Source organism: Doryrhamphus excisus, linkage group LG17, assembly GCF_037039965.1.
Source record: "Doryrhamphus excisus strain RoL-2023G ecotype Guam linkage group LG17, RoL_Dexc_Guam_v1.1, whole genome shotgun sequence".
NCBI lineage: Eukaryota > Metazoa > Chordata > Actinopteri > Syngnathiformes > Syngnathidae > Doryrhamphus > Doryrhamphus excisus.
The window spans coordinates 1,133,865-1,278,043 of NC_136373.1; the positions used below are offsets into that span (position 1 = coordinate 1,133,865).

General features: G+C 39.2%; 4 protein-coding genes across 5 annotated transcripts; 1 reads left to right on the top strand and 3 right to left on the bottom strand.

Annotated features, from left to right (window-relative positions):
* Positions 1 to 33,420: 33,420 nt before the first annotated feature.
* On the bottom strand, positions 33,421 to 95,784 carry LOC131137266 (chemokine-like protein TAFA-2). The gene is made up of 5 exons (XM_058084988.2): positions 95,302 to 95,784; positions 61,736 to 61,836; positions 41,915 to 42,064; positions 40,422 to 40,546; positions 33,421 to 34,276 (listed from the first exon to the last, which is right to left on the bottom strand). The coding sequence occupies exons 2-5, from the start codon at positions 61,833 to 61,835 to the stop codon at positions 34,265 to 34,267; spliced, it is 387 nt and encodes a 128-aa protein (XP_057940971.1). The 5' UTR covers position 61,836; positions 95,302 to 95,784; the 3' UTR covers positions 33,421 to 34,264.
* A 6,283-nt stretch (positions 95,785 to 102,067) lies between these two features.
* On the top strand, positions 102,068 to 106,088 carry LOC131136663 (rho-related GTP-binding protein RhoA-D-like). The gene is made up of 5 exons (XM_058083799.2): positions 102,068 to 102,172; positions 103,254 to 103,409; positions 103,753 to 103,873; positions 104,027 to 104,157; positions 104,239 to 106,088. The coding sequence occupies exons 2-5, from the start codon at positions 103,254 to 103,256 to the stop codon at positions 104,410 to 104,412; spliced, it is 582 nt and encodes a 193-aa protein (XP_057939782.2). The 5' UTR covers positions 102,068 to 102,172; the 3' UTR covers positions 104,413 to 106,088.
* On the bottom strand, positions 105,969 to 116,907 carry LOC131136627 (putative helicase mov-10-B.1). 2 transcript variants are annotated; one of them, XM_078798214.1, is made up of 23 exons: positions 116,685 to 116,907; positions 116,460 to 116,559; positions 114,935 to 115,116; positions 114,655 to 114,748; positions 114,449 to 114,590; positions 113,259 to 113,508; positions 113,031 to 113,141; positions 112,589 to 112,757; positions 112,188 to 112,330; positions 111,943 to 112,116; positions 110,869 to 110,981; positions 110,601 to 110,797; positions 109,419 to 109,516; positions 108,793 to 108,890; positions 108,600 to 108,698; positions 108,410 to 108,512; positions 108,219 to 108,336; positions 107,905 to 108,096; positions 106,880 to 106,951; positions 106,676 to 106,801; positions 106,521 to 106,609; positions 106,335 to 106,447; positions 105,969 to 106,246 (listed from the first exon to the last, which is right to left on the bottom strand). In XM_078798214.1, the coding sequence occupies exons 1-23, from the start codon at positions 116,813 to 116,815 to the stop codon at positions 106,200 to 106,202; spliced, it is 2,961 nt and encodes a 986-aa protein (XP_078654340.1). In that variant the 5' UTR covers positions 116,816 to 116,907; the 3' UTR covers positions 105,969 to 106,199. The 2 variants fall into 2 exon arrangements, with proteins under 2 accessions (XP_078654340.1, XP_078654341.1); XM_078798215.1 differs by lacking the exons at positions 114,655 to 114,748; positions 114,935 to 115,116; positions 116,460 to 116,559; positions 116,685 to 116,907 and having other exon boundaries at positions 113,259 to 113,476; positions 114,449 to 114,592.
* Positions 116,908 to 129,995: 13,088 nt separating this feature from the next.
* Positions 129,996 to 138,986, bottom strand: LOC131136709 (protein Wnt-2b-A). Its single transcript, XM_058083887.2, has 5 exons — positions 138,468 to 138,986; positions 136,274 to 136,494; positions 134,792 to 135,069; positions 133,253 to 133,517; positions 129,996 to 131,209 (listed from the first exon to the last, which is right to left on the bottom strand). Exons 1-5 carry the CDS (start codon positions 138,635 to 138,637, stop codon positions 130,980 to 130,982), a joined length of 1,164 nt encoding a protein of 387 aa, XP_057939870.2. The 5' UTR covers positions 138,638 to 138,986; the 3' UTR covers positions 129,996 to 130,979.
* Between the last annotated feature and the right edge of the window lie 5,193 nt (positions 138,987 to 144,179).

Sequence of the window (144,179 nt, forward strand, 5' to 3'; positions counted from 1 at the left end):
CACATTTATTTAACAAGGAAGATAAACTTATGAACAACACTGACATAAAAAAAAATTGTGCCCGCACTCTTCTTCTTTTCTATCCGCTCCTGCTCCGGTACGGCTGCTCCAAATTTGGTTTGCAGTATGTGATTCACAGTATTATGGTGAATAAACTAAATGTTAAGCACTTCTTAAATTAAGCGTCCTGTGGATGCTGTAGAATTAAAAAAAAATTTTCTTCTTTTCTATCCGCTCTTGCTCCGGTACGGCTGCTCCAAATTTGGTTTACAGTATGTGATTCGCAGTATTATGGTGAATAAACTAAATGTTAAGCACTTCTTAAATTAAGCATCTTGTGGATGCTATAGAATAAAAAAAAAAAATTGGGACGAAAAATCAAAATAGCTTATTTTGATTGTTATTTACTCAATTTTAACATTTCTTTTTTCTTTGCCCGGCACTCGTTTCCCAGCTATGCATCTTGGTGTCATTGCCAACACAGATCGTTACATGACAATTATGCTACACATTTATTTAACAAGGAAGATAAACTTATGAACAACACATAAAAAAATAAAAAATAAATAATTGGAAAAATAAATGACTTGATTGCTGTTGTTCTTGTCTCTTTCTGTATTTCTACCCTCTTGTGCCCGCACTCCGCACTCTGTTTTCTTTTTTTTCTTTTCTATCCGCTCCTGCTCCGGTACGGTTGCTCCAAATTTGGCTTACAGTATGTGATTCACAGTATTATGGTGACTAAACTAAATGGTAAAACATTGTCACTTCTTAAATTAAGCGTCCTGTGGGTGCTGTAGAAGCTTTAATAAAAATAATAATTTTTTGGGGGGAAAACCAAAATACCTTATTTTGAGAGTTATTTGCTCAAATTTAACATTTATTTTTTTTTGTCCTGCACTAGTTTCCTATGCATCTTGGTGTCTCTGGTTGGTGCATCTTCCTCCATTTGGAGAATCTACTGCATACGGTACATTTTGATATACTGCATAAACCATGTCTCCATATTGTCGCTTGTGCTGTAAAATACCACTACTCTACTTTACTCGAGTTGCATTCATTGAATCTCTTATGCAAAGAGATGTTGTTGGCATGCATGATGCAGGAGCCCTGTGCTGTGATAGATATTAAACATGTAAACTTCAATACTGTAAATGAGCATCTTTCTTATCATACAACAAAGAGTAAAAGCCAGACTTTAAAGATTAATTACACTTTTCTTTACTGAAAAAAAAAGTCTTTTTATGGAGTCTCCTAGCATCAATTTCAAGCTCATTATACACAAAAAAACATCAAGAAGACGTGTGTAAAATAAATATGAATTTACATATTAGAGAGTCGCATGCTTTATCAGGGTCAACTTTGGTATCTTGCAAAGCTTGTGCTGACTCCAATTGCTGATTTCGTATTTATTCCGCTCCAAATGTATTCAGCCTGAGTTCCTTTTCAGGAATAATCAATATGGTTACATGGTGTATTGAGTTTAGGTTTGTGTTGGATGTGCTACAACTAATTTATTTCATTAATGACGTTAATTTTTTTTTGTTAGAGCGAGCACGTTTCGGGTCAGACGTCATACACACGATGGAGCACATTGTCCAAAGCACAGCGGTCACACACTGTTTTATAACTTCATTCTAGCCCAGGGGTGGGCAAACTACGGCCCGGGGGTCACATCCGGCCCGCCAAGTGTTTGAATACGGCCCGCCCAATCTTTCCAAAGTATTTCATTTAAACTCAACATACAACCTGGCATCATGTCCGACTTGCCCAACCGTTCACACTTAATTCAAGGTCATAATGTTAAATCCTTAAGCTCAGCATTCATTCACGGTGTTCCTCAAGGTTCAATCCTCGATCCCCTGCTTTTTATCAGTTAGCTTCTTCCCCATGGTAATTTTTTTTATTATTTTGGAATTCATTTTCATTGCATTTCATTCATAAGACACACCCAGATCGAAATCTCAACCCCCCCCATCCCCCCACTGCCCTTACTGACTGTCTTCAAGCCATCACTAACTGAATGTCCATCAATATGCTCAAAGTAAACGGTAATAAAAGTGAAGTTCTTCTTGTAGGTTCTCCATCATCACTCTCCGTGGCCCATCCTCTTACTTTTCCAATTGATGGATTCCCAGTTCCTACTGTTCCTCAAGTTAAGAACCTTGGACACTTTCTCCTTCAAATCCCACATCAATAAAATCTCACGTACTTTCTTTCTTTCACTTTCTTCCATCTTTGCAACATCTCCCGACTCTGACCGTCTCCCTCTCTCTCTCTCACTCAACACTGAAATCTTTATTAATGCGTTGGTCACTTCTCTCCACGATCACTGCAATTCCCGTCTGACTGGTCTTACACAGAAACTCATCCATCAACGTCAGCTGGTTCAAAACTGCAAATTATTAGCAACGCTAGATATTCTGACCACATTACACCTGTTCTCTTTAACGTTCATTGGTTTTCCGTCCAACAACACATTCAATATCAACTCCTCCCTTATAACCTTCAAAGCACTCCATAACCATAATTTGGTTTCGGGGAGTTGTTGATGAATTGGATTGGAGCTTTATATACCTCACCGACAGCCACCATCACGACAAGTCACGCTTCACGACGGGACAAGAATGTCTATCAGTCATGAAATCCTTCTCATCCATATGTAATTATAGCATCAACTTATCCAAATCTACCACTCACAGTTTCACTTTTCCATGAGACACATCAAATATTTTCGAATCCACAAATCCTCCGAGAACTCCAAGTCAGTACTCTTCAATCTGAGTTATACACTATTCAGCAAAACAATACAAAATGAACTCAGTCGCTGGACAAATCTACAAAATCTCAATGATAAAAATGTTGGTTCTTCAGAAAATTGATCCCGTCACTTCCAAATTTACCCTGGCACAGCAATATCTCAATTCTATTGGACAAATAAAACACCACGTATAAAACCATCAACATTACAGAAACCCAAGACCCAATCTGGATTGGATGCACCCAACTTTGAACTACATCACCTGTCAGCTGTCAGCTGTCAGCTACCATACTTAAAACAATGGCTCACACCCTCACGGCATCATTCACGCTGGTTACAAACCAAACAGGCACTATGCAGTAAAATAAACCTGTCAGGATTTATATATATTATAAACCTCCCATTCATCAGCCAAACAATCGAAAAGGACACTTGCTTTTAGAACATCTCCATAGCCTCAGCTGCTGGAAAACACTTGGCATCAAACATTCCACGGTTGCACTTTCCACTCGCTGACAAATTTGAAACAACCCAGGCGTCACAATAAATAAGAAACCATTCCACTTTATATGACGGAAACACAAAGGCACACGTCGCCACCATATTTTACAAAACTCCAACATCATCCCTTTTCAAGAATTGGTAATGGTAATGGTTTTATTTCATTTGAACATGCATCAGATTACAATCGAGTGCATCCCATAATCAGTTCCCAGTTCCACATGTCCAAAAGGAGTAGGAAGAAGCAAAGCTTATTAAATCCTACCCCTCCATCTGGTACTTTTGCAATCACTAACTGTTACATTTGTTCACTTCCTGCTTTCATAATATAGTTTAAGGACAAATTTTATTTTATTTTATTTTATTTTATTTTATTTTATTTTATTTTATTTTATTTTATTTTATTTTATTTTATTTTATTTTATTTTATTTTATTTTATTTTATTTTTATTTTAAAGTACAAGGTGATATGACCATCCAATGACATAATGTGTACCATAGTAAGTGTCAATATAGTGATATATATAGTATACTCAATCCATTCCATAGTTTGATTCCACATACTGAAATGCTATGCTAACGCTAACGTAGTCCTAGCATAGAAGTGTTTCAAATGTACTTCTTCCCTGAGATCATATTTCTCCTCTCTTGTAGAGAAGTATTGGATGACATATTTATCTAATTGGTTATTTTTAGCCTTATGCATTATTTTAGCTGTTTGAAGATGAACTATATCAGCAAGTTGAAGTATTTGTGATTTTAGAAATAAGGAGTTAGTATGTTCTCTGTAGGCGGCATTATGAATTATCCTTACTGACCTTTTTTGCAGTACATTTAGCGAGTGAAGATTGCTTTTATAGTTATTAGCCCATATTTCCACACAATAAGTAAGATATGGTAGAACCAGAGAGCAATAAAGAGTGTGGAGTGATTTCTGATTGAGAACAAATTTTGCTTTTTAAACCAGAAGTTCCATATTTGTATTAACTCCAGTATTTGCAGCTGAAATTTTACACCAAAGCACCGAAAAGCATATTTTTTGTGGCCTCTGATGCGTTCATTATTTAAACCCTGTCACCTCCCTTTCTGCCACTTGTGTCGGTGGGAGGGAAAGAGGCGTGGGTGCGCCGAGCTGCGCTGGACTGCGCCGCTCACAAAAATTAGAGCCCAATATTAGAAATTTCGATAGAAAAAACAATATTTCTGCCTCACTTATTGCCTTCATCAGGTGTGTGGAAAAGGACGGAAATAAAATGGATGGGGGGTTTTAGAATAGAGGAAACCAAAACAGAGTTGGAGGGTGGTTGTGGTTGCTGCAGTAAAAAGGTGACACTTGGTGACCGGGGGCTATTTGTGGTACATTTTCACACCTCTGTTCATCTCTAATGCCACCATAATGCGCTCTGGCTCCATTGTCACTGGCTTTCCCTAACAAGCTTGTTACCACTGTGCTACTGCTCTTGCCATGTTGTTATTGCACATTCAATACTAAGCTGTTCAGATAATACACATGTACGTACATACAGTTGCTAGTATTATGCTGGAATTGTACTGCATGTGTGTTCAGGCTAGAACAGGGGTGGGCAAACTTTTTGACTCGCTGGCCGCATTGATATGACAAAATTTACGGGGGGGCAGACTATATATTTTACACCTAACAGTCCACCTGGTATTATTGTATCTGTAAAACTGTAAAAGGGCTGCGGAGGCTGAACGATCCAGGAGAACAGGATGGGAAAAAAATGTACGGAAAGCTGCGCGAAGGTCGAGGAGGACGAGAATGTAGAGAAGGCCAGAGCCAAGTCATCAGTAGCTGTTTCAGTACTGTAATAGGGTAGAAACCCAGACTGAAGAGATTGTTAGTCAGTAGATGGTCCTGGAGTTGAGCAGATACAATACGCTCTAGTAGTTTGGAAAGGTTGAGGTTGAGGGTTCGACGGTTTGGAGGAATTAAGCAGATTTGTAGTTTATGGTGTGATCTAAGTACATTTGGAGATGTACAACCTGCTTTTTTTGTGAAGGCGTTCCCAATGGCAGCCGATGGTTTTGCGTTTATACAAAGTTCAGGTCTGAACTGAAGGTGCGGATCTGCGTTTTTTGGAGTTTTTAGTAAGGCCAGGGAGTCAAGTCCAGAGCGCAACGTGGAATTGAAAAGGTCAACCGACTCGTTAGCAGCAAGAGTAGGACAGTTGGTTAATGATGTGGAAATAAAACAGCTAAATTGGGTAATATTGATGTTCTTAATGTTGCGGAAGGATATTATTGTACGCTCACAGGAGTGAGGAACAGGAAGATTAATAGCAAAAGGCAAGAATTTATGATCAGAAAGAGGAAGCTCAACAGATTAAAAATTAAAAGGAAGAATACCTGAGCAGCAGACCGAGTCTAAAATGTGACCTTTGTTGTGTGTGAGGAAATTAATGAATTGGCTAAAGTCAAAACTGTCTAAGGTGGAATTAAAAGCTTTAGATCGGGTATCACTGGGGTTATCCGCATGAATGTTAAAATAAAATAATATTAGAAGTAATGGCACACAAATCTGTTAAAAGTGAAGAAAGTTGAGCTATGAAAGTTGTAGGTGATTTCGGAGGATGATATACTGTTGCGATAGCTTTAGCTGGACGACAAGGACTTCAAATGAGGACTTCGTGCTCTGTGATTGGCCGGTCACACACAGCGAGGCGGCTATTTACAAGTTAAAAACGACTCGTATTGCGTTGGTCACGTTGAATCCACATTATTAGGTTTTCTGGAGCTCACCTTGATTTTAGTTTGTGTCTAAAGTTAATTGGTCATCTAAGACTAGCAGTGTGTAAATACCCGGGTAGAGCTATTAGCATCCCCGCTATCTCAACGCTATAATGCTACACAGACAAGTTATTTTGCTCCATGACTTACACAAAATATAAACAGTTGGGACACTTGTACTTCCTGCTTGCTCAGTCTACATGACCAAGTAGCAAGTCAGCAAGTTTGTTGGCTAGTCCAGCTGCATAGTGGCCCATGTTGACAAAACCGTTGCGAGATGAAAATATATTTATTTTGCTGACAGGGAATCAGGAACTCCAACCTGGTGGAGCCTGATGGTGGCGTCTTTGGGAATTGTAAACAATTCGAGGTATTGCTAGCAACGTAAACAGTAGAGCAGCGCTTTTGGGAGGGCAGGGAGTTTATACTACACAGAGTAGCCCCTCCCACTCCGCAGTGACATCACAAAGGAACGGTTTTACCACGCCTTTTCAAACTGAGTGTTTTGAGTCATCCCAAACTTTTTTTCAGGGCTCGCTTCCAAATGCGCGAACCTTATTATCTGGAACTCTAGCATCGTTTAACACGATAATACAACATTCTAAATATATTTATAGGTCAGAATAGTAGAAAAAGCATCATAGGTCCCCTTTAAAGTAAAAGTCGATGTATGGTTTATTTAAAAAACATGAAATAAAGTTTGTACATTGAAGTAGATGATTAATCCGTTCTAAAGGGTCCGTCAAAAACCGGTTCTCCAACTACAGTGAAAAATCAGTTAGCCCCAGTTAGCATTTAACGGCAAAAACCTTAACACTCTGCATGAGTCCAACTGTATTGTTAATGCTTTTACGTCACTATAAAAAGAAAAATGTAGGAACAAAAAAATTTAATAAAGTAAAAATTGAGATTTAACCACTTACTGAACTTTCGGCTCTATGGACACTTCTGACGAGATTAAGCAAAGCCAAGCTGCTCCCACTCATTCCTTCATGACGTCCCCCCCCCCCCCCGCTACTATTGTACCTGCTCCATCCAATAGTACTGCATGTGTGCTCTTTCATATGTAGGCGGGATTATCTCCAAACTGCAATTCTGTTTGTGTGTATGTGTATGCATGAGATTGCTCGCCAGTGTCGGAAATGTGAGCATTTATCTCTCTGCTTGATCACGTTCGTGCCGAGGAATTGAGCAGAGGCATAAGATAGGTAGTACACCAAATTATACCAAAAGTCTTTGCATAAATTCTTTCTCAAATGCGGCTTCTTTCTTAATTGGATGATGATCTCCTACACAGTATTATGAGCAAATGACTTGCTTTTAATAAGCTATATGGATGACTTGGTAATGTGCATTTATAATGCAAAGATGTGTTGATATTAAAATTTTGATGAATTTCTCTATTATGACAAAGACTTGACTTGGCATGGCTGACATGTATGTTTACTACTTGCTCTAAATCAGGGGTCTCAAACTCAATTTACTTGGGGGCCACTGGAGCTCGGGTCTGGGTGAAACTGGGCCGCATCAGGTTTAAAAAAAAAAAAAAAAAACGCATTTATTAAAAACAAAAAAATTTAAAAAACTTTGCTTTTGTTCCGATTTTCTACAAGAAAAGCTCTGATAAAACATTCCACTGTTCTCAAATATCTTAATTTTTATTTTTCTACACAAAATAAAATGAAAAATAAATAAACAAATCAAGAATAAAGAAAATCAATCAATCAGTAATAAATAAATATAATAATAATAATAAAAACTTAAGAAAGCACATATAGTTGGTGGGTAGACAAATGATTTTTTTCAGATTAAAATGAACAAAGCATTATTAGAGCCCTGTAGACATGACAAAACACGACTATAGTCACATTTATACTCTTTTTATTTACAACATATTGCGCAACTGCAGGGTCTTGAGACACATGCTAACTCGCAAACTAGAGAGCTAGCGACCTAAACAGTAGCCTTCAAGTTATTTCCTTTCAACTTAAATAGCCCAGTACTTACCACTTCCACACGGATAGGGAGGATAACTATTAACAGTTATTTAACCTTTAACATGAACATGAATCAATCGTAATAATTTTTTCTGGGTACATGATACCATACAGCATCCATATCAAACTTGCGCGGGCCGCGCTAACATTAAACTTTCATATCAAGGCGGGGGTCTCAAACTAGTGGGCCGCGTGTTTGAGACCCCTGTTCTATGGAAAGTATATCATCCGTAACGTTTATAACGGGTATCCCTAACATTGAACTCGTCTGCTGATCCTCCCCTGTGTCATCAGTGACGGGTCATCCAGGTGAGAAACCTTCTAAGCTGCTCAGCATAAAAATCCAGCACCTTTGTGTCGGCGAAACACATTATATCGCACAATTAATGGAGCTTAAAACTGTACTTCCTAAAATCTTCCGAGACTATTTAAATCGGATTTGATACTTTTGATAGCTTTTCTTAGCGCCAAGAAGGTTGGAGGTTTGGTCGAAGGTGAGATCGTGGACAACATCACCATGACATCACTTCGAGCGCTTCCGGTTGACCCAGTTGTAATTGCCATTCTAACATGGCATCAGGGACTGCCATCTATTGTTTTGTTTTTTTTGGGGGGTGGGGGGCCTTCTCATTAAAGAACATGCAAAAAGGGAAATTAAATTTAACTTATATTTAAACACTCTGAATGCCCTGTTTTAGAGAGTTTTTCCTAATACTGACTCACTGTGATGTCACAACAAGCCAGAGTTCCTTATATGGGCATTTCCCCTTTGTACAAGCTGAGTGGGACCAATCACAGCAGAGAGGGCGTACCTGGAGGACGGCATCCTAACATGGCGTCAGGTACTGCCATCTATTTTTTTTTGGGGGGGGGGTCCTTCTCTGTAAAGAACATACAAAAAGGGGAAATTAAATTTAACCTAAATTTAAACACTCTGAACGCCCTGTTTTAGAGAGTTTTTTCTAATACTGACTCACTGTGATGTCACAACGAGCCAGAGTTCCTTATATGGGCATTTCCTCTTTGTACAAGCTGAGTGGGACCAATCACAGCAGAGTGGGCGTACCCGGAGGATGGCATCCGAACATGGTGTCGGGCACTACCATCTATTGTTTTTTTTAGGGGTGGCGGGGGGGGGGCTTCTCAGTAAAGAACATGCAAAAAGGGGAAATTAAATTTAACTTAAATTTAAACACTCTGAACGCCCTGATTTAAAGCGCTTTTTCTAATACTGACTCACTGTGATGTCACAACGAGCCAGAGTTCCTTATATGGGCATTTCCTCTTTGTACAAGCTGAGTGGGACCAATCACAGCAGAGTGGGCGTACCCGGAGGAGGGCTGTGGTTGGAATAAATTAAATGAGACTGGAATAGGAAATACAGGAAATACAGCTGGAATAGGTGCAGATTCTGGAAGATGTAGAAAGCTTTTTAGTGTTTAGCTGCTCTACAGGAGCCCACAAGTCATCATAAAGTGCTGAAATAAAAGCGTAGACCACAATTAAAACCACATTACGTGCGGTTTCCTGAACAGTTGTGAAAAGTGCTAATTAAAGGCAGCAGATTGTGTTAGCGCGCTACTGAGTTAGCTTCTACTTTCCAGGCCTAAATCTCATCCCGTTTGTGCTGACCTCCAGCTTGTGAAAAAAAGCGTGAAATTAAACAATTCCCCCGCGACGCGGATCCCTCGAGGCCCGTGCATCTGACTTTCGAAACTTCCGGTCGAGTGAGCCGTGTGCTTTCAAGCCAGCCTGTTGCAATGGCGACGTGTCTTCAAGCCGGCCGACGAGGGAGCGGGAATAAAGCGGAATGGGCCTTTCCGGCTTCCCTGACAGGCAGAGCAGCCGAGTGGAAAAAGAGCAGTATTTTCCACAGGCTTCCGCAATTTCACAACAGCACTGGGTGATTATGTGAGGGCCTGCACGGGTTTCATGGATCCACCCAGAAAAACATACTTTGTTTACTCTGAAAATTGTATTATTTTAATTCCAAACAATCCATTAATTGGCTCACATATTCCAGTCAAGCTGTGGACTGATTGGGTGAGTTGGAGCACCTGTGACAGTGGGGGGTCGGAGGTTAGTCCCAGCTGCCAATTTAATCACCTTCTCCTCCAGACTGGGGAACATGGAGGCAGGTCATCCTCCCGCCTTTAGTTTGGTAGTTTTGTTAGCGTAACGATTACTTGTACTGACAGTACAAGTATTTTTTATTCATTCATTCATTTTCTACCGCTTTTCCTCACAAGGGTCGCGGGGGGTGCTGGAGCCTATCCCAGCTGTCTTCAGGTGAGAGGCGGGGTCGCCAGCCAAACACAGGGGACATATATTAGGAGAAGGAAGAAGCAAAGCTTATTAAATCCTACCCCTCCATCTGGTACATTTACAATCACAAACTGTTACATTTGTTCACTTCCTGCTTTCATAATATAGTTTAAGGACAAATTAAATTAAAAATTAAATTAAAAATTAAATTAAAAATTAAACTAAAAATTAAATTAAAAATAAAATTAAAAATAAAATTAAAAATAAAATTAAAAATAAAATTAAAAATTAAATTAAAAATTACATTAAAATTAAATTAAACATTAAATTAAAAATTAAATTAAAAAATTATTATTCTTTAAATTAAATTAAATTAAATTAAATTAAATTAAATTAAATTAAATTAAATTAAATTTTTTGTCACGTACCAAAGTATGAGGTGATATGAGCATCCAATGCCATAATGGGTACCATAGTAAGTGTCAATATAGTGATATATATAGCACATCATGACTGGTTCAAGACTCTTCATCCTTGTATTTAGCAAACATCAATTGCTTGTATTGTTTCTTGAATTGGAGTACTGGATGACATTTTTAGGTAATTTTTTAGAATCTGAATCTGCCACAGACTCAGAAGACCAGGACATTCCAGTTGTTTTGGTACATCATAATAAATGAATGTCTACATTATGACATGAAACCATTTATTCATGAGGCTGAAATGGAACAAAATCATGCACTTGTGTGTGTTGGACCCCCCACACCCCCACCCAAATATGTTGACTGCATATACATTGTTGTTCTCCCCATGTCACACCGTTTTTATGCTCCTCCATCACACCAGGCTGCAGGCTTCTTGCACACATAAGAGGGTGATGATGATGATGATGAAGTATGTGAAAGATTATCAGCCCATCCAACTTTAATGAAAATGACTTATTTACCCCCAGATATGCAAGCAAGAATAGATACGGCTCTCCCGTAATGAAAATCCTGAGAAGTTCAAGCATCATGCAGGATGATGGAGCAGGACATAAAGCACTGATATGAGATCAGCGTGTCAGCCTGACTGCTGGAGGATGACAACGTATGCATCATCAGCTCACCGTGCCATAGTAACATATAGCGACACTCGCATAATAATCACTCTGGTACATATTGTGGTTCCAGTGTCCGAATTTGACCACCCACTGAATGGAGAGTGTTGGGTGACCTTTTTTAAAAACGAGGCCGAATGAAGACTTGGCAGACAAAACTGTGTGTGGTTGTTTTTGCGAGCGAGGCCTATTCCCATCAGTAAGCTGCCTGGTGCTGACAGCACTCCATAGCTGAGCCATCTGGGACCTGCGCCGGCATTTTTGACACCATTCATTAAATCTTACTTGGCAGGCCTGTTGACATGCAGACTTAAATAAGCGACACACCCGTTTTACATCCGGAGTTTGGGATTTTGGAAGTCGTTTTTCAAAAGCCGATAGTGCATGTACATAAATTGTATTTTTTATTGCTCTCTGGTTCTACCATATTTTACTTATTGTGTGGAAATATGCGGTTATAACTATAAAAGCAATCTTCACTCACTAAATGTACTGCAAAAAAAGGCCAGTAAGGATAATTCATAATGCCGCCTACAGAGAACATACTAACTCCTTATTTCTAAAATGACAAATACTTCAACTTGCTGATATAGTTCATCTTCAAACAGCTAAAATAATAATACATAAGGCTAAAAATAACCAATTAGCTAAAAATGTGATCCAATACTTCTCTAAAAGCCATAGCATCTTTGTTTGTCTCATCATTATCATGTGCAATCAGAGTTTTCAAGCGCTCTAATCAATACTCTCAGCATTGTGCAAACACACATTTCTGGAGCTACCGGAGCATAAAAGAACGGAGTAATGACTTCCTTACAGCCAAAGAGTCTGTTTTTTTAGGAGGGAGGAGGAGGGGGGGTAATGCTTTGACACAAAACACCTTCAAACATGTTCTCACACATGTGCCATACAGTACATGGGTGGCTTCCCATTCAGACGCAGACACTTCTGTCAGAGGATTTATGGTTTAATGAAGCTTGAAGAAATTAGTCAGCGAGATACACAAGCAGCACTCGATTCCATTCTGTTGTTCTTCCTTCACGCAGTATCGTTATATTTTTGCCTTTATTCTTGTATAATTCCATTTTTCAACCATTTCAGTTTTCTTGTCCTCCTAATTTTTTTCATTTTCTTCATAATACTATAACCTTTTGTCCAAAATAATCCCCCCCCCAAAAAAACAAACTATATTTTTTGATATTACAAAATTTCCACAAAAAAACATTTTTACCATGGTACATTATTTTTTTAATTAACCAATTAGCCAATTAACCTAGCATGTTTTTACAAGTCTATTCTCGTGAAATTTTCACTATTTTTACTTCATATTTTTGCCTTTATTCTTGTATAATTCCATTTTTCAACTATTTCAGTTTTCTTCTTGTAAATTGTTTTCCTACTTTTTTTTATTTACTTCATAATACTATAAGTTTTTGTCCAAAACAATTTCCCCCCAAAAAAGAAAAATTACATTTTTTCTTATTTCAAAATTTCCACAAAAAAACATATTTTTTAAACTATAGTATATTATTTTTTTAATTAACCAATTAGTCAATTAAACTAGCATGTTTTTACAAGTCTATTCTCGTGAAATTTTCACTTTGCCTTTATTCTTGTATAATTCAATTTTTCAACTATTTCAATTTTCTTCTTGTAAATTTTCTTCCTCATTTTTTTCATTTTTTTCATAATACTATAACCTTTTGTCCAAAATAATCCCCCCCCAAAAAGCTAACTATAATTTTTGTTATTACAAAATTTCCACAAAAAAAACACATTTTTTAAACTATAGTACATTATTTTTTTAATTAACCAATTAGGCAATTAACCTAGCATGTTTTTACAAGTCTATTCTCGTGAAATTTTCACTTTTTTTTACTTAATATTTTTGCCTTTATTCTTGTATAATTCCATTTTTCAACTATTTCAGTTTTCTTCTTGTAAATTGTCTTCCTAATTTTTTTCATTTTCTTCATAATACTACAACCTTTTGTCCAAAATAATTCCCCCCCCCCAAAAAACTAACTTTAGTTTTTGTTATTACAAAATTTCCGCAAATAAACATTTTTTTATACTATAATACATTATTTTTTTAATTAACCAATTAACCTAGCAGTCTATTCTCGTGAAATTTTCACTTTTTTACTTAATATTTTGCCTTTATTCTTGTATAATTCAATTTTTCAACTATTTCAGTTTTCTTCTTGTAAATTTTCTTCCTATTTTTTTTTTCATTTTCTTCATAATACTATAACCTTTTGTCCAAAATAATTTTCCCACCAAAATCAAACTTTATTTTTTGTTATTACAAAATTTCCACAAAAAAACAACATATTTTTTAAACTATGGTACATTATTTTTTTAATTAACCAATTAGCCAATTAACCTAGCATGTTTTTACAAGTCTATTCTCGAGAAATTTTCACTTTTTTTTACTTAATATTTTTGCCTTTACTCTTGTATAATTAAATTTTTCAACTATTTCAGTTTTCTTCTTGTAAATTGTCTTCCTAATTTTTTTCCTTTTCTTCATAATACTATAACCTTTTGTCCAAAATAACCCCCCCCCAAAAAAAACTAACTTTATTTTTTTGTTTACAAAATTTCCGCAAAAAACATATTTTTTATACTATAGTACATTATTTTTTTAATTAACCAATTAACCTAGCATGTTTTTACAAGTCTGTTCTCGTGAAATTTTCACTTTTTTTACTTAATATTTTGCCTTTATTCTTGTATAATTCAATTTTTCAACTATTTCAGTTTTCTTCTTGTAAATTTTCTTCCAAATTTTTTTCATTTTCTTCATAATACTATAACCTTTTGTCCAAAATAACCCCCCCCCCCCCCAAAAACAAACTTTTTTTGTTATTACAAAATTTCCACAAAAAAAAACCCAATTTTTTAAACTATGGTACATTATTTTTTTAATTAACCAATTAGCCAATTAACCTAGCATGTTTTTGGTTATCTTGGTATCAAATCTACACTGTGGCAAAGTGATTGACGCCTTGTTTATACAATACAGCAGTCTCAATACTTTGCGTTGATGTCCATTCAAAGTTCCCTGCAAACTGCATGCATTGGCGTTCCCCACGATGGTGCAAAACTGAATGGATTTGTTTGTATAAATCTCTTTAATGAGGAGCGGACCTTTTCAAATCACAGCAGAATCGTGGCCAATAACTGGATGCTGGAAGGCTAAAGCTATAAAAAGAGCGCTATCTAACGCCAACAGATGCCTCTTGGAAAGCAGCCTCAAGTCTCAGTTCTGCATACATTCATAAAGACAATCACAATATGAGAGTAATTGTTAATAGTATATAGTGTATTAGTAATTATTAATAGTATATTTACCATTTACATTTGCAGCATAGACTTTTTTCCTGACTGCCTGCGTCTCTTTTGCTCATGGCCTTGACGTCCTTTTGAAATTGAGTACTTTTTAAATTTTACCAGATATATTACATGTATTGGCACAAAGTATTTGTATCGAATTGGTATCATTGATACCTTAAATTTGACTCAGTATCATATTGGAAAGGCGTGTCCAACACTTCATTTTCCAGACATCAGTTCCTCCCTCAAATTAATAATAAACGCTGTAAAAAAAAAAAAATAAAAAAATAAAAAATAAAAAATAAAAAATAAAAAATAAAAAATAAAATAAATTTTGTAAAATAAACATGAATAAATACTGTTTGTGACAAATAAGACAAAACCTGCCATATTTATTGTAAATATTTTGTCTCAACAAAGGTCAATAAATAATCATGACCAGTAGTCTCCTATTATCAACAAGCATAATAATAAATTCACAAAAAGAAAGCAGCAAATTAATAACACAAATAAATCCAGGCTGCGGACACATCTGCAGAAAAATGATAAGAACATAAACCAATCTCTTATTTGTCTGCCAGTATTATGCTACTAATATTTATTGGGCAATATTATTGAACATCTTTAGTTATTTTCGTGTTCTTTATACATTCTTTATACATTATAACAACTTGGAAGTCAAACGGTGGCTCAGAAAGAAGAGTTACCTGCTGACTATTCAACACAAACTACGGACAAATTCAAACTTCTTTTCTTATCCAAGTCCAGTCGCCAACCATATGCTAATATATGCTAATCCATTCCGCATTTACATGCTACTTTTGCCCAATGAGCTCAGCTTGAACCGAAGGCTGAAGGTAAGTAACCCCTTTTTTCTCGTCACTCAGCCACTTTAGCTAAGGATAAAACTCTTACCCAGAGAAGTGCACGCTTGCAATGAGACATGCGATGCTTAAAATGGCTGACCCGGCGCACACGCTTGATTTGTCCTCCACGCCCCTCAAAATGTAGGAAAGGGAGCAAATCCTCAGTTTATACATGAAAGCTGCAAAGATCCTGTTTCATATCTGTGTTTATTTCATAAGACAATCCGAGGTCTTTTTCGAAATTCGGCAATTTGGTCATAATTACACTTTGCTTGGCCTACAAGCAAAAAGCTTTCGAAATAAAAGTGGTGAAATTGTTCTTGGTTTGAGAAGTGCAGATTTGCTCGTTTCTAAGATCCAAAATAGGAAATGTATGCAAAATAATGCAAAAACGACATATAATGTATCAACAAGCTATATATTATATTGTCAAGAAATAATATAATATATTTATTTTAATATGTTTAGAGTTTTGATATAAAATATATTTTTTTGTGGACAAAATGCACGCATGGAAAGAAACTTCAAAATTTACTTGTTTCAAAGTTTCTCGGAAACCTCAAGGCAGATAATTATAAGCAGCTGGTGTAAAACTTCTCAAAGTCCTACCAAGCCCTTTTGTTAATTATGTAAATTATTGTAAATTTGTAAATTTACGACTAAGGGAATGTTTGTAGGCAGTGAGGCATGCAGTGCATTGCAAGGTTTATGTTCGGGAGTGTTTAAAAAATGGCGAGTAATTGGAATGTCCATTATGATGTCATTTTTTTTGACACAGTCTATTGTCGCCAAATAAATATTTGCATCAAAATTGTAAATTATGCTTTTTGCATAGCTACGGACAAAAGATATCAGGGAAATCTTGGAATGTTGTCCGTGGGTTTTCCTTCCACTTTCTAAGATCATTCATGCTAGGTTCATGCTTTTGCCCGAAGTTAGCTGGGATAGGCTCCAGCATACTCCAGCATACCCAATCAAAAACAGATGTGATTTTGATGTAAAACAATATTAAATATTTTGAATGTAGCTAACCTACCACGGTTATCGAGTTTGATTTGTTTACCCTTGGAATGAGCGGAACGGTGAATGTAAAAAGCCCAGTTAACCTCAGTCAAGCGCCTGGAGGGATACTGGAGCGCTGTGTACTACATGTCAGAAACCTAACGATGGCTCGCAGTCACGGCGGCTCAAATCTCTCTCTGAAGTGTGACTGTGCTTGGACTGGACTCGCTCCGTCTGAACGTCGTCCTGTGTGTGTTCCTAAGACCAGGGGTTAACTACATGGGGTAGAACGTCACAGGCTTTGCTTTGTGAACACGGTCGGCTGCGCTCGGCAGTTGCCATAGAGACCACAAATCTCAACAATTGGCTCAACAAATCTCACTGATTGACTGAATAGGTGTTTTTTTTTTTTTAAACATATAGACAAACAACCATTCACACTCACATTCATACCTATGGACAATTTGGAGTCGCTAATTAACCTAGCATGTTTTTGGAATGTGGGAGGAAACTGGAATACCCGGAAAAAACCCACGCATGCACGGGGAGAACATGCAAATGTCGCACAGAGATGGCCGAACTCAGGTCTGCGCGCTAACCACTCGACCACCATGCAACAGGCCGCTTTGGAAATCCAAGCAAATACAGCTGGAATAGGTGCAGATTATGGAAGATCTAGAAAGCTTTCCGCGCAGGTTATGATGTGTAGCTGCTCTATAGGAGTCCACAACCAGTTGCCAGCCAATCACAGGGCACATATAGACAAACAACCATTCACACTCGCATTCATACCTATGAACAATTTGGAGTCGCTAATTAACCTAGCATGTTTTTGGAATGTCGGAGGAAACCGGAGTACCCGGAGAAAACCCACGCATGTACGGGGGGAGAACATGCAAACGCCGCACAGAGATGGCCGAACTCAGGTCTCCGAGCTGTGAGGTCTGCGCGTTAACCACTCGACCACTATGCAACAAGCCGCTTTGGAAATCCAAGCAAATACAGCTGGAATAGGTGCAGATTATGGAAGATCTAGAAAGCTTTCTGCGCAGGTTATGATGTGTGGCTGCTCTATAGGAGTCCACAACCAGTTGCCAGCCCATAGACCTCACAGCGAGGAGACCAGGGTTCAATTCCACCCTCGGCCATATCTGTGTGGAATTTGCATGTTCTCCCTGTGCATACGTGGGTTTTCTCCGGGTACTCCGGTTTCCTCCCACATTCCGAAAACATGCTAGGTTAATTAGCAACTCCAAATTGTCCATAGGTATGAATGTGAGTGTGAATGGTTGTCTGTCTATATGTGCCCTGTGATTGGCTGGCAACTGGTTGTGGACTCCTATAGAGCAGCTACACATCATAACCTGCACAGAAAGCTTTCTAGATCTTCCATAATCTGCACCTATTCCAGCTGTATTTGCTTGGATTTCCAAAGCGGCCTGTTGCATGGTGGTCGAGTGGTTAACGCGCAGACCTAACAGCTCGGAGACCTGAGTTCGGCCATCTCTGTGCGGGATTTGCATTTTGCAATTTGGAGTGGGCTAATTAACCTAGCATGTTTTCGGAATGTGGGAGGAAACCGGAGTACCTGGAGAAAACCCACGCATGCACGGGCAGAACATGCAAACTCCACACAGATATGGCCGAGGGTGGAATTGAACCCTGGTCTCCTCGCTGTGAGGTCTTTGCGCTAACCACTCGACCACCGTGCAGCCTTTCTCCAAATCATTTTTCCAGTAAACCATCATCATAAACTCCTTCCGAGGCTGAAACTGCTCTAAAATAACAGCAGTAACACAGAGGTGGACGGCAGAAGATGTCAGAACAGAAGATGGAATAGCTGAAACCTTGTTAGCGAAAAATACCACAAACTGATCACAAAGTCTTGATGAAGGCAACCGTTAAAAAAAACACATAAAAAAACATAAGGCCTGCGACTATTAAGACAAAAAAAAGTCGAACTAATCGACTTTTGATAAATTTCTATGGAAAAACCAAATTATATCTACACACACATGGTCCTATTTGCCTTCTACGCAAACATAGCCTCCCTGCTTGCAGTTGCAGAGATCATCTATTTCCAGCTAAATGGATTTGATATCAATTGTGTGTTTTTTTGTAAATCAGACGTCCATTTCCAAGCAAGCGGGGAGTATTACCCTTATCTCCTTGACTGTATTTTGTTTGTAAAAGCACAACGATACAAGTTACATCTTCTCAGATTCCGTACCTACCTTCCTTGGGAATTGGCTTTTCCTGTCACAGCAGCTATTTCTCCGATAGAATAAATCAATTACAGCCAAAAGATAGTCTAAGGAAACATGTCAGCTTTACTCCCGTCTTTAAAAAGATTTGGTTTCTCAGATATTTTTTTTTTTATTATTGCATTTAGACAAACATATTGCTGCTGGGACTTTGGAATGTTCTTGTGGCCAAGGTCATGGAATCAAGGTCAGTTTAAATGCTAGCTCTATTTTGGTGGAATATTGGTAAAATACAGTGCAACTCCATGTCCGTCACACTTTTGGGATATCAACCTGTGGAGTTAGGACGCAATAATGCTGCGCAAATGTTGCTGACGGTATGCGGAAAGAAGAGGCAATTAGCAAGACGACTAACGAAATGTTTGTAGGCAGTGAGGCATACAGTACATTGCAAGGTTTATGTTCGGTGAATAGTGAAAATTGAAATGCCCATTAAAATGTCATTTTTTTTGACACAGTCAAATATTCGCATCAGATGCTACACAACTTTGGTGCATTGAAGGACTAAAAAGCAAAATCTGAAATCTCCAACTTTCTGTAAGACCATGAATGCATCCTGGCTGAGTTTTTCTTTTTCCCACACTCTTCCTTCCTATAAATGATGCCTACTTACCAATTAAAAATGACTAAGGAATAGTTTGCAGGCAGGGAGGCACACAGTACATTGCAAGGTTTATGTTCGGGACCAACAGTGAGTGATGAAAATTTAAATGCCCATTAAAATGTCATTTTTTTCGACACAGTCAAATAAATATTTGCATCAGATGCTACACAACTTTGCCGCATTGAAGGACTAAAAAGCAAAATCTGAAATCTCCAACTTTCTGTGAGACCATGAATGCATCCTGGCTGAGTTTTTCTTTTTCACCACACTCTTCCTTCCTATAAATTATACCTATTTACCAATTAAAAATGACTAAGGAATAGTTTGCAGGCAGGGAGGCACACAGTACATTGCAAGGTTTATGTTCGGGACCAACAGTGAGCGATGAAAATTTAAATGCCCATTAAAATGTCATTTTTTTTGACACAGTCAAATAAATATTTGCATCAGATCAGGAGGGAGGCACACAGTACATTGCAAGGTTTATGTTTGGGAGTGGTGAAAAATGGAGAGGAATTGGAATGCCCATTAAAATGTCATTTTTTGACACAGTCTGTTGTAGCCAAATAAATGTTTGCATCAGATGCAACACAACTTTGGTGCATTGAAGGACCAACAAGCAAAATCTGAAATCTCCAACTTTCTGTGAGACCATGAATGCATCCTGGCTGAGTTTTTCTTTTTCCCTACACTCTTCCTTCCTACAAATGATGCCTATTTATCAATTAAAAATGCATGTCAACAAAAAATGTTGCCAAGGTACTCCCAAATAATAGACAATAAACCTTGCACACCTACACAAACACACACAGCTAACATGTGTACATACACTGTTGACAAGTTTGGATTTAGTAAGCAATAATACTGTGCAAAATGTTGCTGACGGTATGTGGAAAGAAGAGGCAATTAGCAAGACGACTAAGCATACAGTACATTGCAAGGTTTATGTTCGGGACCACCTGTGAGTGGTGAAAATGGCAAGTAATTGGAATGCCCATTAAAATGTTTGTTTTATCCAAATAAATATTCACATCAGATGCTACACAACTTTGGTGCATTGAAGGACCAATAAGCAAAATCGGAAATCTCAATGCTTGACAAAAAAAATATCAGTAAAGCATAATGATATGTGAATACTTTCAGTGGAACATGTATGCTGTACATTTTAGTATACTGTATTATCATGTACTTATTCATCATTACCAACCTAAGGTGAATGAGTTCAATGTTCAGTGTTGACAAGGGTTCTAAAACCTATGGTTCTGTGGCTCTTTTTGATGACTGCAAAACTAAATTTGATTACCCGTACCTCCCTGGACGTCTACTTTTTCATTTTTCACTGAATGTGTCACGCAGCCTTGAAATATTCATGCTCAGAACTGAAACATGAATGCATCTGCTGAAAGGCATACAAGTTAAAGTTAGAGAAATTAGTCTTTTCCGTAGATTCTCCGTTATGATGAAAGTGTCAATCAAGCCGTCGTTGCAGGAAATGTGCACAATGTCATGCGTGTTTACATTTAATGCTGACACGCAGGCCATCTTAAGACAAGATGAGAGCTGAATTCCGAACACGGTAATTGACGAAGTTGCTTTCTAATTGGCTACATGGTGTATTTTCCTCACTCTCAGTCTCCATCTAGAGCATTTTGTATTGATCTGATTTCCTTCACTTTACAGACAGCCGGCTTTATAAACTCAACTATACTGTATAGTCTATATCACTCTCTTAAATATGATTGAAAATAAGGATGCCAGCCATAAAGGCAAAATACTCCGCTTATTCAAGTCATTCCTGTATGACTGAATCTGCTTTTTTTTTAACCAAATAATTCTGATCCCTGATCATTAAAACTGAAAACTGAGGATCCATTCATGTTTATGTCACCCTGTGGATTGGTTGGTTTAGCACCACCACTTTTGTTGAAAATGAAAAAAAAAGTGTTATTGATCCACTGGTATGGCTCTTTGAGGATGGACCATAGAATATAAAATTACAACTTGATTCACTGAACCCGGCATATTACATACATTATTGAATGGGTGTCTATTAGCAAGAAATGACATTGGTAGTATTTGCAAAAATATGGGTAAACTTTGTGACATAATGGGAAAAATTATGTTTTTTTTCACATCTTTGTGAAAAAATCAATTTTTAACTTCTAACTGGTGCAAAAACAACAAACTCTAATCATGACTGTGTTTATCTAGAACATGATCTAATACAGTATTTTTAATACCCAACGTGTTAAATACCCATATACGCATTTTTTAAAGGAAAATAGCCGACTTTCTGTGAGACCGTGAATGCATCCTTGCTGGGGTTTTTTTCTTTTTTCCCCCCACTCTTCCTTCCTATAAATTATGCCTTTTATACCAATTAAAAATGTATGTCAACTAAAAATTTTGCCAGGGTATAAGTTATTTTGGATATAATGGATATACATGCATTTTCTATGCCGCTTATCCTCACTAGGGTCATCTCAGACTGGACTGGTCGTATAATGGATAGAATATAACTTATTTTTTAAGTTATATTTCATCCATCGTGTTATAATATTTATGCCAGGAAATATCTGTAAATATGTACCTGGGACTGCATTCAATTGCAATTCAACTTACACATTATTTGCTGCATGATCCTTACCCCAACACTGGAGACCAGTCCAAAATATTTCAAGTTACATATTACATATTATATTACAAATTTGGAGTTAATGCTGCGCAAATGTTGCTGACGGTATGTGGAAAGAAGAGGCACTTAGCAAGACAACTAAGCATACGGTACATTGCAAGGTTTATGTTCGGGACCACCAGTGAGTGGTGAAAAACGGCAAGTAATTGAAATTAAAACTTCATTTTTTTGACACAGTGTGTTGTAGCCAAATAAATGTTTGCATCAGATGCTAACATGCGTACATAAAATGTTGACAAGTTTGGAGATAGGAAGCAATAATGCTGCGCAAATTTTGCTGACGCTATGTGGAAAGAAGAGGCAATTTGCACGACATCTAAGGAATAATTTGTAGGCAGGGAGGCATTCAGTACATTGCAAGGTTTATGTTCGGGACCACCAGTGAGTGGTGAAAAAACGGCGAGTAATTGAAATGCCCATTAAAATTTAATTTTTTTGACACAGTGTGTTGTAGCCAAATAAATGTTTGCATCAGATGCTAACATGCGTACATAAAATGTTGACAAGTTTGGAGTTAGGAAGCAATAATGCTGCGCAAATTTTGCTGACGGTATGTGGAAAGAAGAGGCAATTAGCAAAACGACTAAGCATACAGTACATTGCAAGGTTTATGTTCGGGACCACCAGTGAGCAGTGAAAAAACGGCGAGTAATTGAAATGCCCATTAAAATTTCATTTTTTTGACACAGTGTGTTGCAGCCAAATAAATGTTTGCATCAGATGCTAACATGTGTACATAAAATGTTGACAAGTTTGGAGTTAGGAAGCAAAAATGCTGTGCAAATGTTGCTGACTGTATGTGGAAAGAAGAGGCAATTAGCAAGACGACGAAGCATACGGTACATTGCAAGGTTTATGTTCGGGACCCCCAGTGAGTGGTGAAAAAACGGCGAGTAATTGAAATGCCCATTAAAATTTCATTTTTTGACACAGTGTGTTGTAGCCAAATAAATGTTTGTAGCACGACGACAAAGTAATAGTTTGTAGGCAGGGAGGCGTACAGTACATTGCAAGGTTTATGTTCGGGATCACCAGTGAGTGGTGGAAAACGGCGAGTAATTAAAATGCCCATTAAAATTTGACTGTTGTAGCCAAATAAATGTTTGCATCAGATGCTAACATGTGTACATACAAGTTTGGAACAAGATGCTATGATTGATGTTCATGCGGTTTCTTAAATACACATTCACGGTGTGGAGCGTCTCGCAGGTAGATAATGCAGAATAGCACTGTTTTCGGCGAGTCGGGCTATTAATCATGGATGAACCTCGGTGTCACTGACAAATCAGCCTAATCTCACCAGGGAGGGTGAAAATACCCCCACACCCAAAAATACACACAGTGACACGTACGCATGCATGTGGACACTCATTCAGACGTGCATTTTATCAGTCTGATGGCATTGCAAAAGAGCATGCTCAGACTGGCAAACAGAGCATTAATGCAGAGCAGGGAGCTCTCCTCTGGTCTCGGTCTTTACTGATCTTATGTCCTTCTCATCCTTCTTTCTCACCTTCACTCTATTTATTGCTTGCTTGTTTCCATTTTGTGGAAAAATGACAAAACAACATGTGAAACCGGACCCTTACAGCAGGGAGTCGGATTTACTTTCAGTGTGTCATATGTAAGAGCAGTGCTGTTCATGTAATAAGTGGACATATTTGTATATGATTTGTATGTAGAAATGCATGTTGTGATTTTAGCTCATTGAACGCATGCATATCTCTGAAATTCCCGTATCCCATATCTCATTCTGTCCCATAAACGCCCACCTCTGTTACTTTCCCTTTTCCCACGACCTTCTGACTGGCCGCTTTGTGCCCTGTCAGATATGCGCTTCTTGGATGTCCTACACAAAGGACTCTGGAGAAATGAGATACAAATCCCGCAGGACCTGAGGTACTGCTGTTCAAAAACTTCGTAGAACGTAGTTCCGCTTAGTTGCTGGGGATTATTAAGTAATGAGTTTGATTTTTAAAAAACAATATGCATTCAAATTAATACATTTGCTAAATGCCGTCTATTCCTGAAGTTGGGGTGAAGTCACTGTCAACCCTGCTGATGGGGGTCATTTTGATTCAAATATTTTATATATTATATATGCGGCGCCCTCACATCCAGCCTCTGAGCTCCACAGCACCAAAAGTGCCTCTGACAAAGTGTGTCCGACAATGAGTGCTCCTCACCCACTTTTCAATTAGCTCTCCAAAGACTTTATTCATTTATTACCAACTCCCAGACCCACTATTTTAGAAAGAGGTAGTTAGGAAGCACTTTGGACATCTGACCAATCACGGTGGAGTGGGTGTGCCCGGAGGCGGTCAATGGCGTGGGTGGAATAAATTAAAATCGTTTTTGCAGGAAGCAAAAATCCAAGTAACAACAGCTGGAATAGGTGCAGATTCTGGAAGATCTAGTTATGATAGGAGTCCACAACTCAATACAAAAGGAAAAAAATGTGAATAATAATAATAATAATAACTAGGAAAGACCATAAGTATGTAGAAAAGTGCAAAATAAATTAAAAAATATAGTTTTTATCCACAAGACTGGCATAAATCTTCAGCTTTTTTGCCTTTTTTTGTTGAGCGATGTTGCTTTCTGTTCCGGTTATTATCAAAACAGCGGATCTGCTCCGTTCTTTTATGTCTAATAGTAACATATATTTAATTTCCTCTTGCTTCGAGGGTTAATTGCTCTTCTTTGCCGCAATAAAGGATTTAAGCGGCAATGAATTGTATGATTAATGCCGAGGACGGCTTCTTTTAAGGTTGCATTAATTGGCTTTTAATCCCCATTCCAACACACAACATTTTCTTTACATCACTGTACAGCCGACAGTGTATCCATGCGTCCTTTAATTTGCCGGTCCAATATGGTACTCTAACGTAGCGATAAGAGAGAGTAATCTTCTCTGGTGTGGCGAAACCTTAATCAATATTAACATATTCTTCAGCTCTCCCCCCATTGAATAATTGATATCCCCACACAGTCTTGCTGAGAATGAAATAAGATGTAGGAGTATTAAAATAACTTCCCAGAGATAAAAGAAAATTGATTAAAAAAAGATGGCTTAAAATTAAAGAGAGGGAAAGTGAGCCTCGGGGATCGGACTTTGCATACAAAGGAAGAGGTTGGGGGTGTGAGGGGAAAAAAAAAAAGGAACTTTAATGAAAATCAGGAGTTCATTTTCCCGTCCGAAGTCATTGCGCACTCGACCCTTGGAGTTTTTTTTACCCGACCAATCAAAGTACCTAATCTGAGGGATCTATTGTACAATCTCCAATCTATGACCTCCTTGTAAAACACGGAGTTATTCATCAGTGAACGCTCATCTCCATTTTACACATGATTACTCTTCATTACGGCGTGCGGTTAGTTCACCCCAAAAGTCCGGTGTGCCCAACAACTACAGTAAAGTCTCGTTATATCGATATTCTCGGGAGTCGGAAAAAATATCGATATAACCGGACTATCCATATATCCGATCCTGCGCCGAACTGCATTAAAAGTGGGCAGCATGTAATTTTCTCCTTGAGTTCATGGATTGCATATCTAGCATGCTTTTGTACTACAATAAATTTTGTACTACAGTAAATAAAAATAAACTTACGCTGTAGTGATTACCGGTTACCGGGACATAATTCACCCCGGAACTATCGATAGGGAAGGTGTTGCCACCCGGAGGGGTAGGCGCGAGGGACGGGTGTTTTCCGCTGTGTGTGCTGCACTCTGGTGGTGGAAGTGTGAAAAATAAAGTTGACCGGAAGCAGCCGTTCGCCGTGTTCTTTTTTGGTATTGAAATCCTTAAGCAAAGATTGATTTAAGCTGCTTTTGTATCGATATAAGCAGACCAAATTGGCTGGCGGGAGATGAAAAGGACATCCTAGTAACCGGATTATCATAATAACCGTGTATCGTACTAACGGAGCTAATTATATCATAAAAGACTAGAAATTTGCCGGGAAATGAAAATAGTATCGTAATAAGTAGTAATTCGTTTTAACCGATATCGATATAACAAGACTAAAATTCAGAAATATTACACATTGCTGTAATAGTGCCTCTTGCCAATCGATATTATACTTGTTGAAATATTATTTACACCAATATCTGTATCCGTTCATCCATCTAAATTATCTGTACCAGTACTTGGAGTGGGTGGATACTCGAAAGATATTTGCACTCCTTCTGCAACAACATGTTATTGTTACTGCCCACATTTTATCAAATATAATACTCAACTTGCTTCACATTGCATTACCCATAAAAAAAAATAATAAAAATAAAAAAAATAAAGGGTACATCATTGTCTACATGTTTGATTTGTGGGCTCCTATAGAGCAGCTCCACACAATAACCTTCACAGAAAACTTTTTAGACCTTCCAGATTCTGCACCTCTTTCTCCAGTATTTTTACAGACATCCTGCTTCTGACCTAAACAATATGTTTAATTTACTACGCCAAAACCGATATGATTGGTCTCACTCCCAAGGACTTCCGGATGTGTAGACCAGCAATTACTGAAAAGCATAAATAAATAAAAAACACTTTGTATTCAATATTGTTCTACAATTGCACTAAAGGAATACATAATTGGAAACAATTAGCAGTTTTACGTGGAAATTTTCTTTTAAAAGTCAGTCTTTCATTCTCGCTGTTCACTTTTCCATCTGAACTATGGAATAATTTTTTGTAGACGATAACTATAATATGTACCAAAATGTTGGTACTGCTTGCTATTGGAGTAATTTTAACATTGCTCTGTTAGTGTACGTCTATTTTTTTGTCAAACCATACTTTGTCTAAATTATAGGTAATGTGCATTTTATGTTTTGAATACATTTTCCGTCAGTATTCGCCACTCCACCGTCCTCTCTTGGGTTTAGATTTTTCTTCTTTAGTTCTTCCTCTGTAACCTTGGGCTTCTGTCAGCTGACACAAATAGTTGAGCATTGGGTATCCGTCAGTCACTCGGCATCGATATTTTTTTTTGTTTTGTTTTGTTTTTACCAGTGTATATATAAATCCACTTGTTAAAAATTATACATTATTATCAGGCCTTCGTCACATTAACTTTCCCTAAGACCTTTTTTTTCAAGGCCATGGATTCTGCAAAGTGGTCCTGACCATTGGCCGAGGTCTCAACCTGCTTCTCCTGAGGCAAGACTACTATCTCTGTATCCATATGCTGGCTTGCTAAAAGCTGGGCAGAGCCTCTAGGCTCAGTTAAGCACTCGGTCCCTGGTTTGGAGGTTCCACTCAGTGTCCAACCAGACGGTCTTGCAGAGGTTGAACTGCGCTTTTTTTAAAATTTTGACTATTATTCACAATTTTTCAGTTGCTGCCATGAATTGGACCGGTGAGCATCGAGCTTTCATCGTGGAAACGTTTATCAAAACAAACGAATCTGGAGCTGCAACAAAACGAGCGTTCCGTTTGCACTTCGATCTTGGTAGACTAGACTTCAGAGCTACTGGATCTGCATTGAAACGGAAATCCACCGACCGACGTCGCACCGGTCAAAACAGAATCAAACAGAATGGCATTATATGTACTGTTACTTTACTTTATTTGCGTTTTATTTAACCTCTAAATGTGTCAGATCATTTTGTTGAACTGTGAATTGAGCCATGTGATGTATTTTATTGTAACTTGATGCATGTTCAAATAAAATGAAACCATTACCATTATCATTACCATCCTCACACATTGCCCCGCCCATCTTATTTTTGACCCACCTTTCGTGCTCTTTCATGTTGACATACATCGGAGCTGATGTCCTACATCTGTATTTAGAAAACCATTGCAGCAATAGCCCTCCTCCATGTGACGCTCATCAGAAAAGGCCCTACAAGAGGTTTTTTGAAAGCCCAGGAAACACAACAAAAAACTGTATCCATCCTTTGGCCCCATACTACCATCTCAGACGTCACTCACTGCACTCCCTGTGCACACTCTAAAACATTCATACGGCCATGCCTGTCTGCTGATGGTTTTGCCTTTAAATTATTTAATGTGGAAATGCAGGAACAATCTAATTGAAATGAAGGGAGTTCCACTGGAGATGAAACTTTCCCCCTTTCATAAGATAAACGCTTTTCCATTGCCACGCTCGGTTTCTGTGCCTTTGTCTGCATCCATTTTTTATTCATTTCCTCTGTAGCGGCGCACAAGTACAGGAAAGATAATTAATTCTATATGGGTTACTGTAATGCATTTTGTGAAGTATGTGTCTGGTTTTGTTGCGGTTTGTATCTCCAGTGCTGTCTGAAGCAGGACCAGATTCACCAACATCAGCCCGTGGAACGCCAGTGTGCTTCAAAAGCTATTGAATAAGAAGTATTGATTTCATTGTCAACACGTCTGCAGACAAAGGCTTCATTATGCGATGGCATGGTAACTCCATTGGCGCTGTTGCTGGCTGATTTGGTGACATAATCCTCAAATTGTGACATTGTTTTTTTTTGGTCTCTGTGGACTTTTTGGCACTTTTGCATAAGGGAAAAATTTTAAATCATGGACTAAAAAAAACAAGAATTGCTTGGAGGTGTTATGGTACTAAGTTACTATAGTTCCACTCTGTAATTGTACCAGGAAATTGCTAAAGCTACTTATCGTTGAGAAAAGTCTTGAAGTAACTTCTTTACTTAAGAAAATTTGGACTGCCCAGTCTTTACGTCCGGATCAGATTCGGTATCCAACACATATGGCTGTATGTTAAATACAAAATCTACATGCTGGTTCAGACAATCACAATAAACAGTGGTTGCTGGTTGCATTGAAATGTGCTTAACACTCTGAAAAACCTGCCTGTGAGTTTTTTAGCGACGGGTGTGCACTGTGTGCCTGTCATCCAGTTTACGACTCTGCAAGGTGCGTTACATCTGCACCAAGGATAGATCAGGTCGGAGGCGGTGATCTTTCATACTAGACTTTTTTGCAGAAGGGAAAAAGTTTAAATCATGGACTGGAAAAAGCCAAAAACCAGGATGGAATTTTTTGGAGGTGCTACGGTACTAAGACACCATAGTTCCACTCTGTAATTGTGTTACAGGACTCTATTTTTGTAGACCAGGAAGATGCTAAAGCTACTTACCATTGAGAAGTTTTGAAGTAACTTCTTTACTTGAGAAACTTTGGACTGCCCAGTCTTTACATCCGGATCGGATTCGGTATCCAGCATGTGTTAAATACAAAATCTACATGCTGGTTCAAACAGTTACAATAAACAGTGGTTGCTGGTTGCATTGAAATGTGCCTAACACAGTTTTTGGCGAGGGATGTGCACTGTGTGACTTGTGCTGCATTTAGTACTTTAATATAGGATTATGTTTGCAAATAAACAGATATTCATTTACAAGCTTTTCTACCTCAAAGAAAAAGGCTAAAACAAACAAATGACCTAAACAAATAATGCGTCTTCTCAAGAATTCACCATCTGTCTGCTGAATGAAAGTTTTCGAGAGGTCTTCCCCTTTTACAAGTCTACCTGTAATATTGTTCAGAATGAAAACAAAGGGAAGTTTTTGTTACTGTGTTTAAATAATGGTGTCCCTGATTTGCATATGACAATGGCAGTGTATGATTCTTTTCATTTTAGTTTTCTTTCTTCTGTAAAAAACCTCACCTATGTTGTAGAAGATGTAGTTTCGGGGCTGTCAATTAGTTTTAGATTTACCCCCCTCTAATTATGCAAATAGACTAGACACTTTGTCTTGTGCTCTGTAATTAATCATGAAGAATTCTAAGTGGTCATTGAGGCTCACTGAAGTGTTTGTAATTTCCTATGCTCATTTTTCGACCCTTTGTATTGAGTTGTGGACTCTATAGAGCAGCTACACACAATAACCCACACAGAATTTTTTTTCGATTTTGCTGAATCCGCACTTATGTGTGGTGTACTTACTTGGATTTGCGCTTCCTGTCAAAAACAATCAGTTTTAATTTATTCCACCCACAGCCCGCCTCCGGACATGCCCACACTATGAACCATATAAGGAAGTGCTCACCTCTGTGACATCACAAAGGGACAGTTTAACCACGCCTTTGGAAACCAAGTGTTTTGAATCCCGAAATTTTTTTTTAGGGCTCACTTCCAAATGCGCAACTTTCATTGTCTGAAACTCTGACATTGTTTAGCACGACAATACAAGTACAAGTACAAGTACAAGTACTGCGAAACAGGCCATTAAACTAATAAAAAAGTCTGTAAACAAAGGCACATATTCTCCGTGTCGTCACGTCACGTCCTTTATGTTCGAGCTGAAACGCTTTCTTCTGCCTCTCTGCCTTTTTCCGCTCTCCAAATGTAACACTGACTTCTTTCATTCTCGCCGATGTGCATCTGTAATATTACAGAGACTTCTGAAGTCGAGAGAAGAAAACATTCACACGCTCTCAATCGCTGGATAAACAGAGCGCGGTGCAGCATTGCAGCTCAGTGGCTTTAATGAGAAGATTTTTTGGTGGTGTGACCTACATGGAAGCTGCTTGACTGTCACTGAGCCGCAAATTGACAATAGCATTCGCCGACAACAAGTCTCGTTAATTACAGTGGTGCTATTTACTGTATGACGCTCTGAAGTCAACTCCCTGGTGTCTGCTGAGTGTGTGTGTTTTTAAAGTAGCTCTTATTTCAGGGAATTAAATACACTGTTGGGAATCGGGGGTGATGGGGGGGTGTACGTCAACAAAATATAATTCTAGTGTAAAATGAAAGGGTTAGGAGAATCGGCTTCTTCTCCCCATCATGTCCACGTTCGGAAATGCTCTCACTCCAACTTAGCATCATCCATCTTCTCATCCTCACGGGGGTGCATGCTAAAATGTTAAAGTGAATATTCATCACGGCGCCGACACCGCCCCCCCCTCGTTTTTGTTTGTCGCTATTAACTCATTGTCTTGAACAGTCGCGTGTGATTTTTGCTGCCTCAGTAAGTTGTTCAGCGAGGAGTCCCAAATGAATTTGCGTCCACACTGGAGCACGCACACCATAGATTGACGCTCTCAAAGTAGGAAGCAGGAAGTAATGACACTGGGAAGAGCCTATCAGGTTATACTATGCTTAAGTCCCGCCCTTGCAGGGGTGTTACTTTTTCCTCAGTGCATCAGCGTGTCAGACTGTGTTAATTAAGATTTAATGGGGAACTGCACTTTTGGGCGAATATTGCCCATCATTCACAATCCTTATATGAAACAGGAAAAGGTATTTTTTTCCCTTTTCTGTACATTATAAGACAAAATAATGAGTTAATTTCAGCTAGCTTACATTACTGTCATTTCTTAATAAAATCTCATAGTCTATATTTTATGTGCTTATCAACGTATGAGTGGTGAATGTAAGTATCATATACACCATGAATGCTAATAAATATATGAGTGTATTAGCATTCTGACATAAAGATAACATAAGACAACATAACATAAAGCATTATGTTGTGCGCCCTTGGTTTTCCGTAGCGCTTTTCCAGCCTCTGAGGCGTTATTTTGCATGTCTTTCAAATTGATGTTTGTATCATGCATACGTAATGCCGCTTCTTTTGCTATTTTATCAGCAAATGCATTTCCTGTCACTCAGTCATGATATCAAAGTCATTTCCAGCCTTTGTCCTTGTTCATGATGTCAACTGGTCCTTTTGTGGCAGGGCTGAAATGCAGTGGAATTTTTTTTTTGGGGCGGGGGATTAAGTGATTTTTCATTTAAATTCCCAAATTATTCATCTTATCACTCTTTGCAACATTCTGTAATATATGCAAATAGCATGATAAAAACTCCAAACCTTTGGCCATGACTGTTCAGGGAGATCTGGCAACTCAACGAGCTCCCAAGGGGCTGTGAGCCAAGCTTCACTCTGTTGAGGCTGTTCAACATACGACTGTGATAGCTTCAAGCTCATGTGAGAACCAGTGTGAGATATGTTCTTAGAAACAGAACGATGTAAGAGGCTTCTAGAAGGGACAACTGAAGAGATTGGTCCAAGATAACACCTTGATGCTGTCACTTATATTTTATTTTGTGGCTCATCTGATGTCGTATTTAAAATGTCCTCCTGTTTTCTCTGTTCGGGGTGGTCCGCTGCGCTGGAGTGTGCATATCAGGAAGTATGCGGTAGTAAAGTGACAGGTTGAGACCGCCATGTGCGAAACCCCTTGGGCCCATGCTGCTTATCAGTTCCCCACCGCAGTCACTCTTGTTCCGTCTTTCTTCCGCGTACGAGGAAGCACATACACGCTCCGTCACGCTGATCAGTTGACTTCATTTGTAACCTCCTCAGATGTGCTCGGTTCTCCCGAGTCTTACGACATAAGCTACGTTATTTTCAGGTCATCACTTCCCAGTAGCATCCACTCTCTCCTCTATTATTCCCATTGACTCTCCTCGCCATGCTCTCTTGTCTTTGAGATGTACAATCAGTCAAAAGAAGGGTTATGCTGCAATGCCTTCACATCGCAAAACCGGACGGTGCATTGAATTGTAATGAATATGAAAATGATTACGAGAAGGATGGCATAGCTGGGCTAGAGAAGCATTGGTCTTAGGAGAGAACAACGGTCTGAAGAATTAAAAAGAATGTCATTGTAAGTTGTGCCGACAGAACATCTGGATCAAATGTGGATCGTTTCAATGAATAGATGACATTTTTTTGCGCTTCGCCTGCGCTTCGCCTGCGCTTCGCCTGCGCTTCGCCTGCGCTTCGCCTGCGCTTCATTTGCGCTTCGGCCGCGCTTCGGCCGCGCTTCGCCTGCGCTTCGCCTGCGCTTCGCCTGCGCTTCGCCTGCGCTTCGCCTGCGCTTTGCCTGCGCTTTGCCTGCGCTTTGCCTGCGCTTCAGCCGTGCTTCGCCTGCGCTTCGCCTGCGCTTCGCCTGCGCTTCGCCTGCGCTTCGCCTGCGCTTCGCCTGCGCTTCGCCTGCGCTTCGCCTGCGCTTCACCTGCGCTTCGCCCGCGCTTCGCCCGCGCTTCGCCCGCGCTTCGCCTGCGCCCCGAATAGACCAGGTGGGAGTTGACGCGCTTTCTCCCCACCCTTGGCGGGCTGTTTTGTCACAAAATTGTCACTGTGTCAAGCTGAAAATGTGGACTCCTCCTCTGGTGCGCCGCCGCGCCCATCTCGGCGCAGTCCAGTCTACCAAATGACCAAATTGTCTGATCACAGTTGTGCACTGGACCAAATTACCACCGCCACCCTGCACCACTTTGCGCTGCGCTACAAAATTAGAGTCCTTAGCGTTAACAAAACCAAAAACTATACATGGACAAATGTTTTTTCGGAAACCCAATTTTTTTTATTGGCTAGGATTCCATGGGAAGTTTGTTGAATTTTATTGGAATGAACCGTGAGTCATTTTCAGAGATATTCTATTCCCTTTTTAACGGCTTTATTCATTTCATATAATACTGACACAGCGGTTAACAGGTTTAAAAACACAGATATTAAAACCATTTGAGCATCAATTTCTTTGAAGCCCCATTAATTCCATGGACCATTTTTACATGAATACCATAACATCTACTTCATACTAGATACTTGAAACCGTACCTGAACAGATTTATTCCTCGGTCCAAAACCAAAATATGAAGAAGATCCCAATTTAAAAGAAAAACACTAATTCTAGGTATGTGACCTGCAAAATGTTACAGGTTTTATTATTAGGAAACATTTTGACAGATTTATGTTTTGCAGTTTTTAATGTTATAGTGTCAAAAGGAGTATGATAATTTTTTAAAATATTTTCTTTCCAAAATCCCGAGCCAAATAATTCCCTGTATGCATATGGACGCTACTAGGTCATAGAAGAGATTTAATAATACAGTTTGCTGAAGGAAAAAAAAAAAGTATTTTGCCCCGTCGTTTTAGTTCTACTTCACTTGTGGGAGTTTTATCATCTCAGAGAAGGCAGAGAAGGATGTTGTCAAGTGCAGGCCTTTGCAGCGACACAGTTTGGGTCAGTTGTGTTTCAGGTGATGGGGGACATAAGGCTCGTCTTTCCAGTCAACTCTACTTGATGTCCTCAGAGAAATGAAACCACTGAATCGTCACTGAAGTCCATTTGGATAACAATGTTCTTGCAAGTCCATAGTCCTGGATCACCACGAGAGTCGTCCTTTTTCGAGGCAGACAAAACTATCGGGTTACCTGAAAAAAACCAAAAAGACAAAATAAGTCGGTCAAAAGATAGTCGCAAATATTCGGAATAATCTTAGCAAGTTGCATGAAACACGAAAAAAGGTTAGACTAGCGAGAGAAGAATTAGTGCTGGTCCATATCGCTTCAAGGTCATTAATAATTCAGAGCTTTGCAGGAGTCATCTGTTTGAAAATAATGGAAAGTGATTCTTGTTGTGGAAGCAACAAGCGTACTCTCATCTGGCACAAGACTAAACAAGACGCAGCTGGCGTAATGGCGGTCGGCTTCGCTCGCCTTCTCAGCACCTGGCACGCCGCCACGCCATTTAGAGTGTCTGCGGATGCCACCACTCTAATCACACTCTAATCACAAGGTTTCTTTACCACTTTTGCCTTTTACCTACACTTTTAAGCCATTTCAACCCATTAGGAAACATTTCCTGTGTCCCAAATTGGCGTAAGGGGTGGGTGTAATAGACCAGGTTTTCATGATGATGGCTAAGATTCCCAATGGTTTCCTCTTCTTAACTCAAACACATGGTGGTCCTCCTGTTCTTCCTCTGGTGGGAATCACTCTTTGGTCCAGGAGAACAGAATAAAGTGTTTCCCCCCAGCTGATATGTTATAGTATATCTGGACCGGCTCCATTGCCCCAGGCCTCCCTTGCTGCTGGGGCCCCGTCCCCATTAACTTTGTTGCAACGCCAGTTCAGTGCCACTTATTCCCTTAAGGCAGTAATTTATCTAATGTACAGTATAAATATGCCTTTAGGTTACACTTTCTGGGCCCGATTACATGAAACAATCAACTGTTCAAGGTGCACGAGTAGGGTCGGGCATCGTTTGAATATGAACGATTCCGATTCTGATTCCTGGTTTCGATTGATTCTCAATTCCAATGCTTTTAAAATGCGGGGTCATAAAAGTTAGCGTGGTTGAAATGAGGGTGCTAACCAAGGACACGGGCATTACAGTTTGTTGAAGATCTAGTAGCAATGTGTGCAGAGGCTGACATCCCATTAGATAAGTTAGCCAGATTGTTACCAATAAATATATGCGCTTTACAATTTGACAGTGTATTTCATTAAATGAATTAAGGTTTGTAAATGTAATATCGTTTTATATCGTCATATCGTGATACATCCCAAAAATATTGTACTATATTCTAAGGTCCATATCGCCCAACGCTGTTTTGAATAATTAATTCTTTGAATTTTTTTTTTTAATGATATAAACTTTTTTATCAACTTTATTATGATTTTCTCTCAGGGCTATTTTCAACCAGTATAGAAATAGCAAAGCATTCAGCTTGAATATAAATGTTAAGTTTCTTTCATAAAATACATTGTGAGCACGATCGTGCATCAGTCACGGACTGTTTTTTTTTTTGGTCTGCTTGTTTCAGGTTGTGGCTGGTGATATAAAATCTTACTTTTGAGGAAAAATAGAATCAAATGAGAAGGACTAAACTCAATCAGGGAAAGTTTTGCTTACACTTAGCTTAGACTCCCTGACAGAGAAAATCTGTTTGGCATGTAAGAGCATTTAGATCAATAATACTATATGCTCTAATGGATGGATGGATAGGACAAGCTATTTATGTTAGCATCTGCTTTAGACTGCAATGAAGGGTGCCCATTTTGAATATGATTTAGTGATGCATTCCGGACACTATTCCATCCAACACGTATAAATACAGTAAGCGTATGCTTTCCAATTGCCCTTAAACACATCCATACACGATGCTGTCTCGTGCCTTAGCAAGTTGACAGCCGAGCAATGTCTGCCCGCTCATCCATATGATATTATTTGGCATTGATCAAGCTGTCTTGTGTCTCTTCTCTCTCGTCTCATTTTGCCCTCCTCCTTTCTGCTCCCAGCCAGAAATGGAGAGAAGGTCCACGAGTGCCAAAACCACATTTCTATTCTTATCTGCTCCGAGTTGCAAAACGTAATCTCCCAGTCAGTTCACCAGGTGCGATGTTGCTGTTTTCAAGTGTTTTCTTTAATCCTTTATCTTCCTCTCACGTCTACCTTCGGTGTTCCTCTCTAGTAGCAGAGTTTAGTTCAGAGTCTAATATGTTCTCATCCTCCGTTTCGCTCTCCGTCTCTGCTCATCGTCAATTTCAATTTATGTGCAGGTCTTAATGGGACTATAAGAGAACCTTCAGTGTTATTGATCTGGATAGCCGTGCATTTTGACCTCAACCTTCCACACCAGAAGGGGGGGGGGGGGGACTCCATCAGGCAAACAAATCATTTAACACACAAAGTACGGACACACAACACACAACACACACTAATCATTGATCAAATACCTGAACACCAGCAAATATCTACGCTCTTTCAAACGACAGTCATCCCTTGTTTATCGCAGTTCATTGCTTCCACGATAAGTGAATTTCCACAAAGTAGGATTCAATATTAAAAAATGGCATACAAAAACCCAACACCGATGCAATTTTTAAGTTTTTTTAAAGTTTATTTTTAGGTTAGGGTTAGGGTTAGGGTTACCCAAAACAAAAAATCGATTCGATTCCAGACACCGCTACCGGAATTCAAAGAAATCAAGCTGGAATAGGTGCAGATTCTGGAAGGTCGAGAAAGCTTTCTGTGCTTGTTATCACAAATCACTAAAATGGGATGAAAAATGAGTATAATAAGTCAAGTACAGATCAATGAATTGATTGATTAGTTTGCCACAAGTATTTCAAATCGACATCCCGCATGACAGAAAATGATTCCGAACCAATGAACTATGCTAACTCGTTGCCGCTATCAGCCAATAATAGCAGTAAATCAACCACATTCTATACTACATGGGGAAAAGTATTACAACCTTGACTATACTACAAAAGGCACCAAAAGAAAACATTGGAGCTCGGGTCTGGGCAAGACTGGACCGCATCAGGTTTTCCCAAAAAAAAAAAAAAAAATGCATTTATTAAAAACAGAAAAATTAATAAGCTTTTGTTCCGATTTTCTACAAGAAAAGCTCTGATAAAACATTCCACTGTTCTCAAATATCTTAATTTTTATTTTTCTGCTCAAAATAAGATGAAAAATAAATAAACAAATCAAGAATAAAGAAAATCAACCGATCAGTAATAAATAAATAAATATAATAATAATAATAAAACGGCAAATAATAAAAACATAAGATTTTTTTCAGATTAAAATGAACAAAGCATTATTAGAGCCCTGTAGACATGACAAAACACGACTATAGTCACATTTATACTCTTTTTATTTACAACATATTGCGCAACTGCAGGGTCTTGAGACACATGCTAACTCGCAAACTAGAGAGCTAGCGACCTAAACGGTAGCCTTCAAGTTATTTCCTTTACACTTAAATAGCCAAAAACTTACCACTTCCACACGGATAGGGAGGATAACTATTAACAGTTATTTAACCTTTAACATGAACATGAATCAAACGTAATAATTTTTTCTGGGTACATGATACCATACAGCATCCATATCAAACTTGCGCGGGCCGCACTAAACATTAAACTTTCATTAAACCGTGTGTTTGAGACCCCTGATTTATACATGAATAGCAACAATTCAACACAAGGTATGCTGGGAGTCTGATGTGCAAAATTCCCCAATGCAGCAAACCTAACATGAAGCTTCATAAGGTCATACCTTGATTTGAAATTGCGATGGTACTTAAAGATTTTATTTTGGGCGTGAAAGAAATGAATTCACTTTGCATAAGATATGAAATTAGAACAACTTATAAGTCAACAGCTTGTGTTTGATGCCGGAGGTTCCACTGTGCCGCCATTACTTGGCCTTGAATGCATACGGTATTGTTTTCAATGAAGAGGAAACGTGGTTGTTTTTTCGAAAAGTTGAATATAAAGAGCAGTGGTTGAAGATAGAGGTGGTGGCAACTCGCTTTACTAGGTGAGAGGTGAGTGGAGACCAAAACATAGGGAAAGAATTCCTAATGAGCCTGGTGTACTGGAGACTGCCTCGGAATGTTTTCAAAAGCGTGCGATACCTGAATGCAACGGTTCGTGCATTGACTTGTTTTCATCCGTCCTTTTTTTTTTTTTTTTTTGGTCCAAAAACCAGCACTTGTCCTCCCCTCCTTCCACGCCTTTCAATCAATTATTAAGGCTGAAAACAAAGGTCTGCACCCAGCTATGAATAATGGAAGGTGAGAAGGCAAGGAGAAGGATGGAGGTTAGAAAAAAGAGGCGTGCGGTGATGAGAGGTGAGTTTCACTCAAACGCCTCTGCGTGACAGACAGCTCGGAGCTCGTTTGGGTCGAGTCGCTGAAGAGCAGCCGGTGGGCTCGATATATTATGTACATCCACAGGCGCTGTTCTCACACACGAAAAGACCACACAAGGAGGTGGAACACACGTGTGCAAGCTCACATACAGTAAAAAGGGTAGAAGGTTGCACAGGAAAGACGTGTTTTTATGCCGGGCAGATAGGGATGGCAAGGTAAGAATGAAATGTGTTGGCCTCGTGCCGGATGGCCTTTTTCTCCTCAGACAATATTTGATGTTGGAGGGCGTGACGGGAAAGAAAATAGGTGAGAAATATAAAAAAATATGGGGCAACAAAAGGTCTTGTAACGGTGGAAGTGGGCATGCTAGTGCCAATAGAGCTCGTCTGAGCAAAGTCTTAACCGGTACCCAGAGGATAATTCATATTTTTATGATTTCTCCCATCGCTCCACAGATAAGATTTCCTAAAATTCACCTACAATCTCAATGTATACTTTTGTCCCTTCAAAGTGAAGGTACATTTAGAGGCAAATATATGGTAATGGTAATAGTAATGGTTTGATTTCATTTGAACATGCATCAGATTACAATTGAGTGCATCCCATAATCAGTTCCCAGTTCCACATGTCCAAAAGGAGTAGGAAGAAGCACAGCTTATTAAATCCTACCCCTCCATCTGGTACTTTTACAATCAGTAACTGTTACATTTGTTCACTTCCTGCTTTCCTAATATAATTTATTTTTTTATAATTTAAAATTTTTATTATTATTATTATTATTTTTAATTTTGATATCGATCAGATTACAATTGAGTGCATCCCATAATCAGTTCCCAGTTCCACATGTCCGAAAGGAGTAGGAAGAAGCACAGCTTATTAAATCCTACGCCTCCATCTGGTACTTTGACAATCAGTAACTGTTACATTTGTTCACCTCCTGCTTTTCTAATATAATTCAAGTTTTTTTATTTTATTTTTTAAATTTTTATTATTTTTTTTAATTTTAATTTTTATTTTGGTATAGATCAGATTACAATTGAGTGCATCCCATAATCAGTTCCCAGTTCCACATGTCCAAAAGGAGTAGGGAGAAGCACAGCTTATTAAATCCTACCCCTCCATCTGGTACTTTTACAATCAGTAACTGTTACATTTGTTCACTTCCTGCTTTCCTAATATAATTTAATCTTTTTATAATTTAAAATTTTTATTATTATTATTATTATTTTTAATTTTGATATGGATCAGATTACAATTGAGTGCATCCCATAATCAGTTCCCAGTTCCACATGTCCGAAAGGAGTAGGAAGAAGCACAGCTTATTAAATCCTACGCCTCCATCTGGTACTTTTACAATCAGTAACTGATTTGTTCACCTCCTGCTTTCCTAATATAATTTAAGTTTTTTAAGTATTTTTTTAAATTTTTTAAATTTTTATTCTTTTTTTTATTTTGGTATAGATCAGATTCCAATTGAGTGCATCCCATAATCAGTTCCCAGTTCCACATGTCCAAAAGGAGTAGGAAGAAGCAAAGCTTATTAAATCCTACCCCTCCATCTGGTACTTTTACAGTTACTTTTTCAGTAACTGTTACATTTGTTCACTTCCTGCTTTCCATAATACACTTTAAGGTTTTTTTTGTTTTAATTTTTAATTTTTGATTTTTTAAATTTTTTGTCCCGTACCGAAGTACGAGGTGATATGACCATACAATTGCATTATGTGTACCATAGTAACTGTCCATATAGTGATATCTATAGCACATCATGACTGGTTCAAGACCATTGACCACATCTGACCATTTGTGCATTGTACATATACATAAGACATACATAAAAAACAGGACAGCAAATGGTTAAAAATGTACAAAAAAATAAACACAATAGAGTGTGTTTGTTCGTTCACCTTTGTGGTCTTGACTTTGTTGCCCGTGCTGCAGCTCCATCCTGTGAGGTCTGGAAGAACTTTACATTCCTCCCCGTCCATACAAGGCTGCATCTGACACCACCACTTCTGGCCAACGATGGAGGCTGGTGAAAGAAAATACTTACTGTAAATGCAAATATATATACAGAAAAATACTATTAATCTACTATGAAATTAACTCTAACTCGACTTAATAAACTTGTGACCTGTATGTTGGAGTTTAACCCGGTGAACACCTGAAGGTGGAGGGAACGGATCTTGACTGTTGCAGTTCAGAATCCCCACCCTTTTTGGAGTCGCTTGAGGGAATACTGGAGAGTGATCCCTCGGGGATTCCCGTGTTTCTCCTAAGGGAGGCATCTGCGTTCATACCCTCACCTACGGTGGTCTTCAGCATTGGGGTAGTGACCGAAAGGAAAGGATTGCGGGTACATTCATTTTCTACCGCTTATCCTAGCGACCAATATGAGTTTTCTTTGCACGGTGGATTGTCTTAGAGTCGAACCCCTAGTCCTCTGAATTGACTCCCGTTCAATGCCGACGATGGAAGAACAACAAGGAACAGCGATAAGTCGTCAATGAGAACTGGGGTTGTAGCAAGGTTATCCACCGTGTGACGCAGGGGCCATTTGCGGCCCATCGCACTTTTATTATCGGTCCATGGTACGTTAAACAAACATAATAAAAATAATGACATTTAATGAATTGTTTGAATCAATTTCGCTGATTCTAGCAGAAATTTTAACTGGGATTTTAATAATCATCCAGTATATTGATTTTGCTGACTCAGGAAAAGAAGGCTGATTTTTAATGCATCTTTTAGGATTACAATTATTAGTACTGCTATGAAATATAAACTAAAACCCCAACATTTAATAATAATCGGTAATACTACTAATAAAATTTGACAAATTAGACATTTGGAGGTATTACGCAGCAAAATCTGAATGAACAAGGTCAGCCCATCAACACGGACGGACTGATGGACTTGCTTCCAACGTATTGTTCCTCCAGCTCGTAAATGATGATGAACACCCTCTTGCATAATATAAATAAACTACTCAAGTACTCAAAGTACTCAAAGGGTTGGACTGCAGGCCGGCAGTGGATGGGGAAATTGGGCCCGGTATCTAAACATCTCTCTGAAGGACCCAGATTTGTATATTATGGTGAAGTCATTACTTGAGGAAAATAAACAACAGATCTCGTTGGGATTGTGGGTGTTTCAGCAGACGGACCATTTAAATCAAATTGTTCAAGTTGCCAGGTAAGCACGCTTATGCCCTGATAAGGAGCTAAAATCAATCGAAAAAAGGTTCTTCCAGGGAGAACAAGTGTGCCCCAGGTGAGTTGGAGCGAAACCGTGAAGGTCAACCAATCTTTAGGACATTCAAGCTTTTGTTGGGACACGAATGTGTTCTTTCATCAGCGTCCTTTGTTAATGGAGGGAATAGACGCTCAGTGGAACGTACCATCAACACAAGAGGGCATGGCCCGAGTGGTGCCGGCAACCTGTCCGGGGAAGCAGGAACATTTGACAGTCTGAGATCTTTCCTCGATCTTGTTCTTGTTGCAGCAGCGATGGGCGGCAATCACCTCACACGTGCCTGCCTTGACGTGCACTGTGGAACACAAACACACACACGTAATGGTGAACAGTTATATCATAAAATGAGGTGAGAAGGTGGTAAAGATGATCCATTACTTCCTTAAACAATATTACATCAAATAACCGTACTGCTATATGAATGTAGTTGGAATGACATCCACACATTAAAAATCCACAGAGGAACAATTTCACTGACCGCAATGACCTTTTTCTCTGCACACACCAGAGCCAAACATTAAATGGCACCCGTAGGACCACGTCTGTTTACTATGTGACCTTTATCAAATTAAATGACAACAAAATTAGCAATTAATTATGAATGGAATTAAATAATTTTTTTACTGTCCCCAGAACTGCCCTGTGTCTTCTAAAGTTAAAATACAAATGAGTCGTCTTCTCTGATGGGAAGGAAATATTTGGGAACGACTAAGGTTTAAAAGTTCATTGTGTATAATGGCCGACCACGGCAGTGGGTCCGACCACGCCAGAGTGTCCGACCAAGGCAGCGGATCCGACTACGTGGTCGAACCAAGGCAGTGGATCCGAACACGGCAGTGGGTCCGACCGCCGCAGTGAGTCCGACCAAGGCACCGAGTCCAACCAAGGCACCGGGTCCGACCGCGGCAGTGGGTCCGACCACGGCAGTGGGTCCAACCACGCCAGAGTGTCCGACCAAGACAGCGGATCCAACTACGTGGTCGAACCAAGGCAGTGGATCCGAACACGGCAGTGGGTCCGACCGCCGCAGTGGGTCCGACCAAGGCACTGGGTCCAACCAAGGCACCGGGTCTGACCGCGGCAGTGGGTCCGACCAAGGCACTGGGTCCGACCAAGGCAGTGGGTCCGACCAAGGCAGTGGGTCCGACCAAGGCAGCGGGTCCGACCACGGCAGCGGGTCCGACCAAGGCAGTGGGTCCGACCAAGGCAGGTCGACCACAGCAGTGGGTCCGACCAAGGAAGTGGGTCCGACCAAGGCAGTGGGTCCAACCACGGCAGTGGGTCCAACCAAGGCAGTGGGTCCAACCACGGCAGTGGGTCTGACCAAGGCAGTGGGTCCAACCACGGCAGTGGGTCTGACCAAGGCAGTGGGTCCAACCACGGCAGTGGGTCCAACCACGGCAGTGGGTCCGACCAAGGCAGTGGGTCTGACCCAAGGCAGTGTGTCCGACCACGGCAGTGGGTCCCACCCCGGCAGTGGGTTCGACCACGTCAGTGGGTTCGACCACGGCAGTGTGTCCGATCACTGCAGTTGGTCCGACCCAAAAACCTAAAAACGCTCGGTTTCAGAGGGAGTGGTTAAACTGCCCCTTTGTGATGTCACAGAGGGAACTTCCTTATATGGTTCATAGTTAGGAAGCACTTTGGGCATGTGACCAATCGCAGCGGAGTGGAATTAAAACTGCTCGTTTTAGCAGGAAGCACAAATGAAAGGAAATACAGCTGGAATAGGTGCAGATTCTGGAAAATCTAAAAAGTTTTACTTTGCGTTTGCTGCATTAAGGTTATTAAGACTTTTCCTGTACCTCTCTCTGTTCTTTTGGGGTCCAACACATACCACACCTGCGTCCAAACGTAAATTGATCATTATCAATTTCATCAAATATGAACTTCATCTCATCTCCACGTTTCATCTTGTAGTCCTATTTCATAAACGACCCGTCCTTTTCACTCCGTTTATCAGTCTCCAGCCTCATTTTGCCCCTGCTGTGTCCTGTACTTACCCAGCAGGGGGGCGGAATGTTATCCATCATCCCAGACCATCAATTCGATATCTTTTACACGTTTGATAATGTGTTTTCATTCAGTTCTTGTTGATGTTTCTCCCTCTCTTTCAGAGGAAGGCAAGCTGTTATCCATTAAGTTTTCACAACATTTCCAGTATGTTTCACATTTACCATTCACATGCTACTGACTGACGGATTGGTTTGCGTGGGCGCTTTAGAATAAGAAGCACACTCAGAAAGAGCTGTCCTGGTCTCAGTAGGAAACCACTTTTGAAAATCATTCCCACCATCGGGAGCCTCTCACATTCTGGATAGTACACAGGAACAAAAATATGTTTATAGAAATGGATAACATTTTGAGATGCTACATGCAAATAAAGTATATGCAAATTATGCATTATGCAAATTTGTGATTTTTCGTTTTGTCGTCGTGGTGGTGAATGGCAAACAATAGTGGTTCTAGTAAAGAGCCACATGAGCAGTTGCCCATATAATAATAATAATTCCGAATAGGTGGATTCTGATATTCTCAACAAAAAGAATCACCAGGCACATGATCCTCAATTTCCCTCAACTGTCCATCAGGCAACCGGCATTGAACAATCATGAGGGTAGACAGGATCTGTCTGATAAAGTGAAAAAAAAAGTTATCCTCCCATGTAGTGTGGAAGTGGTACATTTTTGGCTTCTTATGTGTAGAACAAATACATTTGAACTGGTTAACTCTGTAGCTAAAGGACATTTCGTTGCAAACCACGGACAATATTCCTGTATCATGGAAATTTTGTTTATCGCAGTCAAGTCTTGAACAGATTATAAACCCGGCACGACAGTATCTCCATTTTAATGAATTCCTAAGGGATGATTGCGTCGTGATTTTTCACTCCGCTGCCCTCAAACAAGAGACTTTGGTCTGCTTTGAAGGTTTTAATCTAAGTCGAAGATAACGTTGAGAGACTGCGGGATGAAGTTGCGAGTTATCACAATAGACAGGAAGTGATCTCGGATAGGCGGCGTCATTATCTATTCATGCACTTTCACTTTTTCAGTGCTTTTGTTCCGATTTTCTACAATAAAAGCTCTGATAAAACATTCCACTGTTCTCAAATATCTGAATTTTTATTTTTCTGCACAAAATAAGATGAAAAATAAATAAACAAATCAAGAATAAAGAAAATCAATCAATCAGTAATAAATAAATATAATAATAATAATAAAAACTTAAGAAAGCACATATAGTTGGTGGGTAGACAAATGATTTTTTTCAGATTAAAATGAACAAAGCATTATTAGAGCCCTGTAGACATGACAAAACACGACTATAGTCACATTTATACTCTTTTTATTTACAACATATTACGCGACTGCGGGGTCTTGAGACACATGCTAACTCGCAAACTAGAGAGCTAGCGACCTAAACGGTAGCCTTCAAGTTATTTCCTTTCAACTTAAATAGCCAAAAACTTACCACTTCCACATGGATAGGGAGGATAACTATTAACAGTTATTTAAGCTTTAACATGAACATGAATCAAACGTAATATTTTTTTCTGGGTACATGATACCATACAGCATCCATATCAAACATTAAACTTTCATATCAAGGCGGGGGCCTCAAACTGGTGTCCTGCGGGCCACATTTGGCCCGCGGGCCGCGTGTTTGAGACCCCTGTTCTTGAGTGTCATTTTGAAAAAATAAAAACAGAAATGTAACAATTGTCTTGGTTACAGTATTTTGCCAGGGAACGGCGAGGCAGCATAACGAGCATGTTGATGAGCATTTCAGTCCATCTAAATTCCCTCCCTGTCAAAAGACAAACACTTGTAAACGTCAAGCACTGCGTATTTCACTTTAAAAGGTGTCCGTGTGTGTGAGTGTGTATAAATATAAATATATATATATATATATATACACTGTCTCAGTGACAATGCGTATGCCCGTGTCTCTGTGAATGAGTTATTGTTGTTGTTTATGTCATCCTGTCAGGGAGGTGTCATTACACAGATCAAGATAAATGGCTTGCTATCAGGCTTGCTACGACTCGCTATTTACTCTGCGTGGAAGCTCGGACGGACCCGTATGCTGCACTGCACACATTGTCACTGGCAACTAGAAACATCTATAAGGCGACTAATGGCAGTGATTAATTATGCTTTTTTTTGGTTGTTTTTTTTAGGGAGATCTATGTTATGGTTAGAAACACATAACATAGAAACACAAACAAAAATATGACAGTTTCAGGATCTACTGGAACAGAAATCGACCTTATTGTAAGCTTTTCCCACCAATTTTCTTCAATGTAAAGACAACTGTGTAATTGGCTAATTTAGATTGGGGGGGGGGCATCAACACACAGAGCTTGCCAAAAATTATTGAGCTATTAATTTTGATTAGGAGGTGTGTTACATTTGTTCACTTCCTGCTTTCCCAATATAGTTTAAGGACATAATTAAATTAAATTAAATTAAATTAAATTAAATTAAATTAAATTAAATTAAATTAAATTAAATTAAATTAAATTAAATTAAATTAAATTAAATTAAATTAAAATTTAATTTAATTTTCAAAAAAAAACAAAAAAAAACGCATTTATTAAAAACAGAAAAATGAATAAACTTTGCTTTGGTTACGATTTTCTACAAGAAAAGCTCTGATAAAACATTCCACTGTTCTCAAATATCTTCATTTTTATTTTTCTCCACAAAATAAGATGAAAATTAAATTAAATTAAATTAAATTAAATTAAATTAAATTAAATTAAATTTAATTTAATTTAATTTAATTTAATTTAATTTAATTTAATTTAATTTAATTTAATTTAATTTAATTTAATTTAATTTAATTTAATTTAATTTAATTTAATTTAATTTAATTTAATTTAATTTAATTTAATTTAATTTAATTTAATTAGATGCTCCCCAGCCTCGCCCAGACCCTAGCTCCAGTGGCCCCCAGGTAAATTGAGTTTGAGACCCCTGATATAGCTGATCAATCCAAGTCAATATGAGGCTTAAAAAAAAAACTCCGGTTTGTGTCCCGCCCATTACGAGTACAGATATGGATACTTTAGATGGTTGAACAGATAGTGTACTCGCTCATCCCTAATTAATGTAATTAAAAGCCGAAGCCGTTTAAGTCACCCTCATTGACTCCTGATGAGCTCTGTGATTGGCGCATTAGGTCCATCATTTCAAAAAGTCCCACTTCCCCGGCATCAGCACTTTCTCTCCAGCAGCATTCATCAGGACAGATCATTATGTCCTTCCACTCGTTTCCTCCTGTGCCTCTCCCCGTCTCTCGCACCATCCCTCAAATGAAAGAGTAGCCCTGGTGAGTCTGAGGCAGAGCCAGAGGTAGAAAGTCGAGAAGGGAAGAGGGAGGACAGATGACGGCGACGGCGGTTGATTAGCCTCCCTTGCAACTCTGTGGGAAGGCAACTGAAGAACCACCACAGTGGCGCTGCAAGGCATCGAACCGCCACAGCCTGCCTGCGGGGCCTCCACGCTTAGACTAAGAATAGCCATTCAAATCGTTCACTTGCTAGTCTCTGCATTTTTCTTTCCACGGAATGACCGCTTACTTTTTAACAGGGCAATTATATATTCACGCTTATGGACGAATTACAGCAGGGGTCTCAAACTCACGGCCCGCGGGCCACTTTCAGCCCGCTAGGTCATATTTTACGGCCCGCAACTACACATGGAAGAGCAACCTACAACACAGTGAGCAAGTATAAGCCACCACTGTACATTAATGCAGCCCACAAGAGTCCAGAGGGAGGCTGAAATCATTGCAGCGCCCCACTGCGAAGCAATACATTATGAGTAAACTTTAAAAGAGCTGTTTTTTTAAACAGCATCATTTTTAATTAATACATTTTTAATTAATACTCATTTTTAATTAATACATTTTTGAAAAATTGTGTAAAATTGTACCAAATGCTAACATTTTCATTTAACTAAACACACTGGAAATCCCAAATAACTCTTAGAGAGTTACAGAAGCAAAAATAATAATAAGTTACAGCTGTGTAACAAATGTGTACAAATGTACACATCCTCACGGAGGAAGCCTATTTCTGGAACCTATCTTTCATAAAAAATGAAAAGAAAAATTATATGAGAAATACGTATGAGAAATTTCAATTAATCTGAACCAAAATAAGCAACACCGAGCAAGGGACTGAGTGATTTGTACATCAATACAGAGTCCAGAGGGAGGCTGAAATCATTGCAGCGCCCCACTGCAAAGCAAAAAAGAGCTGTTCTTTAAAACAACATCATTTTTAATTAATATATTTTTGAAAAATCGTGTAAAAGTGTAACAAACACAGTTGACATGCTAATATTTTCATTTAATTAAACACACTGGAAATTCCAATGAACTCTAAGAGAGTTACAGAATAATAATAATAAAAAATAATAACAAGTTACAGCTATGCGCTGCACACAAATGTACACAAGCCTATTTCTGGGACCTATCTTTCATATGAAAAATTACATGAGAAATACGTACGAGAAATTTCAATTAATCTGAACCCAAATAAGCGACGCCGAGCGAGGGACTGAGTGATTTGTACATTAATGCAGCCCACAAGAGTATTTACAGTGGTGTTCTGCAAGGATTAGTTGAGTGTGAGAGGATTAGTGAAGCTGCATTACGGCTGTTTTATTTAACTCACAACAGCAAAAGACTAAAAATAAAAGCCTCTTAACCACATTTAGGCAACATGAGAGGCTGTGCTTGACAGCTAGACAAATGTGATGTGTGTTGATGTTTTTTTTTTTTTTTAATAAATGAGCTGAAAAAGGATGCTCATAAATACACGCAGAGACGGATGTTCTCACACGCTAAACTTTCCGTATTTCATCTCTAATCTATTAATCTGCTGAAAGTTGTCCTGTAAAGCATATGCTCGGCATGGAAACACTGTGTCATTTGAGTTAAGGCGAGAGTAAGAGTGCCGCATATGCGGATAGGAGTCGCTTCAACAGACTGCGAAGCTCAATTCGAGCGGCGAGGATTAAATCGGAAAGACTAGAAGAGCGAGAGATGGTGAGAAAATGAGCGAGATCTGCAGAGGCAGCACATCGCCTCCTCTTTGCTGTCCATCTCCGTCCCGGCATCGGCATTGATCACAGTACATCAGTAAAGTAAAGAGCACGCCATCCATCAGCGCACGACTCCCAGAGCTGCTGTTAAGAATACTGGAGCTCCTCGCCATTGTGCACGCAAACGCTGGAAAGCACAGCGCTGTGCTGCACTTTGTTTGCCGTATTAACATTATATAGAGTGAAGACTGTTGATCAAATTATTGCAGTAGCACGTATGTACGCAAATTATGACAACATCAAACAATATTTGAATCTATTCAAGGAACCCTTGAGAGTCATCGCAATCTCGGAAACTTGGCTGACCGCCGACGAGGGCATGGACTTTGAGCTGGAAGGCTATGACATCAACAGTGGCCCTGTTGTTCCGGACATAAGAAATCATGAAAAAGGTCAGAGATGAAATGGTCATATTAAAACGATGGTTTGATGAAAATAATAGATTGTCCTTGAACCTAAATATCCTCAGAACCTCAAAAATGCAATACATATTACATGTGGAGTACCACAGGGGTCAATACCGGAACCAAAACTGTTCAACTTGTACATCAATGACATCTGCAAAGTCATGAAATATTTAAAATTGGTATTATTTGTGGATGATACTACTGGCTTTTGTTCCAGAGGAAGCACAATGGAATGAAATTGTCACGGTACGGCTTGAGAGCTTTAAAGTTCGACCCCAGGATGCAGAGAGCAGGACCAATTGCAGGTAAATTATATTTATTTTGTGTAATAATAGCAGCAACAGGAAAAAGCAACTCAACTGGCTGACGGACAAACTAACAATGATCCAACAAAACGAGAAGCACACACCTGAACTAAATAGAGGGGACAAATTAGGGACAGGTGTGGGTGGCTATGGCAACAAAGGCAGAGGAGGCAAAACAGGAAGTCCAATACAAAATAGGAGTGTCCAAAAAGTAAACCATAGCCCAAACAGAGAACATAGACAAACTGTCACCTGGAAACCCACATAGGGCGTGACAGAAATGGTCATATTAAAACGATGGTTTGATGATAATAATAGATTGTCCTTGAACACAAATAAAACTAAAATCATGTTTGGTAACAGTAAAAAAAAGATATGTACAAGCAAACTGAAATAGACGGTGTAGCTAAGTAAAACTAAAATCAGGTTTCAAAAATCAGGTTTCAAAAATCAGGTTTCAAAAATGCAATAAATATTACATGTGGAGTGCCACAGGGGTCAATACCGGAACCAAAACTGTTCAACTTGTACATCAATGACATCTGCAAAGTCATGAAATATTTAAAGTTGGTATTATTTGTGGATGATACTACTAGCTTTTGTTCCAGAGGAAGCACAATGGAATGAAATGGTCATATCAAAACGATGGTTTGATGGTAATAATAGATTGAGCTTGAAGCTAAGTAAAACTAAAATCAAGTTTCAAAAATCAGGTTTCAAAAATCATTTTTCAAAAATGCAATAAATATTACATGTGGAGTGCCACAGGGGTCAATACTGGAACCAAAACTGTTCAACTTGTACATCAATCTGCAAAGTCATTAAATATTTAAAGTTGGTATTATTTGTGGATGATATTACTGGCCTTTGTTCCGGAGGAAGCACAATGGAATGAAATGGTCATATTAAAACGATGGTTTGATGGTAATAATAGATTGTGCTTGAAGCTAAGTAAAACTAAAATCGGGTTTCAAAAATCAGGTTTCAAAAATCAGGTTTCAAAAATCAGGTTTCAAAAATCAGGTTTCAAAAATCAGGTTCCAAAAATGCAATAAATATTACATGTGGAGTGCCACAGGGGTCAATACTGGAACCAAAACTGTTCAACTTGTACATCAATGACATCTGCAAAGTGATGAAATATTTAAAGTTGGTATTATTTGTGGATGATACTACTGGCTTTTAGATGAAATGGTCATATTAAAACGATGGTTTGATGGTAATCATAGATCGTCCTTGAAGCTAAGCTAAGCTAAGCTTTGGTAACAGTAGAAAAGATACGCACAAGCAAACAAATAAACGGTGTAGACATTGAAAGGGTGGAAAAAATACATTTCTGGGGATCATAATAGATGAAAAAAATAGCTGGAAACCTCATATTACAAATATAAAACATAAGGTGGTGAGAAAAATTTCAATTTGAATAAAGCAAAATTTGTTTTCAACCAAAAATCACTCCACACTCCTGTTTATTATTATTATTATTATCATCCATCCAATGCATGTTTGCAGCATGTAATGCCTATTAAATCTGCATGAACACAACGGGAAGACATCTGTGTGGTCACACATGTTTTGAGCTCCCACATTTTGAGCCTTTCATATAGGATAAGTAGGCTTCCCATTCATTATTCACAGCTTCAAGCACTTCTGGGAAAACTATAAAAGAAAGCGGTTTGCAATCGAGGGAACCATGAACATAATTAAAGAGGCCATAGGTGATTATGGAAAGAGCTTATCGTGAGGTTATTACATTGTTATACATTTAATAGAGTTCATTTCATCTGAACATATACCTGGTAAAAAAAAAAAAAAAAAAAGATTTGGATATCCTAATGATTCAACAGGGAATTTGTGCTTATTTTCCAAGCATCTGTCTCACGAGACAGCATCGAAAAATAGGCCAAATCGAGAATTCATTCGGAAGGAAACAGGGCCAAAAAGGACTCAGAGGCTGTGATATGCTTCCATATTCAAGGTGTTTGTAGCATTAATTGTATATGCTTGGTTTTGATATGGCGCTTAAAGTAAATGTGGATATTTTAAAAGTATCGACTAGCTAAAAAGCACCCCGGATTATGACAAACGCTAGTAACGTTGGAAGACATCTGGACCATGAATGTATTTTTTCCACCCTTCAATGTCCCATATTTGATACTCCCATATATATATTTGATTTTTGTTTTCTGTCTGTTGAAATATTCGGATATTATGTTGGCTTTTAGTCATGTGACGAAGCTTTAGTTAGTCTTTGACGCCTTCAGATACTGACTGTGATACATTCAAATACCATCTCCAAAATGAGAAACCTCAGTTGCTTTAGTATTTCAAAGAAGGTGGCAACATCCTGTTTGTAGCATTGCGACAGCACACGCTTCGGAGTACAAGTAGCAGGACCAGCCAAACCATGAAATAAATTGTGACTTATAGACTAGAAAATAGAGTAATGTTCATCTCCAAAGAATCAACAACAGAATGTTATGGTCATATCACCTCGTACTTTGGTACGAGGTACAGTATTTAAAAAAAAAAATCTCAAACTGTATTATGGAAAGCAGGAAGTGAACAAATGAAACAGTTATTGACTGTAAAAGTACCTGATGGAGGGGTAGGATTTAATAAGCTTTGCTTCTTCCTACTCCTTTTGGACATGTGGAACTAGGAACTGATTATGGGATGCACTCAGTTGTAATCTGATCTATACCAAAATAAAAAATTTAAAAAAATAATAAAAAATTAATTTTTATTTTTAAAACATTAAAAACAACTTAAATTATATTAGGAAAGCAGGAAGTGAACAAATGTAACAGTTAGTGATTGTAAAAGTACCAGATGGAGGGGTAGGATTTAATAAGCTTTGCTTCTTCCTACTCCTTTTGGACATGTGGAACTGGGAACTGATTATGGATGCACTCAATTGGAATCTGATGCATGTTCAAATGAAATAAAACCATTACCATTACCATTACCATTACCATTACCATTACCATTACCATTACCATTACCATTACCAATGTGTTGGCCTCAAAATGCTTCTTAAATGTAATATTTATGTGCAATAGTTTCAAGTTACAGCGAAAGAGAAGCCAAACTGCAAACTCAAATACCTTCACCGAAGTTGTTGTACAAAGACGTAAGAAAAACAACATTGCTGCAAGGCAAACACCTCAGGAAGACAAAATAGGAACAGACTCATAAACAAATAAGCAGCAAGGTTGAGTTCAGATGTGCAAGAAAAGAGAGATGACACGGAGGAGGGGAAGTGGTAAAAAAAAAAAAAAAAATGTAGTTTCTACATTAAAAAACGTTCACTCTTGGTCTCCCCTACCCCTGCTGAAACCCACGCTGTGCAACCTGATTGAAATGTCCTGGTTTAATAGCTGTGAAATAAAGTAAAAGTTGGAGAGAGGAGGATGGAAGTACTGGGAATTAGAGGGCAGCGCTGAGAAATTGAGCGGGACTGAGATCACGGAATTAGAAAAGGGGTAAAAAAAGAAAAAAAAGTTGAGACAGATTGTATTTGTATGAGTAAACGTACAGTGAATCGGCACAAATCCGCAATTCATGACCCAACATTTTGTTGTGTTTGCTTCAGCATTTGTTTTTCAGCTGTTTGCTAACAATCTGCGTCTGTAGATAGAATTTTCTAATAGCTAGTAAATATGACTGATTGATATCGTTAAGCAGGACAATAATCAGAAAACATTTAGTAGCCAAAATCGATTGTATAGCATCCGAGGTGTTAGAAATCTAAAGCCAAAGACAAAAACTGACCAACTTGTACTTTCTTGGAAGAACATGCAGTACCACAACAGTCGCCTTTACCGTCGCTTTCCAGGCATGACTAATCAACCAGTGCCAAATCAATCTGTGGCAGTCGTGACAGTCGGCTGGTCTGAGCAGCTGTAGTACTTTTAAGCTTTATCCGACGTACTTAAGATTTAACGTACTTAAGATTTGTCAGATCAAAACCTGATTACCGCGTAAGACTTCAAATGTGATATTAGCGCTCACTTTACTACTTCTGAATCTGTAAACTAAGCATCATGGGAACTAGAGTTTTAGCCGTAAATTAAGAAAACGCGGAAAAAAAATTCCTGGTTCACATAACGATTGTGAATGATGGACAAAAAGTGATAATAATAAAGAGGAGTGTGGAGTGATTTTTGATTGAGAACAAATTTTGCTTTGTTCAATATTGAAATGTTTCTCGACACCTTATGTTTTATATTTGTAAAATGCGGTTTTCAGCTTTATTATGAATTATTATGATCCCCAGAAATGTATTTTCCTTCACCTTTTCAATGTTTACACCGTCTATTTGTTTGCTTGCGCGTATTTTTTCTACTGTTACCAAACGTGATTTTAGTTTTACTTAGGTTCAAGGACAATCTATTATTGCCATCAAACCATCGTTTTAACCATAATTTAATAAAAAGGCCAGTAGTATCATCCACAAATAATACCAACTTTAAATATTTCATGACTTTGCAGATGTCATTGATGTACAAGTTGAATAGTTTTGGTTCCGGTATTGACCCCTGTGGCACTCCACATGTAATTTTTATTGCATTTTTGAAACCTGATTTTTGAAACCTGATTTTTGAAACCTGATTTTAGTTTTACTTAGCTTCAAGCACAATCTATTATTACCATCAAACCATCGTTTTGATATGACCATTTCATCTGTGCTTCCTGCGGAACAAAAGCCAGTAGTATCATCCACAAATAATACCAACTTTAAATATTTCATCACTTTGCAGATGTCATTGATGTACAAGTTGAACAGTTTTGGTTCCGGTATTGACCCCTGTGGCACTCCACATGTAATATTTATTGCATTTTTGAGTGAGTGAGGGTGCAATGTTCAGACAAAAGATGACTGTGTATGTAATTTTCATGATTATTACCTGTTTCATAGCTTGTCTTGGAGATATTCCATGATTGTCCCGATGACATAGTGAGGCAGCGTGACTTCATTCTAAGTGGAATGTTTGTTTGTAGCCATAGTCGGATGGTTCTGTCTTGTTCTATAACTTTATAAAACTCTGCTACGGCAAGCAGTGTTGTGATTTCTTGTCCCACGCTTAATGAATATTCAATTTAAATACCAGTGTGATTGAGCAAAAAGCAATCTTGCTCTCAAAGGCGACCAAATGAGCCGAGTCTGATGGCCCGGCTGACAACAAGCATCTCTTCATCCCGCACTACGCCTTCCTCATTTGCCCTTTGCCTTTACCTTATTTCCAGCGGTGTGGGAGAGAACGCTTTTGGCTGTTTTGCTTTCGTTCATGTCAAACATATTCCTTGCGTGTTAAATAGCGCTTTTAGCTGTTTGGCTTTTGTTCACGTCAAGCTTCTCATGCTCGAACTCCCCAGCGCTTCACCGGCTGACTTTCTAGCTCCAAGCAGAACCGGTCCTACCTGCTTGATCCGCCTTGTTCAGTCGCCCACTTTTGTGTCCTGCTCGGCTTCATTTGCGTTTGGAAGACCAGTCATGAATGAAACTGATCTTCTTTCATTTACTTCAGCACTGAAAATGGAACATTCCGAGTAAGGATTTCTTTTTTAGGGCCGGAAGAGCCGTTGTCATTTAAATACCCGCAAAAATATAAGTACAAAACTTTATATTTTTGCACCCATTTTTCATGAGCTGAACTCAAAGATGTAAAAATTTGTTTCAAATCTGTTACTGAGCATTAATTTATTATTTAAAAAAAACAAAAAACTGTATTATGGAAAGCAGGAAGTGAACAAATGTAACAGTTACCGATTGTAAAAGTACCAGATGGAGGGGTAGGATTTAATAAGGATTTAATTTGCTTCTTCCTACTCCTTTTGGACATGTGGAACTGGGAACTGATTATGGGATGCACTCGATTGTAATCTGATCCATACCAAAGTAAAAAAAAAAAAAAAATTTAAAAACTTAAATTATATTAGGAAAGCAGGAAGTGAACAAATGTAACAGTTACTGGTAATTAAATTAAATTAAATTAAATTAAATTAAATTAAATTAAATTAAATTAAATTAAATTAAATTAAATTAAATTAAATTAAATTAAATTAAATTAAATTAAATTAAATTAAATTAAATTAAATTTGTCCTTAAACTATATTTTGAAAGCAGGAAGTGAACAAATGTAACAGTTACTGATTGTAAAAGTACCAGATGGAGGGGTAGGATTTAATAAGCTTTGCTTCTTCCTACTCCTTTTGGACATGTGGAACTGGGAACTGATTATGGGATGCAGGAAAGCAGGAAGTGAACAAATGTAACAGTTACTGATAATTTAATTTAATTTAATTTAATTTAATTTAATTTAATTTAATTTAATTTAATTTAATTTAATTTAATTTAATTTAATTTAATTTAATTTAATTTAATTTAATTTCAATTTGTCCTTAAACTATATTATGAAAGCAGGAAGTGAACAAATGTAACAGTTACTGATTGTAAAAGCACCAGATGGAGGGGTAGGATTTAATAAGCTTTGCTTCTTCCTACTCCTTTTGGACATGTGGAACTGGGAACTGATTATGGGATGCACTCAATTGTAATCTGAAATAAAACCATTACCATTACCATTAATAATTCCACCTCACAGGCGTGACATATCGATATGTTGACCAGACAATGATTATGATTATTACACAGGTGTCCCACCTTAGGTTGGCCCGCGACCCTCATGAGGGTAAGCGGCATAGAAAGTGGATGCTGCAGAAGAAGCACGGAGCTCGGGGAAGCTTCTAAAGAGTGCAGACAGCTTGTCTCCAAGCATCACATTAGAGAGCCTCTGACTAGTGAATGCATGTCGGTCCGTGTCCATGTGTGACGCCTTCCATGTGCACTTACGAAAAAAAAAAAAAAGAACCTTTCTGCATGCCTGACTACGTGAGCTCATGTGAGAGTTGCATCTTCTATCAACTCTTGTGCATGTTGTGTGCAGAAAGTCGAGAAAGTAAAGTTCTTTTAAAGGCCCTTAATCAGCGGCGATATATCGAGATTCCCCCCGATAGATTGCGAATCAATGAGGCGACATTGTGTTGTGAAGTCATCAGCATAATCGCTAATCTGCATTTCCTTAAAGTCCAACAGCCAAACTGTTTCTACGAGACTGGAACTTCAAAATAAGAACATATTTGACTCCGTTGGAGGCTACCGAGGATAGAGGGCGAGCTGGAGCCTATCCCAGCCTGGACTGGTGGCCAGCCAATCACAGGGCACATATAGACAAACAACCATTCACACTCACATTCATACCTATGGACAATTTGGAGTCGCTAATTAACCTAGCATGTTTTTTGGAATGTGGGAGGAAACCGGAGTACCCGGAGAAAACCCACGCATGCACGGGGAGAACATGCAAACTCCGCACAAAGAAGCCCAAGGGTGGAATCGAACTCCGGTCTCTTAGCTGTGTGGCCTGTGCGCTAGCCACTCGTCCGCCGTGAGCTGTATTTTTATTGAAAAATCACACTGACATATTTCTGTTTGCACATTTTTCTTTAACAACATACATAAAAAATGCACACTAATTATGTCATCCATTCTTAAAGGGGAACTGCACTTTTTTTTTTATTGTGCCCATCATTCATAATCCTTATGTGAAACATGAATACATATTCCTTCCCCTTTTCTGTGCATTCTAGCGAGACCGCACAAGTTAATTTGAGCTAGCTAATATCATGGGAAATATCTGTTTATCCATTTACATAACTGACTTGTATATTGACCGAGGTACAACAATATTGTTATTATCTGGCGGACTAACTCGCTAACCGCTAGTCTTAGTGTCATTCACTGAAGGAAGAATAGATACCTAAGTCTAAATTTTGCTACAAAGACCCAACAAGATGGTCATTTGCCGTTAGCATTTTTTAACCTGGAAACTGGAGCACACTTTCCGTGCTGGAAGACACAGCCATCCCAAGGAGAGCGGAAGTCGTAAGTGTTTTTGCCGCTGTTGTATCTGTATGTGTATCAGTGCGCCGAGAAAAGAAGGATCCTGCCATGACTTACTTGTAAGAGCATCAACGTCGAAGCAATCTTAAGAGATGATACCCGGTAATCATCTGATAGCGTGTTTGCTTTCCCCCCATGTGACAAGTTGTAAATGGATGTTGTGCATCCCAGAGGACGACTTGGTCTGTCATTAATTAAACGGAGCGCAGGGAGACCGCACACCTTCGCATAGTCAGCCATTGTTAGGCTATAATATGGACGTCACCATGATTGTCACAGTATTGGTCTTATGCAGGTGAACTGTGCAAGACAAACACAGAATGTTTACATCTAAAGAGAACATCTAATCCTCAAGTAGATAATCATGCCTGGCAGTTATACAACGTATGTGTAAATATATGTCCACTGAACTGTATTATTAATGCATTTTCTGTATGATTCCAATTGTTAACCTGATCTTAAGGACACATCAGTGATTTTGTACCTTTGCAGTACAAATATAGGGAAGAAACCTAAGCTGAGGCCACCTTGAGCGTCCCATTCCATCTTAGTACACACTGAGTGGGATCATGGCGCCTGCCAGTTTCTGCTTGCATGTCGCCGGTGGGGGCATGCATGACCTGGAAAAGGTGCTTGTCATTTTCTTGCATAGAGAAAAAGGAAGCCACAAATTTTATTTTATTGCATAACCAAACACCACTGGTGGTTTTTTACATTTTTGTACTTTTTTTAAAAACTTTTTCACACGTTTTTACTTTACATTTTTTTACATTTCTTTTACATTTCTTTTACATTTCTTTTACATTTCTTTTACATTTCTTTTACATTTCTTTTACATTTTTACATGTTTTTACATGTTTTTACATGTTTTTACATGTTTTTACATGTTTTTACATTTTTACATTTTTACATTTTTACATTTTTACATTTTTACATTTTTTATATATTTTAATTTTTTTATATATGTTTTTTGAATAATTTTGAAGTTAATATTTTTGTCAATCTCTTACATTCACTCAAAGCATCATCTTGATTGTTTTATACAAAACGGATGATTAGAGCTAGATTTACATAAATTTGTAATTTTTAATTTGTACATTTGTACATTTTATTTTTTTAAATCATTCTGAAGATGAAATATTTTTGTCAAACTTACATTCACTCAAAGCATCATCTTGATTGTTTTATACAAAACGGATGGTTAGAGCTAGATTTACATGAATTTTAAATTTTAAATTTTAAATTTTAAATTTTAAATTTTAAATTTTAAATTTTAAATTTTAAATTTTAAATTTTAAATTTTAAATTTTAAATTTTAAATTTTAAATTTTAAATTTTAAATTTTAAATTTTAAATCATTCTGAAGATGAAATATTTTTGTCAAACTCTTACATTCACTCCAAGCATCATCTTGATTGTTTTGTACAAAACAGGTCGCATATAAAGGCAAAGTCATAAATTGTCGAAATATTTCTGTGTATTACGCACATATATTTAGCAGCAGTGCGACATGAAGGATTAAAAACAATTAAAAAAAAACAGCAACAGCCAGTTCAGATGAAGGGCAGCCTGTCCAAGGCTTATTACAACAGGGAAGCCAAAGGCAGGGCTTGACATTTCCCAGCCATCATGGTCTATGATGTAAGGTCAAAGCCAACATAGTAAAACCCACTTTCTTAACTTTTTGATTTCTTCCTAAGGTGATGGTGTCATTGTCTATTACTCAAAGTGCTCACATTTGTTTTGTGCCTGCTTTTGTTATTTGTTTTTTTTTTTCGCACAAGTGGCTTGGATGAGCAATCTTAAAATGCCCTTTTGTGCCAGTGATAGTGTCAGGAGGAGGAATACAATCCTGCAGTTTGACATATTACACGGACTGACACACAATCTAAGCCAGTGTGACAGCATTGCAACGAAGACATGGAAAAACAATGTTTTTCTTCGGGAAAAAAATGCGTTAGAATTAACAACACATCATAACAAAGCCAATGCAAATGTACAGATTGCCCTTAACCACCTTTTTTGTGATAAATTAAATACCAGTACGTCAAAAAAAAACTACTACGTCTAATTAATTGGCTTCAGATAACTGGCTATTAAATTGCACCACCTTCGAGCATATATTGTATAAATCTTAAATCATAAAGGGAGGTCATTTTCAACTTGACACAAGTGATCATTTTCATCTCGAGGGATAAAAATATCATAAAATGGAGAGGCATAATAGGCTTCTGAGCTCAATTATGCTCGTGATTCAGCCACTTGGCTCACACGGGAGCGATATCATGCAACAGAGGAGTTCTAAACTGTAAGGATCATTGCTCATTGCTGAGTTGAAACCAACAGCCAGCTCTTCCCTGATGGGACTGCTGCGATGACAACAGCCTCTTTGTTTGACGACCTGTTTTGTTGGGGTTACTCTTACCCCTCTTGCAGTTTATTGGAAAATTTTTTAAAAATCTTACCCGGAAAGAAGCTTCGGATGTGTCAACAACATATCAGCAGACGTCAGAAGCGATCCCTGAGATCCCTCTAGTCTAGTCTACCATGTCCTGGCTCTTATTGAAGCTGTTGTTTTTGCTAAACAACAACTGTCTACAAAGGTTCACAAACCTGTATCGCATGTTTACGACCAAGTGCGGAATTGGAAGAAAACCTTGCTCATCTGTTCGATACCACAAAAACATTGGCTCCTGTGTCAACAATCCATCAAAAAGGGCCGAACATACATCAGAACCGTCAACAAACCAAACAGTTATCTCCGAATTCAGTCATAATAAAGAAGGAAGTCTGACCCAGTTCCAGAAGTTGACTCTCCAACAAAGAGTCCAACGTGCCACTCAACAAAATCTGCTGCCAAACTGATGTCTAAACACTTTGTCAACAAGAAAACCATCGAAGGTGCTTCAAAGTCTGGCTGAAGATGACGGACTGAGCGTCCCAACGCCATCCCAGTCTGGAGTCTGGCGTCAAACAACGACAGAAGTTTACACATGAGTTTTAGGAACAATATGATGATTTGCAGAAGCGATAGATACCAAGAGTATGTATTCAGAGACAGATTACCAAGACCTGATGTCAGCAATATCCTAAGTTAAATGCCCTAAATCTGTGAAATGCTTCTCTACTCACTGGAGAATTGAACCATCAGAGCTTAATGTGCCTCAGAGATCCGTTCTACTTGCAAAACAGACAAATATCTTAACAGCAAATGTATTAATACTAATACACAAATCGGAAAGACTGTTGGAAAACACTACAAATGATATATATTGGTGCTTTTACAATCAGTAACTGTTACATTTGTTCACTTCCTGCTTTCCATAATACAGTTTAAGGGTTTTTTTGTTTTGTTTGTGTTTTTTGAATTTTTACATTTTTTGTCCCGTACTGAAGTACGAGGTAATATTCCATAATTTCTATATTGGTACTTTTACAATCAGTAACTGTTACATTTGTTCACTTCCTGCTTTCCATAATACAGTTTAAGGGTTTTTTTGTTTATTTTATTCATTTACTTTTTTAATAACGTACCTCATACCGAAGTACAAGGTGATATTGTATGCAACCAAAGCCCAAGCTAATAAATTAGAGATTTGTCATAACCTTAGTACGTATACGTAACGTCCGCCATGCCGCCGGGTCCGCAAAACAACATTGCGACTATGAATTCAGGCTTTGGTGTAAATAGGGCGTTCAAAGCGAAGTTGGCGAACACAAAGTCAACGCCACCATATGCGACTGCTTGGGCGAAGGTATCTGCTTTAACTGTTGTCGGAGCTTTGGCCAAAGCCGGCATCATTGCTGAACAGCCACCTGCCAATGATGGCGAAATTGCCCAGCTGTTCAATTCCGTTACAGAAAATAAAGACTTTAATGGATTTAATTGTGGAAGAAGATTAATTGAAAAATATGGTGAGTGTGTTGTCAATCCATCTTTTTGCTATGCTCATTAGGGCGGCGGGTATGCTGGAGCCTATCCCAGCTGTTTTTTGTGCGAGAGGCATGGTACACCCAGCCAACGAACAAACATTCACTTATATTCATACCTATGGAATATATGGAGACGCCAATTAATGTGGGAACTTTTACCTTTGTGTACCAGTGTACCATCAATGTGGGTATTTTGTGTTCCGATTCCGACATAGTTTCAACCGAAAGCCATCCTACCTGTGTGGCTTCTGTGTGCATGAGTGAGCGAGGCCAGACAAAGCGACAGCAGTAGACTCCACAGACCAAATCCACAAATACAGGGGCCCCGCTCCCGCATCCTGCCAGAAAGGAGAACAAAAAAAAACATGCATACTTCATTAGAGAACACACACACACACAAACATACAACTCATTTAAAGTCACATTCAAGAACGTGAACGCCCCCCCCCCCCCTCCAACGTTACTGCCTGTGTAAAGCACACATGCATTAAACACGAGGAACTCTAGAAAGCGTTTAAACATGTCGACTCAAATGGCATCACAAGCATTTCACCGTCTTGGAAATGAGAAATAAACATTTAAACACATAAAAATTGTTTTGCTGCCTAATCTTTCAAACGCTTTGGAAAAAAGTGAGAAAAGGACACAAAATGATACACCGGATGAGGGGCAGGAGATTTGGGGTTCACTGTTTAATTCCCTATGTTTGCAGCCAAGTGGAACACAACGTCCAAAGACAGATGAGCCAGGTTGTGTTATTCGTAACGTCATCGCATCTGTGTGTGGTTGCAAATTTGGATGGCCGTAAATAGCTAAATTAATGTGATACGTGTATTAACTAGGGCTGTTAAATTATAATTTTTTAAAGATTAATCACATACTTGTAATCAATTAACCACAATCAATCAAATCCGAAAAAGAATTAATCATGATTAATTATGATTAATTACATATTTACGGGTTTTTTACATGATTAATCACAAATTTATGGGATTAATCATGAACAATCGTGATTACATACTTTTAAAGGGTGGGATTAGTCGTGATTTTAAAAGTAATGATGGGGAAGTAATTAATCATGATTAATCACATTGCGGTAATCATGCTCAATTGTGATTAATCACGTATCTGTAAAGGGTGGGATTAATAATGATTTAAAAAGTAATGATGGGAAAGTAATTAATCATGATTAATCACATTTTGGGGAATCATGATCAATCGTGATTGATCACATATTTTAAAAGGGTGTGATTAATCATGATCAAAAAAGTAATGGTGGAAAAGTAATTAATCATGATTAATCCCATTAACACCTACGTCTGAAATATGTACGTTGTCTTTTCAGAGAAACCTATGAATCCTCTGGGTTGTCCTCTCCTGCAACCCAGAGCGCGGTGAAGTTTTGTGGACTGGCGCTAATAGAAGCCGTACGCTTCAGTTTAGCGGCACATGAATCTCATTAAACTGCTTAAAGTGAGTGATGAGAGTATCCAATTCATGTTTTTCTTTATCTTCCTGTTTATTTACACACACACATGCATTATTAAGCCATTGTTCGGAGTGTCCCTGAATGCATCTTGCTTTCTTGTAATTAAAATGAGTAAAAAGAAAGAAGGAACTATGGACATGTAAGCTGTGTAACTTTTTTTTTATTATTTAGAGTCTTTGGTCTCAATTACTTTTTTTGCCATTTTGCCATTCACTGTCATTCCGGAATGTAATTTTGCAAGTAAAATTAAAAGTGTAAACAAACCAAACAGGCTGGGATGGAGTGAAAATCTGTAGAGATCTACAGATGTAACGCAGACCGCATGAAAGAAAAGCGCTTGTGCATATTTGGGTATAGATCTGCGTGAACATATGTAAATGCCGTTGTGAGGAGTGTATTTGTGAATGTGCGCTAAGCCTCGGCTTGACGTCTGAGCAGTGGTGAGTCATCTGGCTATGCGAGCAGGCATTTCTCGAGCTGAGGGAAGCTGCAAAGCCAGACAGGCTGAGCCAAGGCTTTTTGGGGCTACAGGGAATCACAGACAAACACAGAATCATATGCATGTACGTTTTGGTTGCCACATTTTTATTTTTTTTTTCACCACTTTACCCATCTCCCCCCATCCCTTTCCTCTTGTCCTCAAGAATACCTTCTTCCTCTTCACTTCACTTGGAGAAACAGAGAATTGGCTTATTGGCCATCAGTGAATAAATAGGCATTTAATCTTGTGATGAGTAGATGTTGTAACCTCGTTGTACAAGTTCGCTTTAAGCTGAGCGCTTGTGGAATCGCACATTGGTTTTGTTTTCTCAGCAAAGCAAATCCTTGCAGCGCAACAAAAATGTAAATTTAAAAAAAAAAAACTTAAACTGTATTATGGAAAGCAGGAAGTGAACAAATGTAACAATTACTGATTGTAAAAGTACCAGATGGTTTAATTTCATTTGAACATGCATCAGATTACAATTAGAGTGCATCCCATTACCTTTGTTCACTTCCTGCTTTCCTAATATAATTGTTCTTTTTAATTATTATTATTATTATTTTTTGGTATAGATCAGATTCCAATTGAGTGCATCCCATAATCAGTTCCCAGTTCCACATGTCCAAAAGGAGTAGGAAGAAGCAAAGCTTATTAAATCCTACCCCTCCATCTGGTACTTTTACAATCACTAACTGTTACATTTGTTCACTTCCTGCTTTCTATAACACAGTTTAAGGTTTTTTTTTTTTTTTTTAATAATGTACCTCGTACCAAAGTACGAGGTGATGTGACCATACAATGACATATTGGGTACCATAGATATATACAAGATATATACAAGATACCCAAAATATACACATAATATTGCACAGGAGCATATACAGGAGCAGGCATATTGCAGATATATTAATTTTAGTGCAATGATGCATGGATAGTTTATATATAAGGCGGATGCTGATATGATGGTATCCGAGTACAGGGCCTCCAATCAGAGAGTAGAGTCATCAGACCCTTGAAGAAGGGGACATCGCTCACGTACGTATCCCTGATGGATGCCACATATGCTGGTCCTACGCCCCTGATGGAATTTGCCAGCCAAAATAGTAATAAAAAAAACAAGAATTCATATTAACGTAGCTTTTATTAATGAAATTCAGAGGGGCAAACGGGAAAGCAAGAGTGAGAGATAGTTGGAGAAACAGAGGTGGTCCCACATGAGTTGTGCAGTCTGTTCAACTCCTTTAATTAATCCCATTGGAATGCGCTCCCCACTCCACATGCCTCATCAGCCTTCCCTTGATATTTCCACTCTGTATTTTTGAGTGTGTGCGCACATATATACGTATGTGTGTGTGTGTTTGTATGCATCCTAGCAAAAGCCGAGCACATCTCGCGGGCATATGAGACATTTTTTTTTTTAGTTCCCAAAGGTCCATGAGAAAATCTATCAGAAATAAATTTATATTCAAGGTGTATCTGTTCTCTGAGATATTTACCATGGGAGAATGAGATCCCACATGACACAAAAATTAAGGATTTTGGTGGTGAGTTGGCTCCGATGGTCGGACCTGGCAGGCCCCAACGTATTGTGAAGGTCTGTTGGGAATGGCTGGCAGAGTCCCCTGTCAGAAGGAGCTTCAACTCCCACCTTTGGGAGAGCTTAGACCTTGTTCCGAGGGAAGGGGCGGACATTGAGTCCGAATGGGCCTTGTTATATGGATCCATTGTTGAGGCGGTTGATCGGAGCTGGTTGGTCGGTGAAGAAGGAGTCCTTGGCTCCTTCTTGGCTCATTGGACCTCGGTGGCAGCTGACAGGCCAAGCGGTCCTCGGCTTTGGCAGTCGCTGAGGCAAAAACTTGGGCATTGGTAGGAGTTTGGAGAAGCCATGGAGAACAACTTCCAGATGGCTTCAAACAGAGTTTGGACCACCATCCGCCGTCCCAGTTGGGGGAAAAGTGCACAGTCAATACCCGTGTATGATGGCGATGGTGTGCTGCTGACAGAATCTTTAAGCCGAGCCAGGGCGTTGAGGGGGTTCTGGTTTCATGGCAGCATTGGGTCTCTGTTTTTTGCAGATAATGTGGTCCTGCTGGCTTCATCGAGCCGTGACCTTCAAATCTCACTGGATTGGTTCGCAGCCGAGTGTGAAGCGGATGGAATGATACTCAGCACCTGCAAGTCTGAGTCCATGGTTCTCACCCGGAAAAGTCTGGAGTGCCATCTCTGTATCGGGGATGAGATCCTGCCCAAGTGCAGGAGTTTAAGTACCTCTGGGTTTTGTTCACGAGAAAGGGTATTTAAGGTAGCACCATGGTAGCCTCAAAACAACTGTCACATGACCTGACAGCAAAGATTGTTCAACATCATGGTCTAGGGGAAGGATACAAAAGCTAGGTCAGAGATTTCAGCTGTCAGGTTCCACTCTGTGGAACATAGGGAGGAAATACAAGACCAACGGCACAGCTCTAGTTAAGGCAGCGAAGGCCAAGAACCATGTGATCATGTAGTAATGGGTACATGCTACTGTATTTTGCCGTATTCCGGCCCTTTTAAGCATTACCGGAACTTTCTTCCTGGTCGCATTGATTTCATATTGCAACATAGAAAAAAAATGTCTACACCTAGTATAAACTTTTCCGATCTCAAAATTAAAAACAGCGCCAATGTACCTTTTTGGTAGTGGTCTGAGGTGGGGGTGTGTACTTTCTTTTTTTAGACAAGTATCCATTATCTTACTTATTGTGTGGAAATATGGGGTAATAATAATAATAATAACGAAAAAAAAAACTAAACTGTATTATGGAAAGCAGGAAGTGAACAAATGTAACAGTTACTGATTGTAAAAGTACCAAATGGAGGGGTAGGATTGAATAAGCTTTGCTTCTTCCTACTCCTTTTGGACATGTGGAACTGGGAACTGATTATGGGATGCACTCAATTGGAATCTGATGCATGTTCAAATGAAATAAAACCATTACCATTACCATTACCATTACAATTTGGGCCGTGTGATTGGTCAGTCACACACAACAACTGACCTTCCCTAGATTTTGAGGAGCGGTGCCTCACTCTTTCACGGTGGACTGAAAAAGCAGAGAAAAATAATATATGGAATGTCATAGCAAATCTGTGTATTACTTTGATTTATTGGAAGAACCTCTGTAGTCACCAGAGTCTATTTAAACTAAACGGAACCTCAAGAGATTTCAGCTGGGCGACCGCCCACGGGGGCACGTGTGAGTTTATGTGCATGGTTGTGTAGTTCATGTGTGTTTTGGTTAATGAAATCCAAAGTTTGGCCTTTGAAAGACACTCCATGTGGCCCGTAGAGGATGCCAGCAACTCCAAATTAAGCCTCCAATTTAACATGGATTGAGGAAATTTAGCTGCATGTTTGTGTGTATCACTCGTTAAACAGCGCAGTGACTCCAACGGAATGCACATCCCAGACCTGACATTCCCGTCTTGGGGATCAGTATTTTTTGCCTCTTCCTGCCATACGTCCATGTCCTCCACACCTCCCTACAGCTCGATTCAACCCAAGGGTGTCACACTCTATCCATCTCCCCCGCATTCTCACCCACTCTCTTTCCTTTTGTATTGCTCCGTCTCCGTCTGTCTCCGGCTGAGCCAACCTGGAGAACTTGTTTCACCGCGAGGTACAATCCCAATGTCACTACAAATCCATCGTCTGCAAGGCGCCACAGTCACCCCTAAAACATCCTGAGGTCAAACAGATGTGCGCACACACATACATAGAGTGTGGCTGCTGACAGTGCGGATCCAGGTAGTAAATTCAGTTATTGTTGTCTGAACCGTTGTATCAACCTGTCAGGTTCAAACTCCTGCAACACTTAAAAACAGAAAACACACAAAACACTTAAATGCAGAAATACAGAAGAGACAGACAATAATATTCAAAGTTACTCGCAGTTATTCTCTTTTCAGGGGTCCCTACTACATGGTCGTGCAACTCTAAGAGGGGGAGAAGGCCGTTGCATGAGCTGTATTTGTTTGTCTATGTATGTGTGTATATGTGAGAGTAATTACTTTTATTGTTTTATGAGTTCTTATCTTGACACATTCTTGCAGGATCTGCAGGTTCACATCCAGGACCTGGGGGTCGCTAGGGGTCTCCGATAAGGGTCACGAGAACCTTACTTCTTCAGCACATTCAAACACTTTCTATTGTCTAAGCAAATGGATATAAGGGTGATAACTAACATTATATTCATTCTATCCACATTTTATTCTAACACAAACACAGGTCCAACACAGTTAAAACAATGCAATAAAAAAAATTACCAGAATTCCGTATAGAGCAGGGGTCTCAAGCACGCGGCCCGCGGGCCAAATGTGGCCCGCAGGACACTAGTTTGAGGCCCCCGCCTTGATATGAAAGTTTAATGTTAGTGCAGCCCGCGCAAGTTTGATATGGATGCTGTATGGTATCATGTACCCGGAAAAAATTATTACGTTTGATTCATGTTCATGTTGAAGGTTAAATAACTGTTAATAGTTATCCTCCCTATCCGTGTGGAAGTGGTAAGTTTTTGGCTATTTAAGTTTAAAGGAAATAACTTGAAGGCTACCGTTTAGGTCGCTAGCTCTCTAGTTTGCGAGTTAGCGTGTGTCTCAAGACCCTGCAGTTGCGCAATATGTTGTAAATAAAAAGAGTATAAATGTGACTATAGTCGTGTTTTGTCATGTCTACAGGGCTCTAATAACGCTTTGTTTATTTTAATCTGAACAAAATAATTTGTCTACCCACCAACTATATGTGCTTTCTTAAGTTTTTATTATTATTATTATATTTATTTATTACTGATTGATTGATTTTCTTTATTCTTGATTTGTTTATTTTTTTTTTTTTGTTCATTTATTTTTTATTTATTCTTATTCTGTGCAGAAAAATAAAAATTAAGATATTTGAGAACAGTGGAATGTTTTATCAGAGCTTTTATTGTAGAAAATCGGAACCAAAGCATTAAAAAAGTTTGTATATTTTTCTGTTTTTAATAAATGCGTTTGGTTTTTTTTTGGAAAACCTGATGCGGCCCAGCCCTGCCCAGACCCTAGCTCCAGTGGCCCCCAGGTAAATTGAGTTTGAGACCCCTGGTTTAGAGCAAGCCTCCGTCATGGTCGATGGTGTTTGGCTTTAAATACACTGTTATATGAGTCCAAATGGACATTTTCCCTGGAATAACAACAATAACAATAAAGTTATTGGGAACACTGATGAGATGAACACCAAATGAGAATAAAAATAATTGGTAAAAGATAAGATGGAAGAACAGAGAAGATGAATATAGACAGTAGAACACGGCCCAGGTGAAAAGGAACTAGCCCATCTTCTCTTCTTCTTTTACTTAATTCCCTAATTTCATTCTGGCAGAAATATTTTAGGAGCGACATAAAGGGAATCAGACTCATGGCAGCCCTTTCTCTAGTCTTGTTCGCTAACTTTTCCAAACTCCCTTGGTTAAGACCTATTTCCCTGCCCTAAATGCATAATTTGGTAAATGAAGCATCTGCTTGGGTGGTCTCAGTAGGCTTCTGTGTGTGTGGTTGAGGTTTGAATCTCACAAATCTTATGTGAAAAATACTGAATATGTACATCTTTATTAAGTCATCATATAGACGCCTTTTTAAAAAGTAACGTTGACTGCCAAATACCTTTTTTCTGAAGACCTACAGATCAAAGTCTTATGTATGTTTTGTGTAAATTTTAGACTTGTAGGTTATGTATTTCTATCCCTTGTTGTATTATTGTATTCATGATGTCATTGTTTGTTGAGAGTTTCATTTCATTTTCTACCGCTTTTCCTCATGAGGGGCGCAGGGGGTGCTGGAGCCTATCCCAGCTGTCTTCAGGCTAAAGAGGTGGGGTACACCTCCCTGGACTGGTGGCCAGCCAATCACAGGGCACATATAGACAAACAACCATTCACACTCATATTCATACCTATGGACAATTTGGAGTGGCTAATTAACCTAGCATGTTTTTGGAATGTGGGAGGAAATCGGAATACCCGGAGAAAACCATGCAAACTCCACACAGAGATAGCCGAGGGTGGAATCGAACCCTGGTCTCCTAGCTGTGAGGTCTGCTCGCTAACCACTCGACTGCTGTGCAACCAAGTAGGATTCATTAATTTATTCATTTTCTACCGTTTTTCCTCACGAGGGTCACGGGGGTGCTGGAGCCTATCCCAGCTGTCTTTGGGCGAGAGGCGGGGTACACCCTGGACTGGTGGCCAGCCAATCATAGGGCACATATAGACAAACAACCATTCACACTCACATTCATACCTATGGACAATTTGGAGTGGCTAATTAACCTAGCATGTTTTTGGAATGTGGGAAGAAATTGGAATACCCGGAGAAAACCATGCAAACTCCACACAGAGATAGCCGAGGGTGGGATTGAACTCGGGTCTTCCAGCTGTGAGGTCTGCGCGCTAACCACTCAACTACTGTGCAACCAAGTAGGATTCATTAATTTATTAATTTTCTACCGTTTTTCCTCACGAGGGTCACGGGGGTGCTGGAGCCTATCCCAGCTGTCTTTGGGCGAGAGGTACACCCTGGACTGGTGGCCAGCCAATCCCAGGGCACATATAGACAAACAACCATTCACACTCATATTCATACCTATGGACAATTTGGAGTGGCTAATTAACCTAGCATGTTTTTGGAATGTGGGAGGAAATCGGAATACCCGGAGAAAACCATGCAAACTCCACACAGAGATAGCCGAGGGTGGAATCGAACCCTGGTGTCCTAGCTGTGAGTTCTGAGTGCTAAATTGGGATTCATTAGGAACAGGTGTAAAGAGTTCATCTAACTAAGGTAGTCACCTGCAGGAATGTTTGGGGAGGAGTCGCCATCATCAGACCATACCATTTACTGGGGATGAGGGAGGGGGTTTCTAAGGTTCGATGGGTATTTAATCTCGATTTTGGGTAGGGAATCAGGTATTTGTGTTCATGTTTTATGGAGAGTTGTTGTAGAAGTGGGTTCACATAAGATGATATTGTTGAAATCCAGTTTTAAGAGTGACATGATTAGATGTGTTTTGGAGACCAACCTATGGGCAAAAGTGGGACATGCTGGGCAGATTGAGACCCCTATAAAAGGAGCAGCAGTGTGGTGGTGTTGCTGCAGTGCAGTTTTTTCATTGATGTTGAATGAATACATTATTTGTTCTTGCTGTTTTTGGGAAGTCAAATAATTTTTATTTTCAATTAAAAAAAAATTTTTTATGTTTTTCATAAGTTTATCTTCCTTGTTGGATAAATGTGTCAAACTGCAAGCTGCCTCCTGAATTTTTTCAGCCTTCGGAGATCACATTATGACAATATTATTAACCTTGTCAGGTCAAAATACAGTCTAGGTTTCTGCTCATGTTTATGTTCTTGTTAGTTCTATTTTTTTTCCGCGCTAACCACTCGACCACCGTGCAACCCGGTGACGCATATAAGAGTTAAAAATACAGACAGTTTCAGTGTGTGGATCTGGAATGAGGAATGACGTCTGCTTTTGTAGCACTCTGAATTAGTTAGAAACGTAAATTTCCCCCGCAAAAAAAATATATATATATATACAGTATATTGTGCAGACCTGCAGTGTGCGGAATTCCATGGTCATCCATCCATTCATTTATTCGTCTTCACCTTCACTTGTGACTTGTGCTTTTTTTTTTTTTTTCTTCATGCTTGAGCATTGAGTCACCAGCTGCTTCTTCGTCAGCGTGGAAGTAGGTCTCATACTGATCCACAGTTCCCACATATACACTTTATATAACACATCTCCTGGGGTCTGCTCTTAAAGCAGCACTGCATCAATTGAAGGTCTTTGGCCGGGTTCTTTGGCTTGTTTCAAAAGGTCTCGTTGTGATGTCACAGAAGGTTTAATTCATGGCAGGGACACCTACTGAGTGGCTGACGTGACAGCTTTAACATTTAGAGGGAATACTGTAAAAAAATTAAAAAAAAGATTAGCATGTTGGTCTTACAGTCAGGAGATCGGTAAGACCTTGGTTCGAATCTCCAGTTGAGCATCTCTGCATAGCAACTTTTTCCATTCTCTTCTCTTTGCAACACTTTTATCAGCCAACAGCCAGAGGAAAGCGGCTGATAAATGGCTACATTATCGCTAGCTGTAATTACAGTGTCAAATGAATTGTACTGTATCTGCACAGGATGGCTACGCTTGTGTGTGTGTGTGTGTTCCTTTCTAATGTCTTATGTTGCTTCCCGCAGTTGCAGATGCAATTTCATCCCACATAACAACAGAGGGATCCAGTGACACACATATGCATGCAAATCAGCGTAAAGGCGAGCAAAAATAGTGTTACACACCTCATTTGTCACACTTAAATTTAAAAAAAAAAAAAACACATTACAGTGTTACTACTTGGATATTTACATTTTGTGTGTCATAAGAAAGTACTACCGTGGGTGTCATTATGGTAAATCATGGCAAGGCGGACAGGTAAATAAAAGGTAAATAAAAAATATAGTCAAATAAAATACTAATGATAAGTTTTTGATCTATTATGCTCATTTCTGCCCTTTGTATCGAGTTGTGGACTCCTATAGAGCAGTTACACACAATAACCAGCACACAAAGCTTTCTAGTTCTTCCAGAATCTGCACCTATTCAGCTGTATTTCTTTGAATTTCATGCTTCCCGCGTCTGTTTACAACGGTCTGTTTTTAATTTATTCCACCCACAGCCCACCTCCAGGCGCACCCACTCCGCAGTGGTTGGTCAAGGGCTTCCGGTGCTGTGCCGCTAGTTGCAATCCCGACTTTATAGGAGTTGATAATAAACGGCAATTTATCTTTTTTAAATGTACCATTACCAATTTTGAAAGACAAACCAAATTGAAATATTTCATAATTTCAATCGGCATAATGATATTTTAAGAATAAAGGGTTGGTATGTTCTGATTTGAAATCCAAAAGGCTGTAAAAAAAAATTAGGAGCAAGGTTTAAAAATAGTAGGATTTATTTAATCATAAGTCATCCTGTAAATTTCCCCTGCCAATATTGACATCTGGTCTGTCACTGTGACTGTTTGGTTTCGTATATCCTCTTTCGTATATGGCCAGATGTTTCCCACACTCTGTGTAATTTGAGTTTTATAATGCTTGGCCTCCTGCACACGGGAGCCCGCAAGACACTGGCTGACATTGGGGATGCATTTACAAAGCTTCAGTGATCTGAAAATATGATGATGATCATGAAGTATTTCTTTGGGATGTAAATCTCTTTGTGTTAAATGAGCTATACAGGTTATACTGATCTTTTTTGCTTATAAAGATATTAATATACAGATGCCAGTTATATGAAAGTGGCATTCTTACAGTATCTTCAAAAGAATATCATATTGAAAGGCACTGGTAGATGAAAAACTATGAAAAATCTGCCTGTCAGCCAATTTACCATTATGCAGGCTGCGCTTCGCCTGCGCCAAGAATGGACCAGGTCGGAAATGTCAAGCTTCCAGCGCACCTTTTTAGGATGTTGTTTTGTTACTGCGCCAAGCTGAAAATGTGGACACCTCCCATGGTGCGCCGCCACTCCCATCTCGGCACAGTCCAGTCTACCAAATTAGCTGCTCACCTTTTTAGGATGTTGTTTTGTTACTGCGCCAAGCTGAAAATGTGGACACCTCCCCATGGTGCGCCGCCACTCCCATCTCGGCGCAGTCCAGACTACCAAATTAGCTGCGCACCTTTTTGGGATGTTGTTTTGTTACTGCGCCAAGCTGAAAATGTGGACACCTCTCCATGGTGCGCCGCCACTCCCCTCTCGGCGCAGTCCAGACTACCAAATTAGCTGCGCACCTTTTTAGGATGTTGTTTTGTTACTGCGCCAAGCTGAAAATGTGGACACCTCTCCATGGTGCGCCGCCACTCCCCTCTCGGTGCAGTCCAGACTACCAAATTAGCTGCGCACCTTTTTGGGATGTTGTTTTGTTACTGCGCCAAGCTGAAAATGTGGACACCTCCCCATGGTGCGCCGCCACTCCCATCTCGGTGCAATCCAGACTACCAAATTAGCTGCGCACCTTTTTAGGATGTTGTTTTGTTACTGCGCCAAGCTGAAAATGTGGACACCTCCCCATGGTGCGCCGCCACTCCCATCTCGGCGCAGTCCAGTCTACCAAATTAGCTGCGCACCTTTTTAGGATGTTGTTTTGTTACTGCGCCAAGCTGAAAATGTGGACACCTCCCCATGGTGCGCCGCCACTCCCATCTCGGCGCAGTCCAGTCTACCAAATTAGCTGCGCACCTTTTTAGGATGTTGTTTTGTTACTGCGCCAAGCTGAAAATGTGGACACCTCCCATGGTGCGCCGCCACTCCCATCTCGGTGCAGTCCAGACTACCAAATTAGCTGCGCACCTTTTTAGGATGTTGTTTTGTTACTGCGCCAAGCTGAAAATGTGGACACCTCTCCATGGTGCGCCGCCACTCCCCTCTCGGCGCAGTCCAGACTACCAAATTAGCTGTGCACCTTTTTAGGATGTTGTTTTGTTACTGCGCCAAGCTGAAAATGTGGACACCTCCCCATGGTGCGCCGCCACTCCCATCTCGGTGCAGTCCAGACTACCAAATTAGCTGCGCACCTTTTTAGGATGTTGTTTTGTTACTGCGCCAAGCTGAAAATGTGGACACCTCTCCATGGTGCGCCGCCACTCCCCTCTCGGTGCAGTCCAGACTACCAAATTAGCTGCGCACCTTTTTGGGATGTTGTTTTGTTACTGCGCCAAGCTGAAAATGTGGACACCTCCCCAAGGTGCGCCGCCACTCCCCTCTCGGTGCAATCCAGACTACCAAATTAGCTTCGCACCTTTTTAGGATGTTGTTTTGTTACTGCGCCAAGCTGAAAATGTGGACACCTCCCCAAGGTGCGCCGCCACTCCCCTCTCGGCGCAGTCCAGACTACAAAATTAGCTGCGCACCTTTTTAGGATGTTGTTTTGTTACTGCGCCAAGCTGAAAATGTGGACACCTCCCATGGTGCGCCGCCACTCCCATCTCGGTGCAATCCAGACTACCAAATTAGCTGCGCACCTTTTTAGGATGTTGTTTTGTTACTGCGCCAAGCTGAAAATGTGGACACCTCCCCATGGTGCGCCGCCACTCCCATCTCAACGTAGTCCAGTCTACCAAATTGGCTGCGCACAGTGGTGCGCTGGACCGAATCAACACTGCATGGGCGGCATCCCGCTCCGCCACCCTGCGCCTCCTTGCGCTGCGCTACAAAATTAGAGCCCAAAAGTGAATATAAGCAGTGAGTCTGCATTGTTCAGTAGGGATGGGGCACGGGTTCTGTCATGAAAGTGTCAAGCCATGATGCAGTATTGCGACTGCGTAAGGTGCATGTACTCAGCATTTCTGAGGCATAGAAGTACTTTAAGTAACAGCTCGTACAATAAGTGGATCACAACGCAGTAGAAGAGAAAAAGAATTATGCAACGATTGAAGAATCCTGTGCAAAATGTGACGTTGCCTCAGTCTGACAAACGTCTCAGCCCCCTGCTGTTATACGCTAACACACATACGCACACTAATAATTCATTGGCACAGTAAAAACATCACTTAGCTGTTTGACACATGTCACTTAAATATGTTGTGTGGTTGTAATGCAAACATTGAAACACAAACAAAAACACAAGCTTGATTGTACAAGCCAGAAAAAAAAATGAAACTGAAATTAAACAGAAGCACATGAGATTCGAGGCAAGCTGATACGACAACCTGCATCTGCAAATTCTCAATTCTCTTACACCTTTTACATGTTAAGTTGCTGTTGATGAATTTAGTGTTTAGTGAATCAGACTTTTATATTGAGTGGCACGATATTAAAGGGGACCTATTATGCTGTATTTTGAGCTGCTGTTATCTGCTGTGTGTGACTGGCCAATCACAGGGCGTAAAAAGTGAATACATAATGAGCCTTTTCCTGTATCTGATTTTTCCATGTCAGTGTAAAAAACGTATGTTTATAATTCCAATCTTTTCAAATACGACTCAGACCTCATTTGTTTGTGGATATAATTCCGATATATATATACTACGTCATTGAGAGGCGTGTATTGCCGTGCTCACCAGGACTTTAGAAGGTACTCAACGGGAGCAAGTTTCTAAAGTACCACAGCCAAAAATGTTACCAAACATTAAGTGAATTCGCACATAGAATTGAATCAGCCCATTCCGAAATATCGATATATATCACCCAGGCCTAGTTCTTAGTTTTAGAAAAAAGCATTTGACGCAAAATTGACCTCCCATTTACTGAAAGGGCCTTCTAAAATTATAATTCAGATTAAATAAACCTCCATCTGTAACCAATTAAAAGGATATTTGTTTTTTAGCGCTTTATGTTTACTTTGTGCAGCAGTGCCTTGGAGCGGAAATTAAGCTTAAAGAATCGCTGTCAGTAAATGATAGTGTTGCTTTTGCCCTCTTGCTGCTTTTATTGTCTCGCAGCTGCAGTCAGCTGTGCGGCGCCATCTCAGATAAACACAGCAAAGAAGAAAAAAACTATTAAGTGGACATGAAGGTAAAGGAATTACACAGATTAAATACTGAGAAAGTGGGCACTTGTGTATTACATAGACTATTGTCTTCTCTAGGGACTAAAGCAGGGGTCTCAAACACGCGGCCCGCGGGCCAAATGTGGCCCGCAGGACACTAGTTTGAGGCCCCCGCCTTGATATGAAAGTTTAATGTTTGATATGGATGCTGTATGGTATCATGTACCCAGAAAAAATTATTACGTTTGATTCATGTTCATGTTAAAGGTTAAATAACTGTTAATAGTTATCCTCCCTATCCGTGTGGAAGTGGTAAGTTTTTGGCTATTTAAGTTGAAAGGAAATAACTTGAAGGCTACCGTTTAGGTGGCTAGCTCTCTAGTTTGCGAGTTAGCATGTGTCTCAAGACCCTGCAGTTGCGCAATATGTTGTAAATAAAAAGAGTATAAATGTGACTATAGTCGTGTTTTGTCATGTCTACAGGGCTCTAATAATGCTTTGTTCATTTTAATCTGAAAAAAATCATTTGTCTACCCACCAACTATATGTGCTTTCTTAAGTTTTTATTATTATTATTATTATATTTATTTATTACTGATTGATTTATTTTCTTTATTCTTGATTTGTTTATTTATTTTTCATCTTATTTTGTGCAGAAAAAAAAAGATATTTGAGAACAGTGGAATGTTTTATCAGAGCTTTTATTGTAGAAAATCGGAACCAAAGCACTGAAAAAGTTTGTATATTTTTATGTTTTTAATAAATGCGTTTTTTTGTTTTTTTTTTGGAAAACCTGATGCGGCCCAAACCCTGCCCAGACCCTAGCTCCAGTGGCCCCCAGGTAAATTGAGTTTGAGACCCCTGGACTAAAGCATGCATGCATGTTCAACCATACATACTACCTCATTATGTCTTGATTACGATGTGCTGTCTTCAAGGTGTGGCATCACTTTACATGTACACACAAACACACACACGGTCCGTTTCGCTCCTGATGGCACATTGCCAAAATAAACAACATCGATCATGTCAACACGGACCCCCCTCTGCACGGGGGACTCTGACAGACAACCGGTGGTCTCACACATGCTCCAATGCAAAGAGGTTTACATACAAGACAAACACATCTGGCTGAAACACACACACAACATGGAGAAGCGGATCAGCGGGATAATGATATCAAAAGAAAAATTAATAAAAATTGAACAAGATGTCAGCCTTCTACATCGTCAGGCAAAAATTTTATGTATTTTTGAAAAGTACATATAATGCCATTTGGCTTTGTTTCTTTATAATGCCATTTTTTCATTTCTTTTTCAGTTGCTGCCATGAATCGGACCGGTGGGCATCGCACTTGCATTGAAACTAAAATCAACCAGCCGACCTCGCACCGCCAGAACTGATTTAATTTTAATAATAAAACACATATAGGCAAACAACCATTCACACTCACATTCATACCTATGGACAATTTGGAGTCGCTAATTAACCTAGCATGTTTTTGGAATGTGGGAGGAAACCGGAGTACCCGGAGAAAACATGCAAACTCCATACAGAGATGGCCGAGGGTGGGATTGAACTCGGGTCTTCTAGCTGTGAGGTCTGCGCGCTAACCACTCGACCGCTGTGCAACCAAGTAGGATTAATTAATTTATTCATTTTCTACCACTTTTCCTCACGAGGGTCGCGGTGGGTGCTGGAGCCTATTCCAGCTGTCTTCGGGCGAGAGGCGGGGTACACCCTGGACTGGTGGCCAGCCAATCACAGGGCACATATAGACAAACAACCATTCACACTCACATTCATACCTATGGACAATTTGGAGTCGCTAATTAACCTAGCATGTTTTTGGAATGTGGGAGGAAACCGGAGTACTCGGAGAAAACATGGAAACTCCACACAGAGATGGCCTCAAGGGTGGAATTGAGCCCTGGTCTCCTAGCTGTGAGTTCTGCGCGCTAACCACTCGACCACCGTGCCGCCCACTTTTGTTACTTTACTTTATTTGCCTTTTATTTAACCTACAAATGTATCAGATCATTTTGTCCTGACATCTCAGCTGTGGTTCAGGTACAGTAAGTGGTGTTGACATCTAACTTGTACGGAGGGTTCCGATCATGTCTGACCTTTTACACAGCTGGATGGTTCCAGGTAAAGGTCAACAGCTCGCCAGTGGCAGGTTCCCTGTGAAACTGAGCAGATGACAGTATAGAAAGGAGACCCCCCCCAATGCAATCCTCCAAAAATAATATTCTATTATTGTTTGTCATTCTTCTATTAAACACGGAATGAGGCTGAATCCCACTTGTACTATAGTTGTTCTTTAGTTTACTTCACAACACTTCTTTTAAAGGGTGCTTTTTCCACTTTTATGACCTATAATGTTGTATTCTTGTGTTAAACGAAGTTTTGCGCATTTGGAAGTGAGCCCTGAAAGAAATTTGGGATGCCTGAAAACGCTTGATTTGAAAAGGCGTGGTAAAACTGTTCCTTTGTGATGTCACAAAGTTTGGACTTCCTTATATGGTTCATAGTTAGAAAGCACTTTGGGGCGTGTGACCAATCACAGTGGAGTGGGCATGCCCGGAGGCGGGCCGTGGGTGGAATAAATTAATACAGACTGACAAATACATCTGGAATAGGTGCAGATTCTGTGCCGTTTTCTGTGCCGGTTATTGTGTGTAGCTGCTCTATAGGAGACCACAACTCAATACAAAGGGTTGAAAAAAGATAAATTTTCTTTTAAATAAAAGGTACACATTTTACAAATTGTAACATTTATTGCAAAACAAACAACTCTAATAAATAACAACTTACTAGCAGCAACATGTATTAAAATAGAATGTATGAAATATGCATATTCTTCTTCTTCTTCTTCTTCTTCTTCTTCTTCTTCTTCTTCTTCTTCTTCTTCTTACACGGTGACGTGCAGTCAGGGGAGGCGTGTGGTAAAAATTGCTGAATTTGCAAATAACCTGAACTTGAACCTGCACACAGAGTCGGATCATGGCGATTACCCGTTTGTGTTTGTCAATTTCTTTTTGTCAGCAAGTCACCAATAATTACATGTAATTGTGACGTTATTCCTAATATAATTTAAGGTTTTTTTTATTTTTTTTAAACATTTTTTAATTAAAAAATATATGTATTTTTTTATTATTATTATTATTTTATTTTGGTAAAAATCAGATTCCAATTGAGTGCATCCCATAATCAGTTCCTAGTTCCACATGTCCAAAAGGAGTAGGAAGAAGCAAAGCTTATTAAAATCCTACCCCTCCATCTGGTACTTATACAATCAGTAACTGTCACATTTGTTCACTTCCTGCTTTCCATAATACACTTTAAGGTTTTTTTTGTTTTTGTTGTTTTTATAATTTTTTTTATAATTTTTTTGTAATTATTTTTTATTTTTTATTTATTTATTTATTTATTTATTTATTTATTTATTTATTTTTGGTATGGATCAGATTACAATTGAGTGCATTAAATAATCAGTTCCCAGTTCCACATGTCCAAAAGGAGTAGGAAGAAGCAAAGCTTATTAAATCCTACCCCTCAATCTGGTACTTTTACAAGATAAGATAAAATAAGATATGCCTTTATTCGTCCCTCAGTGTGGAAATTTGCATTGCACAGCATCAGTAACTGTTACATTTGTTCACTTCCTGCTTTCCATAATACAGTCTAAGTTTTTTTTTGTTTGTTTTTTTTATATAATGTACCTCGTACCGACATCCACATATGGAACTAATATGTGGTCATACCAAACTGAAATGTACCGTTTGCCATGAATGTGTATAAAGACTCACTATTGAGCCCCAGCATTTGTTCATGTTTACGCACATTACACTGATGCTAGCGCACATCGCCTGCGGGACAGCCTCGACTCCATCTGTGCCTCTCACTGAGCCAGGAGTGGACCGCGTTCAATCTTCTTGAAGAAATACCGATTCAAAATGGCAGCCTGCATGCTCGGTCCACGATGCCACGATTTCCAGCTGAGTGCCTTGTTGAACCCTTCGCCGCACGACGGCGGGGTTTCCAGATCGAGTGCCGCGGGGCCTGGTGCAACGGCAGCAGGGCCAGGTGGCGGGAATCTGTCGGAGATTAAAGTGCTTGGTGACTGGCTAAACAGTTCACCCTTGGCCTGACGGTCATGGCACCCCTGGCAGAAAGACCCGTGCTGCAGGTGGCATGGGCGCATAGAAGACGGGTCAGTGAATGTCCGCGAGTAATGCGGATGTGCGGTTTTTTTTTGGACGTGTTCTGATTCAGATCTGTACTGATTCCATGTTTTCAGATGTTAAATGCTAAAATGTCAACAATCTCTGCCGTTTGTTATTGGGTATATTCATGAGACTACGGATCCTACACTTAATCATAACAATGCAAATGTTTTTAATCACTATAAAAGGTAAGAAAAGCAATATTTCCAATTAAAACAGAAGGTTTCTCAAAAGGTTTGAGACCCACTGTAGACCAAACATTACAGTCCACGGACTGCAGAGATGAACAAAACCAAATTTCCTCAAGGCAAACTCCTAGAATCCTCCCCCTTAGGCGAAACTGCAAAATTCAAACATATGCTTAATAAAGTACACGGCGGTCTACTGGATGTTCCTGGAAAATATAACAACACTGAGATGGTTCATAGTACCATTGATTCAGAGACGGTATTATAAGAAACGTAAATACTTCCCTTCTAAATGCTTTGCTAGGCATATTTTTAGCTCACACATTCTTACACTCAAACAGATATGGTCTTTATTCCCCAATATTTAATTATAAATAAAATATAATAATAATAATAAAATGGCAAATAATAAAAACTTAAGAAAGCACATATAGTTGGTGGGTAGACAAATGATTTTTTTCAGATTAAAATGAACAAAGCATTATTAGAGCCCTGTAGACATGACAAAACACGACTATAGTCACATTTATACTCTTTTTATTTACAACATATTGCGCAACTGCAGGGTCTTGAGACACATGCTAACTCGCAAACTAGAGAGCCAGCCACCTAAACGGTAGCCTCCAAGTTATTTCCTTTCAACTTAAATAGCCCAAAACTTACCACTTCCACACGGATAGGGAGGATAACTATTAACAGTTATTTAACCTTTAACATGAACATGAATCAAACGTAATAATTTTTTCTGGGTACATGATACCATACAGCATCCATATCAAACTTGCGCGGGCCGCACTAACATTAAACTTTCATATCAAGGTGGGGGCCTCAAACTAGCATCCTGCGGGCCACATTTGGCCCACGGGCCGCATGTTTGAGACCCCTGGTGTATGGCATTGAACTCCAGTTCATTGAATCTACCTGATGCATATTGAGACCGAGCGTGTTTGTCTTTCAACCCCGACAACACAAAACGTTATGCTTGCATTTCAAGTGACTTCCACAGATGTCAGGTTTTCAAATCCGGATACAAACAGTTCACACACACACACACACACACACACACACACATTACAAGCAAAGAAAATGTTTTATTTGTGCTGCTCATCTCATCCCACCACTCAAGACCAGGGGGCAGGAGTCGCGGAAATAAAGAACCCAGCTTGGAAGCAGATGAGTGTCAGATAAGCCAAGCCAAGAGGCAGCGACTCATGATGGAGACACTTTAAGGGGGGGAGGAACAGTTAGTAGGTGGAGGCCAGACAAGTTTTTTTTGTTGTTTTCAGAACGAGGCGGCTCTTGGCGATAGGTCAAAATCAATCTTTCACAGTGTGTTCAAACCCAGACCGACATTTTCTCAATAGGAAACAGATCAACAAGATCAGTCCCAGACTTGGTACAAATAGGGACAATGTGTCTTATTTGTAGACTGTCTTTAACGAGCAACATTTATACATTGGGTTAATTGGTGGATACAATAAAAACTATCCAAGATCTACGGACCAGCCAACCATACACACTATTCTCTCTGGTTATTTATTCATGTATAAGTTATTTTTTTCCACCAGGTTCACTTTCAGACTGCTTTAGTAATTGGCACTATATTCTCTGCATCGATTTCCCCTCCGACTGCACATTTGTCTGCAATATTGATGGAATACAAAGCTCTGAAAATGTAACAGATATTACGGTATACTTTATGTCGATTTATCATGATCATGCTGTGAGGTGTAGTTCTCAATCAGAAATCACTCCACGCTCTTTATTACTCTCTGGTTCTACCATATCTTACTTAATGTGTGGAAATATGGGCTAATAACTATAAAAGCAATCTTCACTCGCTAAATGTACTGCAAAAAAAAGGCCAGTAAGGATAATTCATAATGCCGCCTACAGAGAATATACTAACTACTTATTTCTAAAATCACAAATACTTCAACTTGCTGATATGTAGTTAATCTTCAAACAGGTAAAATAATGCATAAGGCTAAAAATTATACCAATTAGCTAAAAATGTCATCCAATACTTCTCTACAAGAGAGGAGAAATATGATCTCAGGGAAGAAGTCACCTCCTACTCCTACCTCCTACTTCGGTACGTGACAAAAAATAAAAATTTAATTTAATTTAATTTGTTCTTAAACTATATTATGAAAGCAGGAAGTGAACAAATGTAACAGTTACTGATTGTGAACAACATGAACAAATGCAGGGGCTCAATCGTGAGTCTTTATACACAAACAAACAGTACATTTCGTTTGGTATGACCTCATATTAGTTCCATATGTGGATATCGGTACGAGGTACATTATTTAAAAAAAAAAAAAAAAAAACGTAAACTGTATTATGGAAAGCAGGAAGTGAACAAATGTAACAGTTAGTGATTGTGAAAGTACCAGATGGAGGGGTAGGATTTAATAAGCTTTGCTTCTTCCTACTCCTTTTGGACATGTGGAACTGGGAACTGATTATGGGATGCACTCAATTGGAATCTGATCCATACCAAAATAAAAAAATAAAAAAATAATTACTTTTTTTTTTTTAAACAAAAACGGAAAAAAACTTAAACTGTATTATGGAAAGCAGGACGTGAACAAATGTAACAGTTACTGATTGTAAAAGTACCAGATGGAGGGGTAGGATTTAATAAGCTTTGTTTCTTCCTACTCCTTTTGGACGTGTGGAACTGGGAACTGATTATGGGATGCACTCAATTGTAATCTGATGCACGTTCAAATGAAATAAAACCGTAATGTTTATTTCATATTAAAGAGATTATTGAAAATATTTGTGAATATGAGGTCAAAATATTAACATTACCATGCGATGATGTCAAGTTTACATTGTGCTTATTTCCTATCTTAATCCAGCTTGACTCATTAATCCTCCCCACATCCCCTCAAGTGGAATAAAAGGAGAGCTGAAACGTATCAAACGGAACAGTGAGTATTTTTTTATGCACAATCTGCATATCCATGACTGTATTAATGGGGCCCCTGAAGGTGTTTGACCCCTTGCTTTGAAAACTGCTGTGTGGTACATCTCCTCCAGTGAGGAGCTGTCTGTATGTGCTGACCAGTGCAGCAAACCCCGCACATCCTCCTTTTGAGGAAACTCTCTGAGGAAATAAAGACCTTTACTGCGGCCACTGTAAACCACTTGGCATGCATGACAGCAGTAGATCAGAACAAAAGCATTCCTCGCTAGGGATGCATCAATCCGAGTTCAGCGGACACGCATGGCGACGACCGCGTAGGGAAGGAGACGTAGGGCAAAAGGACTCAGAGTCTTGAAGGGGTTTTCAGCACGGACATGGTGATCTTAAGAATCTCCTTGACGTACCCCTAAAGGTGGTTCAAGAAGTGGCGATGGATGCATCAAACGACTTGTTTTGTTTGTAGGTAAAGAGGAGGTCATAAACTGAGACAAAAAACGATATTTTGATTAATGTTTTTGTGTCATTACCAGATTGTTGAGAACATGATTTTTAAATAATATAATATAATATTACAAATTTAGATAAAACTGTCTTGTTTTCATTACTTTCCACTACTGTGCAGTGTTGTCGTATTGCAATCAACCCTAACAGAATATTAAGAAAATGTCTCAATTATGTTTACTTGGTCTATTTTAAAACACAAAAAAATCTATAAAATGTCAGGTGAAAAAACATCAGGTATTATTATTTGCCCAATTTAAAATAAATAAATAAATAAAGAATAACGCCAAGCGATTAGTGAGGTCTGATGCTGAGGTTCTCATTGGGAGTGACCAGGATAGATAGGATCAGGAACAAGGTACATTACATGTTACAGGCCTTGGTGGGACAACATTGACAAGCAAGTCATATTTTGTAAAGTGGCACCAGATATGAATTTTAATTTAATTTAATTTAATTTAATTTAATTTAATTTAATTTAATTTAATTTAATTTAATTTAATTTAATTTAATTTAATTTAATTTAATTTAATTTAAAAATAAATACATTTAGCGAGTGAAGATTGCTTTTTATAGTTATTATCCCATATTTCCACACAATAAGTAAGATATGGTAGAACCAGAGAGCAATAAAGAGTGTGGAGTGATTTCTGATTGAGAACAAATTTTTGCTTTGTTACTGAATACTGAAATATTTCTGTCCACCTTATGTTGTATATTTGTAATATGATGTTTCCAGCTCATATTTTCATCTATTGTGATCCCCAGAAATGTATTTTCGTTCACTCTTTCAACGTCTACACCGTCTATTTGTATTTGCTGGTGTGTGTCCTTTATGCTGATTTTAGTTTGGTCCAAAGAATTAATGAGGACCTTCAAATTTTAAATTAAAAACTTATATAAATGAATAGAGAAAGGCATATGCATAGAGAATTTAACCTTTTTTTTGTCCCCACCTCCACCGCAGGTACGCCCTCCAAGAGAACACAAGGTCAGACTCGACCTCATCACACTGCGAAAGGCTGCTACGAATGCTAATAAAGTTTGAGTCAATCAAATTGGAAGTGGTCTTTTGGCAATTCTTGGCTTTAAAATTAAAAATCTTGTTGTGCATTCAGAGCCTCACTCCGACTCTCCCACACAGTCCAGGCCTTCTTCTGGCTTGGGACTGAGACGCTCTTGTTGTCCACTGAAGATAGAACATTTGGACACACAGCGTCTTTAAAAACATCTATTATCATTTAGAACAGGGGTCTCAAACCCAATTTACTTGGGGGCCACTGGAGCTCGGGTCTGGGTGAGACTGGGCCGCATCAGGTTTTACAAAAAAATTAAAAAAAAAACGCATTTATTAAAAACAAAAAAAATTTAAAAACGTCGTTTTGGTTCCAATTTTCTACAATAAAAGCTCTGATAAAACATTCCACTGTTCTCAAATATCTTACTTTTTATTTTTCTACACAAAATAAGATGAAAAATAAATAAACAAATCAAGAATAAAGAAAATCAATCAATCAGTAATAAATAAATATAATAATAATAATAAAAACTTAAGAAAGCACATATAGTTGGTGGGTAGACAAATGATTTTTTTCAGATTAAAATGAACAAAGCATTATTAGAGCCCTGTAGACATGACAAAACACGACTATAGTCACATTTATACTCTTTTTATTTACAACATATTGCGCAACTGCAGGGTCTTGAGACACATGCTAACTCGCAAACTAGAGAGCTAGCCACCTAAACGGTAGCCTCCGAGTTATTTCCTTTCAACTTAAATAGCCAAAGAATTACCACTTCCACACGGATAGGGAGGATAACTATTAACAGTTATTTAACCTTTAACATGAACATGAATCAAACGTAATAATTTTTTCTGGGTACATGATACCATACAGCATCCATATCAAACTTCCGCGGGCCGCACTAACATTAAACTTTCATATCAAGGCGGGGGCCTCAAACTAGTGTCCTGCGGGCCAAATTTGGCCCGCGGGCCGCGTGTTTGAGACCCCTGACCTAAACGGCAGCCTTCAAGTTATCTCCTTTCAACTTAAATAGCCAAAAACTTACCACTTCCACACGGATAGGGAGAATAACTATTAACAGTTATTTAACCTTTAACATGAACATGAATCAAACGTAATCATTTTTTCAGGGTACATGATACCATACAGCATCCATATCAAACTTGCACGGGCCGCACTAACATTAAACTTTCATATCAAGGCGGGGGCCTCAAACTAGTGTCCTGCGGGCCAAATTTGGCCCGCGGGCCGCGTGTTTGAGACCCCTGACCTAAACGGTAGCCTTCAAGTTATTTCCTTTCAACTTAAATAGCCAAAAAATTACCACTTCCACACGGATAGGGAGAATAACTATTAACAGTTATTTAACCTTTAACATGAACATGAATCAAACGTAATAATTTTTTCTGGGTACATGATACCATACAGCATCCATATCAAACTTGCGCGGGCCGCACTAACATTAAACTTTCATATCAAGGCGGGGGCCTCAAACTAGTGTCCTGCGGGCCAAATTTGGCCCGCGGGCCGCGTGTTTGAGACCCCTGACCTAAACGGCAGCCTTCAAGTTATCTCCTTTCAACTTAAATAGCCAAAAACTTACCACTTCCACACGGATAGGGAGGATAACTATTAACAGTTATTTAAGCTTTAACATGAACATGAATCAAACGTAATAATTTTTTCTGGGTACATGATACCATACAGCATCCATATCAAACTTGCGCGGGTCACAATAACATTAAACTTTCATATCAAGGCGGGGGCCTCAAACTAGTGTCCTGTGGGCCACATTTGGCCCGCAGGACCACATGTTTCAGACCCCTGATTTAGAAGGATGTGCATTTTTTACAGTATACTGTATGTAGTGTTGGTGTATATTGGTGTATATAAGTATAAGTATTGGTGTATATAAATATTACTATTGGTCACTGTATCACCCGATATGAACATATGAACATATATGTGCTCTTTGCGCTGTGGCATATTATTAATCATATTGGGGGGGGGGATTAGTAACAAAAACCGTCTTAAAGATGTGATCCCTCGGAGGGGGTGCTGGAGACTGCTTGTGTTACTGTCAGCTCGGCTTCGGAAGCACACTGGGAGTGGTTTGGCTTGCATCTGTAACGTTGTAACATGACACAACGAGGAGCACCCAATGAATACCACTGAATACTTTTGGCGACGTACTGCAGTCTAGCTGAGAAAATCTCGTTTAGAAACTGCATTTTAATTAAGTTATTTGAACAAAAAGGAAGACTGCGTGATGGCACTCAAAGTCACTTTTACTGCCGTAGAAATTAATTATGAATTACATAATGTCCTTCTGAGTCAAAACATCAAATATCATACTATAAAGCTCTTACCTTAATGCATTAAAGGCGACTTATTATACTCATTTTTCAGCCTTTTGTATTACATTTTGGACTCCTATAGAGCAGCGACACACAATAACCAGCAAAGAAAGCATTCTAGTTCTTCCAGAATCTGCACCTATTCAGGTGTATTTCTTTGGATTATGTAGTCCCTGCGAAGAAAAAAACGGTCTGTTTTAATGTACCCCACCCACGGCCCACCTCCAGGCACGCCCACTCTGCTGTGGTTGGTCACGGTTGGTCACAGTTGATAAACGGTGTGTTGGATTCTGAATCCGATCCGGAAGTGGAAGTTTCTCAAGAAAAAAAATACGTTTCTGAATGGTAAATAGCTTTAGCATTTTAGCGTTAGGTTTTCTACAGCATCGGTAACGTGTTATGTTTTGCCGGACTACCAGTATGTAAAAAATGGTAGGAAAAGGCTATTAGCAACCCCACTTCCTCTATGCTATTATGCTACACAGACAAGCACTTTTGATACATAATTAACACAAAATAAAGAAAGTTAATACACCGATAAACGGTTACGTAGGGCTTCAGCAAGTTTGTCGGCTAGTCCAGCTGCATAGTGGCCCATGTTCACTAAACAGTCCAGTATAAAATTCTGTTGACAGATTAAAATACATTTATTTTGCTGGTCGGGAATCAGGAACTCCAAACACTTGTATTTTGTATTTTGAAATTTCCCTGACAAACAATCCAACAACCAACAGAACTATGCTGGTTGCCGTGGTGTGTTAGGTGTTTTTTACGCAAAACGTGAAATGAATAATTGCATAATTATAAGTACAGTAAAGTCTTGTTATATCGATATTCTCCGGAGTCGGAAAAAATACCGATATAACCGGACTATCCATATATCCGATCCTGCGCCAAACTGCATTAAAAGTGGGCGGATCTTTGATATGGCATGTAATTTTCTCCTTGAGTTCATGGATTGCGTATCTAGCATGCTTTTGTACTACAATACATTTTGTACTACAGTAAATAAAAATAAACTTACGCTGTAGTGATTACCGGTTACCGGGACATAATTCACCCCGGAACTATCGATAGGGAAGGTGTTGCCACCCGGAGGGGTAGGCGCGAGGGACGGGTGTTTTCCGCTGTGTGTGCTGCACTCTGGTGGTGGAAGTGTGAAAAATAAAGTTGACTGGAAGCAGCCGTTCGCCGTGTTCTTTTTTGGTATTGAAATCCTTAAGCAAAGATTGATTTAAGCTGCTTTTGTATCGATATAAGCAGACCAAATTGGCTGGCGGGAGATGAAAAGGGCATCGTAGTAACCGGATTATCATAATAACCGTGTATCGTACTAACGGAGCTAATTATATCATAAAAGACTAGAAATTTGCCGGGAAATGAAAATAGTATCGTAATAAGTAGTAATTCGTTTTAACTGATATCGATATAACAAGACTTTACTGTAGTAACCGCATGTGCTTTGGGGCTTGCCTAACATCCAAATGAGGCACATATGAAAACTACTAGTGGTTCCACTTAAAAGGACACAATCAAAGACAAGAAGATAAAAGTGCATACACAAACATCGGCGAGTGAGCAGTAACGCGCTAACCCTTGAGCCAAACAACCAAAGCAGAGTCAAAAATATCAAATGAAAGAATAGGCCGGGTGTGTGTTTGTGTGTTTGTGTGTGTTTGTGTGAGAGAGAGAACGAGACACACCTCATTAAACCGAGATTCCCATTCTGTCATGTCGCAACCTTTGGGACAACATTTGCTCTTCACCTTTCCTTACTTTCACTACTGACCACACAAACAAGCCCCCGTGGGGAGCAGAAGGGAACACCCGCCCACCAAAAAGAACCAATGGCCACGGTGATTACTGTGTAGTTGTTTCTAATGAAGAAGATCAGCTTCACGAAGCTGTCGGCCATAATGAGCCCGCCATGACATCGCCGAAGCAACACTGTCTTTTTTTTTTTATAACCGCAGAAACTATGGTGGGGTAAAAAGAAAATCATCACAATAAATTGTTTTTTTCGATAAAGACTTTTACGCTAAGAATGTTCACGTAACTCCTTTTCTCGGCGGATTGATACACATATGCTAGCTCTGACAACAACAACAACAACACTTAAAATGTCCGCTCTCATTGGCATGGCTGTATCTTCCAGCACAGTCCTTAGGTAAGAAATGCTCAAGGCAAACCGGCATCATTTTGAGTCTTTGCAACAAAACTTAAACAAAACTTAAACTGTATTACCGAAAGCAGGAAGTGAACAAATGTAACGGTTACTGATTGTAAAAGTACCAGATAGAGGGGTAGGATTTAATAAGCTTTGACAGTTACTATGGTACCCATGATGTCATTGTATGGTCATATCACCTCGTACTTCAGTATGTGACTAAAATAAAATAAAATAAAATAAAATAAAATAAAATAAAATAAAATAAAATAAAATAAAATAAAATAAAATAAAATAAAATAAAATAAAATAAATAAATAAATAAAATAACAAAAAAACATGTGGAACTGTGAACTGATTATTTGATGCATTCAATTGTAATCTGATCCATACCAAAATAAAAAAAATAAAATAATAATAATAATTTAAAAAATAAAAAAATATTAAATTATATTAGGAAAGCAGGAGGTGAGCAAATGTAACAGTTACTGATTGTAAAAGTACCAGATGGAGGGGTAGGATTTAATAAGCTTTACTTCTTCCTACTCCTTTTGGACATGTGGAACTGGGAACTGATTATGGGATGCACTCAATTGTAATCTGATCCATACCAAAAATAAAATTAAAAAAATAAAATTTAAAAAATAATAAAAATTAAAAAAATAATAATAATAATAAAAACTTAAATTAGGAAAGCAGGAAGTGAACAAATGTAACAGTTACTGATTGTAAAAGTACCAGATGGAGGGGTAGGATTTAATAAGCTTTGCTTCTTCCTACTCCTTTTGGACATGTGGAACTGGGAACTGATTATGGGATGCACTCAATTGTAATCTGATGCATGTACAAATGAAATAAAACCATTACCATTACCATTACCATTACCATTACCATTAAGTAGAACTATGCCTGTGGTCTTTTCTTTCCTGACTATGTTCCTCAGAGTGGAACCTGACAGCTGAAATCTCTGAGCTAGCTTTTTGTATCCTTCCCTTAGATCATGATGTTGAACAATCTTTGCTTTCAGGTTATTTGACAGTTGTTTTGAGGCGACCATAGTGCTTTTGGTTGGCTTCACTTATGTATGCAGGCCGAGGGTCGGGTGCAAATGCATGAAATAGGAAGAAAAAAAATGTGATATTAATTATCAACCACTTTATTCATTTGTTAATAATTAACAGTAACACTTGTCCCTTTTAACTCCCACTCCCTTTGGCCGAGAGGGCGACATGCAGGGATATTGTCTTGCTCCTGACTGCTCATTGTGGTGCTCAGCCATCCTTGTTGTGTAGTCAAGGGAGGGAAGGGAGGGAAGGTGTGGGTCACACAGAGGCTGGGTAAACAGTGGTTGTGCAAAATGTTTTTTTTTTCTTCCATGGGCTCTGTATACCCGGGTAATGGAGGCAGTAATGGAGTTTACTCAGTCTCAGGTAATCTCCAAGCTGTGAACCCAGCAGCTGCTGCTGTTCTTCTCCGCCACAGTGCTCAATTCCACAGTAGGTGCTCGTCACCCATGCTGTCCCACGTGTGTGCCTGTTTTCTGGAAGATGTCATAAAAAAAATGGGACGCACATCCAAAATGAGGTGTGTGTGTGTGTGTGTGGTAGGAGCCTGCTAAGAAAAATAGATGTGTTTGGATGTTCTAGGCCACCTTTGGGAGGGGGGGATGGTGGCTAGGAATGAACTTATGTGGACCGATTTCCCAGATACAGTTTCTTTATGTGGGTTACACACATTTAGAGTGGTTACTCATCCCCCCCGGGCCTCCACGCACAACACACAGCGATGGGAAATAGCCAGCCAAAAAATAGCCACCAAAAAAAACTAAAACATAAACATTTTTTTTCTGTGCATTCTAATGCGAGAAAATGACTTAATATGAGCTAGCTAACAACAGATGCGATGGGAAATAGCCAGCCAAAAAATAGCCAAAAAAAAAACAAAACATAACAAACATTTTTTTTCTGTGCATTCTAATGCAAGAAAATGACTTAATATGAGCTAGCTAACAACAGATGTCATGGGAAATATATAGCCCTTGCAAAAAATGTCAACATTTACATAACTGACTTGTTATTATTGTAGCAGCTAACACGAAAAACAGTTTTTATCTCGCAGACTAACATGAAAAAATTTGAAAAAAATCAAAATATATATTTTACTGATAAACTGAGCTGTAGTGGTTTTAAGTATGCTTTGCAAATGACTTCATGATTCAACTTTCTCCTTGCTGCATAAAGTTCATGACATGAAAAAAAAGAAAAAAAAAATTTTTTCTGTGCATTCTAATGCGAGAAAATGACTTAATATGAGCTAGCTAACAACAGATGTCATGGGAAATATATAGCCCTCGCAAAAAATGTCAACATTTACACAACTGACTTGTTATTATTGTAGCAGCTAACACGAAAAACAGTTTTTATCTCGCAAACTAACATGAAAAAATTTGAAAAAAATCAAAATATATATTTTACTGATAAACTGAGCTGTAGTGGTTTTAAGTATGCTTTGCAAACGACTTCATGATTCAACTTTCTCCTTGCTGCATAAAGTTCATGACATGAAAAAAAAAACATAACAAAAAAATTTTTTTCTGTGCATTCTAATGCGAGAAAATGACTTAATATGAGCTAGCTAACAACAGATGTCATGGGAAATATATAGCCCTTGCAAAAAATGTCAACATTTACATGGCTGACTTATTATTGTAGCAGCTAACATGAAAAACCGTTTTTATCTCGCAGAGTAACATGACAAAATTTGAAAAAAATTCCCTGTCGGCTCTCAAATTGTAGGGGAAAAATACACGAAAATACACGTCTGTAATATATTTTATTGATAAACTGAGCTGTAGTGGCTTTTAGTATGCTTTGCAAAACGCATAAAGTTCATGACATAACAAAGTTTTCTGTGCATTCTAATGCGAGAAAATGACTTAATATGAGCTAGCTAACAACAGATGTCATGGGAAATATATAGCCCTCACAAAAAAAAGGAAATAGCCAGCACCTTTTATAGAACGCGTGCTTGTTATTTATATGTATTTATCTGCTGGTGTTCTTTTTTCTTATCCACTCTGTCAAGGTCTCCTTGTCACTCACTCATTCTTGTCGTTCATTTATTTATTCCCCCCTTTCCTGTACCGTAATACACGGCGACGGGAGGTGGCAAATGAAAAATAGATCGCCTTTTATACAACACGTATTTCTTCTGTTTTTTGGTATTTGTTTCATTTTCTCTGTCTCTCGCTCGCTCGCTGGATAGGAGCTTTGACATTATCCCCATGAAGGCCAGGGGGCTTATTGTGGGAAGAGTAGGAAAGAAGGAGTTAGTGAGAGACGTACAAAAGAGTTAGTGGAACAAAAGGTCATGCTGAAACTTACAGTACATACTTTATAGGAATGCCTGGTGTATTTTTCTCATGCAAATGTTTTATTTTTAGACAAATGGGAACGGCCGTATGACTTAAGTTCCATTCACTATTAATGGAATTAGATTAAAATTATAATAAATGAAAAAAAATAAAAATTATAATAATTATAGTTAGCATAAACTGATTTTGAAAACAAAATAATATAATAACAAAAAAAGAAAAAAAATTAAATTAAATGTTATTTTTGCTCTGGATTAGCCTGCTGCTGTTTTTAAGGAACAGATGACGTGGCCTCTGGTGCGCATTTAAAGGCAATGAGAGGCGTTCGTTTGATCGGTTAAGATGACACTCGGCTGTGTTAAACCCTCTCGCGCCTTCTCTCCTACCTCTTTGACACTTGCGTTGGTGGAAGGGAGGGACGGAGGCGTGGGTGCGCGGCGCTGCGCCGGACTGCGCTGCTCACAAAAATTGCAGGGCCGGAAAATTTGAAAAACTCATTTTTATTTATTGTGCAGTTAATTGATTTATTGATGATCATGACAGGCCAAGCGGTACGTCATGTGTGCCATAGACTGACAGATTCTGCGAGTAACTGCTACAACATGTCTTTCTTTTCCTTTACTAACGTAGCTAAGCTATGACCACAATGATCTTTTTCCACTTATCGGGTGGAATAAATTAAACAGATTGTTTGGCAGGAAGCACATAAAGCTGGAATTGGTGCAGATTCTGCAAAATCTAAAAACTTTTCTGTGTGGGTTATTGTGTGGAGCTGCTCTATAGGAACCACAACATCACTACAAAGGGTTGGAAAATTAGCATAATACTGTAGGTCCCTTTCAATTGCTCTGTGTTAACACTTTTGATGCAAATAATCAGTAATACTCTCTTAGTACTTTTTTTACCTCCCTCTAATACTCAATGCATTGCTCCCTGCTGTCAATCATTTCTCACTGCCGGTTCTCGTTCCTCATTGAATTGCATCTACCTCCCTCACGTTCCTCTGTGAGGCTTGTAAGAGCAAAGTGGGAGCAAGAGCACAAGGACATCAGCTGTAATTACCTTATTTGTTGCAATCATAAGCTACTTAGTATTTACCAGGCGAGTCTTTTCCATTCATAATCATATCTTCGACCTTTGTTACCTCATTCAAATTACGACTACACATGCTCTACTTCCGATGATGTTATATTATATTTTAACAATGACTGCGACGCATGAGAGGCAAGGAGGATTATTATAATTAATATTATGCTGACCTGCCAACATGTAGGAATTTGTTGTACTTAGAGCTCTCCATTTCGGTGCACAGCACTACCACTGTAGTTCAATGCCATACACCAGGGGTCTCAAACACGCGGCCCGCGGGCCAAATGTGGCCCGCAGGACGCTAGTTTGAGGCCCCCGCCTTGATATGAAAGTTTAATGTTTGATATGGATGCTGTATGGTATCATGTACCCAGAAAAAATTATTAAGTTTGATTCATGTTCATGTTAAAGGTTACATAACTGTTAATAGTTATCCTCCCTATCCGTGTGGAAGTGGTAAGTTTTTGGCTATTTAAGTTGAAAGGAAATAACTTGAAGGCTACCGTTTAGGTCGCTAGCTTATTTATTTATTACTGATTGATTGATTTTCTTTATTCTTGATTTGTTTATTTATTTTTCATCTTATTTTGTGTAGAAAAATAAAAAGTGAGATATTTGAGAACAGTGGAATGTTTTATCAGAGCTTTTATTGTGGAAAATTAGAACCAAAGCGACGTTTTTTTAAATTTTTTTGTTTTTAATAAATGCGTTTTTTTGGGGGGGAAAACCTGATGCAGCCCAGTCTCACCCAGACTAAATTGAGTTTGAGACCCCTGCTTTAAGGGCTGCATGATGATTGAGTGGTAAGCACGCAGGCCTCACAGCTAGGAAACCCATGTTCAATTCCACCCTCGGTTATCTCTGTTTGGAGTTTGCATGTTTTCCCCGTACTCTGGTTTCCTCCAACATTCCAAAAAAAACATGCTAGGTTAATTAGCAACTCCAAATTGTCCATAGGTATGAATGTGAGTGTGAATGGTTGTTTGTCTATATGTGCCCTAATGTGATTGGCTGGCCACCAGCCTCTCGCCTGATGACAGCTGGGATAGGCTCCAGCACGGATAAGCGGTATAAATAAATGAATGAATGAACGGCTTGGTGCCGATGTTGCCCACTAGACTGGGCCTAGACTGGGTTTTAACTGGCAGACTATTGGAAAAAAAATAAAAATAAAATAAAAATAAAATGACACAGCCAAGGAAAATATCAACTTCATCTTAAAACCAACCAAAAAAAATAAGGAATCTGACATTTAAAATCTTCACTATGGTGGGTTCATGTATTGGTGCAATAGATGAAACAATTGCAATTATTACTATCATATTAAAATGTCTTTTAATAATTGTAAATGTTCACAACTGGTCATTTTTCATGTGCAGCTCTGCCACATGATGATGCCCATACCTGTTGGTGCGGTGAGGTCTGCTTCTCTTCAGCTGATCTCCCTCCTCATCGCCAGTCCGCTATCCGAGACAAGAGCAAGGCTCGCATCCCGGACCCCCTCATCCGCTATTTACACGGCTGCTGGGCTTCTACTTGGACGGCAAAGTTCCACCCCAAACATCCACTTCCACAGTCGAGCTGCGGGGACTCCTTGTCAACAGGGATTCCCGTCACGGAGGTCTGCGCCGTCTTCCCCGGAAAAGGGTCCGCGCAAAGTTCCGCTCCTCTTTTCCACTTTGGATGGATTCAAGGAAACTTAGTTGTAGGGACAAGGAAACATGACGAAGAAATCCAAGTTAAGGTTTTTGTCGCGGCGAGAATCCTTTATCCTCCCGGATGACGAGGACGCGTCGGGACAGATGTGCGCTGCTGTTGGAGTCAGACGGACTGTTGGTGCGCAACCGGACTGCCCTCCTGCAGGATCAACAGCGGGACTAACTGGCAGCTCCGAAAGGGGAGCAGCGCCCTCTAGCGGTTCTATGCTGAAATAACTGTCCAGAATACACTAAAGCAGGGGTCTCAAACTCAATTTACTTGGGGGACCACTGGAGCTCGGGTCTGGGTGAAAATAAAAATATTAAAAATAAAAATCTAATAAAAATATTAATAAATATTAATTATATTAAATATTAATAAATATATATATAATATAATAATCTTCAATGCTTCTGCTATACCCTCCACTTTTTCAGTGCTTTGGTTCTTTGGAAAAGCGCTGATAAAACTAAATAAATAAATTATGATAAATTTATTTTTATTTATTATTAAATTACTAAATAAATGTTTAATGTTATTTTTTTATGTTTCAACACAAAATAAGATGGAAAAATTAATAAGCAAATAAAAAAACAAATGAAGCAAATTAACAAATTAAACTTTCATATCAAGGCGGGGGCCTCGAACTCACGGTAATAGTATAGTTTCCAAAGTACAAAAACACACATAAAGCCTAATTTTGGGGGGGTGAGGCAAACACAGGCAATTGTCTCTTTTCCAGGGGTCCTCAAATGTCTCTTAAAAAGTGTTTTTTTTTATATAAAGTACATATTACTTTTTTAGTCTTAATTCACAAGCTTAAAACTACATCCAAATGCTTATTCTACTGTGATCTTTTCGACCACTCCCCCTCTTTTCTCATGCAATGGACTATTCCATGTTACTGTTACTGTTATATATATATATATAATAATATCGATATTCAACCTAAATATATAAGGATATGTCTCCCAGCCCTGTTTCACTCATCACTGTCGGTGTTTTGTTTATTTTGTCTAATTTGGCTGGTGAAATAAAGTTCAGTATTTATGATTCAAGTACTGAAAGCTGTGTTTTTTGACAAAAATACAGTGAACAAGGCTGACAAATTATTTGCCGATTTGCATGTTTGCACGACTCATGGACTTCACACAGATCATTAAGAACACGATTAAATAATAAGTCATACACAGTACACATATAGCGGATATCACATATCCCAGACTGTAATTGAAGTTGAAAAGCAGAGTTGACAGCAACGGGGTGCAACCTGCCAGCTCATCTTTTTCCTCTTGTCTGTTTCTCCTTTTCCCTTTTTCACTCCGAGATGTAAATGTTCAAACGGCCTTATCCCTTCAAAGCCGCAATAAGCTTGAAAGGCCAGTCTCCTCCTGCATTGCTAATTGATGGTCTTGCATCTCAGCGTGAATGTCCAATGAGTCCTGCTTGAGGCTCTCATTAGCAGCGACGACGCCACAGTGAGCTGCAGTAAATTTACATTTCAGATATTCAAGACACAACCTACGCTGATCTTCTCGTTCAAATTATGACTTTGAATTACAATTATCATTGCAATTTTCTAAAAATAGCAAAATTCCTCAATTTTTTTATTGTGATGAACTAATTTTGCATTTACATATTGGCATTTTGGACCATTACATAACCAGCCCTCAACATGCTCCAAATTGAATCAAAGTAGTGTCATTTTTTTGTGCTGGTTTGTGCTGGTTTGTCCGGTTAATAACTGTTTTTGTTATTGAGTTATTAATGATTTAAGTTTTGGCCTATTACATAACCACCCCCCCAACATGCTCCAAATTGAATCAAAGTAGTGTAATTTTTTTTTGTGCTACGTTTGTGCTGTTTTGTGGAGTTAAAATTAATATTTTTTCTGCTTTGTTTTTGAATTATTGCAGAGTTATTACAGTTTATTACATAGGTCAAACAAAGGTCACTCAGCCCCCCCAACATGCTCCGAATTGAATCAAAGTAGTGTCATTTTTTTGTGCTAGGTTTGTGCTGGGTTTGTGCTGGTTTGTGCGGTTAAGATGACCATTTGTGTCGTTTTTGTTATTGAGTTATTAATGATTTAAGTTTTGGCCTATTACATAACCAGCCCTCAACATGCTCCAAATTGAAATGAAGTAGTGTAATTTTTTTGTGCTACGTTTGTGCTGTTTTGTGGAGTTAAAATTAACATTTTTTCTGCTTTGTTTTTGAGTTATTGCAGAGTTATTACAGTTTATTATACAGTTTATTATAACAAAGGTCACTCAGCCCCCCCAACATGCTCCGAATTGAATCAAAGTAGTGCCATTTTTTTGTGCTAGGTTTGTGCTAGGTTTGTGCTAGGTTTGTGCTGGTTTGTGTGGTTAAGATGACCATTTGTGCGTTTTTTGTTATTGCGTTATTAATGATTTAAGTTTTGGCCCTTTACATAACCAGCCCCCCACATGCTCCAAATTGAATCGAAGTAGTGTCATTTTTTTGTGCTCCGTTTGTGCTGTTTTGTGGAGTTAAAATTTAAAAAAAAATTCTGATTTGTTTTTGAGTTATTGCAGAGTTATTACAGTTTATTACATAGGTCAAACAAAGGTCACTCAGCCCCCCCAACATGCTCCGAATTGAATCAAAGTAGTGCCATTTTTTTGTGCTAGGTTTGTGCTAGGTTTGTGCTGGGTTTGTGCTGGTTTGTGCGGTTAAGATGACCATTTGTGCTGTTTTTATTATTGATTTATTAATGATTTAAGTTTTGGCCTATTACATAACCAGCCCTCAACATGCTCCAAATTGAACCGAAGTAGTGTCATTTTTTTGTGCTACGTTTGTGCTGTTTTGAAAAAAAAATTGCATTTTTTTCTGCTTTGTTTTTCAGTTATTGCAGAGTTATTACAGTTTTTTACATAAGTCAAACAAAGGTCACCCAGCCCCCCCAACATGCTCCGAATTGAACCAAAGTAGTGTCATTTTTTTGTGTTAGGTTTGTGCTGGTTTGTGCGGTTAAGATGACCATTTGTGCGTTATTAATGATTTAAGTTTTGACCTATTATATAACCAGCCCACCAACATGCTCTGAATTGAACCAAAGTAGTGTATTTTTTTTGTGCTAGGTTTGTGCTGTTTTGTGCAATTAAAATTAACATTTGTGCTGCTCTTGTTTTTGAGTTATTACAGAGTTATTACCATTTATTCCATAGATCAACCAAAGGTCACTCAGCCCCCTAACATTCTCTGAATTGAACCAAAGTCGTGTCATTTTTTTGTGCTACATTTGTGCTGTTTTGTGCAGTTAAAATTAACATTTGTGCTGCTTTTGTTTTTGGTTTTTAGCCTATTACATAATCATCCCCCTCAAACACTCTCAGAATACAAAATATTCAAATTTTTGCCCTTCTTTGTGCTGTTTTGTGCATCTAATATGTATGTTTGTGCTGTCATGCTTGGAGTTATTGTGTAGTTCTAGTGTGGTTATGATGGATTGTAAATTCAATGATAGTTTTTCGAGGTGTTCCATTTCGCCAAATATACCAACGCACAAACAAATGGAAGCGCAAAAACAGGAAATGCTCATATGACTACTTATTGACGATGTCACCTGCTGTCTCACTTGGGAAGCAAAGTGATGATGCTTTGACTTATCAGATGTCCACGTGTGAAAGGAGTCGGTTATCCTATACGTGCGCCATGATACGCACACCAGCTGGGAAGCGAGGGCAAGCGAGGGAGAGGCTGTACTGAAACCGGTTTCCATGGCTCTTTAAAACATTCAATAGTGAAGGTGAAGACGGCGGTATCGGTTTGTCATGCAGTATTTCTCAATGGCGCAATGCTCTCAATGCTATTTTTATTTTTATTTTTATTTTTATTTTTATTTTTATTTTTATTTTTATTTTTATTTTTATTTTTATTTTTCTTTTTATTTTTCTTTTTCTTTTTCTTTTTCTTTTTCTTTTTCTTTTTCTTTTTCTTTTTCTTTTTTTTTCTTTTTCTTTTTCTTTTTATTTTTATTTTTAATATTATTTTTAATATTATTTTTAATATTATTATATATATTATTATTATTATTTATATTATTTATTTATTATATTATTATATATTTTTACTCTTCATTTAATGCCTGGTATTGTGTTCTTTTAACACTTGATCCTTGCCTGATGTTGTACTGTAAACCTTCCCATCATTTTAGCATCAGTGCAGTGGGGTCATGTTTATAACTTGTAGAACACAAACGCTATGATACAGGAGTCTGTCACAATACAGGATTTCTTTTTAGGAAACACAACACCCGTTGAAATCTGGGATTAGGGTTTTTTTTTTTCCACAGTACTGATTCATGGACAGGCATATCTGTTGCTCCTTCTGTATTTTTAATCTTCTCCCACTCGTTTTCTCTCTCTTCCTCCTCCTTTACAGCGTGTCACTCTGTTTCTCTCTCCTTTTCTAAATCTCATAAAGAGCTTTAGTTCTTATCGGGATGGGATCAGACAGAAAAGGTTCTATTTGGGGGGTTGAAGAGAAACATTTCTGCAAAGGTTTTTTTTGTCAACATTTGAAACTATACTTCAGTTAGGAGAGCCCAAATGGTTACATTTGTTCACTTCCTGCTTTCTATAATACAGTTTAAGGTTTTTTTTGTTTTGTTTTTTTTCCTAATATACATATATATATATATATATATATATATATATATATATACATATATATATTTCCTAATGTAATTTTTTTTATTTTTAATTTTTTTTATTTTTATTATTTTTTTTTAATTTTATTTTTATTTTGGTACGGATCAGATTACAATTGAGTGCATCCCATAATCAGTTCCCAGTTCCACATGTCCAAAAGGAGTAGGAAGAAGCTAAGCTTATTAAATCCTACCCCTCCATCTGGTATTTTTACAATCAGTAACTGTTACATTTGTTCACCTCCTGCTTTCCAAATCTAATTAAATTTTTTTTTTTTTTTTTTCATTTTTTTAAAATTTTGGTATGGATCAGATTACAATTGAGTGCATCCCATAATCAGTTACCAGTTCCACATGTCCAAAAGGAGTAGGAAGAAGCAAAGCTTATTAAATCCTACCCCTCCATCTGGTACTTTTACAATCAGTAACTGTTACATTTGTTCACTTCCTGCTTTCCATAATACAGTTTAAGTTTTTTTTGTCACGTACCAAAGTATGAGGTGATATGAGCATCCAATGACATAATGGGTACCATAGTGTCAATATAGTTTGAGGTCCTTACTCAATCCATTCCATTAAACTGCTTTAGGGAGACATAAGCATAAGTATAAGATAAGTATCTCAGTGGTCGTCACCGTGAAGCCCTGACATGAAGTACTTACGGACAGCGACGGGTCTAAGTGAAGTTAAACTACTCCCACGGCATTTCTCCGATGTCCGCGTGTAACCCAAAGAGACATCAGTGTGCAAGGCGAGGCCACTGAATCCAATTCAGTTCATTTGCCAGTGGGGGTCCACACTGCATCCATTCATCCCTCCTTCCCCACCTGCTTCTCCCTTTCCACACTTCTCCAATCTCCCCAATTTCCCACATGACATCCACACATGAATAATGAGTTTGGGAGTTTGGCAGTTTGGGAGTATTTTATGGGAAGCAACAGGGTGGAATTTATACCCAATCTTTCTCAGCTCCCAGAAGTGTATTTTACTCAGCTGATTACCGAGTAAAAAAAGACACCACAGGGAGTCCAGATGAAAGACGCTTTGGAAAGAAAAAAAAAAACGCTTGTGTCTACATTCTCATTAGTAGGAGGTAGGAAATGATGGTGACTATAAATGTCAACTTATGGAGAAATGAGTCTTTTTATTTGGTGAAGGTCTAGTTTACAAATCCCCAAAGTATACTCTACAGAAGTAAAGGAGCATGAACTAGTTCATATGGTTTCTGATTTAAAAAAAAAACTTTCAAAGAGAAATAGAATTAAATCAACTATAAGGACAAAGCATATCATAATAACAGTCACCTTGTATTTGGGCGCCCTCTTGTGGCAAGACTTGGAAATGACTACACTGTAATATGACAGGAATAACAGTGCTGTAAAGTAATAGTGTGAACGCTTCCAGCATCAAATTGTTCAGCTCATTTGGGAATAAGTTTTTTATCTAAATATTCTAAATATATCTTTATATTTAATATTTCAAAATGTTCCTAAAGTGATGTCATCCAATAACCGTCAAGGGGAGGGAACGCTGGTATTCGCAACCAATGGGATTCAACGTTGCATTCAGTGAAATCGGACTATTTCCACTTTCCAGTCCCATCACGGCAACATGGAGACAATTTTACGATTTGAAAAACAATATTTTTAGAATTACATTTTAATATTTAAAATGAGGAATGTTGGTCATGTTAACATTCATTGACATTAACGACAATTATTGCCTTGCGAACCAACATACGGAATAATAGCAAAGTTTACAAGTTGTGTTTGAACGCAGCAACCGGGGAGGGTATGCGTCTGATTCCTTCTGGGCTGTTTCATGCACACTGCCGCTGATACGCCTAGCCAAGCAAACACGGAACTCCTCCGAATTTGAAAGTCTTTTTCGGCGAAGGTAAGCGAAAAAAACTCATAAAAAGCCTAAAAACTTATACAGACAAAAAGTGACTTTGAGGTCAAAATTAAACCGCCGCTGCTCTTTAGCTAGCTAGCAGCAGCAGCTCGGTGACTTGTTGAAACCTGTTACTTTTCCCAGAAGTTTCCCTCGGTTGGCTTTTAAACGTTTCTTCGAAGTAATATTAACGCGTCACATTTTATTCCATAAGGTGTTTTTTTCTCTTAAACAGGTTAGCCGTTAAAAGTTTAGCAGTACCTTGAACCCAACCCTGACACTACTAGCACGAGGAGCCTCATTTGATGACGTCACCGACGATGAAGTTTGGACAATAAAGCTACGATTGAACCAAAACATTGCGGTGGCTTGAAAATCCGACATTTCCGGTATAATGTGTCGCTATATGTCGAATTATCTGACGGCTTACGAATTTAAGTGACATGACTATTGGGCCAGTTTGAAATGTTGCTAAATTGTGGAGGAATCTGAGCCACCACACCCTTACTGTGCTGCTTGGTTCCAGTGATGCAGACACTTGTGTCTTTTTTCTGTGCCCACAGCAAAAATAATGTATTTCAATCAAGCTAAACCTGTATGCTACAAGTATCCACTCATGCATTCTCTCTGGTTCTACCATATCTTACGTATTGTGTGGAAATATGGGATAATAACTACAAAAGCAATCTTCACTCGCTAAATGTACTGCAAAAAAGGTCAGTAAGGATAATTCATAATGCCGCCTACAGAGAACATACTAACTCCTTATTTCTAAAATCATAAATACTTCAACTTGCTGATATAGTTCATCTTCAAACAGCTAAAATAATGCATAAGGCTAAAAATAACCAATTAGCTAAAAATGTCATCCAATACTTCTCTACAAGAGAGGAGAAATATGATTGTAAAAGTACCAGATGGAGGGGTAGGATTTAATAAGCTTTGCTTCTTCCTACTCCTTTTGGACATGTGGAACTGGGAACTGATTATGGGATGCACTCAATTGTAATCTGATCTATACCAAAATAAAATAATAATAATAATAAAAAATCTGCTATATCTTCACAATGTAACGTCTTTGCAGATGGCAGCCATCAGGAAGAAGTTGGTGATAGTCGGCGACGGCGCGTGCGGTAAGACCTGTCTGCTCATCGTCTTCAGCAAGGACCAGTTCCCAGAGGTCTACGTCCCCACCGTCTTTGAGAACTACATTGCCGACATCGAAGTGGATGGCAAACAGGTACATGGTGCTGGGTACTACTGTGAAGCGCCAGTACTCTCGGCCGCACCAGTACTTTGGGACTTTTCATTGTAATTCCACAGCTGAACGCCAGTCAATAACAGGAAATGGATGTTCGCCACCTTCCTGTAGCGGCTGGGAAACCCCCCCCCACCCCGTGTAATGAATAATGTCCTCTTTCCTGTTTCCCGCTTCAGTCCCTCTGGGAGTGTGGCGGGATCCGACATCTGCAATAAGATTCTAAGTTGGGGGTGATGATCCTTACCTGAATCGACTCATCCGGTGTTTTTGGACCACCTACTTTGGAGAGCACTGATGACCTCCTTTTGCCCTCCTCTGCCAGGTGGAACTGGCACTGTGGGACACGGCAGGTCAGGAAGACTACGACAGATTGAGGCCTCTCTCCTACCCGGACACCGATGTTATCCTCATGTGCTTCTCCATTGACAGCCCTGACAGCCTCGGTAAGGCCGCCATACAAGGAATGCTATAAGATGTAGCATTCATTTATACACATTTAAAATCCTTCCGCGACCGCTCTGTTTGTGTACGCTGGCTAAAGAGGAGACACCAATGTTTTCTTTTAAAGCTGGAATGTTGATTCTCCCTTCTCAAAGAGAACATTCCGGAGAAATGGACACCTGAAGTGAAACATTTTTGTCCCAACGTCCCCATCATCCTCGTGGGTAACAAGAAGGACCTCAGGAATGACGAAAACACACGGCGAGAGCTGGCCAAGATGAAACAGGCGCGTCCCAACCGTCACGTCGGCCACCGCGACCGCAACGTGGTTCTAACCTAGCTCCATCTGTCACGGTCCAACCTGCAGGAACCGGTCAAGTCGGACGAAGGCAGGGACATGGCCAACCGCATCGGCGCCTTCAGCTACCTGGAGTGCTCGGCCAAGACCAAGGACGGTGTGCGCGAGGTCTTCGAGATGGCCACCAGAGCGGCGCTGCAGGTTCGCAAGCGCAAGAAGAGGCACATGTGCCAGCTCCTGTAAGAGTACGGCCACGACGCCAAACGGCCGGGCAGCGCCCCGCGATACCAACACAGATGGAAAAACCAAAATCAGTGGCTTCCATGGACGATGCAGCTACGCCACTGATGGATTTGAAAGACTTGGCGCACTTTTATGTGAATGCGCTTCACCTTCGTCCTTCCACTCTTTATTATTTATATGTGCATTTACTTATCAAATACATCACATGTGCCTCTAAAATGACTGGCGAGGTGATAAGATTGCTTTTTCATTTGATCTCTCATCGTTAACATCTGATTTTTAGGGATGTTATTAACGAGTATCCGTTATGGATCATGTATTTTAGTATGGATACGGATAATTTAGATGGGTGAGCACATACAGATAATGGTGTACTCGCTCATCCCGACTGCGTTTCTTTACCTTCTTTTTATCAACATGCCGTTTGTGCTACTCGGTCTTACAAGCATTTGTTGACTAGAGGTGTTTTCTCCATTTGTTTACCGCGGAGAGATTTCCCCTACTTGTTCAAATCCGCACGGCACTGAAAGCTACGCCATTCAAAGCAGTTATTGTAGCACGTGGCGATAGCGGCACTGGAGTGCCAGATACAACGCCTAGGATATCTCACCCTCACCACACACAAACCTCAATCTTCCTCTCAAGTGTCACGAACGTGCAGTACGCATGCATCATGGTGTCGCTGTATACGATAAAGACCTGATCAAAATCTTAAAACGGGACCTATTTTTATTTTTCTGACATATAAATGTAGTTAGAATGTTGTATCCTGGTGTTAAAAAATGCTAAAGTTTCACATAATCAGGTTTGAGCATTCGGAAGTGAGCCCTAAAAGACCTTTTGGGATGTCTCAAAAGGCGTGGTAAAACTGCCCTTGGTGATGTCACAGAGGGGCCGACCTCCTTATATGTTTCATAGTTCGGTAACAATAAATGAAAACAGACCGTTTTGGCAGGAAGCACAAATCTAAAAGGAAATACAGCTGGAATAGGTGCAGTTATTGTGTGTAGCTGCTCTATAGGAGTCCACAGCTTCAATACAAAAGGGTCGAAAAATGAGCATAACAGGTCCCCCAGGTTTAAGACCAGTTTAAAAACTGCCACAAAACAATTATATTCTCTGATGAGAAAATGTACACACACTCACCCCTTTTTGCTTTTTCATATTGTAGCTCTGCCTAAAAAAAAAAAAAATTAGGATACAAATATATTACTGTATTATGGAAAGCAGGAAGTGAACAAATGTAACAGTTACTGATTGTAAAAGTGCCAGATGGAGGGGTAGGATTTAATAAGCTTTGCTTCTTCCTACTCCTGATGCTGATGCACTCAATTGTAATCTGATGCATGTTCAAATGAAATAAAGCCATTACCAAATATGTATAAATTAAATTCTAGCAATTTTTCCCAACTGGTCTTAAGATTTTGATCAGGTCTGTACTGTTTCCTAAAGAGACACAGATACTGCTATAATACTTGTACAATATAATACTATACAATAATGACCAACATGGCATCCTCCTGTAGAAAATAAGACACTGGAAAAATTCCATTGACATTGTTGATTTATGTATTTAATATCAGTATAAAGCGTACTATAATGCATTGAGGAAACACCATCGTGATTCCACACACACCTCAGAAGGCTTCAATAATAAAAGTTTTTTTTTTTTGTTATGTGGAGTCTGGAGTAATTATTGTGTTGTGAAGGTTATGATGCATTTTCTGGTTAATTTATTAAAAATCGGTGTGTTGTGATTTTCTGGAGTTCACAGATGTCAAATTTCATCACTGCTCGACTTGGGAAATCTCAATCTGACGACAGTCGCCAGCGTCTGAATGGAGAGAGGACAAACTATTAGGATCTTTTAAAAAAAAAAAAAAAAAAACTTTCCAAAGTGAGGAGTTGAGGGGTCGTGTTACCTTTGAGGTCAAGCTTCTGGAAGAGAGCTGAGAGCCTTGCAGTGACCTCACCTTGTTCCTCTAATAGATAGGCATTCTTGCAGCCCCCTGCGTCTCTACAGTACTCTATGAAGCTGTAGCGTAAGTCGACAATATTTGATTGGATTTTCCGATTAAAAATGTGCGATCTTATGATGTGACACGTACCGCTTCCATACCGGATCAGCATTGAGCACAAACGGGTTTCCGACCAAAATCAGAAGGGCTTGGGCTCGCGTCACGGCCACATTGAACCTCTGTTCAAAAATATGAAGTGTTGAAATGAAGATTATTCATATCGTGCGTTGTGGCGCCCGATGTACCTTCGCATTGGCGATAAAGCCGATGTTGAACTTTTTGTCATATTCGGTGTATTTGCGACTGCTCCGGACCGCCGACACCAAAATCACTCTCTTCTCCTGACCTTGGAACTCCTCCACGGAACCAACCTGACACAAACACGATAATGAACATTTCAGTGTGACAAACGGGTCAAGTAGTTGCTTCATTATTTTACGGAACCTTACCTTCAGGGATGCCGTGTTCTTTAATTTGAAATCTTTCTCAATTTTATCCAGGCCCTGACGGATTTTCTGCACCTGTGAAACAAAATGTATAATATAAAACATTCCTCCATTGTCCCTGTTCTTGTTCCTTTCATTTTCTATCCCCTCATGCTCCATTTCGGCGGTTTGAAATTTGCATAACAACAAAACATCAAATCTATCCATCTATCTATTTTCTTCCGCTTATCCGGGTCACGGGGGCAGCAGTCTCAGTCCAGACTTACCGGTCTCCGCCCCCCCCCCGAACCGTGTCTATGCTGTAGAACAGGGGTGGGCAAACTTTTTGACTCGCGGGCCGCATTGATATAACAAAATTTCCGGGGGGGGGGGGGGCAGACTATATATTTTACACGTAACAGTCCACCTGGTATTATTGTAAAATTGTCATGCAAGCTGCTATTATTATTTATTATTTTATATTTAAATATTTTAAAAATAATAAAATATTATAATAATTAAAATAATAATTATTATATTATTATTATGTAAAATATGCAAATATAACAATATTAGTACACATATTTAATATAATAATTAGCATTAATATAATAAATATAATAATCATAATAGTTATAATAATAATATAATAATTATTATTTTAATTTTTATTATTATTATGTGCTTGTGTCTCTTTTTTCAGGAGCACTTTGTAAACAACAGACCATGTCAAACAATGAAATTGATGTTGAGTTTAAATTAAATACTTTTGAAAGATTGGGTGGGCCGTATTCAAACACTTGGCAGGCCGGATGTGGCCCCCGGGCCGCAGTTTGCCCACCCCTGCTGTAGAATCAGCAGTGATTCAAGAATGGAACATCTTTTCACCAGTAGAGGGCGCCATTTAACTTGCCCATTCATTTCCAACGGGATCTTTTTCACAGAAAACATGAAATGACATTAAATTTGGTGCACGCTTGTCCCAAGTAGTTGAACATTCTGATTCTAACAGTACAGGATTTGTGATACTCAACAAGAGGAATTCTTACTTGTTTCCTGTAGGGGGCGATGATGCCGATCTCTTTGGGAGTGATGAGGGCCATGCCCTTTTTGCCGCTGGTCTGCAGTAGTTCTTTCACGTAGTACATCAACACATCCACCTCCGCTCTGTTGAAGTACGACGGGCTGTTGGCCTCTCGTTCATCGAGGCCTGTCACCCCGTGGAAAATCACCGGGAAGTCCTAGTCCAGGAAGTGAAAGGACGTGTGGTTATTTCATTCTAGGTCTGGAAAAATCTGATAAAAGTGTTTCTCGACATGTTTGGGCGGAGGGACCCACCATCTCCCTTCATCCATATCCATACCATTTGTTTCAGGTGTTCCCATTTGCAGAAGTAGCTGCGTTTAATTTCATCGGCGCAGACCTGGAGCTCTCCATCGTAGAAGAGCTCGTTGGGAATTTTCAAAATGGCCGGGTGGGACCTGACAAGGACACAGATACTGATGAGTGAAGTCCAGAAAAGCAAAAACTAGCCGGATTCCATAGTAGTAACACCTGTAATTACGCAGCAATTTGGTGACAAAGTTGTTGTCGAACACATCATCCTGCTTCTGATACAGAGGAACATCTTTCATCAGTCTTTCCAAGAGGGAAATGTCTGCAAAATCCGGCAGGGAATATTATAGTTCCATACCATCATGCACACACAATGACCATTAGGATGCATGCTACTGAGGTCACTTACCCATTCCAAATCTTTTAGCAAGGGGCGATGAGACAATCGGTCCAAGCTGCTTGTGGTCTCCAGCTAGGACCACCTGCCCGGTCTTTGGATCCAGCAACCCTTGAACGCAATCAGGCAAATCAATCAGCACACGTCAAACTAAACAAACGAAGCGGGGTTCAGTGCACTTGAGAAATCTGCTTCACGACTTTACCAGCCAGTGGGATCAAACATTCGGGCTCCATGGCGTGTCCGGCCTCATCCACAAAAAAGTGAGTGAAATGACCGATGGGGAGGTTTCCTGTGACTAGCCTGCAGAATACCAGAATACCACTCGGGATTAGCTTCAACCAAACAACAGAATGGGATCCAATTTTCAGTTGATCCTAACAATAGCCACGTTTACATTGATCCAAATATTCCAATTCCATTTGAGTTATTTGCTAAATCGGAAAGAATCTAATCTTTGTATTCACCTCATTACGAAAGAAAAGTGCCAATACGAATGAATATATAATCGGATTCACACATTTTTGTTACAAACTAAATTTCAAGACCGAACAAAGGAAAAAATGGCAATACGGAGTTATTCCAACAAGTAAAAAAAAAAAAACTCAAAAAAGTCGGTATCACATGATGTTGATGTTTACGCTTTACTATTCTGGTTGATTGTAGCGCCGCATGTAGACACGCGATTGGAATATTCCTTTCCATGTATATACCATTGCTTTCGGAAAGGTCATTCAAAAAGATTCCATTCGGGAAAAGAAAAACGTGGCTACTGTAGTGCACATACGACAAATTAAGGTCATATACATCAACGAGTGAGTCTTATACTACCTTCCGGCGGTGATCAGAGTGGTGACAATGACTCTATACTTCATCAGGTCCTCTTTGGGAGGAAAAATGTAAATCTCCCCGTTCAGGTTACAACATGCCTGTGAGGTCAACACAATGAATGTGCACACAAAAGGTCATACGTGTAAAGCACAGCAAAACACAGCAAAACACAGTGAGACAATTTCCCAATTAGTGTGACGCTGCATGCAGAAATCCACTAGGGGTCACTAGAGTAAGTCATTTATGTTAATACTACATTGTGATGTCCACTAGAGGTCACTAGAGTAAGTCATTTATGTTAACACTACATTGTGATGTCCACTAGAGGTCACTAGAGTAAGTCATTTATGTTAACACTACATTGTGATGTCCACTAGAGGTCACTAGAGTAAGTCATTTATGTTAACACTACATTGTAATGTCCACTAGAGGTCACTAGAGTAAGTCATTTATGTTAACACTACATTGTGATGTCCACTAGAGGTCACTAGAGTAAGTCATTTATGTTAACACTACATTGTGATGTCCACTAGAGGTCACTAGGGTAAATCATTTATGTTAACACTACATTGTGATGTCCACTAGAGGTCACTAGAGTAAGTCATTTATGTTAACACTACATTGTGATGTCCACTAGAGGTCACTAAGGTAAGTCATTTATGTTAACACTACATTGTGATGTCCACTAGAGGTCACTAGGGTAAGTCATTTATGTTAACACTACATTGTGATGTCCACTAGAGGTCACTAAGGTAAGTCATTTATGTTAACACTACATTGTGATGTCCACTAGAGGTCACTAGGGTAAATCATTTATGTTAACACTACATTGTGATGTCCACTAGAAGTCACTAGGGTAAATCATTTATGTTAACACTACATTGTGATGTCCACTAGAGGTCACTAGGGTAAATCATTTATGTTAACACTACATTGTGATATCCACTAGAGGTCACTAGGATAAATCATTTATGTTAACACTACATTCTGATGTCCACTAGAGGTCACTAGGATAAATCATTTATGTTAACACTACATTCTGATGTCCACTAGAGGTCACTAGGATAAATCATTTATGTTAACACTACATTCTGATGTCCACTAGAGGTCACTGATGTTAACAGAACAAGCTACTGAAACAGTACAATGTTATGAATATAGCTTTTGGTTCTCTCCACCGACCTGGAGTTCCTTGGGGACGCATTGTGGATCACGGCTGCAAGCGTACATGCGGTACAAATAACGCTTATCCACATGTTCTGAAATCCTCAGGCAGAGGAGATCAGTCGCACTGTTGGAGGGAGCGCAGGCTAAAATGCGGCAATGCGTCTGGGTCTTCACGATCTGCTTGACGGCCTCCACCAAAGTGACAGTTTTACCTAAAAGGACAAAAGAAACACCTGAGAGAGGACATTATCTGAAATCAGGAGAAAAATACCCCGTTCTTTACCAGTGCCGGGTGGTCCAAACACCAGGTACGGAGCAGGTTTGCAGGTGCCAGCTACGATATGACACACCGCTTTATACTGCTCGGGGTTATCCTCCAACTTTCTGTCGTATAATCTACACCAACAAAGAAAAGATGGGGGTCTCAGACATGTACATTAGTGGATAAGAATAAATATTGTCTTAGAATAATCAACTGCAGGATTTGATGATTCGATTCAACAAGGTTTGATTCGAATCTCGTAAAAACTGTCATGTTTGGATACCCCGGATCATTTTCAAGATGATGCAACTCAAAAATGTATTTCCCTTTTCTGTGCTTTATAACACGAGAAAAATAGTTAATTTCAGCTAGCTTACGATGCTGTCATTGGGGTACACTATTGGGGTTTCGACTATGAAGTAAAAAAACTAACAATGTTGTATTGTTAGATATAAATGCTGTCACCATGCATTAACCGTATTTTATAATGATTTAAAACGCTACCGAAATATCTGAGCTAGCTTTTGTATCCTTCCCCTAGACCATGATGTTGAACAATCTTTGCTTTCAGGTCATGTGACAGTTTTGAGGCCTAATTGGCCACCTTAAATACCCTTTCTCATGCAGGTCAAAGGTCAACGAGCTTACCAAACTAATTTAAGAATCATTTTTTTCTGGAGATATTCGTGCAACTCAAAAATGTATTTCCCATTTCGGTGCTTTATAGCACGAGAAAACTAGTTAATTTCAGCTAGCTTACAATGCTGTCATTGGGGTACACCTATTTCGACTATGAAGTAAAAAAAAATAATGTTGTATTGTTTGATATACATGCTCTGACCATGCATTATGTGTATTTTGATTATTTAAAACGCTACCGAAACTATTTTCCTCAGCTGAACTCTCTGAGCTAGCTTTTGTATCCTTCCCCTAGACCATGATGTTGAACAATCTTTGCTTTCAGGTCATGTGACCTACCATACCATGGTGCTACTCTTCAGAGAAGATTCAACTTGCAACTGGCCACCTTAAATACCCTTTCTCGTGCAGGTCAAAGGTTCGAGTTTTGAGAATCAAAATTTTCTGCAGACTCACTTGAGTGCGGGGAGTTCAGGAACCTTTAAGTTGCGCTTCCTCTGCGGGAATAACACTTCTCCGAGTCCAGATTTGATTGCAAGGTCCACCGCTCTGTGCTGCACACGTAGCATGAGACGGTTGATTACGAACTCCACGCTGAACTTCATGCCGACGATAAAATGATCCAACAACCTGCAAGGCCATTCGCAGACGTAAGTAAGAGCTAAGTGTTTCTGGACAGGTAGTTGAAGTAACTGTCGTACTTTGAGTGAAATCCCAGTTTGACCCAGTCCCTTTCTACTTTGTGGACGTAACCACAGTACTTTACAGTAGTTTCTTCTTGGGGGTAAACTATCAGTCTATCCCCTCGCAGCACAGAAGGGCGGTTCTCAGACAGACCAGGGATCTGGAAAGCGAAAAAAAATAAGCCAGAAGTAGCTCATAAATGGTTGATTTGAACATATTTCTCTGATTGACAACGACAGAAATGGTATCGTTGGTTTTAATCATGACGGACACTCAGAAGTTGAAGCTTGGGTGGTCAAAACACGAGACAAAGGCGACGCCAATCTGAAATACTTAGTTTTTGTAGTTAAAATTCTGTTATATTTTATAGTTTAAAATCACACAACAATACAAATATCAATAATAAAGTCACAAAAACCTTCAGAATCAACAGCTTCCCGTCTCGCTCCATGGTGGCGTACTTCATGTCACTGTTGGGTATGAAGTATTGCCTGATGTCCACCTCCATCTGATGCTCCTCCAAATACAACATCAGATGGAACTTGGCGGCGTAGTTCTCAAAAGTCAAACTGCTTTCCAGCAAATCTCTTCAACAAGCAAAGGAAAATATTAATGTGGACACTTTTTACAGCGGCCTCCAGGAGTATTGGAAGAATGAGGTCATTTATTACAAATACGAGCAACATTTCAGTTCCTTTCGAGACGCTGTGGCAGTGCAGTAATTCTACAAAGACGAGTGGGACAAATTGCAAGTTTTTGATTGCAGTTGTTGCTGGGTGGCCCAACCACCTGGGTGGCCATTTTTTTTCCACCCTTAATAATAAAAAGCATCATTCATTCATTCATAAATATCAAAATACCTTTTAGCAGAGTGAGTGCCATTCTTCAGAGACTGGATTAGGTCGGGCATGTCTTCTGGCATTGGATAGTGGCCAAGTGGAGTTTCATATTTTAGTTTATTCTCCGACATCCTGGAAATCAAAGCAAAGCAAATATACAGCAAATATTGTAATACATTGCAAAAACCTGAATGTATTAAATTGAATGAATTTCCACTTGCAGCCCTAATGTGATGTTAACTTGATTACCCTTCAGGTGGTTGGCCGTGCAGGATCTTGCATTCCAACACAGCCGAACGGCTAGGGAGGGAGCGTTTGAAAGGTGCCACCGGCTTCAGCTCCATTCCCAGAGTGCTCACATAGTGAACCTGAATATAACGCACAATGTGGAATGACGATTGGGACGATTCCCAGTCTTGTTGGAATTCGAATGCCAACGTCGCTGGGTAGTTGCCGGCACACTTCATCTGGAAGAGAACCTGGATTTCATAGGTGTCACCTGCAACATCACGCATACATTGGAAATATTAAGAAATATTGATATATAATATTGTTCAATAACTAAAACATAACATAACTTGTAGTAGCCAAATGTTATAATACATCAAAATAAGATTAGGTGGTCCTTATTCCAGGTTTTGGCGTTCCGTGGCAAATATGGTTTGGTATAGTACTTATTATTTGATTTTGCTGATATTAGATATACTGTAGATGTATGTATTTTTGCTAATGTGCATATTAACCCACTCAATCTCAGCCATTTTTTAAAACACATCCGTCTTTTATGATTTGGACTGATTTTTGATCTGTATGATTAAAATGCTCCGGGTTAGAGAAGTCGCACTAGAAAATTCCTACATTGTTGTGTCCATGTTTGGTACCTCGTACTTCGGTTTAAAAAAATTAATAAAACAAAAATTAATAAATAATAAATAATAAGGTATATTATTTCCAAAAATCCCAAAAAACAAAAAAAAAATTAAACTGTATTATGGAAAGCAGGAAGTGAACAAATGTAACTGGCTCCTTTAAAATTGGATAATGGAACAAAAAACTCAAGTGGTAAACCCGAAAATATTTCACCGGCCCCGAGCGAGGGTATCCAAATGTCTGTCTGTCAAGATCTTCCTCCCAAATGAAGGTTCTTAACCATAACCATCACACAGTATCCGTGTTTTAAGAACAGCAAACCTTGGCATGACGCCGTTTACTGGACTAACAATGCTGGCCTTCTTTGGGCCTTTATACAGGCCTCCAAAACCAATCCCCAAACTATGCAGTCAGCAATAAATCCACATGGTAAAAATGTCAAATTACAACCCTCCCACAAAGTAGAAATATGCATACATTTCTACCTCAAAGGTTCTATTAACTGCCAGTATGCAGATTACAATTATTGGTAAAACATAACCCAAAGACCACCTGGATTTGTTTTTTACCTGGTTTGAGTGCAAGTGGGTTTTTTCTGGTCACTTTGTGCTCATCACAGAGTGAGAAGCAAGCGAGTTTGTGCAACACGGTGTAGTAGATAAAATCCACAGTTTCGGTTCCAGTGTTTTCTACAGTTAGTTTCACCACACACTGTTGAAAGAAAAAGGCGTCATAAATAAATATTTGGTGCTTTGGCTGAGTCCATGAAAGATACCTCAGATTTTTGTAATTCGATACAAATTGATCCGTCATTGAACTGATGGTTTGATGTGATGACAATGCCGTTTTTATCCGCAATGTAGTGAAGCCTGTGGGTGTAAAACAAAAACAAAAACAAAACCCAAGGTTAATCTCTCAATGCGCTCAACACTGGCATGTCACTTGTTATCTTCATACAGTCCATATTAAGTTTGATATCACGTTCATATATCTGCTGGTGTCTTGTACAAGACAGTACAAGTCAAACCTGCTCGTACGTAGGATTGGGGGATTACCTGTTTGTATTGAGTTGTTCCACAAGGAGCTGGGCAAATCTCTTGTTTTGTTCATCTGCAGACAAGGCAGGCTGACCTGAAGATGGAGCTGAAGCTGGAGATGGACGGGCTGCTCCATTCGAGGCCTCCTGCGGTCTCCGCCTGTTGGGTGTGTACCACTGGTCTACAAGAAGCGCTCTCGCCTGTGCACGGCATCAACAGTGGATGGATATTTTATTTTGCTATGTAGCTCAACTTCATTGCAAACCAATCTATCCACTGGCAGAAATTCTGGAATACTGTATCAGGATATTTTTGGCTGTATCACGATATCACAATATCAAATCTTAATTCAGAGTCTTGTATAAAATGCTACAAACCTTAAGCCATATAACAAAATACACTTGTATTAGGGTTGGGCGATATTTTGTATAATTACTCATAATTAAGATTATGTATCACATATTTTGGGGATGTATCATAATAATTACAATATTAAAATCCAGTGGTGTCTTGTATAAAAAGTTATTATAATAATTCTAATTATAATTTCAAACTGTGCAATACAGCAAGTGTATTTATTGTGAACCAAAACAGGCGTTTTGTCTATTTGACAATGGTCTATGGTCTGAGATGGTCTATGGTCTAGTTGTCGTCTTCCCACCTTTGGCCATCACCGTTGCTTTTATTATTATGGTCTCTAGAAAAACCAAACCACTTCCATATTACAGAGGTACCTTAAACCTTATTTTGCCTTAAATTGCCTCAAATAGAATGGAATATCAAATATAATAAAACCCTCCACAAATTAAAGACTTTTAAGTGGGCGTTAAAAAATACGGTAACTTGAAATATTACACATACATTTTCACATTTTGATAAACTAAACATGAGCGCTGATAAATAGATAAGTAGGGTAGGGTCACTAGCCAAGTTTACATGACAAGTTTTTCGTCTTTCCAAATCTTGGAATCTTTCCGAATGACTTTTCCGAAAACAATATTCCTAAACATATTCCGAAAACATTATAATCACACAGAAGTCAACATTATATGAAACCGGCTTCCCCGAGTTTTGCTTTCATTTGTCGGAATAACTCCGTATTGCGAGTAAACAGAATGCAAGCGGAATATTTGGGTCCACACCCCTCCAAGTCAAACTTCCGCATTATCTCTGGCCTGGCAACTAAACCAGTCTTCCAAAATGTCCATACTTGTATCATAAAGATGTACCTAACCCAGAGTTCTAATATATTACACTTCAACGTTGTCAGTGAACGCCCCATTGGTTGTAAATGACTCTGAAGTTGGCTTAAAGGGACATTTAAGGTGGAATTGATTCCTATGGCTAATTCATGTGGAGACATTTTCGGTAAGACATTGCCTTTAATCGGAAACATTTTATTCCTATGGCTAATTAATGTGAAAACATTTTCGGTAAGACATTGCCTTTAATAGGAAACATTGTGTGGAAGCATTTCAATCGTAAATATGTATATTTTTTAAAAGGCAATTTTAGCGACAAAGTGCGAAAAGAATGAACATACCCTGGACCTGACGAAAATATATTCGCGACCCACTTGAATTTTCTTCGACATTTTCAAGGCAAACAGGACACTGCTGAAGTTTGGAACTTTGGTCTCGTTCCTGAATTTCACAAAAACGAGACATTGTGAATTAGATTAAAAGACGTAAAGAGACATACGAAGGGGTTATATTCTAAAGCAGACTAAAACGCGTACAGATACATGAGAAGCTATCATAACACTTACACTGCTTTGAACTCGTTGTTATAAATGTCCTTCAGTTCGGCTCGAGCTCGAATGGCTGCTCGATCGGTTTCCCTAAGAAACCCAAAGAACCGGAGCCCAACTTCCTGGCTTGCCTTCTTCTTTTCTGACATATTAATGTCTGCCCTCGGTAGGAATATTAAATCGACTGTCTTGTCTCAGATGCGGATGTACTGATGGTCAAGCTCAAGTCCCCCGTCGGCGTCACATACTTCTTCAAGCACAGCCCACGAGGGCGGTGCTGTGCAGCCAAGCTGCGATTGGTAGATATGCAGTGCAGTCTCGATGTATAAAACAAACGCACCAGTCATATGCATCACCTCTTAGCGGAGGAAACGAAACTTAACCATGAAATCATAACAAATGAAATACAGTAAGAACAACAATGGTAATAAAAACTACACAAGAAGTAGCTTTTAATTTGACATTTACTGACTCATAGAGTGACAAAGTATTATTCTGTTGTCCGTATACCCACAAACTGGAAAGTGAAAGTAAGATGAATTATACGGGAAACAGAAGTAAACGCGTAGGAGGGAAAAAGGGCGGGGTTGTCAGTATTTCTAAAAGGTAAAAATCTGTTACCGATTAACCAATCGTTTTTCCACAGAGAAGTACACACCAACAAAGACAAACACTAAACACAAGTGAAGATAGTAAAAACAAATAAAAAAAAACTAGCAGGCAAGTACTCAGAGGCCTAAAAGCCAAAAAGCAGGGACACAAAAATGACAATACAGACAAAACAACAACAACAATTGCAATGACAACCACAGAGACAAACATCAGTCAATGTCAATGATGGCTATAAAGGGTCACGATGGAGAGGTCAAAGTATCAAACAGCCAGAGCGATATCACTGAAACGAAAAAGGAGTGAACGCATAATAAGCATTTTTGGATAATAACGAAACGTACTTTGACTCATAATCATATGCAGCAAACATGCATTATGCCCTATACCTACCTCTTTGCCCCTTGCGCCGGTGAGAGGGACGGAGGCGTGGGTGCGCCAAAAATGCACCAAACATTTTGGGCACCACCTTTGGTAATTCCCGAAGGCACTCCATCCTACCTCTACCCCACCCTACCTATCCTACCTGTTTGCCCCTTGTGCCGGTGAGAGGGACAGAGGCGTGGGTGCGCCAAAAATGCACCGGACATTTTGGGCACCACCTTTGGTAATTCCCGAAGGCACTCCATCCTACCTCTACCCTACCCATCCTACCTCTTTGCCCTTTGCGCTGGTGGGAGCGATGGAGGCGTGGGTGCGCCAAAAATACACAGGATAGTTTGGGTACCTCCTTTGGTAATTCCTGAAGGCACTCCATCCTACCTCTACCCCACCCTACCCATCCTACCTCTTTGCCCCTTGCGCCGGTCGGAGGGACGGAGGCGTTGGTGCGCCAAAAATGCACCGGACATTTTAGGCACCTCCTTTGGTAATTCCTGAAGGCACTCCATCCTACCTCTACCCCACCCTACCCATCCTACCTCTTTGCCCCTTGCGCCGGTGGGAGGGACGGAGGCGTGGGTGCGCCAAAAATGCACCGGACATTTTGGGCACCACCTTTGGTAATTCTTGAAGGCACTCCATCCTACCTCTACCCCATCCTACCTCTTTGCCCCTTGCGCCGGTGGGAGGGACGGAGGCGTGGGTGCGCCAAAAATGCACCGGACATTTTGGGCACCACCTTTGGTAATCCCTGACAGGCTCTCCATCCTATCCTGACTCACTGCATCTCGAGGCTTCTGGAAGGTAAAGCGGTGATGGATGACCTTAAAAATCTTCCCAATGCCACGTGCCTTCGCTTTGGGATTATTTACAACCTGAACTTGGAGTACCCTCAGCAACTGAAAAACACTTTGGACTTTCTTCTAGGAGTTAAACATGAACACACAAGGCTTTATTTTCCTTATGTGCCACTTTGACTTTTTCATGAAGTGAAATTTTTTAATTAAATTGCCATAATTAATGAAAATGGTCATTTACGATATTGTAATTTGTAGCATTGGGTGATATGGGTACAAACGTTTTGATTATTTTTACTTTTTTGATGAAGATAATTGGATGAGCTCCGATATCTGTTTAGTCTTACGGGATTCAGACCAACGCAATTATTCAACTAGATTCGAGTTAGTTCTGTTCACTTGAAATAGTTATATTTGTACATTAAATGGTATTAAGTGGTATTAAATTGTTTAAAGACACATTTAATTCAAGATTTATTTATTGTTTTGATTAATTATTGACAGATTTATTTATTTCATTTTGTTACATTTGGTCATCACATCGGCAAAAACAATATTTACAATATTATTGTCGACTAATACTTAATTGTAAAATGTAATTTTGTATGTTTTCTACGTTCTATACTGCTATAAACCAGGCATATGAGATTTAATCTTTCAAAAATGAATGTCTAGTGTGGTTTTAAACGAACCAAATTGTTGTTTACGAACATTTTCCTCGTTATGTGAACACACAGCCTTGTAAGGTTAACTTTTTTTTTTCCAATGAGCACTGCTTTCTGAACATAACTCAGAACCTTTAAATTATGTGAAATTATATGTTATAGTCAACTGAACAAATGATGTTCAATTTGATGATCGGTGATATAAAGTTATTTTGAGCAACTAAGCCCGCAGTTAACAGTCAAGGGCAGGGCAAAATGAGTGGGTGGACAGTTTCACAAATGAAACACCCGAAGAAGGGGGAGGAAACACTTCATCAAACTTCGACTAAAGACCTTCAGATATGCATGGCATAATCCAGCGCTGTCAAAACAAAACAGCAATAGGGAGGATTATGATTATGGTTGGGCAGGGTTGGGAAGTTTGTACTGAAAATTAAAAAGTGAAGAAAAAAAGTGCTAATAAAAAATGTGTCATAACCCCTTGCAATATAACCACATGTTGATTTTCTTTATTTATATCATTTGCCAGCAAAACAGTAACATGTTTAATCATCCCATAATGTAGCTGTCCTCCCCCGCTGAATACTTGGTATTACCCAACTGTATGTTTGGCATGGGTGGAATCTACAATCTCTTGGATCCAATAAAACTATAGAGCCAATAAATCCTCTTTTATTAATCACCCAATTCTGGTACAATTTAGCCAGTCTCCTTTCTGAGGATTTTTCCTTGAAGACGAACATTACTGATAAACACAGAGAAGACACAGCAGACAACAAAGGAGACACAGGAAGAATGAAATTGGGGAGGACATCCTTCGGCAGTAGAGTGAAACAGACTGAGATGAGATGGCCTTGAGCCTCACGTCAACTAAACATTCCCATGAAGTCAAGGCAACCAAATGTAAGTTTGTCTGTAGAGTCTAAGGTTGTACCTGGACTGAAGTGGCAAGGTCAGATCAAAGATCACATATAGACAAAATAATCATGTTAGTTAGAATCATGCAATTAACCCAAAATGCATGTTTTGAGTATGTAAATATTGCGGCCCATGCGAGGAGAACATGTGAACGCCACACAGAGATGTTCCACCCTTGAGCCTTGGGTTTCCTGACTGTGAGGCAGATGTCTTAAACACTATTACACCCTGTACCATTAAATAATAAATAATGGTTTTATTTCATTTGAACATGCATCAGATTACAATTGAGTGCATCCCATAATCGGTTCCCAGTTCCACATGTCCAAAAGGAGTAGGAAGAAGCAAAGCTTATTAGATCCTACCCCTCCATCTGGTACTTCTACAATCACTAACTGTTACATTTGTTCACTTCCTGCTTTCCATAATACACTTTAAGGTTTTTTTTTAAATTTTGTAATTTTTTGTCCCGTACCGAAGTACAAGGTGATATGACCATGCATTACATATGTTACATTTGTTCACTTCCTGCTTTCCTAATATAATTTAAGGTTTTTTTTATTATTTTTTATTTTATTTTTATTTTGGTATGAATCAGATTCCAATTGAGTGCTTCCCATAATCAGTTCCCAGTTCCACATGTCCAAAAGGAGTACGAAGAAGCAAAGCTTATTAAATCCTACCCCTCCATCTGGTACTTTTACAATCACTAACTGTTACATTTGTTCACTTCCTGCTTTCCTAATATGATTTAAGTTTTTTTTTTTTTTTTTTTTTTTTTTTTACATTTTTTATTTTTTTTATTATTTTTTTTTTTTTGGGGGTATGGATCAGATTACAATTGAATGCATCCCATAATCAGTTCCCAGTTCCACATGTCCAAAAGGAGTAGGAAGAAGCAAAGCTTATTAAATCCTACCCCTCCATCTGGTACTTTTACAATCAGTAACTGTTACATTTGTTCACTTCCTGCTTTCCTAATATGATTTAAGTTTTTTTAATTATTTTTTAATTATTTTTTTAATTATTTTTTTATTATTTTTTGACATTTATTTTTTTTATTTTTTATTTTTTTTTTTATTTTGGTATGGATCAGATTACAATTGAATGCATCCCATAATCAGTTCTCAGTTCCACATGTCCAAAAGGAGTAGGAAGAAGCAAAGCTTATTAAATCCTACCCCTCCATCTGGTACTTTTACAATCAGTAACTGTTACATTTGTTCATTTCCTGCTTTCCTAATAAAGTTAAAGTTTTTTTTGTTGTTTTTATTTCTTTCTTGTTTTTGTTTTTGTTTTAAATTAGAAAGAGTACTTGTTGTTGTCGCTAGAGGTCGCTATAAACCGTTTTATACTCTGTGCACCCAGACGGGTTGAAGATATTTGTAAATAATGCAACGTAAAATATGTCTTTGCTGGCTTCGTGTTTAAAGGGGAGGCCGTGTTAACTGATGACTGAGAAGAAAGTATGAGGCCGAAGAGTTCCATAACAATTAGTTATGTTTGTCCTGTTCAGTGTTAACCGTGCGTGTCTGCGAGGCGATGCCTTGTTTGTCTTTGGCCTGAACCATCCACAGCATCATACTGTGCTGTTGTTTTGGCAGTGACACAGCATCGGTGTCACTGCCCTGTCGCTCATAACCTCACACCCCCAACAGTTGAACTCCCGTGTGTGTGTGTGTGTGTGTTTCCAAAAGTGTCCGTCTGATCAAACAGCATATCGATACGCCGTATGTGTATCCGAGCAGAGCGTCTTAAAGAGAGTCCTAAAAAGCTGCAGCTGCATTTCCATGGCAACTGGGTGTTTTAATGGAGTGATATTATGGGCTGGAAAGCAGGGTAATGACCGCTCTGGCCATCGGAATGCCTTGATCTTATCAGTATGGTGAGAGGGGATGCTCCCACTTTCTGATGGTCTAACAGCCCCCTGCTCTAATAGACAGGCAGCCTGGGCCGCAGAGGTCACCTGGAAACCACCCCTCCCTCCCACGCACACACACGTTCGTCCAATCTTGTCGCGGAGACTGTGTTCAATTCTCAGATGTATTCCTCCACGTATTTCAACATTGAAAGATTGTAAATGTAATGTAAAAATGTAAAGAACATTTAGACCCTCAAACAATGCACAAGGATGAACGAATTCAAGAAACAATACAAGCTAAATACAAGAATGAAGAGTCTTGAACCAGTCATGATGTGCTATATATATCACTATATTGACACTTACTATGGTACCCATTATGGCATTGGATGCTCATATCACCTAAGTCACACCAAAAAAAAACTTAAACTATATTAGGAAAGCAGGAAGTGAACAAATGTAACAGTACCAGATGGAGGGGTAGGATTTAATAAGCTTTGCTTCTTCCTACTCCTTTTGGACATGTGGAACTGGGAACTGATTATTTGATGCACTCAATTGTAATCTGATCCATACCAAAATAAAAATAAAAAATAAAATTAAAAATAAAAAATTAAAATAAAAATATAATTAAAAAAAATTTAAAAATTAAATTTTATTAGGAAAGCAGGAGGTGAACAAATGTAACAGTTACTGATTTAATAAGCTTTGCTTCTTCCTACTCCTTTTGGACATGTGGAACTGGGAACTGATTATTTAATGCACTCAATTGTAATCTGATCCATGCCAAAAAAAAAAAAATCATTCATTCATTTATTTTCTACCGCTTTTTTCTCATAAAATAATTTTTAAAAATGCTAAAAAAAAACAAAAACAAAAAAAACCTGTAAAAAACTGTGTTATGGAAAGCAGGAAGTGAACAAATGTAACAGTTAGTGATTGTAAAAGTACCAGATGGAGGGGTAGGATTTAATCAGCTTTGCTTCTTCCTACTTCTTTTGGACATGTGGAACTGGGAACTGATTATGGGATGCACTCAATTGTAATCTGATGCATGTTCAAATGAAATAAAACCATTACCATTACCATTACCATTAGCATTACCCAAGGCTATTGAAGTAGCGAGAAAGGGAGGAATGCAGCAAAGAAGTGTAATGAGAAAAGTGCATACAAGAGACTTAGTGAGAATCAGCACACGGGAACCGCCTGTCACTGTTTTGGCATCCTCACACACACTGGCCACAATCTCATGCACACATGTATACACTAACAAATCCTATAAGTCCGTTTGAATACAGCAGCAGACGTCTTCTGCTCTGTTTGTTTGGAATTTTGTGATGAATCGGCGCTTTTCCGCTAACTCTTACTCAGTCCTTATCCAATACTTACGTGGGTCTGACCTTAACACGTCCAACATGTCCACATTCGGGTTTCTCCACGTGATTGCTGGACGTCGGTGAAGGAATCTACGCTTGTGTGTGTATGTTTGCAGGCACAGTGACAGCGATAGATAGGGTGTCTGAGAGGTACAGATAGCCTTAGAACCGAACTCTACTCACTCATTGAGTCAGACAAAAAACAACACACGCGCACGCCTTGTTCACAACACTAAATGATGACGAGTCTAAGTTGCGTTTATTCTCCTTTCATAGACTGTAGTGTATATTAAGGACATAATGTAGTGCCAGTCTCGCCTTGCGATTGTCACAATGTGTATATAATCGGGAGGAGTTCATCTCATTCTATAAATGTCACTTTATGTCAGATATACAGTATTTCATTTAAGCGAGTTTATCACAATACTAGTTCTGTAAGGTACAGAAAAGATAAGGTAACATGGTTTCAAAAAAACTGTTTAAAATGCTTAAATATGGTTAGAGCATTTAAGAGTATACATATAAAAAATAAAAAAAGACACCCTACTATTTTTTTTTACATGTTTGTTTCTAAAATAACCAAATCGCCATTGTTGGCGTTTGGGTGTAATACCGCAAGGTCCACTAGGGGGTGCTAGCAAGCGATGGTGGTATAGAGTAGGTGACAAAACGACAGAGGAAGAAGAAATCCTGAAGGTAAATATACGTCAAGTCATCGTGGATTGTCTTCCTTATTCTGTACCACAGGTTAGTACAAAGTAGAGATAATTTATATTTTAATGACTGTAAAGAGTTTAGAAAGTTGTTAGAGTAAACAGCTGACTGCTAAATGTTTGTTACAAAATGTGTTGTAGAGCATTTGAACATAAGCGAAATGGCTAATGCTAGCTAGCTTTAATGTACAGTTATTAGCATCAAGCAGGCTAATTGAAAAATGTGAAATGTGTCTGGAAACAAATTTGTTAATTGTTGATGTAATCATCTTATGATATCTGAAGTGTTGTTATTTTTGACAGGAAGAATAAATCCTGAGGGTGAATATACGTCAAGTCATCGTGGATTGTCTTCCTTATTCTGTACCACAGGTTAGTACAAAGTAGAGATAATTTATATTTTAACGGCTGTAAAGAGTTTAGAAAGTTGCCAGAGTAAACAGCTGACTGCTAAATGTTTGTTACAAAATGTGTTGTAGAGCATTTGAACATAAGCGAAATGGCTAATGCTAGCTAGCTTTAATGTACAGTTATTAGCATCAAGCAGGCTAATTGAAAAATGTGAAATGTGTCTGGAAAGAAATTGGTAATTATTGATGTAATCATCTTATGATATCTGAAGTGTTGTTATTTTTGACAGGAAGAATAAATCCTGAGGGTGAATATACGTCAAGTCATCGTGGATTGTCTTCCTTATTCTGTACCACAGGATTTGGAGCAGTAACGCTTTATATTAAGCTGCTTATAATAAGGCTTAATAAGTAGTTATGGTTGAATCTGAGTCCTTCTCCAGCACTCGTTATATGCGTTACATTAACGCTCAGGTTGGACTCTTAGAAATAACAATCAGACTGCACTTCCGGAATAACAAACAAAAAACAGACTGTGTACATATATTCATACTGTTTATTCTGTATATTCTGTATTTTATTTTTTTAATAGATGTGTCTGCATCTACTTCACCAAAACAAATTCCTAGTATGTGTTTGATCATACCTGACAATAAACCATTTCTGATTCTGATTCTGATTCTGGAATGGAATGGCCTTTATTGTCATTATACAAGATGTACAACGAGATTGGAGAGCTTCTCCTTTCAGTGCAATAGTCAAGTTAAAAAAAGTATACAAAAAGTAAACTAAAAAAAAGACATTTTAACAAGATATATACAAGATATATACAATATATCCAACATATACACATAATATTGCACAGGAGCAGATATGTGTTGCAGATATATTAATTTTAGTGCAATGATGAATGGATCTTAGTGCAAATAATGAATTGTGTATACAGATGAGTAAAAGTTACATATGAGTGTATTGTATTGAGTTGTAGCGTACCGTGTTGTCTGATGTGTCTTGATTCTGATTCTGATTCTCTTGGTGGGGATCTGGTCCAGGTCCGTTGTAGTGCCTCAGAGCTTGGAGGAGGTTATCCGTCAATCGTCTCACTCCACCTCTGTTCAGGTGTGGACTGTTTCCTTGAAACAGATCCACTCATTGCCAGAAGAGATTGAAATTCTCAATGAAGTGCCGTCCTCTGCTTTGGATAGCCGTGTGTTCCGCTGAAGCAGCCAGGTGAGTTTTTCATGGTTTGTTAAAAACAGTCACATTAAAAATACTAGGTTTTATTTCGGGTGCATCAAGTCTATTATAAGTGTCTTTCCAGACAGACACAATATCGTTAAGGTTGTATCACCCTTTTCTTTGCAGGTAAATGAGGACATCTTGCCACGGGGAGCGTTTCATGAAGTCCTTTTTCCGAGGTAAAAACAAATGTCTTGCTGATACTGTTTATCCGCCAAGGAGACTTATTTGCATTACTCCTCAGGGCATGCTCATTGGATATGTTGTAAAAATTCAAAAAGTCTTAAAAGAAAATAAATTAAACCATCTTCGAGACTTAGGGACAAAATAGAATGATTCACAAGTGGGAAAAAAAAGCAATAAGAAAGATCCATCTGCACTTGACAGAAGCAGGAAGTCACCCTTCAAGCAGCCCAGTTTCCAAAATGGTATGTAAACAATTTCAAAAATGATAAACTATAGCGGTGCATAGCGTACCGTGTCTTGCTGAGCCGCATGGGAGGAGCTACCGTTACACACCTGCTGGCAATTACTCACTTGGCCTTTTAAAGCCGTGCTGTTGGGTTCACTCGTTGCCAGATTGTTACCTGCTCCTCCTCGGCTAGCTGCTCCTCGTTAAATGTTATTTCTTCGCTACTTTCTGGTCTTACTTCTTTATATTGTGAGTATTTTTTGGTTCCCAGCAGTGGCTTTTTGCAAGCATTTTGCTCTGTACTTCCTGTTATTCTTTTAGGCCGTGTTACACCCACAAACGTAATAAACCACAAACGTAATACAAATCTGCCGCTTTGAATGTAATAATCCCGCAAATGTAATAAATTTCCCACAAACGTAATAAAATTTGCCTACTGCAAAGGTAATACTGAATTTCTGAATATTACTGAATTACTGAATATGAAAATTATTACATATGTGAGAAAGTGAAAATCTGTAAATGTAGTAACTTCCCACAAATGTAATATGAGACAAAATAATGATCTTTGTGGTTGTTGTTGTTGTTTGTTATTTCTTCTTTTAATGAGGGAGAAGGTGCAGATGTCATTTTGAGGATGATGCTTTTTTTTCTTTTCTTTTGTGGAAAAAATATTATTCAAAAAGTATCATTTGAATACAGTAAAGGAATCTTTAATGATTCAATTATAATTTATTTTTAATTAAAAAAGATAACATAATTGTGATAATTGCAATTGTTTAAAAAAATATTATTATTATTATTATATTTTAATTAAATCCTACCCATCCAACTGGTACTTTTACAATCAGTAACTGTTACATTTGTTCACTTCCTGCTTTCCATAATACAGTTTAAGGATTTTTTTTTTAAATTTTTAAATTTTGTAATTTTTTGTCCCGTACCGAAGTACAAGGTGATATGACCATCCAATTACATAATGGGTACCATAGTAACTGTCAATATAGTGATATATACAGCCACAAGGATGTGCTGGGTTACGGATGTTGCTTACCGTGATGGCCAAAGCAATCCATCCACGTCACTCAGGTAGCCATGGTATCACGGTTCCTGTCAGTATCCGCGTGTGTCAGCTGGTTTCACTCACTGGTATCTACGTCTGTGAGGTCTACACAATTTGACCCTGACCTGTTTCCCACACCGTTGTCTCTCCTTTATGTGTGTGTGTGTTTGTGCGTGTTGTCACCTAAACCCCCTGATTCTTTGGTATGTTGGTGGAATTTTGACTATTTTTCCAGGTCACTGTTGTTTGTACCTTGCGAGGTGTGTCTGCAAATTCCCACACAAGGAGAGAGATAAACACACTCACGCAGTGACGTATGTATACAAACCTCGTCGCATCACAGCCCACACTGTGTACGGCGCAGAAACATGCCTGTGAGTGTATTCTCGGGACAGTGAATCGATTGCAGCTGGACTGCCTTAGAAGACGTTTAGAACTGTTCTGTCTAGTCACATGAACGCGGTCCCATCTAGTTGTTGAGCATGAACTGATCTCGTCTTCTAAGACAAACTGAACTGCGTACAGTTCAGCACCAATATTTGACTGTGCATCAGCGTTTTTGCCCTTCCAGCAATACAACCTGTCAATGAAAGTAGAAATACATGACAGCAGTTGTGTTGTACACAATCTGTGTAAAGTTCCCACCAGGACGCCCCCCAGCGGGAGGTGGCGACTACTGGGTGCACCTGCACCTGATTATATGCTACCCTTCTTAAACTGACGGACTGCATCTGGGAGATCCTGGGTTACTCCTCTGGGTTTTTGCTGCATGTATGGACAACCTTGTCCTGGGTTAGGACTCTTAGTCGAGGACTCTTTCTCCAGTGTCTTCCAGGCAGTGCGTTTCGGTGGTCCTGGCTCTCCAGCTTGGCAACCTTGCAAATTCTTCCATGCAAAAGGAGCAGTGTACTTGAATACTGTCTTACCGAACTCTGTTCTGACTCCAGGGAACTACAATCAGTAGTTCTTTTGAGAGCGCAGATCATGCTGTTGTTTGTCTTTATGGTAATGGTAATGGTAATGGTATTGGTCATGGTAATGGTTTTATTTCATTTGAACATGCATCAGATTACAATTGAGTGCATCCCATAATCAGTTCCCAGTTCCACATGTCCAAAAGGAGTACGAAAAAGCAAAACTTATTAAAATCCTACCCCTCCATCTGGTACTTTTACAATCAGTAACTGCTACATTTGTTCACTTCCTGCTTTCCATAATACAGTTTAAGTTTTTTTTTGTTTTTTTTTATAGACGAATACATAAAGATAAAAATCAAGCAAAACATGAAGTACTCGACTTGCTTCACACTGCACAGCGTACATTAGCATAACAATCCAGCAATTCTTGTAGCGGACCCATTAGCGGACTCATTTTTGGCGTTTTGTATTGAGTAGTGGACTCGTATAAAGCAGCTACCCCCACACAAAGCTTTCTAGACCTTCCAGATTCTGCACCTCTTTCTGATGTATTTCCATTGACTTCCTGCTTCCTACCCAAATGATCTGTTTAATTTATTCCACCCCCTGCCCACGAAACAACGCAATAATTTGTTGTGACTTTTGTTTGCCGGGCATGAAGAAATAAAATTGCATAGACACTTTTCCACTTTATGTTCAATATTGTTCCACAATTCCACAAGGACAACGAAAAACCGCAATAGAGTGAGGCAGCAATGTTCAAACCTCAATCTAAAGGAGATTCCTTGTCCAGTCTTTGTGTTCGCCTCACAATGGTATACTATAAACGGGCATGTGTTGGACTTTTGGTCTGGGAAAGCAACTAGGCCGAAACAGGGAAGATTGCTGGAAAGTATTCACTTTGATAAGCTGGCCAAGAAGTCTTTGATTAAATGTAGCCCTCGCAGAAGCCCACACTGGGGTCTCTGTAGCACGACCATGTCCAATCGGTAGCTATCAACAAGCCCTGGTAATTATGACCATCTTGTCATTAGACTGGAACCCACCTGGAATGTCACATAGTGAGGGATGGAATGAGGCCAGCGGGGGTTTAGGTTGGGCCTTTAATCAAACACTTCCCTCCATTGGACTGTTACGACACCCAGAATCAGCCTTTGTTATTGAGATGCATTGTTGTATTATTCCTTACGGACATAAACAAGACCCAAAAACCGAATCAGATCAGTAAATACAATATTTCGGAGTTATAAACCCCAGATGACACCAGGTTTTTCAGGTAGTTAGTGTCCGGAGCCGAGTTCTGGTGGGATTTGGGTGCTGAGGAAAGTAGTTGCAGCTCGTTGCTGGGGACAGTTACGTAAAGAGTTTGGCTTCTCAAAACAATATGCCTTCAAAAGCATCAAACATTTTAAATCTGTTTTTAATGTCTAACTTTTTATATCTGACTGCTGTGCCCCGCCCCACTTGTACTCAGATTTTAACTGTGTATTAACGAATGAATGTTGTATTTTAATGTATCTTTTACTCTGTTTACTTGCTTTTATTCAACTCCATTCTTCTAGAAAGTGTCTTTACGTATTTTGAAAAGCGCTATACAAATAAAATGTATTATTATTGTTTGCATCACAAAAATGCCTACTTGAAAAATCAGACCTCATTATTTATTATTTATTTATTTATTATTCATTATTTTCTCTGCCGTCGTATCAAATTTTTTCAACAAGCGATTTCTAAGGTCCAACCAGAACTCAGAGCTCAGGACACAAAGTGGGACTTCATTTATTATGATACAACTTAATGTCAAAAAATCCAAACTATCCCTTTAAGATCACAGCTGGGTTCATTTTGGTAAAATAACAGGACAAATTGCAAAACATGAAATTGCTTAGTTTTTGTATTTAAGTCTTGGTTTTGACCCAGACTTTATCCAATTAAAAATACATTCATTTAGCATTTAACATACCGAGATTGAAGTTAGTTTTTAAGAGTATGTGTTTTGTTATTTTTTTCAAGCTCCCCCCACCACATCCCCTGCTGTCTTTTCTCGCTTCCCACTCTGAAAACCACAGGTCTGCTAAGTCTCTGCATCTTTCTTAGATGTTACATTTGTTTGTACAAATGAAAAACACAAGATTCCGATGTCATTCTAACCATATATTTCATATGAACATCTGTTTGGATAAGGCAATATAGTACACAATGTTATACAAGCAAGCTCAAGAACAAATAAGTGAAATCTGACTTTTGGTTACTGTGTGAGCGACTGCTCCATCTTCTCGCTTCTTCTTCTCTGCAATGCCACTGGAACAAGAGCACGCTCCTCTTGTCAACAATTCATAATATTTAAATAAATCATTTAAAAAGCTTTCCAATTTTTGTTACAGTCGCATCCAAAGTTCCAATGACTTATCTGTCCGTTTATACGTCAACTAGCGTCCATCTCCATGTTTTCCTTCATCCTCAAGGATTTGGTTTTGACATCTTTATCTTCAGTGTCCGCTGGTCAAAGTGCAGCAAGTCTACAACAAACATTTCTTTCTGTGTAAAAATGTACTTCCCCTCCCATAAAAACAAAGGAACCTATTGTATGTGAGTATACTGCAGGATGTTGTTATAATACTGCTTTGAGGGCTCATTTAAAGTCTTTAAAGTATTATGAAATCAGCAAAGCATTTCGAACCCAGAACGACACGCTACAAAAAAAAATTCCAAAGGACTTGAAACATTGAATCCGATCCATCTCAGCCTCAAGATTCAACTCTTCCACTGTTCATCCTCTGGTCCCAGTAGTTCACACTACTAATGGGCATTTACCAATACTGGCGGACACAGGATTCTAACACTTTGACACAAACAGGTACATAAGCCATGCAAGGATGAACCCAGATGGGGGCAAGGGATGGCAAAGATGCAGAGTGCTTTCAGACACACTTTCCCAGAATGCCATTTTCCACAGGATGGCCTGCAAAGGGGGAAGGGTTGGGGTTCCGTCTCGGGACTGGGGGCGTGATCTCAGGTCTTGTCCAACCATTCAGCTCGTTTGGGAGCCTTGCACGTGTGTATATCCACATCCTCCTCACAGTCCTTACACTCCACGGCGCAGCACCATTTGAATTTGCACTCGCACTTGTTGACTTGTTTGACTCTGGTGGTGTCGTAGCCCCGCCCACAGCACATGACCTCGCATCCATCTGTGCTGCGTGATGTCTTGTTGCAGACCCGCCCGGCAGTGCCAAAGGAACCTGTATAGTTCGGAATAATTAGGTAGAAAAAATAGTCAGGTACACGTAAGGATGAGTACACTACTATCTGTATATCTGCATAAACCTGAAGTGGGTGTGGTTTTACCCGAAACGGGCGGGGCTTAAATAGGTAGATGATTTTAAGTCTGAAATTGGCATGGATCAATCAGAAGTTGCTGTATGTATTGTTTATTATTCAGCTTATATGTGTACTGTGTATGTGTGTAAGTGATCCTTCATTATTTTTAATGAGCTGTGTGAAGTTGGGTTTCATACAAACATAGTAAACAGGGAAATAATCTCAACGTACTACTACTACTACTACTGCTACTACTACTCAGTACTACAAGCAAGACCTTATATCACCAGTCAAACCAAACGAAGCAAGCAGACAGCAAAAAACAAAACACTGATGACTGTGACTGATGCACGATCGTGCCCGCAGTTTTGTGAAATGCACCGCGTTCATTATTAAACAAGTTTAAGATTGCAAGGTGCATACTGCGACGTATCGAGAGGGGTGCAATATTTTAGCACGCTTATGTCAAGCCACACATGCAGGATGCTTGATGTCGCTCTTGTGCTGCTGCGTACCTAATGTTGCGGTCACTCACTGCAGGTTACTGCTAACTGAAAATGTAAAAAAAACAAAATTGTTTTACGTAGCACGCCTGTTTTATGATGACTTTATGGAATAAGACAAATACCCCAATTGAGTTGTTGAGTGTTTACAGTTTACAATTAAATGGTACTCAATTGTTTGTTTTTTATTTACAGATTAAACCCATTGAAATTAATGATGGCAGCCAGACTAAACTTTGAATAAAATAAATTAATTTTTAAAAAGTGTGTATATGTCACGATTGGGCTTCACCCCCTTGTGACAGCTCTTAGTTTTCCTCTTTTCATGCCCTTATTTTGTATTCACTTCCTCTGTTGCGCTGTTCTGTTTTCCGTTGCGTTCAATTATCGTTTCCCATTTTCTGTGATGTCTATTTAGTTCAGGTGCGCGCTCTTTTAGTTTGTTGGGTCATTGTCGTTTTTAGTTTGGACACGCTAGTGCGTTGTGCTGCTGCATTGCATCCCCAGTAAATACATTTTTAAATGCAATTGGGTCCTCATCTCTGCATACAAGAAAATTATTGCACATTTTCTGTTAATCCTATAAACTTCATCTATCACTGCGTTGGTCTGCTATATGATATATTTCACTGAAATGGCCGATCTCAAAATTTCTAAAGGAAAATCTTGAAAATGACCATGGGTGGCCATACTTCATAGCACTGTGTATATATATATATATATATATATATATATATATATATATTTGTGAATGTCATTCTGGTCCAGATTACTGCCGCTCTATGACTGAGATGCTCCATGTTTGAACTGCCACCTATCACAACAAGCTGGCCATAGAACAACAGAGACTCATACAGAGCTATGTGCTGTTGGTAGAGGAGCCTATACTTACACCGCCTTTCCCAAGCCACCGCTCCCTTTGAAGCCACACTGTGTGTGTGACGGCTAAATGGACAGTGGAGCGTAACAGACAGGCTCTCGTACTCTAAGGTCCATTTTGCCCTCCAGCTATGCTTAGTTCAGACACCCAGAGAGCGAGAGAGACTTTTTAAATAAGCTGCTTGTTGTCCCCAGGCGGTGAATTCCACTCCCACAAAGAAGGGGAGGATGGATGGAGTGATGGAGATGAAGCCGATCAAAAAAGTGCAGTGATATCGATCCCTAAAAATTGCTTTAGCATTTCATCCAATCAGAGGCCATCATAATTGATTAGGTGATGGTTGAGAAACACATTTCACATCCTGGAGTGTGTGTAGGTGTGTGTTTGTGTTCTAAAACACTGACAAAGGTCAGGTGGTCACAGAATGCCCACGTCCCCAAGGCTATAAGGATATTAGCTTCCACTGACACAGACTGTGTTATCTGACCGTCATGATTGACATCCACACTGACACAAACACATTAACATACACACATAACACACAGGGGGCTCATCTATCAGCAAGGGGCGCTTCAGTTTACCTGCTGACTTGTCCTGAAGACAGTAATCCGGCGAGTTCTCAAAGTAGACCAGGTCGTTTTTGGTGGCTTTCCGGAAGGCTTTATTCGCGACGGTGAAGCCTGTGCCGTCTTGGTTCATTGTCACCTCAATGGCTCCATTGTATTTCCTCCTCAGGTAGTCGCCGGTCTTCCTGAAGTCCGACATGGCCATCCAGCATGTCCGTAGTGTGCATGAACCGCTCACACCGTGACATTTGCACTCCAGCTTCATGAAACGCTTGACTGCCTAAACATAAAATTTTTAATTAAATTTCTAATTTTTCCAAATTCAGTTCTGGGCATCTTTAAATGGTAAATTGTTGGAAGACTTGTGGGACTTGGGTGTTCCTTGATTTCTGAAGCAGAGAACAGAGTAGGATGGAACTAATCCGAGAAGTTACTGATATAAATAGTAAATGAAATTGGTCCCAACATTGAACCTTGAGGTACTCCTCTGGGGATTTTCTGAAAACATGAAGAGGAATCAGCCAGTTTGACACATTGTGTCATGTTTGCCACGCCATTAGCATCTAAAAATACTTTTAATTATTCACTCACAATTTTTTCAAACATTTTAACCGGCAAAAAATTTGAATTATTTGAATTTGAATTATTCACCTCTGAAGGATCACCACCTTTTTCAGGTGGTGATCAGACTCAAATTAAAAATGTATTTTAGTGGGACTATCAATGTATAAGGCTTAAAGAATCACGGACAAGTGGTTAGCGTGCAGGCCTCACAGCTAGGAGACCCAAGTTCGATTCCACCCTCGGCCATCTGTGTTTGCATTTTCTCCCCATGCATGCGTGGGTTTTCTCCGGATACTCCGGTTTCCTCCCACATTCCAAAAACATGCTAGGTTAATTTGCGACTAATTGTCCATAGGTATGAATGTGAGTGTGAATGGTTGTTTGTCTATATATGCCCTGGGATTGGCTGGCCACCAGTCCAGAGTGTACCCCGCCTCTCACCCGAAGACAGTTGGGATAGGCTCCAGCTCCCCCGCGACCCTCGTGAAAATAAGCGGTAGAAAATGAACGAATGAATGAATCGCAGACAGATTTTACGATATCTGATGTCGTAGTTAGGCGAATAAGATTCAAGTCACGGTCACCTCTTCTGAGTCAGTACAGTTCATCTGCAGGAGGCAACCAAATGTGGCCACGGCCTCAAATGGCCAGTAGCTAACAGCTAGCGAACCAGTCACTAGATAGAGACCTCCAGCGCCAACGTCGGTACGTATTGCGCTTCTCCTCAGCAGAATGATCCCGTAGCAATCAGCTTCCATATACCTGGTAACAGTCCGGTGTCAGCACAGCCCAACAAAGCCACCACCATCTGGATGCATTATCCGTAACTCATCCCTAGTGTTCAGTCGCTCCATGAGACTATGAGCTACAGCAGCAACCCGGATTCAGTTAAAAGTATGTAGTATGTAGTCCTGAATAATACAACGTAATGGCTGGTCTTAAATATGTGCCACATGGATCATTGTAAGGTCACCGCAGTCACACACTCACCGTTCTGCCACAGCGGTTATTGTGCAGGTTCATGAGCGCTCGTGCATCTCGTACTGTCCTCTCTTTGGCGTCTATGAAGGCTTTGGCGAACCTGATCCCGTAGTTGATATTGTCACTACATCCTCCCCAGTCAAATTCTCCTCGCTCATCCTTGTGTCGTCCTCGCTTTTGCGGGTCACAGTTACACATCTTCAGCTCCCCTTGGCTGCAGGCGCGAGTAAGTGCGTACACCACCCCGGCGGAGGAGATGGCGTAGACGAACGCTGCTTCACGGCTGCCTGAAACACAACCAAATAGAAGACACGTTAGACAGTATAATTTCCTGTTAATGGCGCTTATTCGGGATCTAACACAAGAACCAATGACGAGAAAGAGATGCAGATAACCAAATGTGGGACGCACAGTGCTTAGCATGTTGGCCACACAGTCAGGAGATCATGAAGACCCGTGTTCGAATCTCCGTTTAGGCATCTCTATTTGCATGTTCTCCCTGTGTTTTTCCACGTACTCCAGTTTCCTCCCACATTCCAAAAACATGCTAGGTTAATTGGCGATTTGGTCTATCGTTATTCACCTCTGAAGGATCACCACTTTTTAGAAAAGGAAGCACAAAAAAAAAGAAGAAGAAGCACAAAGGACGATTTCCAGACTCTTGGAATTTTCTTTGAATTCAGATTCAAATTAAAAATGTATTTTGGTGGGACTATCAATGTATAAAGCTTAAAGAATCACAGACAGCTGCACGGGGAAAAGTGGTTAGCACGCAGGCCTCACAGCTAGGAGACCCGAGTTCGATTCCACCCTTGTCCAGACTCAAATTAAAAATGTATTTTGGTGGGACTATCAATATATAAGGCTTAAAGAATCACAGACAGCTGCATGGGGGAAAAAGTGGTTAGCACGCTGGCCTCACAGCTAGAAGACCCGAGTTTGATTCCACCCTTGTCCAGACTCAAATTAAAAATGTATTTCGGTGGGACTATTAATGTATAAGGCTTAAAGAATCACAGACAGCTGCACGGGGGACAAGTGGTTAGCGCGCAGGCCTCACCGAGTTCGATTCCACCCTCGTCTATCTCTGTTTGCATGTTCTCCTTGTGCATGCGTGGGTTTTCTCCGGGTATTCCGGTTTCCTCCCACATTCCAAAAACATGCTAGGTTAATTAGCGACTCCAAATTGTCCAAAGGTATGAATGTGAGTGTGCATGGTTGTTTGTCTATATGTGCCCTGTGATTGAGTGGCCAATCCACCAGTCCAGGGTGGACCCCGCCTCTCGGCCAAAGTCAGCTGGGATAGGTTCCAGGATAAGCGGCATAAAAAATGGATGGATGGACCTGATATTTTTAGTAAAACACTGAATGTAATCATAGCTGTTATTGTTAGCATAACATATCATCTAGTGACTATTAACTTGGTTATACTAATCCTCCATCTTGTTTGAAAGTACATAAAGTACATAAAGTTAAGTAAACTTAACTTACTTCTCAGCAAGACCCGCCCAAACACAGAATGATCCCGTTCCAGCGTGCTGCAGTTCCAGCGATGATGTCTGAACTGGTGCTGGCACTCTCTGATCCACTCCTTGGTGCCCTCGCCGATGGCCTGCATGATGTCTGGGTGGCGCTGACAGAGTTGCCGCTGCTTGTTCACCAATGCTGGGATGTTGTCACAAATCACGCGGGCACCCAGTGCACCAATGTACCTTATTAAAAAAAAAAAAGTACAAAATCGTTGATTGCGAGTAGGTGACAAAGTGTCCTTAACAGTTGAAAGTATTTGAATAGGAGCTGAGGGTGGCTCTGCAAATAAATAAGCACTTAACCTCTCTGCACCTGGATGAGTGTTTAAATGTTCCAACACTCGAAATATTGCCGTCACAAATCAGAGGAAAAGACCTTGAATAACCTTGTCTTTTCACTCCCACTTGTTACTTACAATTTTTCTCACTGCCCTAATAAAACAGACATGAAACATGACGTTTCCGCCGTAACATCTGAAGGTGATAATTGTGTGTGTATGAGTGCTGCCAGCGCCTCTGCGGGTCATCGAGAAGTCTGTGGCTGTGTGGCCATGTTTTACGAGAGAAAGGATGGAGACTATGCGGCTCAGTACCCCCCCCCCATGAGAGGGATTAGGGTAAAGGAAGAAGAAGTGCTCATCAAAGGGAAGGACAAACCAAGCAGCAACTCATCCTTCATTTATTGGGTTGTAAATCAGCATCCATGCGCCTAAAACAGGAAGCTTATGTGCTACATTGTGGAGCCGTTTTTTTCATTGGCTGCGATGTTATCTTGCGCAATTCACGGATGCCTGATTCACACACAAAATCACCCGTGGCTGACATCATCTTGTTCTGGTTTAGACTGACTCAACAGTGCCTCTGCTGGTTAGAGCCAAGTAGTTCACTTAATATTGCTTCAATTTCTTTAAGACATGACAAATCAAATATCGATTTCACATACTCAGCAAAAGCCTTATGCAAAAATTAATTGATTCATAAGTTATGATGCCGGTCATATACTGTACAATTATAGACTTACATGCAATACATTACAATCACAACATTACACAACAAATCTAGGTTCCTATCTTGTGGTGTTCATTTTGTCATTGCTGGTATTCGCTGTGTAAGTATTTGTATTACTACGGCTGGTATTATAAATCCCTTCACATGTATAAATATTAATAAATAGTGAGGTATTACTAGGAAGAAAGGGGGAAAAAAAAATAAAAGCTGCTTTTGGTTTCCATTGAATTACCCTATAGATATTGGGGTGGGATTTAATTTAATTTAATTTAATTTAATTTAATTTAATTTAATTTAATTTAATTTAATTTAATTTAATTTAATTTAATTTTTTAAGCTTACCACTCCATTTCAAGCTTTTAATGTGTTATATATTATTTCTTTTTTGTTGTGGTTTTGATTGTGCTGATTTGTGTGTATCTCATTTGTATTTTTTTTATTTTGTTGTTTTTTTTTGCTCAGAAAAAAAGACAAACAAACAAACAACCCTGGTCCAAAAAAAAGTACACCTTAGACACCGACAGTCGCTGAGTTGGAATCAGTCCCAGCTACACAACACTATAATGACCACCTATATTTTTGGAAATATGGGTGTGAACAAGCTTATTGTGATTTAAAAAAAAAAAAAAAAAACAGGCGATAACAACACGATAACTGTGCCATGTCACGAAATAACAGTTAAGCCCACAAAACTCTTTTTCATCTATACAATCTATCTACATCAGCTCTACTGCATACCGCACCAACATGGACAGATTTTCACTTACATTTACTTATGGTTTTTATTGTGTTTAATTGTGTTTTAAATATGCGTGGATATGCATGTGTGCGTTTTTCTGCAAATTAATAACTACTTCAATGCCAGTTCCAGCTGAACATGAACATCACCCACATAAATTAAGTTTACTGCTCTAATATTATGGCAGACCAACAAAGTGACACCAAGACAACGCTATGCAAACACAATATATCTCATTCTTATGAACCCTAATGTTTTTCCAACCTCATTTATCTTAGCTGTAATTACCTCATACAATTAACGACTCTAATTATAGTACTTAGTAACCCTACCACCTGCTTATCTAAGAATCATTCCTACATCATTTTAGGGTAAGCCAGACGAGTTTGAGTGATGGATGGCGACTCACCACCATGATGAATCCACTCTTGGGGTGACCAGCAACAGCAACAAAACACACACACAGTAAATCCTTGATCCGGCACAAGGGTTCTGACGTGACTTGGATGTAAGTCCTCGGGATCCACAACTCTGAATGCGGTCCGGCCTTGCGCTCAGAATCCCGTCCAAAGCCAACATTATTTTTTTCCCTCTACCAACACAAAATGCTTGTAATTAAGAATACGCTTTTGAGGTACACGTGGTGGGATGAAAAGCAGTAGAAAAGCAGTTGTTATCCAACGTTGGGATCCATGTTGCTCGTTTTGAGGTACGTCAGGAGCGCGTCTTTGGTGCCATCAGCTTCAGCGTCACCTGAACACACCACACCTGAGCGGGATCACTTTGCGTCTTCCCCAGAGCGCCTATCCTTATCTCGGCTTTGTTCAAAGGCAAATAAATAAAATCCGAAAAAGGGAGGGCGGCGTTTTAAAAATGAAATAAGGACGAATAAAGACGAGTTGAGCTGCAGTTGATGCTCGGACGCAAGCGGTCCTTTATCTGTGTAGTGGACACACTGACAAGAGTAGGAAAGAGAGGGGGAGAAAGAGGGAGGGGAAAAAGGGAGGTGGGGGAAGGAGGGCACCTTGCTGACGCCCATTGGAGGTTATGGGGTTTGACTCTGAGGGAGATCTTGAAGAGGGATTTGCGTGTGTGTGTGTGTGTGTGTGTGTGTGTGTGTGCAATGAAATGCCTTTGGCCCAGTAATGGCCCAGTAAAACAACACAGTACAAGTCAATAAATTTCACTTTCCTTTCCATTGGGTTTCAATGCCAATTGCGACACATGATATTACCAGAGTGGATATAAGTGTTGTCAGTTTAGTAGTAGTAGCAGTAGTACTAGTGATGCTATATGATGCTATATAGATGCTATGGCTTAGAATTTGGCACGCTACATTCTGAATGATAGATGAGCACTTTCCCTGCATTCTCAGGGGCAGACACATGCACAGGAACAGGTTTTTGCATGGAAAAGACATGAAAGTTAAGCCCTAGTCTGGGTTATTCCTCTTGACCACAGCTTCTTTTTCCATGGTAAAACCCTCAAGAACCTTCAAAATCCATCCATTTTGTCGCTGGGGGCACCCTGGGAGAGAGGCACCCCGGTTGGCATGCGCTTCACCTGCGCCGAGAATAGACCAGGTCGGAGCTAGCGAGTTTTCAACGCACCTTTGACACGCTGTTTTTTCACGAAATTATCACGGTGCCAAGCTGAAATTGTGGACACCTCCCTTGGTGCGCCGCCACATCCACATCCACATCCATCTCGGCACAGTCTGGTCTACCAAATTGGCTGCAAATTGGCTGCGCAGTGGTGCGCTGGACCAAATTACCACTACGTGGGCTGGACCACGCTCTGCCACCTTGCGCTGCGCCACGTTGCGCTGCGCCAATTTGCGCTGCGCCACAAAATTAGAGCCCTAAATGTAAAAAGTGTATTCCTGTTTGATACATTGTCATTACGTATTTCTGAAATGTGATTTTAGAGAATAGAAAGGTGACTCTGGCACTAGACTAATGACCCAGTCAGGTGCCCCATGGGGTTATTAAACCAAGGGCTGTCCCCAGTCAGACAGTCCAGGGATGAGCTCAGTGTGTATTCTGGTCCTTTGGCTTTTTTTGGCGATAGACCCGTGCCAGCACAGGACTGACTCATACAGTACATAATAATATTAGTAACATATTTAATTTATGGCTTTTTAGGGTACTCAAATAGACATGAGTCAAAACATACAAATCAAAACAGGGTGAGATGGAGAGGTGATGCACTAATAAAGTTTTGTATAAGATGGAGTGCATGAAAAAAATAAATGTCTCATGCACTTGACTATCAAATGTTTAGCGCTATTTGAGCTTCTAACTTGCTTCAACTTGCTTCTAATGCACTTTTCTGGTGAACAAAACTGGGGAAACCTCACACACACTCAACAGGGGCCCCAGGAGCACCCAAAAATGGCATAAAATGGCAACATTTTAGGGTGTTAATTTTTTACAAAAAACGTAAGGAGGTTAGTATGTCGTTTTTTTCAGTTTTTTCAACTTGCTTCTAATGCACTTTTCTGCAAAAAAAAAAAAAAAAACAGGGGAAACCTCACACACTAAACAGGGGCCCCAGGAGCACCCAAAAATGGCATAAAATGCCAAAATTTTAGAGCGTCAATTTTTGACAAAAAAACGTTTTTTTTTCAGTTTTTTTCAACTTGCTTTTAATGCACTTTTCTGGTGAAAACAAACAGGGGGAAACTCACACACACTCAACAGGGGCCCCAGGAGCACCCAAAAATGGCATAAAATGCCAAAATTTTAGGGTGTAAATTTTTGACAAAAAACATAAGGTTTTTCCAGTTTTTTTCAACTTGCTTCTAATGCACTTTTCTGCTAAAAAAAAAAAAAAAAAATAGGGGAAACCTCACACACTCAACAGGGGCCCCAGGAGCACCCAAAAATGGCATTAAATGCCAAAATTTTAGAGCGTAAATTTTTGACAAAAAAACGTTTTTTTAGGGTGTCAATTTTAGGGTGTCAATTTTTTTTTACAAAAAACGTAAGGGGTTAGTATGTGGTTTTTTTCAGTTTTTTCAACTTGCTTCTAATGCACTTTTCTGCAAAAAAAAAACAAAAAACAGGGGAAACCTCACACACTAAACAGGGGCCCCAGGAGCACCCAAAAATGGCATAAAATGCCAAAATCTTAGGGCATCAATTTTTGACAGTAGTCGTTTTTTTCAGTTTTTTTTTCAACTTGCTTCTAATTCACTTTTCTGGTGAAAAAAAAACAGGGGAAATCTCACACACACATTTTCTACAGTCATCGTGAATGTATCTTATGATGCATATGTATATATATATATATATATATATATATACTGTACATTTGAAGTGATGTGAACTAACTCTAGTGTCATCGGGCGATACTTTAAACCTCTTCCATCAAGCCAACTGTCTTCCACACTGGCAGCAACACAACCATCAAGAGAATGTTCTCTTCTGTATTTCCAGCCAAAATCTTTTACGGCTTTGATCATAAATCGGATAACTACGATTCTGTGTTAAATAGCTACGAGGCAAGAAGAACCGGACTACATCCGAGGGACTGAATATCCAGCGACAAAGGTCAGAGCGCAACACAAAGCCTAAAAATACGCCGTCCGCCAGGGACAGATGAGCCTGAACGTGCGAGTGAACGAGGAACAACAGATCTGTGATAATTTATTATTGAGTAACTTTAGATCCGCTGACTCTCAGCCGGCCTGAAAGTCCAGAAACTTCTGGAATGATTGGCCGGCTCTCAGAGGAGGTGTTGAGGTCTGTTGTCAGATGCAATGAAACGTGTGCTTTAGCACCACGGAAAAATGCTCCCAAACATGAAGACAATTATAATACGATTCTTCTACCAAGTCTTGCTGTAATAAAAATTGACGTCGGGTCACCGGAGGATGTTGCCACGCTTGACAAATTCCGAGAATTGGCATTGACACACACATGGAGCAGGTGATACGTAAGGGATCAAAGGGATACCTCAGACATGGTTGCCTCTGTGACGTTTAACACACCTCCGACGCTGAAGACACACTCTTCAACACTCGGGGAGACACAGAGACCAAAATAATCTATGTGCGGTAGCATATGTGTTAACTCCACGGCTGTCATTCACATTTCTAACGTATTTTTAGGACAAATACAATGTACTACTGTACTACTGAAATGTACTATGATATGACTGAATGCAAATTGTAAAATGACTGAATTACGCTGATACCCCATACGTTGGGGGATTGTCCAATTGTAGGATCCGAAACCTGCATTGTTAATTATCGCCCTGTTAATTAATTGATTTAATTAATTGATTAATTGTTGTCTGTCACTCACCAAGTTTAATTGCTAAATGCTACAGAATAAATGATGCGTTTATTTCATTTACAGTTCAGTAGGGATGAGACAGATAAATAATAAGTCTTACAGATCACTGACACACATACACAGTACACATATAGCGGGATAATAAATCAAAAAATACATAATATATATAAATATTAAATAAATACAAATATTAATAAATTTTTATAAATATAAATAATGAAATGTGATGCACTGACACACATACACAGTACGCATATAGTGGGATATTAAATAAATATATAATATATATAATAAATATAAATACATGGAAACAAATATGAATAAATATGAACGCATATTAATAAATATTAATACATATTAATACATATAAATAATGAAATGTGATGCACTGACACACATACACAGTACACATATAGTGGGATAATAAACATATAAATATATAATATACGTATATAATAAATATAAATACATATAAATAAATATAAACAAATATGAATAAATATGAATACATATAAATACATATAAATACATATAAATAATGAAATGTGATGCACACAATATATATAATAAATAATAAATAAATATAATCAATATAAACAAATATACATAAATAAATATAGCAACTTTTGATCAATAAATGCATTTTTTATTATTTGATTTCTTTAAATAAAATAAGTTAGACTCAGTCTGACTTAGCAGTCAGGATTTTAGTCAGTGCAGAGAAATGTTTGTTGTAAAGCCTGATTGGATATTAATAAATGAACTCAATGAGGGGAAATATTAGTTGAATACTTGGAGGACAGATAACGAAGACACAATTTACTCAACACGTTCACGAAAAACTTCAACAGTCTAAAGTCCAAGTCAAGTCCCCGAGTCACTGATGTCATCGTCCAAATCGAGTTGCAAGTTGTCGATGATGTTGTCCACTTCAAAGTCATCAAAAATGTGACTCGAGTCTGACTCGAGTCACGCGACTGAGACTCGAGTCCACACCTCCGAGCCTAGAATAGACTCAAATCCACAACCATTCACACTCACATTGACACCGTCACCGAGCCAAGTCAAGCATCCATTCTTCCATTTTCTTGGGAGGCTTCACAAGTCTCGGGATTGAATCTTGTCGTGACAACGGACAAGCTATCTGGTGTGAAGTTCGATACCCTGACAGACCGGTCCTTCACTGGCCTGAATGATGAGAGCAGGTTTTAACCGGCTACAGGTGCTCTTGAGAAGGGTGGTCGGGGCCTTTGAAGTTGAAAGCCAACTGGGACCATGGCCCATCTTTGACTGGGAGCCAGCTCAGACACATTTGCTTTAAATTAATACTCTCGCTTCACTTCTGCTTCAATTCTGCTCGTTTTCTTTCTGCAACTCTACAAGCCCGAAAACAACATTTTGCTATTACTCAGAGATTTTACTTTTATGTGCGGAATTTTGATGTCCACTATCCAAAGATCTGCGAGTCTTCAGCCTGACACCCTTTTCATTCAAAGTTATATGATTCAATCACGGAGCTCCTCGTCCTCTTTTTGCCAAAGCGGTGCAAAAAACGCAAACTCATACCATCTTTTTTATCTTTAATTGTCTTCTTTCTTACAGTTACTGCATGTATTGTATATTGTAAGCATACGCAGGACTCACACATCTCATTAAAATGAGCGCAAAAGAGAAATAAATGCTTGTTTCGATGGTAAGCCCCCCTGGAGGTCGCCACATCTGGCTCCTGTTAGCCACAAGCGTATAAAAATCAAATGAGGTTTAAGCGCACAAACACACTGGGAGGTATATAGCACTCTTGCATGGTGGTCACCCCCTCG

Excerpts from the sequence above, each read along its gene's own strand:
- LOC131136627 (XM_078798214.1), bottom strand. The coding sequence starts at position 116,815 with ATGTCAGAAAAGAAGAAGGCAAGCCAGGAAGTTGGGCTCCGGTTCTTT. Across the intron at positions 114,749-114,934 it reads GAACAACTCAATACAAACAG|GCTTCACTACATTGCGGATA; the intron begins GTAATCCCCCAA and ends TTACACCCACAG. Across the intron at positions 106,952-107,904 it reads TCGCCCCCTACAGGAAACAA|GTGCAGAAAATCCGTCAGGG; the intron begins GTAAGAATTCCT and ends TTTGTTTCACAG.
- LOC131137266 (XM_058084988.2), bottom strand. The coding sequence starts at position 61,835 with ATGCGGGAGCGGGGCCCCTGTATTTGTGGATTTGGTCTGTGGAGTCTA. Across the intron at positions 42,065-61,735 it reads TGCACACAGAAGCCACACAG|TGCACGTCAAGGCAGGCACG; the intron begins GTAGGATGGCTT and ends TGTGTTCCACAG. Across the intron at positions 40,547-41,914 it reads CATGCCCTCTTGTGTTGATG|CCTCCATCGTTGGCCAGAAG; the intron begins GTACGTTCCACT and ends TTCTTTCACCAG.
- LOC131136663 (XM_058083799.2), top strand. The coding sequence starts at position 103,254 with ATGGCAGCCATCAGGAAGAAGTTGGTGATAGTCGGCGACGGCGCGTGC. Across the intron at positions 103,410-103,752 it reads TCGAAGTGGATGGCAAACAG|GTGGAACTGGCACTGTGGGA; the intron begins GTACATGGTGCT and ends CTCCTCTGCCAG. Across the intron at positions 104,158-104,238 it reads AGCTGGCCAAGATGAAACAG|GAACCGGTCAAGTCGGACGA; the intron begins GCGCGTCCCAAC and ends TCCAACCTGCAG.
- LOC131136709 (XM_058083887.2), bottom strand. The coding sequence starts at position 138,637 with ATGTTGGCTTTGGACGGGATTCTGAGCGCAAGGCCGGACCGCATTCAG. Across the intron at positions 133,518-134,791 it reads ATAACCGCTGTGGCAGAACG|GCAGTCAAGCGTTTCATGAA; the intron begins GTGAGTGTGTGA and ends TTTTATGTTTAG. Across the intron at positions 131,210-133,252 it reads TCTTCAGGACAAGTCAGCAG|GTTCCTTTGGCACTGCCGGG; the intron begins GTAAACTGAAGC and ends CGAACTATACAG.